General features: G+C 54.5%; 2 protein-coding genes across 2 annotated transcripts; one reads left to right on the forward strand and one right to left on the reverse strand.

Moving 5' to 3' along the window:
• Positions 1-28,458: 28,458 nt before the first annotated feature.
• On the reverse strand, positions 28,459-45,376 carry LOC121272319 (sodium/potassium-transporting ATPase subunit beta-2-like). Its single transcript, XM_041178928.1, has 7 exons — positions 45,214-45,376; positions 35,185-35,313; positions 33,403-33,507; positions 33,077-33,282; positions 32,106-32,162; positions 29,331-29,426; positions 28,459-28,645 (listed from the first exon to the last, which is right to left on the reverse strand). Exons 1-7 carry the CDS (start codon positions 45,320-45,322, stop codon positions 28,466-28,468), a joined length of 882 nt encoding a protein of 293 aa, XP_041034862.1. The 5' UTR covers positions 45,323-45,376; the 3' UTR covers positions 28,459-28,465.
• A 19,994-nt stretch (positions 45,377-65,370) lies between these two features.
• LOC121272387 (rhodopsin kinase GRK1-like) lies at positions 65,371-78,111 on the forward strand. Its single transcript, XM_041179054.1, has 3 exons — positions 65,371-65,566; positions 68,275-68,979; positions 77,980-78,111. Exons 2-3 carry the CDS (start codon positions 68,281-68,283, stop codon positions 78,109-78,111), a joined length of 831 nt encoding a protein of 276 aa, XP_041034988.1. The 5' UTR covers positions 65,371-65,566; positions 68,275-68,280.
• Positions 78,112-102,924: the final 24,813 nt, after the last annotated feature.

Here is a 102,924-nt window from a genome sequence, read left to right on the forward strand (position 1 = left end):
ACCAATGGAGTTCTATAGTTGAAGTGTAACGTAGAAAATGCGGCAGCGAATTTGTGCACAGCAAGCTCCCACAAACAGCAAGGTGATAAATGAGCAGATAATCTGTCTTTAGTCATGTTGGTTGAAAGCTAACTGCTGGCCCGAGATGTTGGGCAGAACTCCCCTGTTCTTCTGTGAAGTGGGGTAAGATGGTGGCATAGTGATAATGTCACTGGACTAGTAAACCAGAGACCCAGCCTAATGCTCTGGAACATGGGTTCAAATTCCACCACAGCAGCTGGATGAGTTTAAATCCAATTCACTGGTAAATTCAATTAATTAATAAATCTGCAAATGAAAGCTGGTCTCAGTAATGGTGACCATGAAACTATCAACGATTGTCATAAACTCCTATCTGGTTCACTAATGCCCTTTAGGGATGGAAATCTGCCATTCTTACCTGGTCTGGCCTACACGTGACTCCAGACCCATAATAATGGTTGACATAGGACTTAGAAACACGAGTAGGCCATTCGGCCCTTCGAGCCTGCTCCACCATTCAATAAGGTCATGGCTGATCTGCTTGTGGTCTCAGCTCCACTTTCCTGTCTGTCTGCCCTCTTCATAACCCTGACTCCCTTGTCGATCAAAAATCTGTCTAATTCGGTCTTGAATTAATTGAATGGCCCGGCCTCCACTGGTCTCTGGGGAACAGAATTCCACAGACAAGCAAACCATTCAGAAATCTGGAGTGCAAAGGGACTTGGGAGTCCTAGTCCAGGATTCTCTTAAGGTTAACTTGCAGGTTGAGTCAGTAGTCAAGAAGGCAAATGCAATGTTGGCATTTATTTCGAGAGGACTAGAATATAAAAGCAGGGATGTGCTGCTGAGGCTTTATAAGGCTCTGGTCAGACCACATTTAGAATATTGTGAGCAATTTTGGGCCCCGTATTTCAGGAAGGATGTTCTGGCCCTGGAGAGGGTCCAGAGGAGGTTCACGAGAACGATCCCAGGAATGAAAGGCTTAATATATGAGGAATGTTTGAGGACTCTGGGTCTATACTCGATGGAGTTTAGAAGGATGAGGGGGGATCTGATTGAAACTTACAGAATACTGAAAGGCCTGGATAGAGTGGACGTGGGGAAGATGTTTCCATTGGTAGGAGAGACTAGGACCCGAGGGCACAGCCTCAGAGTAAAGGGAAGACCTTTTAGAACAGAGATAAGGAGAAACTTCTTTAGCCAGAGAGTGGTGAATCTATGGAATTCATTGCCACAGAAGGCTGTGGAGGCCAGGTCATTGAGTGTATTTAAGACCGAGATAGATAGGTTCTTGATTGGTTAGGGGATCAAAGGTTACGGGGAGAAGGCGGGAGAATGGGGTTGAGAAACTTATCAGCCATGATTGAATGGTGGAGCAGACTCGATGGGCTGAATGGCCTAATTTCTGCTCCTATGTCTTATGGTCTTATAACCTCGGAGGAAAAATGTCGCCTCATCTCAGTCTTAAAAGGGAGATCTCTTACTCTTAAATTTCAAAGGCCTCTATTCCTTCCACAGATCTTTTATTTATTGGCCGAGTCTAGGGATGGACAACAAATATTCATCTTGCCCGTGACACCCATATCCCATGAGTTGAGCTGACAGGGTGGACGTGGGGAGCATGTTTCCTCTTGTGTGGGAGAATCTAGAACTAGGCGTCACTGTTTAAAAATAAGGGGTGGCCCATTTAAAACAGGGATGAGAAAATAAAAAATTCTCTCAGTGTCCTGTGTCTGTGGAACCCTCTTTTTGAAAAGGTGCTGGGAGCAGGAGTCTTTGAGGCAGAGCTAGATAGATTCTTGATTAACAAGGGGGTGAAAGGTTACTGGGCGGGTGGGGGGTTGTGGGGTAGGTAGGAATGTGGGCTTGAGGTTACATTCAGATCAGCCATGATCCTATTGAATGGTGGAGCAGGTTCAGAGGGGCCGAGTGGCCTACTCCTGCTCCTGATTCGTATGTATGTGTGTTTACATGAAAGAATAAAGCAATTGGTGGCCATGGAAACTGTTATATCCACAAGATAGGGCAGACAGCGCCTCAGTGAACTAAGAGTTAATGCCCAAAATTCTATTAGCGTCAATATTGCTTTCTCCTGGCCTGCTAGCTCGAAATGAGCAGTGCACCTTGCTAACTCTGACCGTCAGAGGGGTTGTCATAGGTGGAAGGGGAGATCCTAGCTGAGGTTAATCCACACCTTTCCAGTGGGAGGTGGCAGGGGTCATTACAGAGATCAGGAATGGCTGAATGCCCCCATCTTCCTGTCTCAAGGACGATTACAGCCACCGACGCAGATAGAGGGGCTGGTGATGGAGGCATGAGCTCAGGCGATTTAAATTGCATTAATTAATGCTGCGTTCGCTCTCACGCTAGCCGCTGCGTTCAGATGACACAGGAACCTGTGCAATGTCATAGGGTTTCCAGTCAGACATGGTTTTAAAGGGGGGGGGGGAGGAGAGGATGAACAAAGCCCTGGTTAAGCCCTGTCCCCGTTAATTGGTCTGGGTCATCTAACAGAACACACGACTGAATGGTTCCTGCAGCAGATGGAGTGCTGACCCTGCGGGTGCAGGAATTAATCAGGGAATGGCTTTAAGCTGAGCGGATTACAGGGATCAGCAATCGTTGTCTCTGGGGCAACTGTGCTCTCCCGCAGCACCCACAGGGGGCCAGCCAGAAGGTTGTGTCAAGGACAGGATTGAAATATACCGTCACAACTCATTAACTCTCTCACTCGCAGATGCACCTCTCAGCCGTATCGCAAACTTAAGAATAAAACCTTGCTTCAATGAGACATTCTTATAATGCACTTATAAGCACTGTACAGCTTCATCTCGTCCAGTCCTTCTCTTCCAATTTCAAATAATAAAAACAGTTTTTAATTATTGTCGTCAGCTGTCGAGCCTGAGTTAGAAAGCTGTGAGTTCAAAAAACCGCTCCACAGGCTTCAACCCAAAACCTAGGCTGACACTTCCAGTGCTGTACAGAGGGAGTGCTGCACTGTCAGAGGGTCAGAACTGAGGGAGCGCCATACTGTCAGAGGGTCACTACTGAGGGAGTGCTGCACTGTCAGAGGGTCAGTACTGAGGGAGTGCTGCACTGTCAGAGGGTCAGTATTGAGGGAGTGCTGCACTGTCGGAGGGGCAGTACTGAGGGAGTGCTGCACTGTCGGAGGGGCAGTACTGAGGGAGTGCTGCACTGTCGGAGGGTCAGTACTGAGGGAGTGCCGCATTGTCAGAGGGTCAGTACTGAGGGAGCGCTGCACTGTCGGAGGGGCAGTACTGAGGGAGTGCTGCACTGTCGGAGGGTCAGTACTGAGGGAGTGCTGCACTGTCGGAGGGTCAATACTGAGGAAGTGCTGCACTGTAAGAGTGTCAATACTAAGGGAGTGCCGCACTGTCGGAGGGTCAGTACTGAGGGAGTGCCGCACTGTCAGAGGGTCAGTACTGAGGGAGTGCTGCACTGTCGGAGGGTCAGTACTGAGGGAGTGCCGCACTGTCGGAGGGTCAGTACTGAGGGAGCACGGCACTGTCAGAGGGTCAGTACTGAGGGAGTGCTGCACTGTCAGAGGGTCAGTACTGAGGGAGTGCTGCACTGTCGGAGGGTCAGTACTGAGGGAGCGCAGCACTGTCAGAGGGTTAGTACTGAGGGAGTGCCTCACTGTCGGAGGGTCAGTACTGAGTGTGTGCTGCACTGTCGGAGGGTCAGTACTGAGGGAGTGCTGCACTGTCGGAGGGTCAGTACTGACTGAGCGCTGCACTGTCAGAGGGTCAGTACTGAGGGAGTGCCGCACTGTCAGAGGGTCAGTACTGAGGGAGTGTAGCACTGTCAGAGGGTCAGTACTGAGAGAGTGCTGCACTGTCGGAGGGTCAGTACTGATGGAGTGCCTCACTGTTGGAGGGTCAGTACTGAGGGAGCACGGCACTGTCAGAGGGTCAGTACTGAGGGAGTGCCGTACTGTCAGAGGGTCAGTACTGACGGAGTGCTGCACTGTCAGAGGGTCAGTACTGAGGGAGTGCTGCACTGTCGGAGGGTCAGCACTGAGGGAGTGCTGCACTGTTGGTGGCTTGTACTGAATATTAGATGAGCTGTCTTTTAGATACAACATTAAACCAAGGCCCCTTCTGCCCTCTCAGGTGGGACTGAAGAATTCCACTAGTTCAAAGAAGAGCAACTGTCCTGGGACCAACATTTATCCCTGAACCAACACCACCAGATTATATCTGGTCGGTACCACATTGCTGGCTGTGGGAGCTTGCTGTGCGTCAATTGGCTGCTGCGCTCCCTGCAAGGTATAGAAATGGAACCCCTTTCATGGTTCGCACATTCTCACCTGTGGGTTATCCGGCTTAAAGGCAGAAATGCGGAAGGGAGGGAGGGATTGTATTGCACGTCTAGAACGCGTGCAGTTTGCACAGTTGCCTTCGCTCTCCATGTTCTCGGAATGCTGTGGGATCGTTGTTTATTTTGTTATCAGCAAGGCTGGCTTAACTTAATCCTCAAAGGATCGTGGCAAACAGCGGATTGTCCAGCCGCCCGGGCACCTCCTTCTGGCTTTTAATATTGTTGTCCAAGATTTAAAGCATTTCCTGGAGGGACTTAACGATTAGAGTTTTAGAATTCATTCCACATTCTGGCCCCCACCAACACCCCCCCACCCCCGGTATTTTATCCCCCTTTTGTTCTATCCTTGCCCCCCCTACCCCCCACCCACGTTGCTACATTTCAATTTTGAGGCCTATCCAATATCCAGGCCTCGTGCCGCCTAAGCCTTTCCTGTGTTTTATCAGTCAGGTTTTGGGACTTTATAGATAGAGGCGTGGAGTATATAAGCCAGGAGGTTAGGCTACATTTTTGTAAGCAGTCACGGGTTAGGCTCCAGTTAGAATATTCTGCGCACCAGGATGTCAAGGCCTAGACAAGAGGGCGCAGAGGGGATTTAGCAGAATGGCGCCAAGGATGAGGGTCTTGCGGAGAGACTGAGGTTGTTCTCATGCGAAATAGGAGCAGGAGTAGGTCCTCGAGGTTGCTCCACCATTCAGTATGACCATGGCTGATCTGATTGAGGCCTCAATTGCAGTTTCCTGCCTGCAACCCTCTCCCACCTCTCCACATAGCCCTTGACTCCTTTGTAAATCAGCCATCTGTCTAACTCAGCCTTGAGTATATTCAATGACCCCCGCAGCCTCTGTCCTTGTCTTCCGCTCGCCCTCGTTCTGAGGGCTGGCCGCGCCTAGAACAATCGTTCTCCACTCTCCGCTGCCCGTCCCACAGAGGTGCCAGTCCACGTTCTGTTACTATCCACCACCCCCCACCCCCCCCCACCCCACCTCCCCACCCCCCCCCAACCTTGCCATCTGGGGTCCTCCTTGCCCACGTTTTACCAAACACTCCCCTCCTGTTCACACCTTAAGCACACGTGCTCCCTTGGATGTCAGTGTCCTCAGACAAGTTCCTCTTCACGCCAGCTTTCTCGAGCACCCACCCACTCGTCCGGCTGGCCGCCCCATCAGACACATACCACCCGTCTGAGTCCTTTCACCTCCAATGCTCCTACTCGAGCTTCGTCGCTTTTCCTGATGACTCAGTTTTCACAGCCACTGTGTTGGCACTGACCACACTGAATGATGAGCTCCCGTTGTAATCAAGACGCTGTGGTTACCCCCATACTCTTTTCGGTGAGCTCACAATGCCGTGACCCTTGTTCAGCCTAGACCTAATTTCTTTGGTAGATTCTGCATCAACCGCTTTCTGGGGAAGAGAATCCCAAAGGTTAATGATCCTCCAGGAGAAGAAATCCCTTCTCAGTTCCCTCTTGATTAGGACACCCCTTTATTTCGAATCTGTGCCCCCTCGTTCTAGATTCCCCCATGAGGGGGGACATCCTCTTGGCATCTAGCATGTCAAGCGCCCTCAGAATCTTACACCTTTCAATAAGATCCCCCCACCCGCACCCCCCCTCCGCCACCGCCCCCCCCCGCCCCCTCAACACCCCATCGTTCTTCTGAACTCCACAGGGGGTCCAACAGGTGCTCAACATGCTCAACCTTTCCTCATAAAACGACCTCACCAACCCCCTCCTTGACCCCAGGAATCGACCTTGTGAATCTTCCCTGGACCGCCTCCAATCTAAGCAGCGAATCCCTCCTTACACGAGGAGACGTCAGAGCAGAGAAAGCGAGCTACGGATCGGTGAGTTTCCACCTGGGAACCCGACGGTGCTGCCTCCTGCTGGACTGCGAGACAGCAAAGGCTGCGGGCAGATGAAACTTTGCCATACCTGACTGTACTAATCGGCTGGGAAGAGAGATCCATGAGGAGGCAAGTGAAAGAAGCACAACCGGACAAAGAGCTGGCACGCTAGCCTCGTAGAATAAGCAATTTAATTAAATAGGTCCCTTATAATCTGCTACCATGGTATCAGAGCCTGTGAATGGGAGCTATTGTTGGAAGGGTTAGTGAGGATGGTTAATTGACCTCACACGTCCATTAAGTCCCAACTTGTCAGTTCTTGCCCACCATGGTCTCGTGGAAAGGATTTTTTTTTAGATTTCAGAATGACTCTCTTGTCCCCGAGGACTCTTATATAATCGTCCTTACTTCCTCCAACCTTCTCTCGCTCAAAGCCCAGAAACGCCTGATGCCCATAATTCTGAAAGAAAGGAAAGGCTTGCGTTCCTCCAGCCACCTCAGGATGCCCCAAAGCGTGTCACGGCCAAGGAGGAAGACGGTTTTGTGGAAGAGTAGTTGGCATAGTTGGGGGGGGGTCTTGTGGCGCAGTGGGGGGGGGAGCATCCCCACCTCTATCACTCCAGAATGCTCCGGGCGCGAGTCCCACTCCAGGACTTGATAGCCCCGAGAGGTGCGTTTATCATGGGGCTAATCCAGGCCGGTTACCAGTCGGTGAATCCTTCCAATACACCGGGTGGCGGGCTGGAAGAGTGGGTGGGTTTATCTGGTCAGTCACACGGCCGAAGGCAACAGCAAAACACTACAGCCCTTTGTCAAGCATCATCATGGACCAATCCAATGGAAGTCCATGTTGCACAAGCCCCTCTGAGGGCCAGCTACCCGAGGAAGGAAGTGGAGTCTCTGTTGTAATGTGAAAAAACAAAGCAGTCAATTTGCTCAGGGTTCTACAAACCCAGATAGCAACCCAAGTTTTGGTTGAGGGATAAATGTTGGTCCAGGGCACTGGGGAGAACCCTCCTGTCCTTCAAATAGCCATGGACCAATTGTGACCACCTGAGAGAACAGAGAGTGCCTCAGTTAAAGGGCTCTTTCCGAAAGACATCACCTGCAAGAGTGCAGCACTTTCTCAGTACTGAACCAGTGACAGTGCAGCACTCGCTCAGTACTGACTCTGTGACAGTGCAGCACTCCCTCGGTACCTGACCCTGTGACAGTGCAGCGCTCCCTCGGTACTGACCCTCTTACAGTGCAGCACTCTTTCAGTACTGACCCTCTGACAGTGCGGCACTCCCTCAGTACTGTCCCTCTGACAGTGCAGCACTCCCTCAGTACTGAACCAGTGACAGTGCAGCACTCCCTCAGTACTGACTCTGTGACAGTGCAGCACTCCCTCAGTACTGAATCAGTGACAGTGCAACAATCTCTCAGTACTGACCCTCTGACAGTGCAGCACACCCTCAGTACTGACCCTCCAACTATGCTGCACTCCCTCAGTACTGTCCCTCTGACAGTGCGGCACTCCCTCCGTACCGATCCTTTGACAGTGCGGCACTCCCTCAGTACTGACCCTCCGACAATGCAGCTCTCCCTCAGTGCTGACCCTTTGACAGTGCAGCACTTCCTCAGAACTGACCCTTTGACAGTGCGGCACTCCCTCAGTACTGACCCTTTGACAGTGCAGCACTCCCTCAGTACTGGCCCTTTGACAGTGCGGCGCTCCCTCAGTACTGACCCTCTGACAGTGCAGCACTCTGTCAGTACTGTCCCTCTGACAGTGCAGCACTCCCTCAGTACTGACCCTGCAGCAGTGTGGCACTCCCACAGTACTGACCCTCTGACAGTGCAGCACTCCCTCAGTACTGACCCTCCGACAGTGTGGCATTCCCTCAGTACTGACCCTCCGACAGTGTGGCACTCCCTCAGTACTGACCCTCCGACAGTGCGGCACTCCCTCAGTACTGACCCTTGGGAGTGTTTGTGTGGATTTTAGGCTCCAGACTCTGGAGTGTGTCTCAAACCCAGGATCTCCTTCCTCAGAGTCTAGTGAGTGACCGGCTGACCCTCACTCAGAATGCCGATGCTCAAGTCCTGTGGGCGACTCTTTCTTTACATCGGCTCAACTGTGGGAGCTGAGAACGCCCTCCCCAGTCCCCATGTGGGGCTTGTCCCCTACGACTGAAGAAAGAGCTTTGATGTCATATTTTGACAGGTTTTGCTTAGACGCTGAATCCTCCTGGTACTTTGCACTTCTCTTGAAGACCCGATATGAAGGCAACAGCTATTTGAAGTCAGAAAAGTGTAGAATGTCTTTCCTGGTAAATTGAGACATCTTTAATAACTGGGCAAGTGAATACTTAACATCTGGACAAGGTGCAGCTGTGACTCTCCAGCGGTCAGTGCTGAATGGTACTGTCTCACACGTATTGCAATGAGAGTATTTGGTTACCACCGAGGCACTAAATAGATCTTAGCTTCCTGTCATTGGGTTATTTCCTCCCATTGTCTATTGCGATTAATTATTGAGTGTTATCTTCACAGGCTGTTTGTGATATCACTTGGACTGGGGCCAGGGAAGCTCGATCTTGCTGCGTGAGGCTGTGTGAAGGCTCTGAAATGGTGGATACCAGGCTCCAATGAAGAAATTAACCCTTGAAGTCCCGACCATCCGTCACCCCTTTGCTGCTGGTCCGGCAACACATCAGTTTTAAAATTCGCTGCCTGGTTACCCTTTTCTCAGGCACTCTGATCAGATGTCTAGTCCCGGTGGGGAAGTGAGAGATTACTGTGCACACACCATACGTCACAGATCCTTAAACACCAGCTAATTCGAATCCTCGTCCCTTCCTACCACTGCAATCCAATGTCACAGCGCTCCAAGATCCCTACACTCCTCCTAGTCCAGCCTCTTCAACACTTGATTCCCATCGCTCCACCATTGGCGGCTGTGTCTTCAGCTGTCTGGGTCCAAAGCTCGGAATTCCCTCCCCAAACCTCTCCGCCCCTCTCTCTCCTCCTTAAAGACCACCCTTAAAGCCAACATGTTTGACCCAGTTTTTGGACACTACCCTAATATCTCCTTATGTTACTCGGATTCAAATCCATGCTGTAGCTGTCCTGGGAGTGTTTGATGGGGACAGTGTAGAGGGAGCTTTACTCTGTATCTAACCCTGTGCTGTACCTGTCCTGGGAGTGTTTGATGGGGACAGTGTAGACGGAGCTTTACTCTGTATCTAACCCCATGCTGTAGCTGTCCTGGGAGTGTTTGATGGGGATGGTGTAGAGGGAGCTTTACTCTGTATCTAACCCTGCACTCGGAGTGTTTGGTGCTGAATGTCAGAATGTTGAATTTCCCTGCAGAAATCTCCCTCGCTTGGAAAAGCCCCACACTTCACATTGAAAATAGAACGGTAAAGTTGAAGCAACTCTAAACTGACTCTCACGCTTTGGAATAAAATGAGATGTGGCAGTGACACAAGTGCTCAGCATATTCTGTTGCTACGGTTACCATCATCAATACTCAGTAATGGGGGTAGTGAGTGACAGCGGGTGTGCTTTTCAGGGTTAGGTTTCAGCTTGAGTTGTTTCACGGGACAGATAACAAGGTGCTTCATTTCCGTTTTGATTCTGAGCTGGTTATGCTTTTGAAAAGCTCAGAGTTTAATTCAGAGATCAAAGCAGCTCAGTCAAGCCATTGGCTCCTGTGAGACTCTCTTTACATTTTATCTGAATGACGGCACAGGGCTTAAATGTTCCCATTCTCCCCTGATCTGGGATTAAAACCCATGATCCTCATCTCTCTTTATCTATATGTCATGGTGGATTTTCACTAATAAAGTTTATACACGGGTGTCATCGTTTAAATGTGGAGGAGGTGTACATACAAGAGCAGGTCAGAGGCTGGGAATCCTGCAGCGAGTAACTCACCTCCTGACTCCCCAAAGCCTGTCCACCATCTACAAGGCACAAGTCAGGAGTGTGATGGAATACTCTCCACTTGCCTGGATGAGTGCAGCTCCCACAACACTCAAGAAGCTTGACACTGTCCAGGACAAAGCAGCCCGCTTGGTTGACACCCCTTCCACAAATATTCACTCCCTCCACCACCGACGCACAGTGGCAGCAGTGTGTGTACAAGATGCACTGCAGGAATTCATCATGACCACTACCATCTAGGAGGACAAGGGCAGCAGAGACATGGGAACACCACCACCTGGAAGTTCCCCTCCAAGCTACACACCATCCTGACTTGGAAATATATCACTGTTCGTTCACTGTCTCTGGGTCAAAATCCTCCTGAAGAAGGGGTGGGACGGGGCTCGTGTGGGGCAGCACAGAGCAGATGGGCCGAATGGCCTGTTTCTGTGCTGGAAATTCTCTGTAATTCTATGTAGTTGTACCTGAATGGTGAGGTGTTAATCACACTGGATTACCCTGGGTCAGTTTATTGATTTAATTATTCCTAGAAGAAACTATAGATTTAGTCAGGCATTGCATGGGACTACAAAATTGCTGCTGTGGAACACAATTGATGTTGGTTTCACTATTCCTGAGACTGTGGAGAAGTCGGGATTATTCTCCTTAGAGCAGAGAAGGTTAAGGGGGAGATTGAATCGAGGCGTTCAAAATCATGAGGGGTTTGGATAGAGTCAATGAGGAGAAACTGTTTCCAGTGGCAGGAGGGTCGGTAACCAGAGGGACACAGATTGAAGAGAATCGGGAAAAGAACAAGAGGGGGAGATGAGGAGAAGGTTTTTTTTTACACAGCTAGTTGTTGTGATCTGGAAGGCGCTGCCTGAAAGGGCGGCGGAAGCAGATTCAACAGGAACTTTCAAAAGGGAATTGGATAAATACTTGACGGGGAAAGATTCACAGGGCTATGAGGGAGAGAACAGGGGGGAGTGGGGCTGATTGGGTAGCTCTTTCAAAGGGGCTGAATGGCCTCCTCTTGTGCTTTTAGATAATTCATGGAGCTGGCTTCCATTTTAGTATCTCCATGTGCTTCTGATTTTCGGACCATTCTGTGTGGGAGAAGGACGTTCATATCGTGTATTATAGCAGAGAACATATACTTAGCTTCTTCATTCCAGGGATGTAGGCATCGCTGGCAAGACCGGCATTCATTGCCTTTCCTTAACCGCCTTTGTTGAAGAAGGTTCACTAAATTGGTCCCTGAGATGAAGGGGAGTGTCCTGTGATGAGGGGCTGAGAATAATTGGGAGGAAGAATTGAGAGGAAGATTGAGAGGAAGAATTGGGAGGAAGAATGAGAGGAAGAATTGGGAGGAAGAATGAGATCCCATTGAAAACTACAAGATCCTGAAGGGGTTTGATAGAGTGGATAATGGGAGATTGTTTCCACTGGTCGGGGAGTCTCACACACGGGGGCACAGTCTTAGGATAAGAGGTCGATCATTTAGGACTGAGGTGAGGAGAAATTATATCACTTAAAGGGTTGTGAACCTTTGGAATTCTCTGCTCCAGAGGATCATGGATGCTCCGTCAGTGAATGTGTTCAAGGCTGACGTAGACACATTTTTGGTCTCACGGGGAATTAAAGGAATGGGGAGCGGGTGAGAAAAAGGAGTGGAGGCCCAAGATGAGCTCTGATTGTATTGAATGGTGGAACAGGCTCCCTGGGCCAGGTGGTCTCCTCTTGCTCCTATTTCTTGTCTTTTTTTTTGCAAAAATATGCTTTACTCATAAAATACCTGAAAGAACACTATAAAAAAATTCAAAATGGCCATCACAAAAAGTGCAATCCTGTTCAAGTTTTACACAGAGATCATGTTGCACCTTGAGCTGGTTCAATACAATCAAATGAGCATTACAGACATTTCATAATGGTCATAAGAGTCAGACAGAGCAATAGTGTTTAAGTTGTCTACACAGATCATGTTGCACTCTGAGGTGCTTCAGTACAATTATGACACATTTAGTGTTCACTACATACGTTCATTGTTAATCATACAGTCCGAGGGGTCTATACACTTCCAAGTCCCTCGGTCCCCTTTAGCAGAAAGGTCTTAGACAGCGACCCTTCCCCATTGGGCCTCTGCAGTGGCTGCCCCAAGCTTTAGTGCGTCCCTCAGCACGTAGTCCTGGACCTTGGAATGTGCCAGTCTGCAACACTTGGTCAGGGACAACTCTTTGCGCTGGAAGACCAACAAGTTTCGGGCAGACCAAAGAGCGTCTTTCACCGAGTTGATGATCCTCCAGCTGCAGTTGATGTTTGTCTCGGTGTGTGTCCCTGGGAACAGACGGTAGAGCACAGAGTCCTGTGTCACAGAATTGCTCGGGATGAACCTCAACAGAAACCACTGCATCTCTCTCCAGACCTTCTTTGCAAAGGCACAATCCACAAGGAGGTGAACAATGGTGTCATCCCCACCACAGCCACCTCGAGGGCAACGTGCAGAGGGGGTGAGACTCCTGGTGTGTAAGAAGGATCTGACAGGGAGGGCCTTTCTCACCACCAGACAAGCTACATGTTGGTGCTTGTTGGAAAGTTCTGGCGATGAGGCATTCTGCCAAATGACTTTTGACAGTCTGCTCGGGGAACCATCCCACAGGATCCACCCTCTCCTTTTCCCTCAGGGCCTCTAAGATGTTACATGCTGACCACTGCCTGATGGACTTGTGGTCAAAGGTGTTTCTCTGCATAAACATTCCCACGAGGGACAGGTGGTGCAGCACGGTCCAACTACTTGGGGTGTTCCACAGCAGCATGGCCAGACCCATCCTTCACAACACCGGGGACAGGTAGAGCCTCAGCATGTAGTGACACTTGGAGTTTGCGCACCGAGGGTCTACGCACCGCTTGATGCAGCCACACGCAAAGGTGGCCATCAGTATGAGGGCGATGTTGGGCACGTTTTTTCCCCCTTTATCTAGAGGCTTGTACATCGCGTCCCTGCGGACATGATCCATTTTCAACCTCCAGATAAAGCAAAAGATGGCTCGGGTGATTGCCACCACACAGGAGTGTGGAATGGGCCAGACCTGCGCCACGTACAGCAACAGCGAGAGTGCCTCACACCTGATGACCAGGTTCTTACCCGCGATGGAGAGGGAGCGTCGCTCCCACATGCCCAGTTTTCCTTTCACCATAGACTCTCGCTCCTTCCAGTTTCTAATGCATACCCTGGTCCTTCTGAACCATATCCCCAGCACCTACAGGCCGTCAGGCCTGACAGTGAAGGGGACAAAGGATTGGTCAGCGCAGTTCCCGAAGAACATGGCCTCGCTCTTCCCATGATTTACCTTGGCTCCCGAGGCCAGTTCGAACTGGTCGCAGATGTGGATCAGTCTGCGCACCGACAGCAGATCCGAGCAGAAGACAGTGACATTGTCCATGTACAGAGAGGCTTTGACCTGAGTGTCTCCACTGCCTGGGATCATCACTCCTCTTATGCCCGGATCCTTCCTGATTGACTTAGCAAAGGGTTCTATGCAACACACGAAAAGAACAGGCGAGAGAGGGCAGCCCTGCCTGATTCCAGATTTAATTGGAAAGCTATTTGATTCCCACCCATTGATTGAGACTGTGCTACTGATGTTAGTGTAGAGCAGTTGGATCCAGTTGCAGATTCCATTCCATTTTGGACAGCACATCCACCATGTTGGTGTGCGATATTCTGTCAAAGACCTTCTCCTGATCTAGGCTGATGAGGCAGGTGTCCACACCCCTGTCCTGTACATAGGCAATCGTATCCCTGAGCAGTGCGAGGCTGTCAGAGGTCTTCCTGCCCGGCACAGCACAGGTCTGGTCAGGGTGGATCACCAACTCCAGAGCAGACCTGACCCGATTGGCGATGACCTTGGACAGAATCTTATAGCCCACATTCAACAGTGAGATGGGTCGCCAATTTCTAATTTCCTCCCTTTCCCCCTTGTGCTTGTAGATGAGGGTGATGATGCCTTTCCTCATGGATTCTGACATGCTGCCGGCCAGGAGCGTACTCTCGTACACTTCTAGCAGCTCTGGGCTGATCCAGTCCCACAGAGCAGAATACAACTCCGCCAGTAAGCTGTCTCTTCTGGGAGTTTTACTCTTTTCGAAGGACTCAAGGGCATTAGTCAGTTTGTCAGGAGTTAACGGTTTGTCCAGGCTCTCCCGTGTACTGTTGTCTAAGACCTCCGTGATAGAGGACAGGAAGGACTGGGAGGCCGTGCTGTCTGTGGGCTTCACCTCATACAATCCGGCATAAAAGGATTTGCTGATCCTCAAGGTGTCGGATTGAGATGACTTTACTGAGCTGTCTTCTTCCTTCAGGCTGCTGATCACAGAGCTCTCTCTGTGTACCTTTTGGAAGAAGAAACGTGAGCATGTCTCATCCTACTGCATGGTGGTACAGCTGAGTGAGCACTTCATTCAGTACTTCAGGGACAGCTCAGAGTCAACCCCATGGCTGTGGGTCTGGAGTCACATGTAAGCCAGACCGGGTAAGGATGGCAGATTTCCTTCCCTAAAGGACATTAAAGCAAGAGCTTGCATTCCTATAGCGCCTTACACAACTTCTGCACGTCTCAAACCTCTTCACAGTCAAACAAACATGTTTTTTGAAGAGCAGTTGCTGTAATGTAGAAAATATGGCAAACAATAGGCAAAGAGCAAGCTCCAACAGACAGGAATAATGATCAGCACATCTCATCCAGTGACACTTGTTGAGGGATTAATGTTGGCAGGACACCAGGAGTCAGGGGATGTGGGTGTGAGCCCCACCTTAGGGGCTTAAACATCACAATCTGGGCTGCAATCCGCAATGCAGTACTGAGGGAGTGCTGCACTGTCAGAGGGTCAGTACTGAGGGAGTGCCGCACTGTCAGAGGGTCAGTGCTCAGGGAGTGCCGCACTGTCAGAGGGTCAGTACTGAGGGAGTGCCGCACTGTCAGAGGGTCAGTGCTGAGGGAGTGCCGCACTGTCAGAGGGTCAGTGCTGAGGGAATGCCGCACTGTCGGAGAGTCAGTACTGAGGGAGTGTCGCACTGTCAGAGGGTCAGTACTGAGGGAGTGTCGCACTGTCAGAGGGTCAGTACTGAGGGAGTGCCGCACTGTCGGAGAGTCAGTACTGAGGGAGTGTCGCACTGTCAGAGGGTCAGTACTGAGGGAGTGTCGCACTGTCAGAGGGTCAGTACTGAGGGAGTGCCGCACTGTCAGAGGGTCAGTGCTGAGGGAATGCCGTACTGTCGGAGAGTCAGTACTGAGGGAGTGTCGCACTGTCAGAGGGTCAGTACTGAGGGAGTGCCACACTGTCAGAGGGTCAGTACTGAGGGAGTGCCACACTGTCAGAGGGTCAGTACTGAGGGAGTGCCGCACTGTCAGAGGGTCAGTGCTGAGGGAATGCCGTACTGTCGGAGAGTCAGTACTGAGGGAGTGTCGCACTGTCAGAGGGTCAGTACTGAGGGAGTGCCACACTGTCAGAGGGTCAGTACTGAGGGAGTGCCGCACTGTCAGAGGGTCAGTGCTGAGGGAATGCCGTACTGTCGGAGAGTCAGTACTGAGGGAGTGTCGCACTGTCAGAGGGTCAGTGCTGAGGGAGCGCCGCACTGTCAGAGGGTCAGTACTGAGGGAGTGCCACACTGTCAGAGGGTCAGTACTGAGGGAGTGCCGCACTGTCAGAGGGTCAGTGCTGAGGGAATGCCGTACTGTCGGAGAGTCAGTACTGAGGGAGTGTCGCACTGTCAGAGGGTCAGTACTGAGGGAGTGCCACACTGTCAGAGGGTCAGTACTGAGGGAGTGCCGCACTGTCAGAGGGTCAGTGCTGAGGGAATGCCGTACTGTCGGAGAGTCAGTACTGAGGGAGTGTCGCACTGTCAGAGGGTCAGTGCTGAGGGAGCGCCGCACTGTCAGAGGGTCAGTACTGAGGGAGTGCCGCACTGTCAGAGGGTCAGTGCTGAGGGAGTGCCGCACTGTCAGAGGTTCAGTACTGAGGGAGTGTCGCACTGTCAGAGGGTCAGTGCTGAGGGAGTGCCGCACTGTCAGAGGGTCAGTACTGAGGGAGTGCCGCACTGTCAGAGGGTCAGTGCTGAGGGAGTGCCGCACTGTTGGAAGGTCAGTACTGAGGGAGTGCTGCACTGTCAGAGGGTCAATACTGAGGGAGTGCCTCACTGTCAGAGGGTCAGTGCTGAGGGAGTGCCGTACTTTTGGAGGGTCAGTACTGAGGGAGTGCTACACTGTCAGAGGGTCAGTGCTGAGGAAGTGCCGCACTGTCGGAGGGTCAGTACTGAGGGAGTGCTGCACTGTCAGAGGGTCAGTACTGAGGGAGTGCTGCACTGTCAGAGGGTCAGTACTGAGGGAGTGCCGCACTGTCAGAGGGTCAGTACTGAGGGAGTGCTGCACTGTTGGAGGGTCAGTACTGAGGGAGTGCTGCAATGTTGGAGGGTCAGTACTGAGGGAGTGCTGCACTGTCGAAGTGTCATTACTGAGGATGTGCTGCACTGTTAGAGGGTCTGTGCTGAGGGAGTGCCGCACAGTTGGAGGGTCAGTACTGAGGGAGCGCCGCACTGTCGGAGGTGCTGCCTTTCATATGAGGTTTTAAAGTGAAGCCTTGTCTGCTCCCCAGTACTTTGTGAAGGTCCCATTGTCCATTATTCAAAGAAGAGGAGGAGAGTTCAACAGTGACTACACTTCAAAATAACATGGCTTAATTGGCTATAAATCTCATTGAGAAGCACTGAGTATGTGGAAGGTGCTATAAAATGCAATGCCTTGCATTTAAACCAGCCAAATTTCCTGAGCTGGACTGTACATGAACCAGATTGCGAGTCTATTTTTGTTCGTTAAGTATCTTAACCTAAATACTGAATCACAATAGCTCTAATCCTTGAGGCAATCATATGTGGTCTGTTGCATTGTCCTCTGTCGAAGTTACACTGCCTATTCACCCCCACCCCCACCACCCCTGTTGCCATGGAGTTAACTGAATGTAGTGGTTATCATTTATTTTTCTATTATTTTGCTAATTATTCTTCCTCCATCTCACAAAGGCCTGTGATACCTTCACTTCTCTTGCAGGATATACCCAGCAGGGATGAGTTCCAAGGTGGCTGAGTTTATAACAGTCCTGAAGAGGGATGGGGTGGGACTGGTGTGGAGCTGGAGCTGTGGAGCACCAGCACGGACCAGTTGGGCCTGTGTTCACTGTGTTCCGCCTCATTCCCTGTGTTACCTGCTGTTCCGTCACCCTGGAGCCTGGGCTGACTGACAGCAACTCTTCCAGGGAGAAGCCTTATCTCCTGCCTGCACATCGGGATAAGCCATGGAAACATAGAACATAGAAATACAGGAGCAGCAGAAGGCCATTCAGCCCTTCGAGCCTGCTCAGCCATTCAATATGATCATAGCTGATCCTCTATCTCAACACCATAGTCCCGCCCCCTTCCCCATACCCCTTGATAGGACTAGAATATAAAAGCAGGGATGTGCTGCTGAGGCTTTATAAGGCTCTGGTCAGACCACATTTAGAATATTGGGAGCAATTTTGGGCCCTGTATCTCAGGAAGGATGTTCTGGCCCTGGAGAGGGTCCAGAGGAGGTTCACGAGAATGATCCCAGGAATGAAAGGCTTAACATATGAGGAACGTTTGAGGACTCTGGGTCTATACTCAATGGAGTTTAGAAGGATGAGGGGGGATCTGATTGAAACTTACAGAATACTGAAAGGCCTGGATAGAGTGGACGTGGGGGAGATGTTTCCATTAGTAGGAGAGACTAGGACCCGAGGGCACAGCCTCAGAATAAAGGGAAGACCTTTTAGAACAGAGATGAGGAGAAACTTCTTTAGCTAGAGAGTGGTAAATCTATGGAACTCATTGCCACAGAAGGCTGTGGAGACCAGGTCATTGAGTGTATTTAAGACCGAGATAGATAGGTTCTTGATTGGTAAGGGGATCAAAGGTTACGGGGAGAAGGTGGGAGAATGGGGTTGAGAAACTTATCAGCCATGATTGAATAGCGGAGCAGACTCGATGGGCCGAATGGCCTAATTTCTGCTCCTATGTCTTATGGTCTTATGGTCTTATACCTTTAGAGTCCAGAAATCTATCTACTTCCTTCTTAAATATATTCAGTGACTTGGCCTCCACAGCCTCTGTGGTAGAGAATTCCACAGGTTCACCATCCTCTGAGTGAAGACGTTTCTCCTCATCTCAGTCCTAAATGGTCGACCCTGTATCCTGAGACTGGGACCCCTTGTTCTAGACCCCCCCTAGCCAGAGGAAGCACTATCCCTGCACTCAGTCTGTCCATCCCTGTCAGAATTTTATACATTTCAATGAGATCCCCTCCCGTGAATACAGGCCATGGGGTGCTCCCCACTGAACCCAGACCCTCTCTTATCAACATAGAGACTTGGTGGCTGAAGATACAGACGCCAATGGTGGAGCAATTAAAATGTTGGGGCTGGAGGAGGTTACAGAGATAGGGAGGGTTGTAGGAGCTGGAGGAGGTTACAGAGGTAGGGAGTGTTGTAGGGGCTGGAGGAGGTTACAGAGATAGGGAGGGGTGTAGGGGCTGGAGGAGGTTACAGAGATAGGGAGGGTTGTAGGAGCTGGAGGAGGTTACAGAGATAGGGAGGGGTGTAGGGGCTGGAGGAGGTTACAGAGATAGGGAGGGTGTAGGGGCTGGAGGAGCTTACAGAGGTAGGGAGTGTTGTAGGGGCTGGAGGAGGTTACAGAGATAGGGAGGGGTGTAGGGGCTGGAGGAGGTTACAGAGATAGGGAGGGTTGTAGGGGCTGGAGGAGGTTACAGAGATAGGGAGGGTTGTAGGAGCTGGAGGAGGTTACACAGATAGGGAGGGTTGTAGGGGCTGGAGGAGGTTACAGAGATAGGGAGGGGTGTTGGGCTGGAGGAGGTTACACAGATAGGGAGGGTTGTAGGGGGTGGAGGAGGTTACAGAGATAGGGAGGGTTGTAGGGGTGGAGGAGGTTACAGAGATAGGGAGGGTTGTAGGGGCTGGAGGAGGTTACAGAGATAGGGAGGGTTGTAGGGGCTGGAGGAGGTTACAGAGATAGGGAGTGTTGTAGGGGCTGGAGGAGGTTACAGAGATAGGGAGGGTTGTAGGGGCTGGAGGAGGTTACAGAGATAGGGAGGGGGAAGAATGGTAGTGGGATTTGAAAACAAGGTTGAGAAATTCAAAATCAAGGTATTGTTACACGTAATCACACACATGCCCACGTGGTGATGGTGACATGGCGATAATATTACTGTATTAGTGATGCATGAAGCCCAGGCTAACGCTGTTGGGACATGGGTTCAAATCCCATCGTGGCAACTGGTGGAATTTGAATTCATTTAATAAACCTGGAATTGTCAGCTAGTGACCATGAAACTATGACCGAACCCATCCGGGTCACTAATGTCCCTTTAGGGAGGGAAATCTGCCCTCCTCACCCGGTCTGGTGCTACATGTAACTCCAGACCCACAGCAATGGGGTGGACTCTTAACTGCCCCCTGAGATGGCCGAGGATGACACTCAGTTCGGGGGTAATTAGGGGTGGGCAAGAAGTGCTGGCCTTGCCAGTGACGCCCAGAATAAAAAAAACCTGCCTAGGTGACACACAAACATGCGTGCTCACTCCCTGCTTAACACACATGAACTGGTGCTCCCTCACTTTATCAGAGTGTGTTCAACCCATCACTGTTGAATGCGTGCTTTCAATGACATCAGTGACAGTGACACTGTCTCCTCGCACTGAATAATTAATGGCCGTGATATCTGATCCGAGCCGGAATAGAGGGAGGCCGTGGGCTGCAATTGGACCCGAAGTGAATGTTTCCTGCAGCATCAGGTCGGTTTGGGGGAAGTGGTTCTCTCCCTGGACCCTGCCCCCTTCCCTGTTTAAAACTAGCAAGCTGTGAAAACAAGCACCAGCGTTGGTGATTTTAACAGTTTCTCAGTGACCTGATCATTAAAAGGTGTTGTCGAATACACTCATTCCAAAACCCCCTGCATACCCCCACCACCACCCCCGACCTACCCCCAGCACCCTGTTCCCCCATCCCCCAATCCCGAATAAAAGACACAGACTCCAGCTAGGATCTCAGGTTGAGATCTCCCACGCACTCCTCCACTGGCTCCCTCACTTAAATCCACACTTGGAGCACTGTGCACAGTTCTGGTCTCCATGTACCTTGGTTCGACCACACATGGAGTGGTCAATATTTACAGGGGGTCCCCAGGGAGTGTATCAGTATTTATAGGGAGACCCAGGGGAGTGTGTCAGTATTTACAGGGGGTCCCAGGGAGTGTGTCAGTGTCTACAGGGGGTCCCCGGGGAGTGTGTCAGTTTTTACAGGGGGTTCCCTGAGAGTGTGTCAGTATTTACAGGGGGTCCCCGGGGAGTGTGTCAGTATTTACAGGGGGTCCCCGGGGAGTGTGTCAGTGTTTACAGGGGGTCCCCGGGGAGTGTGTCAGTATTTACAGGGGGAGTCTCAGGGGTGTGTGTCAGTGTTTACAGGGGGTTCCCGGGGAGTGTGTCACTATTTACAGGGGGTCCCCGGGGAGTGTGTCAGTATTTACAGGGGGGTCCCCGGGGAGTGTGTCAGTATTTACAGGGGATCCCCGGGGAGTGTGTCACTATTTACAGGGGGGTCCCCGGGGAGTGTGTCAGTATTTACAGGGGGGTCCCCGGGGAGTGTGTCAGTATTTACAGGGGGGGGATCCCCGGGGAGTGTGTCAGTATTTACGGGGGGGGATCCCCGGGGAGTGTGCCAGTATTTACAGGGGGTCCCCGAGGAGTGTGTCAGTATTTACAGGGGGGTCCCCAAGGAGTGTGTCAGTATTTACAGGGGGATCCCCGGGGAGTGCGTCAGTATTTATAGGGGGATCCCCGGGGAGTGTGTCAGTGTCTACAGGGGGTCCCCGGGGAGTGTGTCAGTATTTACAGGGGGTCCCCGAGGAGTGTGTCAGTGTTTACAGGGGGTTCCCTTGGGAGAGTGTCAGTGTTTACAGGGGCTCTCCGGGAGTGTGTCAGTATTTACAGGGGGTCCCCGGGGAGTGTGTCAGTGTTTACAGGGGGTTCCCGGGGAGTGTGTCAGTGTTTACAGGGTCTCTCCGGGAGTGTGTCAGTATTTACAGGGGGTCCCAGGGAGTGTGTCAGTATTTACAGGGGGTCTCCGGGAGTGTGTCAGTATTTACAGGGGGTTCCCGGGGAGTGTGTCAGTGTTTACAGGGGATCCCCGGGGAGTGTGTCAGTGTCTACAGGGGGTTCCCGGGGAGTGTGTCAGTGTTTACAGGGGGTTCCCGGGGAGTGTGTCAGTATTTACAGGGGGTCTCCGGGATTGTGTCAGTATTTACAGGGGGTTCCCGGGGAGTGTGTCAGTATTTACAGGGGGGTCCCCGGGAAGTGCGTTAGTATTTACAGGGGGTTCCCGGGGAGTGTGTCAGTGTTTACAGGGGCTCTCCGGGAGTGTGTTTACACGAATGTTTCAGCGTACATAGTTCTTCTGTGTAGTGGAGAAGTTGGGAGACATTTGGAGTGCAGGCAGTACTGCCTGAGCCTCTGTTTATACTCTAACCTGCAGCTGGTAGATTAAGAACATGCCATTGGCAATTGCTGTATAAATGGAGGCACGGCCTGTTTACACTAAAGCACTAAGTGGGACAGATGGCAAAACAGAAGCATCAGGAGCAAGGACACACCTGCACAACTTGGGAAAGCAGTGACTCACTCTGGGAGGTAGAACACGGAACAGGTTTAAATCAAGGTCATGGGTCCAAGCCCTGCTTGAGTCCAGAGACTCAAGCCCCCTAATCCAAACCGACAATCCTGATGACAGCACTGAGGGAGTGCTGCCCTCTGAGAGGGTCAGTACTGAGGGAGTGCTACACTGTCAGAGGGACAGTACTGAGGGAGAGCCACACTGTCAGAGGGTCAGTACTGAGGGAGTGCTGCACTATCGGAGGATCAGTACTGAGGGAGTGCCGCACTGTCGGAGGGTCAGGACTGAGGGAGTGCTGCACTGTCAGAGGGTCAGTACTGAGGGAGTTCTGCACTGTCAGAGGGTCAATACTGAGGGAATGCTGCATTGACGGAGGGTCAGTACTGAGGGAGTGCCGTACTGTCAGAGGATCAGTACTGAGGGAGTGCCGCACTGTCAGAGGAGGTAATGAGGGAGTGCTGCACTGTCAGAGGAGGTAATGAGGGAGCGCTGCACTGTCAGAGGAGGTAATGAGGGAGCGCTGCAGTGTTGGTGGTATTATTGAAATTTCCAATTGACACCCAACCTCAAGAGCTTTTCATTGATGTAGGGGGTTGGGGGGAGAGAGTTCTAGATTCCCACTCCCCTCTGTGTGAGGAAGTGATTCCTGACATCACCCCTGAATGACTGGCCTCCAGTTTGTTCTGGGCTCCCCCCACCAGAGGAAATACTTTAATAGTTTCTCTGTATCGACCCTATCGAATCATTTAGTCATCATTAGATCACCCCTTAATCTTCTAAACGTGAGGAAATACAAGCCCAGCTCATGCAATTTGTGCTCATAATTTACGCCTTTTAGCCCTGGGATCATCCTGGTGAATCTGCTCTGCATCTCTGCATCCCCCTGCCCCCTCCACACCCCCCTCCACACACACACCCACCCCCCCACCCCCACCCCCCCCAAGGCCAAAATCTCCTTTTTGAGGTGCAGGGCCTGGAACTGAACCTCCTGATGCGGCCTGACCAAGGCTCTGTATGATTGAAGCATCGCTTCCTTTCCTCCCCTTTGTATTCCAGCCCCACCTTGGTAAACACCAACCATTATGTTTACTTTTCTCACGTCCAGCTTAAAAATTTGTGTACCTGGACATCGAAACCTCTTCCAGAGCTCCAGGACTCTCAGTACTAACACTCCTGAACTATTGCTCTTGGATCCAGACTGAATGACCTCAAATGTCCGCACATTAGACTCCATCTGTGCCATGGTTTAGTTTACCCGTTCAATCTATCCAAGTCCCTTTGTAACTCCAGGCTATACACATTGCTGTGCTTTCCATATCAGCGCCTGCTGCAAACAGATACACATCTTCATTCTTTCATCAAGATAATAGCACAAAAACATTCATCTTCACTTGAGGATTGAGTCTGGGGGCTGTAAGTGACTCGGGGTACTATTTGGGCAGGGGCTCAATGGTATGCATTGTGGTATGATGTTCTTCTTTAGCAATGAACTCCTGACTGCCAGACTCTATGCTCACAGTAGACCCAGTGTCTTTCAGATTCTATAAGACCACCCCCCCCCCACCCAATGTGAGACAGGAAGCCAAAGTCCCTGCAGCATCACCGGGAGTAGTGATAAAGCATTCAGATCAGCTGGTAAAACCCCGGGAACAGGAGGTGCCTTTCATGAAGGGACAGGGTTGCCCAGAGGCAATATCACACCCCCCCACCCCACTGCCCCAAGAAGCCCAGGCTAATGCTCTGGGGACCTGGGTTCAAATCCGCACCCCCCCCCACCTTGGCAGCTGGTGGGATCTAAAATTCACTTCATAAAAATCTGGAATTGGAAAGCTTGTCAATGCAGCTATCATAGATTATCGTAAAAACCCATCTGGGTCACTAATGTCCCTTTAGAGAAGGAAATCTGCCAGCTTTACCCAGTCTGGCCCTCCATGTGACTCCAGACCCCACAGCAATGCGGCTGACTCTGAATTGCCCCTCTGAAATGGCCTAGCAAGCCGCTCAGTTCGAGGACAATTAAGGCTGGGTGGAAACGCTGACCATGTCCACATCCCAACAAAGTGCATAAAGAGAATTCACAGCAGCAGCTCCTGGAAAACCTAACCTAGGAGCAGGAGGTGACCACTCAGCTCCCTCGAGCCTGCTCCGTGAAATGAGTCATGGTTGATCTGTAAACGTAACTCCATTCACTTGACCCTGAATCCTTTATTTTTCTCCCTTGCGATCCCCTCCCTTGCTTGGCTCTCTTTCCGTTTGTGATTTGACTCAGATTCACCCAGCTTCCTCCTTGCCCCTCCCCCAATCTCATTCTTTAAAGAGATTGAGCATTAGCCCCATCGCTCACTCAGGTTCCAGATGCACAATGGCCCTCATGGCTGTAAATAGCTCACTCACACAACTTGTGGCAAAGCAACATCTTTAGTGAGGTGAAGAAGGTTGAGAGAAGATGTCGAAAGCTGCAAGATTCCCCGTTCCAGCGAAGTCCTGCCTAACCTCTTGGTTTGGGTGTTTTCTAAGTCCCCAGAGGGATGTCACAATTCATAGGACCATAAGACATAGGAGCAGAAATTAGGCCATTCAGCCCATCGAGTCTGCTCCGCCATTCAATCATGGCTGATAGGTTTCTCAACCCCGTTCTCCCGCCTTCTCCCCTGATATTCTGATATTGTCCAGGGAAACAGTCTGAGGAACAAGTCAGTGATTGGAAGTGCGCACACAGCTTTTAAAGACACAAATATTTCTTTTATTTATCTTTCCCACTCAAAGAGTTCTTTATACAGGCGTCACGTTCTGACAGGGGTGAGGATGAAGCCAGCGCTCTCACTAGGAGCTCTGCACTGTGTGACGATGGCTCAGAGGATGAGGAATTTCCAGAGGTGTGAAATGCACCCAGCTGCTCCATTCCATCCATAGCCTGGACACAGTGAGTGAGGCCAAAAGACATGTCAGCAAAATACTGGTGGGTAAAAGTTTCTCACTGTGTAACACTGGGCTCCAGGACACCACTGATGAGTACAGGTCAGACAATATAATCTGGCGTACAGTATTAGGGCAGGTCTGTCACTGTATAACCCTGGGGTACAATACTGGTGGGGACGGGTCTGTCCCTGTGTTACACTGGGGTACAGTACTGGTGGGGACAGGTCTGTCACTGTATAACACTGGGATACAGTACTGGTGGGGACGGGTCTATCACTGTGTAACACTGGTGTACAGTACTAGTGGGTACAGGTCTATCACTGTATAACACGGGGGTACAGTACTGGTGGGGACATGTCTGTCACTGTGTTACACTGGGGTACAGTACTGGTGGGGATGGGTCTGTCACGGTATAACATTGGGGTACAGTACTGGTGGGGACGGGTCTGTCACTGTATAACATTGGGGTACAGTACTGGTGGGGACGGGTCTGTCACTGTATAACATTGGGATACAGTACTGGTGGGGACGGGTCTGTCACTGTATAACATTGGGGTACAGTACTGGTGGGGACGGGTCTGTAACTGTATAACACTGGGATACAGTACTGGTGGGGACTGGTCTATCACTGTATAACACTGGGGTACAGTACTGGTGGGGACGGGTCTGTCACTGTATAACACTGGGATACAGTACTGGTGGGGACGGGTATATCACTGTATAACACTGGGGTACAGTATGAGTTTCCTACTGGGTAGCTGCACTGGAAAACAGTTAAGACAAGATCAGGCAAGCAGTGATCACTGAAGGTTAAACCATATGGGATACAGCACCAGTTTTCCTGTTATGTTGCTGTTATGCCAGTGAGAACGCTGGATAAATCAACACGTGAAAGTTTTGTACAGTAAAATTATTACAACAGCTTGTTCAGGGGGAAAGGAAACAAGACCAATGTCAATATATACAGATAATTATCAATGGTACAGTATTAGAGTGAGGTGCTGAAGGGAGGCAGCAGCTCCTTTGTGCTTGATACATGCCCGGACAACATGTTTTTGGGGAAGGTTTGTTTCAGAAAAGATGGTTTTATAAAGGAAGTAAATCTGGTCAGCGATGCGTGAGGAGCTTCAATAGTGGAATCTTCCTCCTGGGCAAGAGGCAGGAACATTTATGGGTTAAATTCCTGAACTTGCCCTTGACTTACCAGGGACTGGGGATTATTGTGTTTCTCCCCAGCGTGTGCTGCCACTGATTGGCTTTTCTGTGAGGTCTTTAAGGTAAACTCACCTTTTTTTTCAATCTCAGGTTCCTTGGGACAGGTGAAGGAGCGGGAGAAGAGGGGAAGTGTCGGCGTGTTAGGGTTTGGAATCAGCTGTTGGGAGGGGCCACTGGAACTGATTTAATGGCAGCTCCTCAAAGCAGAACCATAATTATGGGGATAAAGCTGGTGGGGGGGGGGGTCTGGGACTAAAGATTCCAAAGAGGTGAATGGCCGCCTCCTGTGCAGTATAATTTTATATTGAGAACGAAACGCGTGAGTTTAACGTCTCTCTGACTTTCAACCAAAGGCTGGGTGATGCCTTTGATGGGCAAGTGCCCTGAAAAGTCTGGCAGAGGGGGCACGCTCTGAGGGAGAGTCACATGGGCTGGAAACATTAACTCTGTTTCTCTCTCTCCACAGATAACGCCAGACCCGCTGAGTTATTTTTTTCCCAGCTTTTCCTGGTTTTCATTGATTACATTAGAGGGGACACAGGTTTGGCCTGGCCATGAGAGTTAGTTCTGAGGTCCTGGATTAATAGCCAGCTCTACATCTTGGACCCTGGGCTGTGGGGAGAGGAAAGGTAGACAGAGCAGGCAGGAGTGCAAGGTGGAAGGGAGCGATGAGCATCTCCTCACCAGACGTGTCTTCAGACCGATGAGAAAGCTCAGCTCGGCTCCTCGTCATCTCCTTGCCCAACCTCTCTTCATCGAGGAGCTCAGAAAGTCCTCTCTTCAGATCAAGGGGAGTGAGTGAAAAGGCTGCACACTGTTGCCTTCCAACCAACGACCCCCTCACCGCCCCATCTCCACCCCCTGCTCCAACCAGAACCCTGACCCTGCTCTCAAAAGTCTCGGCGCAGGTGCAGCAACTGCAATTTGCTGTGTAGAAACATTACTTCAAAGTGGGCTTGGGGCCGATTTTAAAGAGATGTTGGTGAGATAGAGAAAGAGATGGAAAGTGAGACAAGTTACTTCCTCTGGTGTGGGTGAGCCGGTGGGGGGGAGGTGGGGGGCTGCCAGTCCAGGACAATCGAGACAAAGCCTTAAAATTGGAGCCAGGTGGTTCAAGGGTGATGTCAGGAAGCATTTATTCACACACACAGGGGAATGGGAATCTGGAACTCTCTCTCCCCCCCTAACCCCCACCCCCAGAAGCTGTTGGGGCTGGGGGCGGTTGGTAGGTTGTTGTTGGATGAGGGTATTACAGGTCACGGGTAGATCCATGATTGAACTGAATAGTGGAAGCAGCTCGAGAGGCTGACTGATCTCCTGTTCCCACATTTCTAAGAGTATTGCCCTCAATCTTCTGCTCATTTCAGGGCTGTGAAGAAAAAGACCATTTCTGCTTGAGTTCCAAGCTGCTGGGCTTAGCACATTCTTGAACTTCCATTCATTGACATGAGAGAGAGACATTGCGAAAGGATGCCCGGCTTGGAGACAAAACGTTGTTATTGGTCGAGTCTTTACCTCTTACAATTCCTACCCATTATTTGCTGATCAAAACCCTGGGAGTGAATTAGGGTTGGAATAGATGGAGGTGATTCAACACAATAAATGTGTTGAGCATTTAACAAACTGGACACTCAGTGTCTGCCAGTTTCAAGCCACTTGTTCACCAGTGATCCGGGCGTTGTGTTAGAAACCGGTCACGAAGGCCAGAGTCCTTAAGGCTAGGTTTTAACTCACTCCAAACTCCCTCACTGAGGCGGAGTTAAAACTGGGGCCTCAAGGCATTTGATGTGGGTTCCTTTGTGTGTTGTACGTACACCTTACAGAAGAAGGTGAAGGGGGTGAATTTTCAGGCAGGACAGGATGGGATGGGATGGAGGATGGGGATGGGATGGAGGGTGAGCTGAGGTGAGGCATTGCAATCCCCAGGAAAACTGAAACCCATTTTTTAAGGGTCTCACCAAAGTGTCATCAAAGGCCACACACCAGAAATTGTGGAGATATAGGAGCCTAACGAAGCTGAAGATATATGAAGGATATGAAAGATTACATATTGCTTTATTTACGTAGGTGAAGGAGACACTGTTTCTTAAATCCCCGGGTTAGATGCAAGAGGGCCCAGCACTCTTAACAGTCAGACCGAGGGAGAGTGAAATGCTGATGTGTTGGTCCAAGATTCCAGTAGATGGGGGTCTCTCACTCTTACACAGGACATTATCTTCTTGGTGCCTCAGCTCCTGTTGGTGTGCAATCTAAAGCTGGACTGGGGGGAGGCGGAGATCAGGCTACTTGATTGGATTCTGATCACCCGTGATCTAGAAGGCTGTAGGTCAATGTCCAGGGCTCCTCTTCTCCCTAATTTTTGCCAGACCTCATCTCCCCTTCCCACCCCATCCCACCCACCCACCCACCCACCCATGGTGTATCCCCACCTGCCAAGTAAAACATGTCCAATGCAAAACATTTAAGAGGCTCCTGCTCCACCCGAGCCAATGTTGAGTGTGAAGACTACCCTGCCGGCAAATTTGTCCCGCTCGTCATCATTCTTCACATTTGACCCATAAACTTTGCATTCAATGTTGACATCAGTGTTGTGTGTTATATTCACAAACTTCACTGCCACCAATGGCTGTGTGTAGTTCACCTACAAAACAGAGAAGAATTAACAGTTGGTGTATCCAAAGCGTACAGCCAATCAATCTCCTGTCCAACACTCCATCAGTCTTGAGCAGCCCCCAATTTCCCATCGCTCCACCATTTGGCAGCCGTGCCTTCAGCTGCTTGGGCCCCTACACTCTGGAATTCCCTCCCTAAACCTCTCCGTCCCTTTCTCTCTCTCTCTCTCTCTCTCTCACTTCCTTTAAGACACTCCTCAAAACCTACATCTTAGACTGAGTCACCTGTCCCATTGTCTCCTGATGCGGATGGCTGTCAAACTCGGATTTATAATCGCCGCCTGTGCACGTTTAACGATGGCTTTATGTAAATACAGGTTCACGTTCTTCCTCTGTCAATAGAAATGGGCTCTGGTCTTGGCGTCTCCCCTGTGGTATGTTGAAGGAGAAACGGGTGACTTCTTAGGAGAAGCCAGGAGCCCTTCAGCAGCCGGTTGGTGCTGCCTCACATGACCGCTGGTCACTCCCACCCTCGTTTGCTAAACGCCGCACAGACATTGGAATGGGTTGACCTGGTGTGAGTGGGGTCAAAGGAGAGTGGGCCTCAGATGGAGGCAGTGGTGGGGGAAAAGCAACACACAATTTGTCAACATCATCATGACCAGGACAAATTGCAGGTGTCTAGGCCCCGGAATCTAAATCCAGATTACTCACATGTGCCTTCTTTCCATAATATGGGAAGTACATCAAGTCCAGGGTTCCATTGGGAGGGAAATATTGTACCTCACGAACTTTATTGGTATCTTTAACCTGAACATGAAACAAAAGGAAAAGATATCTGAGTGAGTTGTTTCAACTGCTCAAATTCAACATGTACATCGGTGAAGAGGAGCACGGTTGACGTTTCGAGTCCGCGTGACCCTTCAACAGAATTTAGTTCATGAGGACTCGAAACGTCACCTGTGTTCCTCTCCACCGATGTTGCCTGACCTGCTGAGTTTTTCCAGGTAGTTTTGTTTTTGTTTTGGATTTCCAGCTTCCGCAGTCCTTTGCTTTTATCAAAATGTACATATTTGGGTGCAGGAGTGAATCGAACAGGCACTGGAAATTAATGAGAGGATGGGAGAGAGAGAAGAGCGAGAGAAGGAATGGGAGGTAGAGAGTGAGAGAAAGGGAGTGAGAGGATGAGAGGGGGAGAGAGAAAGAGAGAGAGAGAGAGACAGAGACAGCAGGAGAGCGCAGGCACTGTGTGGATACCTGTTTTTAATTTTTGATTCAAGAATGATTATTGACCAGAGAAACACTCCTCAGCTATTTGATGAATTTGCAGCTGTGGGCTATTTAATGTCCATCTGATAGGCAGACTCAATTTAACAGCCCATCTGAAAGTTGCCACCCTGACAGTGCTGCCCTCCCTTGGTACTGACGCTCTGACAGTGCGGCACTCCCTCAGTACTGACCGTCTGACAGTGCAGCACTCCCTCAGTACTGACGCTCCAACAGTGCGGCATTCCCTCAGTACTGACCGTCTGACAGTGCGGCACTCCCTCAGTACTGACGCTCTGACAGTGCGGCACTCCCTCAGTATTGACGCTCCGACAGTGCGGCTCTCCCTCAGTACCGATGCTCCGACAGTGCGGCACTCCCTCAGTACTGACGCTCCGACAGTGCGGCACTCCCTCAGTACTGACGCTCCGACAGTGCGGCACTCCCGCAGTACTGACGCTCCGACAGTGCGGCACTCCCTCAGTACAGACGCTCCGACAGTGCGGCACTCCCTCAGTACTGACGCTCCGACAGTGCGGCACTCCCTCAGTACAGACGCTCCGACAGTGCGGCACTCCCTCAGCACTGCACTGGGATTGTCAGCCTAGATTTTGAGCTCAAGTCTCTGGAGCAAGACTTGAAACCATAATGTCATAATCAGAGCAGAGGGTGCAACCCAGAGCTGATACCTTGTAGGAAAACATTGAGAGTTGTGGTCTGATCAACAGGGAAGTCAGAAAAAACTTCTTTACCCAGAGAGTGTGGAGAATGAGGAACTCGCTCGGAAAGGGAATGGTTGAGGTGGATAGCGCAGAGACATTTTAGAGGAAGCTGGATAAATACACGAGGAAGAAAGGAACAGAGGGTTACAATGATAGATTTAGACAAGGAAAGATGGGAGGGGGCTCAAGTGGAGGATAAACACCAGCATGATGTGCTTGGGCTGAATGGCCTGTTTCTGTGCCATCTATCCTAAATAATCCTATGGAATGACTGGAAACAGGTGCAGTATTAGAGGGAAGGATGTTCTTCAATTGACACTGAGGGGGTTGAAGTGGATAGGAGAGGCTAGATGTCTCTCCTGACTACTTAAACACAATACCTCAGTAGAAACAACTCAAGGTTTCTTTGGTCCCCTTACTCAAGAGATCAATTGAAGATCTACTAAGCTGAAGAGTCTCCTTCTGAACTCTTCCTGTGATTTCAGGAGAACTGTGCCCCAATCCCCTAAAACTCTGTCCAAGTTGAGGAATGCCAAAGGGTTGATGCTCCGTATTCTATCCAAACCTCAAAACCACCATCAACTTTCATATTCAACAAATAACATCAAATCCTCTTCCAGCTCTCTGAGGTCCCTGCGTTCCTCCAGTTCCGGCCTCTTGAGCATCCCCCGATTTCCATCGCTCCACCATTGGTGGCCAGGTCTTCAGCTGCCTGGGGCCTAAGCTTTGGAACTCCCTCCCTAAACCTCTCCGCCTCTCTCTCCTCCTTTAAGATGCTCCTCAAAATGACCCCTTCGCCTGAACTTTTTGTCACCTGTCCCAATAGCTCCTCGCGTAGTTCCGTGTCAAACTTTGCCCCTGTGAGGCACCTTGGGATATTTTACTCTGAATAAAGTTGCTATATAAATTCAGGCTGCTGTTGTTGACAAGCTCTGAGCCACTGAAGGCCTTAAAGAAGACACAGCCTGCTCTGGCTGCTCTACATTTCCCTTAAGCTCTCTTTGAGTGAAGATCTGCTCCTTTGCTCTGCTTTCCTACAACGTGGACAACGTAATGTACCCTCTGCCTCTTTGGCACCAGGGAGAGTCAATGGAAACAACTCGAAGTAGTGGAATTCAAGCGAAAAGGATTAGGATTCAAAAAACAAGCAGTACTTGTTCAGTTGGCTAAACTCTACATACTAATCTAGAAGGCAGCATTGAAGCAGAGTTCATGCCCCATTAACTACAAGCCAAGGGTCAACTTAGTGGTGAACCGCACCCAGAGGGTAGGTTTTAATGACTCATTGCCAAAGCAAGCCAACTCTCTACTGTCTACTTTATCCTGGTAACTTTTAAGCATCTTACCCAGTTTTTTTGGCCAACTTTTACCTATGATCGTCCAATGCAATGGAGAGCAGAAGGGATGAAATGAGACACAGAGATGGTTAACTGCATTCAGGGTGATCTCCTGTGTGGAGGGATGGTCAATGCAAAGCACAAGGAATCCTCAAACCACTAACCTTCCCTTCACAGGACACATATGGAGTCTTCCCTTCACCAGGCAGGAAGCCAATAATCTGAAAGAGAAGAAATGAAAAATCCTGTATTTTGCCAATGCCTCTCACCCTGTCAGGACATTGCACAGCGTTTACAGCCAGTGAGGTACTTTTTGAAGTGTATTCCCTGTTGGAACATAGGAAACACAATTTGCGGACAGCAAGGTCCCACAAAAAGTAATGGGGTAATCACCAGATAACTTGTGTTAGTGATGGTTGAGAGATAAATATTGGCCAAAACAGTGGAGTGAAAACCCCCCAGCTCTACTTTGAGTAACAGCCATGAGATCATTTATGTCCACGTGAGAGGACAATTGGGGCATTGGTTTCACCTCTCAATCCTGCTCCTCTGACAGTGCAGCCCTCCCTCAGTACCGACCCTCCCACAGTGCGACACTCCCTCAGTACTGACCGTCCGACAGTGCGACACTCCCTCAGTACCGACCCTCCGACAGTGCGACACTCCCTCAGTACCGACCCTCCCACAGTGCGGCACTCCCTCAGCACTGACCCTCCCACAGTGTGGCACTCCCTCAGCACTGACCCTCCGACAGTGCGGCACTCCCTCAGTACTGTCCCTCCGACAGTGCGACACTCCCTCAGTACTGACCCTCCGACAGCGCGGCACTCCCTCAGCACTGACCCTCCGACAGCGCGGCACTCCCTCAGCACTGACCCTCCGACCGGAGAATGCAAGAAGGAACGTTTTTACACAGTGGGTGGCAATGACTTGGACTTGGAAAGACGTCGATTCCCTCAAAGGGAAATCAGACAGGCTCAAGGGAAATAAACCGGTTTGGCTCTGGGGATCGGGGTGGGGCAGTGGGATTGACTGGTTTGCTCTGCGTGGACTTGAAGGGTTGTATGGCCTCTTGCTGTGCTGTAAATAACCCTTGTTGTATACGAAGCTGACTGAAACAGTCTCACTAACTCACCTTATTCATCTTGATGAAAATGCAGGGTTTGCCCTCACTGTATCCATAAGTCTTGTCTTCGAGCCCCGAGCATTGACCCAGCATGGTGCGATTGAACTGACACGATCTCTTGGGCGTGTTTCTCACATCCCCACTATCCTCCTGCAGGTAGTACTTCCCCGGCTTGCACTGATCATTGGTGGAAACCTGGACACTGTCGTTGTAGGCTGGAGGAACAGAAAGATGTCACCATCAGAGCTCGGCACCTCATGAAAGGAGCAAGATGGGAGAGGAATGAGAAAGTGTGGGGTAAAGTCAGTAACAGCTGTTCACTGATGCCTACTCACAGTCCAGGTAAGCATTGAGGGCATTTACGTAGCTCTGCCAGGTAGTTTCCTGTGTCACATTAAACCCAACATAAAGGCTCTCTGTTCTTGGACGGATCATCAGGCCTGCAATAAGAAACCCAATCTGTGACTCACCCGCCAAAGAATATTAAACCCACAATTAGTGCTGTTGTTAATGGACATTCTACATAGCATTTACAGCACAGAAACAGGCCATTCAGTCCTGGTAACCCATACTGGACTGTGTTCAAGGCCTCCTCGATCAACAGAACTTATAACATAAAACAGAAAACCAAAGGCTGCCCTCTTCGAAAGTTCCAGAACCTTGTAAGACAGTAGGAAGCGATCTCAGTGTCCAGGCGTACAAATTCATTCCAGGCTTGTGGACAGGTACAGAGAGCAATCAGAAAGGCTTTTGGGATTTTTAAAAATGCATTCTTTCATGGGATGAGGGCATCACTGGCATGGTCAGCGTGTGTTGCCCATCCCTAATTGCCCTTGAAATCAGTGGCTTGCTGGGCCATTTCAGAGGGCAGTTAAGAGCCAGCCACATTGCTGTGGGACTGGAGTCACAAAGAGGCCAGACCGGGTAAGGATGGCAGATTTCCTTCCCTAAAGGGCATTAGTGACCCCAGATGGATTTTTACCACAATTGATGACAGTTTCGTGGTCACTTTCCAAACCCACAATTGCTACCATCTGGAAGGACAAGGGCTGCAGATAGATGGAAACACCACCACCTGCAAGTTCCCCTCCAAGTCACTCATCATCCTGACTTGGAAATATATCGGCCGTTCCTTCACTGTCGCTGGGTCAAAATCCTGGAACTCCCTCCCTAACAGCGCTGTGGGTGTACCTACACCACATGGATTGCAACGGTACAAGAAGGCAGCTCACCCCCACCTTCTCAAGGGGCAATTAGCGAATGGCAATAAACGCTGGGCCCAGCCAGCGAAGCTCACATCCCATCAATGAATAAAAAAAGAAATTACTGAGTCTAGCTCTCAATTCCAGATGTATTAGTTGAATTTTAATCCTACCATCTGCCTATGGTGGGATTTGAACCCAGATGCACAGAGGATTAGCCTGGGCCTCGGGATTATCAGCTACTATGGCACCGTCTTCCTAAGTGGGGCCTTGATTTTACTTGTTTGAATGTTTAAACATTCAAGTGTTTAAATTTAAATGTTGGCCTGAATCTCGAGGGGGGGCTGGATTATGGAGGAGGAAGTGACCTTTAGTCAGATCCCATCTGGGTCCATTTCTGGGCCCCACACCTCAGGCCTTGGAGGGAATGGCTCTGCAAATTCACTGGAATGATACCGGGGTTAAATTAGGAGGACGGGGTGCACTGACCAGACTTGTATTCCCTCGAGTTTAGGGTTAAGAGGTGATCTGATCAAGCTGTTTAAATGTAAGATAGTGTTTCTTCTGGGGACGGGTGCGGAAGTACAGAACAAGGGGGTGGGGGGGGGAACAGAACCTTCCAATTGGACCCCAGCCGTTCAGGGGTGATGTCAGAGGGGAGCAGGAATCTGGAACTCTCTCCCCACCAAAAAAGCCGTCGAGACTGGGAGCCGAGAGGAAGTTTTGAAACTGCGATTGAGAGATTTTTTTGTTGGGTCGGGGGTACCGAGGGAAGTAGAGATTAGATGGATTTGAGAGGCAGATCAGCCATGATCGAACTGAACGGCAGGACAGCCTCCTCCTGTTCCCAAACCCTCTGTGTCAAGGACAGAATGTCATTGGGTTATTATGATACGGCCGTGAGAATGTCTTTACCTGGGTTTGTGATTCGGTCTTGATATTTCGGCGTGTATTCGTTTACCGTCTGCAGCATCACCCACATGGTCAGACTGAAGAGGCCAGTCAGGAAGGTATAAAACACCACGTAAAACAGCAGAATCAGCGCTGCAAGAGACAAAAAAACCCATCGCAAAGTATCAGTGCGTTCATGAGAGAGATTGTCCCAGCTGGGTCTACCCTTTCCCCCTCCCCCTCCGCTTCAGGCCTGATGAAGGACATCTGACCACCGCTGGACATAACGTGGAAGGCAAGCCTGAAACGGGTTCCTCCAGCTCGTGTTCCTGATGGGACAGTGAGTGTCCCTCTGCGTAGGTGCGCAACACCAGGAAACAGTCACTTCGGCCCAACAGCTTCACTTCAAGGGCGATTAGGGGTAGGCAACAACTGCTGGCCTACACCCTGTGAAAGAATTATAAAACACCACCAAGCTCCCACCTTACAAATCATCTCACTCCACCAACACACCCTTCCAATCCTTTCTCTAGAGTGTGCTGGCCCAGCTTGCCCTTAAACGCATCCAAAACTATCCTGATTTCAGGAAGCACACGGGGAGTGGGGGGGGGTGGGAGTCGAAATCTGGAGATCTCTCCCCACCGCCCACCCCAACAAAAAAAGGCTGGGAAGGGGGTTCAGCTGGAAATTTCCAAACTAAGATGGAGAGATTTTTGTTGGGTAAGGGGATTAAGGGTTACGAACTGAGGTGGGAAATTAGAGTTAAAATACAGACCAGCCACAACCTAGTTGAATTGGGGGTGGGGGGGGGGGTGGGGAGGGAACAGGCTCAAGGGGCTGAATGGCCTCCTCATGTTCCTAAGTCCCTGGGTGAAAATGTTAAACAATTGTAACCCTTATCGATATGTACGTCAGTTGTGAGCTAGACTAAGTGAAGGGATTCCCTCCAGTTTCCTCTCTGTGGTAAACCGTGAAAGGATATTTACAATTTCACCCAATGTCAGCCATTGAATAAAACCCTCCCTATCCCCAATGTGTTTCGCAGCCAGGATTCAAACCCACCTCTCGCTATCTCTTTGTCTAGACTTTTAAAAGAAAACAGATTCCATTTTCGGTTGTAAAAATATTGAAGATGGGGTGGGTGGAGGGGGTAGAAGATGTTTTATTGACTGACACACGTGAATCATCCTGCGGGCTTTCAAACTGACCATGGGAAGGTGGGACACTAAGGATGGACATGATGACTAGCCCGTCGGAGGGTCAGTACTGAGGGAGTGCCGCACTGTCGGAGGGTCAGTACTGAGGGAGTGCCGCACTGTCGGAGGGTCAGTACTGAGGGAGTGCCGCACTGTCGGAGGGTCAGTACTGACGGAGTGCCGCACTGTCGGAGGGTCAGTGCTGAGGAAGTGCCGCACTGTCAGAGGGTCAGTACTGAGGGATTGCCGCACTGTCGGAGGGTCAGTACTGAGGGAGTGTAGCACTGTCAGAGGGTCAGTACTGAGGGAGTGCTGCACTGTCCGAGGGTCAGTACTGAGGGAGTGCTGCACTGTCAGAGGGTCAGTACTGAGGGAGTGCTGCACTGTCGGAGGGTCAGTACTGAGGGAGCGCCACACCATCGTAGGGTCAGTACTGAGGGAGTGCCGCACTGTCGGAGGGTCAGTGCTGAGGGAGCGCCACACCATCGTAGGGTCAGTACTGACGGAGTGCCGCACTGTCGGAGGGTCAGTGCTGAGGAAGTGCCGCACTGTCAGAGGGTCAGTACTGAGGGAGTGCCGCACTGTCGGAGGGTCAGTACTGAGGGAGTGTAGCACTGTCAGAGGGTCAGTACTGAGGGAGCGCCGCACCGTCAGAGGGTCAGTGCTGAGGGAGCGCCGCACTGTCAGAGGGTCAGTGCTGAGGGAGCGTCGCACTGTCGGAGGGTCAGTACTGAGGGAGCGCCGCACTGTCGGAGGGTCAGTGCTGAGGGAGTGCCGCACTGTCAGAGGGTCAGTACTGAGGGAGCGCCGCACCGTCAGAGGGTCAGTGCTGAGGGAGCGCCGCACTGTCGGAGGGTCAGTACTGAGGGAGTGCCGCACTGTGACTGCAAGCTGTTGGAGAGATTATAACTCAGGTGTTGAATTGGGATGAAACATTTGATCTGAGTGGTTGAGATCTTCTTTTCTCCACACTTGAAGCAGTTTGAACATGACATGAGTAGCTGTTGAACTGGTTGGAGTCTCCTGTTAACTGCACACTGACCTCTCTCCTGCGAGATACAGTAACCTTCTGACTTCTTTAGGCACTTCCGAAGCAGCAGGTCAGACTGGCAATTGCCCTGTTTGGTAATATTTGCCACTGCTACAATCCAGATTCACACCAGCTTCAGCTAACACACTCTTACAATCAAAGCTCCCTTTCTCTCAGGACTGAACCTATGAAAAGTGCATCAGTATTTAGAACAAAGAACAAAGACCATAGAAAAGTACAGCACAGGAACAGGCCCTTCGGCCCTCCAAGCCTGCGCCGATCATATTGCCTGTCATACTAAAACATTTTGCACTACTGGGGTCCGTATCCCTCTATTCCCATCCTATTCATGTATTTGTCAAGCTGGCTCTTAAACCCCACTATCAAACCTCCTTCCACCACCTCCTCTGGCAGCGAATTCTAGACACTCACTACCCTCTGCGTAACCTGGTAAAAGCTCTGTTCTCATAAGCAGTAAGAGCTGAAGGAGGCCATTCAGCCCCTCTAGCCTGCTGTACAGTTCGATAAGATCATGGCTGATCATCCAACTCAACTCCACCCTCCCCAAATCCCACAGAGTCCAAATAATCCACCAACCTCAACCTTCAGTATACTCAACAACGGAGTATCCACAGTCCTCTGGATGGAGAATTCCAAAGATTCACCACCCTCTTCCACTTAATGAATAAGCTAATCATACATCAATACAGCACAGGAGGAGGCCATTTAGCTCATCATGCCTGTGCTGGCTCTTTGAAAGATCTATCCCAAGAGCCCTGCTCCTTCCTGCTCTTCCCCAACCCCCAGCCCTGCAATTTTTTCCCCTTCAGGTATTTATCCAATTCCCTGTTGAAAGTTCCTATTGAATCTGCTTCCAGATCACAACAACTCGCTGTGTAAATAAACCTTCTCCTCATCTCCCCCTCAGGTCCTTTTCCCGATTCTCTTCAATCTGTGTCCTTCTGGTTACCAACCCTCCTGCCCCTGGAAACAGTTTCTCATCATTGACTCTATCCAAACCCCTCATGATTTTGAACGCCTCTATTCAATCTCCCCCTTAACCTTCTCTGCTCTAAGGAGAACAATCCCAGCTTCTCCAGTCTCTCCACATGAACTGAACTCCCTCAGCCCTGGGAACATTCTAGTAAATCTCCCTCCGCACCCTCCCCAAGGCCTCAACATCCTTCCCCAAGTGCGGAGACCGGAATTGAACACAAGACTCCAGCTGGGACCTAACCAGTGATTTATAAAGGGCTTAGCTTTTAGGTATTTAAAGTCAAGGATCCTATACTCTTTTTTTTAAAAATAGACTTATCACCTTATCCTGTCACCTACAAAGATTTGCGGACAAACATTCCCAGTTCCCTCCGTTCTTACACCCTCATTTAAATTCTGCCTCACCTCACCCTTCCTGCCCAAAAGCCTCAATTCACCCTCTGTGCTGAGCCTCTGTGGAAGGGGAGGCCAAGAGGGGGTGTGGGGGGACGGGGGTCACTCACCAGGGCTCCTTCGCCAAGAGTCAGGTTAGTACAGAAGCTGAGAGTTAACAGCCAACTCACGATCCAAGATGCTGCAATCCTTGATGGTGAAAGTCAATCCCATTTTGGGAGACAATTGGATAAATATTTTGAAGAGGATAAATATGGAAAAAGGGCCCAGAGAAAGAGCCTTGCGGGGGAGGGGGGTGGTGGGGGGTTGGGGGGTGGGGGGGGCTGCAGGGTGGGAGCAGGGAGATGGAGTCGGCGTAGGGAGCTCCAGTGTGCAGCCAGCCACAGATGCGATGGGCTGAATGGCCTCTTTGGATGAATGGGAAAAGACCACCCCTGTGTCTTAAATTCAGGGCCCGAGAGAGTCTCCTCCGGTACCTAACCAAAGTGAGGCTGGCGTTTGAGAGTTAAACATTGGGGACACCCACCCACACATCCCACCTAACCCCACAATATGGTGACTGAGAAAGTTAGACTGATTCTCCCTTCACCACCACCTCCCCTCCACTCCCCACCAGTCTCCACCGTCTGCCAAATCTGAGACCAGTTATAGCGTCTCATATGGTGTGTAGAAGATGCACTGCAGCAACTCACCAAGGCTCCTTCGACAGCACCTTCCAAACCCATGACTTCTATCATCTAGAAGGACAAGGGCAGCAGACACATGGGGAACACCACCACCTGGAAGTTCCCCTCCAAGCCACTCACCATCCTGACTTGGAAATATATCGGCCGTTCCTTCACTGTCGCTGGGTCAAAATCCCGGAACTCCCTCCCTAACAGCGCGGTGGGTGTACCTACACCACATGGGACTGCAGCGGTTCAAGAAGGCAGCAGCTCACCCACCACCTTCTCAAGCGGGCAATTAGGGATGGGCAAGAGACACTGGCCTGGCCAAGAAACGAACTCAAGACGACTGCCGATCAAACCAGATCCGTAATTCTCACTTACTGAGCCACTGTGATGTACAGGAGGCGAGACAGCCTATTCACGGAGACCCCAACCACATGTCACATGGCACTCTGGGGAGCAGGAACAGTGTCAATCGGGGTGGGGGTGGGAGTGGGCCTGGGCAGAGCACACGTGGATGGGGTTGGGGGTGGAGTCAGGGGGTTGCACGATTGTCCAGGTTATAATTCCACGGCTGCTTTGATGAATGGTACAATGCGATGCATTAATCTCCATACAGCTTCTGCACAGATTATTACGCTCAGAAATAATGACTCCAACTGCAATGATACACATTTACGTTCACTGAACAACCCAGGCTGTGAATGACCCACCGCAGGCTGGGTGACATTTGACCCTTGAACCGCATCCATTTAACTGCCTCCCTTTCCTGAAGGGGGCGAACAGGAGGAGGCCATTCAGCCCCTCAAGCCGGTTTCAGTGAGATCATTTGTTGATCCGCGATCCAATTGCTTGGCCCCGGAACCTTTATTAACATTTCCAACATCCCACCTGGTCAAGTAAACTAACTCACAAAGCCCACAGTGATCAGATTCGAGGGGAATGGGGAGGGGGAGTGAGGTCTAGCCCCTGTATTTGGAAGGGGGAGATCTATCCCCTGTATTTTGTGGTGGTCTAGGTGTTGTATTGTGGGGAGTCTCTCCTCTGTATTGGTAGGGGGGGTGTCTAACCATTGTATGGGGGGGTCTCTCTTCTGTATTGGGGGAGTCTATCCCCTGTACCTTGTGGGGTTATAGCTCCTTTATTGGGTGGTGGGGGGGGGATTCTATCTACTGTATTTGGGCAGGGGTCTTGCCCCTGTATTTGTGGTGGGGGCGGTGGGGGGGAGAGATCTGTCCCCTGTAAACTGGGATTTTCCCCTGTATTGGGAGGGGTATTACCCCCTATTTCTGATGCTGTTCTCTGGATAAATAATACCACCGGCAACTCAGAAACCAGGTTTGGAGACGGTGGTGGGGGTGGGTTACCAGGTGGGGAGGGGGTCTGTATTAGAAAGCGTGGGCCAGTATGTACCCAACCCATTAACCCCATCCTCCCCCCACCGCACCCACCCAACCCCCAGCCTCCCCACCCCACCCAACATCTCTCTCCAGGGCCGGACAAAACCCCCTTTTCAAAATAAAAAACAGCCCCAGAAATTTATAAAATCTCCAGAGACACAAGTCTTGGCAGATGTGGAAATTCAACCCTAAATCCACCCCAGCACCCCTCCCCAGCAACACCCTCCACCCCAGCACCCCTCCCCAGCAACACCCTCCACCCCTCCCCAGCAACACCCTCCACCCCTCCCCAGCAACACCCTCCACCCCTCCCCAGCAACACCCACCTCCCCTTCCAGCAACACCCTCCACCCCAGCAACACCCTCCACCCCTCCCCAGCAACACCCACCTCCCCTCCCCAGCAACACCCTCCACCCCTCCCCAGCAACACCCTCCACCCCAGCACCCCTCCCCAGCAACACCCTCCACCCCTCCCCAGCAACACCCTCCACCCCTCCCCAGCAACACCCTCCACCCCTCCCCAGCAACACCCACCTCCCCTTCCCAGCAACACCCTCCACCCCAGCAACACCCTCCACCCCTCCCCAGCAACACCCACCTCCCCTCCCCAGCAACACCCTCCACCCCTCCCCAGCAACACCCTCCACCCCAGCACCCCTCCCCAGCAACACCCTCCACCCCAGCACCCCTCCCCAGCAACACCCTCCACCCCAGCACCCCTCCCCAGCAACACCCTCCACCCCTCCCCAGCAACACCCTCCACCCCAGCACCCCTCCCCAGCAACACCCTCCACCCCTCCCCAGCAACACCCTCCACCCCAGCACCCCTCCCCAGCAACACCCTCCACCCCTCCCCAGCAACACCCCAGCACCCCTCCCCAGCAACACCCTCCACCCCAGTACCCCTCCCCAGCAACACCCTCCACCCCTCCCCAGCAACACCCTCCACCCCAGCACCCCTCCCCAGCAACACCCTCCACCCCTCCCCAGCAACACCCCAGCACCCCTCCCCAGCAACACCCTCCACCCCAGCACCCCTCCCCAGCAACACCCTCCACCCCAGCACCCCTCCCCAGCAACACCCTCCACCCCTCCCCAGCAACACCCACCTCCCCTCCCCAGCAACACCCACCTCCCCTCCCCAGCAACACCCTCCACCCCTCCCCAGCAACACCCTCCACCCCTCCCCAGCAACACCCTCCACCCCTCCCCAGCAACACCCACCTCCCCTCCCCAGCAACACCCACCTCCCCTCCCCAGCAACACCCTCCACCCCTCCCCAGCAACACCCTCCACCCCTCCCCAGCAACACCCTCCACCCCTCCCCAGCAACACCCTCCACCCCTCCCCAGCAACACCCTCCACCCCTCCCCAGCAACACCCTCCACCCCTCCCCAGCAACACCCCAGCACCCCTCCCCAGCAACACCCTCCACCCCAGCACCCCTCCCCAGCAACACCCCAGCACCCCTCCCCAGCAACACCCTCCACCCCAGCACCCCTCCCCAGCAACACCCTCCACCCCTCCCCAGCAACACCCTCCACCCCAGCACCCCTCCCCAGCAACACCCTCCACCCCAGCACCCCTCCCCAGCAACACCTCCACCCCTCCCCAGCAACACCCCAGCACCCCTCCCCAGCAACACCCTCCACCCCAGCACCCCTCCCCAGCAACACCCTACACCCCTCCCCAGCAACACCCTCCACCCCTCCCCAGCAACACCCCAGCACCCCTCCCCAGCAACACCCTCCACCCCAGCACCCCTCCCCAGCAACACCCTACACCCCTCCCCAGCAACACCCTCCACCCCTCCCCAGCAACACCCCAGCACCCCTCCCCAGCAACACCCTCCACCCCAGCACCCCTCCCCAGCAACACCCTACACCCCTCCCCAGCAACACCCTCCACCCCTCCCCAGCAACACCCCAGCACCCCTCCCCAGCAACACCCACCTCCCCTTCCCAGCAACACCCTCCACCCCTCCCCAGCAACACCCTCCACCCCAGCACCCCTCCCCAGCAACACCCCAGCACCCCTCCCCAGCAACACCCTCCACCCCAGCACCCCTCCCCAGCAACACCCTCCACCCCAGCACCCCTCCCCAGCAACACCCTCCACCCCAGCACCCCTCCCCAGCAACACCCTCCACCCCTCCCCAGCAACACCCTCCACCCCTCCCCAGCAACACCCTCCACCCCTCCCCAGCAACACCCTCCACCCCAGCACCCCTCCCCAGCAACACCCTCCACCCCTCCCCAGCAACACCCCAGCACCCCTCCCCAGCAACACCCCAGCACCCCTCCCCAGCAACACCCTCCACCCCAGCACCCCTCCCCAGCAACACCCTCCACCCCAGCACCCCTCCCCAGCAACACCCTCCACCCCAGCACCCCTCCCCAGCAACACCTCCACCCCAGCACCCCTCCCCAGCAACACCCTCCACCCCTCCCCAGCAACACCCTCCACCCCAGCACCCCTCCCCAGCAACACCCTCCACCCCTCCCCAGCAACACCCTCCACCCCAGCACCCCTCCCCAGCAACACCCTCCACCCCAGCACCCCTCCCCAGCAACACCATCCACCCCAGCACCCCTCCCCAGCAACACCCTCCACCCCTCCCCAGCAACACCCTCCTCCCCTCCCCAGCAACACCCTCCATCCCTCCCCAGCAACACCCTTCACCCCTCCCCAGCAACACCCTCCACCCCAGCACCCCTCCCCAGCAACACCCTCCACCCCAGCACCCCTCCCCAGCAACACCATCCACCCCAGCACCCCTCCCCAGCAACACCCACCTCCCCTCCCCAGCAACACCCTCCACCCCAGCACCCCTCCCCAGCAACACCCTCCACCCCAGCACCCCTCCCCAGCAACACCCTCCACCCCAGCACCCCTCCCCAGCAACACCCTCCACCCCAGCACCCCTCCCCAGCAACACCCTCCACCCCAGCACCCCTCCCCAGCAACACCCTCCACCCCAGCACCCCTCCCCAGCAACACCCTCCACCCCAGCACCCCTCCCCAGCAACACCCTCCACCCCAGCACCCCTCCCCAGCAACACCCTCCACCCCTCCCCAGCAACACCCTCCACCCCAGCACCCCTCCCCAGCAACACCCTCCACCCCTCCCCAGCAACACCCTCCACCCCAGCACCCCTCCCCAGCAACACCATCCACCCCAGCACCCCTCCCCAGCAACACCCTCCACCCCAGCACCCCTCCCCAGCAACACCCTCCACCCCAGCACCCCTCCCCAGCAACACCCTCCACCCCTCCCCAGCAACACCCTCCACCCCAGTACCCCTCCCCAGCAACACCCTCCACCCCAGCACCCCTCCCCAGCAACACCCTCCACCCCAGCACCCCTCCCCAGCAACACCCTCCACCCCAGCACCCCTCCCCAGCAACACCCTCCACCCCTCCCCAGCAACACCCTCCACCCCAGTACCCCTCCCCAGCAACACCCTCCACCCCAGCACCCCTCCCCAGCAACACCCTCCACCCCAGCACCCCTCCCCAGCAACACCCTCCACCCCAGCACCCCTCCCCAGCAACACCCTCCACCCCAGCACCCCTCCCCAGCAACACCCTCCACCCCTCCCCAGCAACACCCTCCACCCCAGCACCCCTCCCCAGCAACACCATCCACCCCAGCACCCCTCCCCAGCAACACCCTCCACCCCTCCCCAGCAACACCCTCCACCCCAGTACCCCTCCCCAGCAACACCCTCCACCCCAGCACCCCTCCCCAGCAACACCCTCCACCCCAGCACCCCTCCCCAGCAACACCCTCCACCCCAGCACCCCTCCCCAGCAACACCCTCCACCCCAGCACCCCTCCCCAGCAACACCCTCCACCCCAGCACCCCTCCCCAGCAACACCCACCTCCCCTCCCCAGCAACACCCTCCACCCCTCCCCAGCAACACCCACCTCCCCTCCCCAGCAACACCCTCCACCCCTCCCCAGCAACACCCACCTCCCCTCCCCAGCAACACCCACCACCCCAGCAACACCCACCTCCCCTCCCCAGCAACACCCTCCTCCCCTCCCCAGCAACACCCTCCACCCCTCCCCAGCAACACCCACCTCCCCTCCCCAGCAACACCCTCCACCCCTCCCCAGCAACACCCACCTCCCCTCCCCAGCAACACCCTCCACCCCTCCCCAGCAACACCCACCTCCCCTCCCCAGCAGCACGCTCCACCCCTCCCCAGCAACACCCACCTCCCCTCCCCAGCAGCACGCTCCACCCCTCCCCAGCAGCACCCACCTCCCCAGCACCAACCCGAACCCTGGCAAACTGCAAAGATGGAAGAGGCAAAGGCTTCCCTTATTTGTACGAGAGAAGGAAAAGGGGCAGCACCTACCCCAGCTGGACCCTGTCCTGCCCAGGAATTCCTGAGTCCTGGGGTTCCAGAGAAACTCTCGCCACTCGCCCATCACCTGTCCACAGGACTTCTTGTCCTTTGCTGCCATCTTCACCACTGCTGTGAGCGCAGGTCAGGGAAGGAGAATCGTTGTTACTGTCACAGGTTTAATCCTGATAGATTTAGCTCAGAGCAACAGCCAGAACCAACACTCCCTAATGACAGACCAGCCTCGAGCTCCGGGACTTTTATAACCCTCCTCCTGCTTAACATTCATGTGTGCAAATCCACGGCCACTCCCCGCCTCATTAATATTAACTTGCCAGCCCCACGTTCGCTTAGCAAAGCGATTTCTTTACCCCCCACACCACCCCACCCACCAAAGTGGGTGCCTTGGGTGCAGCTGGGGTTCCACACGGCGCCCTCAGCGCCTGACCGCCTCCGGCCCAGGCGCCGGGGAGGTTGGCAGGCTATTCGGCTACGGGAGGCTTCATCTGAAATCCCATGCCCCCTCCCGCTAACTCCCCCCCCCCACCCCCCACCCAAACCCCACCACCCCCACCCCCCCCCCACTTAATCAACCAGAAGAAATTATCTCCTGAACCATTTGAACATCTTAAACACCTTTAATAAAGTTCCCCCTACCACCCCAACCCTACCCCCACCCCACCCCTCCGACACCGCCCCACATCAATAGGCCCCCGCAAACCCCCCCCCCCACCACCCCACCCCCACCCCCAACCCCACCCAGGTATAAACAAGCTGACGTGGCAAAATCCCACAGCTTCCCCCACCCCCCCGCCCCCCACTTCACAACACACTCCGGTGTCCGGGGACCCCGATACCTCTCCCCCAACAACCAGCCGGGCCGCAAAAAGATGCAGGTCACCCAGTTTCTCCGTCACCCGGAGGTGGGATCTTGCTGTGCGCAGACGGCGGCTGCCCCGGGGAGCGCCTGGGGGTGGCCCGAGACGACGAGGAGTGGGGGGGGGGGGGGCAGCTTCCCTGCCGGTGGCCCTCGGAGGCACGACGGATACCCCGGCTCACCTCTTCTCACACGGGTCATTTTTTTTTTTCCACAAGAGAGAAAATCATGCAAAAACGAAACGAAAGGATTCCGGCCGCTGCCCCGCGCGCGGGATTCTCCTGGTCAAACCCTCGGCCGGCGCGATACCGCCTCCTGTTGGACAGGGCCAGGGTCACGCGGTTCAGATTAAACCCCGAGCGGACGGAGAGGGCCAGAGGGGAAGGCACGTCTCGCTCGATAACAAACACTTCGGCCCCACCCCCCCCCCCACCCATCGAGGACTGGGGAGGGGGTGGGTGGTGGGGGTTGGGGGGGCGGCGGGCGGGGAGTGTATACAGGACGCCATGGCGACCGCTGCTTGACCAGCTGGTGGTGTGGTCAGCATTGTGATGCCATCCAGATATGGCCACCTCACTGACGGGGCAGCAAGGTGACCTCCCCCCCCACCCCCACTCCCCCCCACCCCCCCTCCCGGTCACGGCGGGACCAGCGGGGACTGACCGGGAAGCCCCTGTGAGAGGAGTCACTGTCCGGCCTGGTCAGGGTGACACGGGGCCAGGCCGGATTCCGAGAGGCCTCTGCTGCCCACAGTGAGGGTCCGGCCGGGGCCTCTACGGACACGGAATCAGCGTCTGACCCCCCCACCCCCACCCCCACCCCCACCCCCCCAACCTCCTCCCTACCCCCCCCAACCTCCTCCCTACCCCCCCCACCCCACACCCCCCCAACCTCCTCCCTACCCCCCCCACCCCACACCCCCCCAACCTCCTCCCTACCCCCCCCAACCTCCTCCCTACCCCCCCCCAACCTCCTCCCTACCCCCCCCCAACCTCCTCCCTACACCCCCCCAACCTCCTCCCTACACCCCCCCAACCTCCTCCCTACCCCCCCCCAACCTCCTCCCTACCCCCCCCCAACCTCCTCCCTACACCCCCCCCAACCTCCTCCCTACCCCCCCCCAACCTCCTCCCTACACCCCCCCCAACCTCCTCCCTACCCCCCCAACCTCCTCCCTACCCCCCCAACCTCCTCCCTACCCCCCCAACCTCCTCCCTACACCCCCCCCAACCTCCTCCCTACACCCCCCCCAACCTCCTCCCTACCCCCCCAACCTCCTCCCTACACCACCCCCAACCTCCTCCCTACACCCCCCCCAACCTCCTCCCTACACCCCCCCCAACCTCCTCCCTACCCCCCCAACCTCCTCCCTACACCCCCCCCAACCTCCTCCCTACCCCCCCCCAACCTCCTCCCTACCCCCCAACCTCCTCCCTACACCCCCCCAACCTCCTCCCTACCCCCCCCCAACCTCCTCCCTACCCCCCCCAACCTCCTCCCTACCCCCCCCACCCCACACCCCCCCAACCTCCTCCCTACCCCCCCAACCTCCTCCCTACCCCCCCAACCTCCTCCCTACACCCCCCCAACCTCCTCCCTACCCCCCCAACCTCCTCCCTACACCACCCCCAACCTCCTCCCCACACCCCCCCAACCTCCTCCCTACACCCCCCCCAACCTCCTCCCTACCCCCCCAACCTCCTCCCTACACCACCCCCAACCTCCTCCCTACACCCCCCCAAACTCCTCCCTACACCCCCCCCAACCTCCTCCCTACCCCCCCAACCTCCTCCCTACACCCCCCCCACCTCCTCCCTACACCCCCCCCAACCTCCTCCCTACCCCCCCAACCTCCTCCCTACACCCCCCCCAACCTCCTCCCTACACCCCCCCCACCTCCTCCCTACCCCCCCACCCCACACCCCCCCAACCTCCTCCCTACCCCCCCCCAACCTCCTCCCTACCCCCCCCAACCTCCTCCCTACCCCCCCAACCTCCTCCCTACCCCCCCCACCCCACACCCCCCCAACCTCCTCCCTACCCCCCCCAACCTCCTCCCTACCCCCCCCACCCCACACCCCCCAACCTCCTCCCTACCCCCCCCACCCCACACCCCCCCAACCTCCTCCCTACCCCCCCCACCCCACACCCCCCCAACCTCCTCCCTACCCCCCCCAACCTCCTCCCTACCCCCCCCCAACCTCCTCCCTACCCCCCCCCAACCTCCTCCCTACACCCCCCCCAACCTCCTCCCTACACCCCCCCAACCTCCTCCCTACCCCCCCCCAACCTCCTCCCTACCCCCCCCCAACCTCCTCCCTACACCCCCCCCAACCTCCTCCCTACCCCCCCCCAACCTCCTCCCTACACCCCCCCCAACCTCCTCCCTACCCCCCCCAACCTCCTCCCTACCCCCCCAACCTCCTCCCTACCCCCCCAACCTCCTCCCTACACCACCCCCAACCTCCTCCCTACCCCCCCAACCTCCTCCCTACACCACCCCCAACCTCCTCCCTACACCCCCCCCAACCTCCTCCCTACACCCCCCCCAACCTCCTCCCTACCCCCCCAACCTCCTCCCTACACCCCCCCCAACCTCCTCCCTACCCCCCCCCAACCTCCTCCCTACCCCCCCAACCTCCTCCCTACACCCCCCCAACCTCCTCCCTACACCCCCCCAACCTCCTCCCTACCCCCCCCCAACCTCCTCCCTACCCCCCCCACCCCACACCCCCCCAACCTCCTCCCTACCCCCCCAACCTCCTCCCTACCCCCCCAACCTCCTCCCTACACCCCCCCAACCTCCTCCCTACCCCCCAACCTCCTCCCTACACCACCCCCAACCTCCTCCCCACACCCCCCCAACCTCCTCCCTACACCCCCCCCAACCTCCTCCCTACCCCCCCAACCTCCTCCCTACACCACCCCCAACCTCCTCCCTACACCCCCCCAAACTCCTCCCTACACCCCCCCCAACCTCCTCCCTACCCCCCCAACCTCCTCCCTACACCCCCCCCACCTCCTCCCTACACCCCCCCCAACCTCCTCCCTACCCCCCCAACCTCCTCCCTACACCCCCCCCAACCTCCTCCCTACACCCCCCCCACCTCCTCCCTACCCCCCCCACCCCACACCCCCCCAACCTCCTCCCTACCCCCCCCCCAACCTCCTCCCTACCCCCCCCAACCTCCTCCCTACCCCCCCCAACCTCCTCCCTACCCCCCCCACCCCACACCCCCCCAACCTCCTCCCTACCCCCCCCCAACCTCCTCCCTACCCCCCCCACCCCACACCCCCCAACCTCCTCCCTACCCCCCCCACCCCACACCCCCCCAACCTCCTCCCTACCCCCCCCAACCTCCTCCATACCCCCCCCAACCTCCTCCCTACCCCCCCCACCCCACACCCCCCCAACCTCCTCCCTACCCCCCCCACCCCACACCCCCCCAACCTCCTCCCTACCCCCCCTCCTCCTACCCCCCACCACACCCCCCCAACCTCCTCCCTACCCCCCCCACCCCACACCCCCCCAACCTCCTCCCTACCCCCCCCCCAACCTCCTCCCTACCCCCCCCCAACCTCCTCCCTACCCCCCCCCAACCTCCTCCCTACACCCCCCCCAACCTCCTCCCTACACCCCCCCAACCTCCTCCCTACCCCCCCCCAACCTCCTCCCTACCCCCCCCCAACCTCCTCCCTACCCCCCCCCAACCTCCTCCCTACACCCCCCCAACCTCCTCCCTACACCCCCCCAACCTCCTCCCTACCCCCCCAACCTCCTCCCTACCCCCCCAACCTCCTCCCTACCCCCCCAACCTCCTCCCTACACCACCCCCAACCTCCTCCCTACCCCCCCAACCTCCTCCCTACACCACCCCCAACCTCCTCCCTACACCCCCCCCAACCTCCTCCCTACACCCCCCCCAACCTCCTCCCTACCCCCCCAACCTCCTCCCTACACCCCCCCCAACCTCCTCCCTACCCCCCCCCAACCTCCTCCCTACCCCCCCAACCTCCTCCCTACACCCCCCCAACCTCCTCCCTACCCCCCCCAACCTCCTCCCTACACCCCCCCAACCTCCTCCCTACCCCCCCCACCCCACACCCCCCCAACCTCCTCCCTACCCCCCCAACCTCCTCCCTACCCCCCCCAACCTCCTCCCTACACCCCCCCCAACCTCCTCCCTACCCCCCCAACCTCCTCCCTACACCACCCCCAACCTCCTCCCCACACCCCCCCAACCTCCTCCCTACACCCCCCCCAACCTCCTCCCTACCCCCCCAACCTCCTCCCTACACCACCCCCAACCTCCTCCCTACACCCCCCCAAACTCCTCCCTACACCCCCCCCAACCTCCTCCCTACCCCCCCAACCTCCTCCCTACACCCCCCCCACCTCCTCCCTACACCCCCCCCAACCTCCTCCCTACCCCCCCAACCTCCTCCCTACACCCCCCCCAACCTCCTCCCTACCCCCCCAACCTCCTCCCTACACCCCCCCCCAACCTCCTCCCTACACCCCCCCCACCTCCTCCCTACCCCCCCACCCCACACCCCCCCAACCTCCTCCTACCCCCCCCCAACCTCCTCCCTACCCCCCCCAACCTCCTCCCTACCCCCCCCAACCTCCTCCCTACCCCCCCCCACCCCACACCCCCCCAACCTCCTCCCTACCCCCCCCAACCTCCTCCCTACCCCCCCCACCCCTCACCCCCCCCAACCTCCTCCCTACCCCCCCCAACCTCCTCCCTACCCCCCCCAACCTCCTCTACCCCCCCAACCTCCTCCCTACCCCCCCCCAACCTCCTCCCTACCCCCCCAACCTCCTCCCTACCCCCCCCAACCTCCTCCCTACACCCCCCCAACCTCCTCCCTACCCCCCCAACCTCCTCCCTACACCCCCCCAACCTCCTCCCTACCCCCCCAACCTCCTCCCTACCCCCCAACCTCCTCCCTACCCCCCCAACCTCCTCCCTACCCCCCCCAACCTCCTCCCTACACCCCCCAACCTCCTCCTACCCCCCAACCTCCTCCCTACCCCCCCAACCTCCTCCCTACCCCCCCAACCTCCTCCCTACCCCCCCCCAACCTCCTCCCTACACCCCCCCAACCTCCTCCCTACCCCCCCAACCTCCTCCCTACCCCCCCAACCTCCTCCCTACCCCCCCAACCTCCTCCCTACACCCCCCCCAACCTCCTCCCTACCCCCCCAACCTCCTCCCTACACCCCCCCCAACCTCTCCCTACACCCCCCCCAACCTCCTCCCTACCCCCCCCAACCTCCTCCCTACACCCCCCAACCTCCTCCCTACCCCCCCAACCTTCTCCCTACACCCCCCCCAACCTCCTCCCTACACCCCCCCCAACCTCCTCCCTACCCCCCCAACCTCCTCCCTACACCCCCCCCAACCTCCTCCCTACCCCCCCCCAACCTCCTCCCTACCCCCCCCAACCTCCTCCCTACACCCCCCCAACCTCCTCCCTACCCCCCCCCCAACCTCCTCCCTACCCCCCCCAACCTCCTCCCTACCCCCCCCAACCTCCTCCCTACCCCCCTCAACCTCCTCCCTACCCTCCCCCAACCTCCTCCCTACCCCCCCCAACCTCCTCCCTAACCCCCCAACCTCCTCCCTACCCTCCCCCAACCTCCTCCCTACCCCCCCCAACCTCCTCCCTACCCCCCCCAACCTCCTCCCTACCCCCGACACCCCCCCGACTCCACACCCCCAACCTCCTCCCTACCCCCGACACCCCCCCGACTCCACACCCCCAACCTCCTCCCTACCCCCCACACCCCCCCGACTCCACACCCCCCCCACCTCCTCCCTACCCCCAACCTCCTCCCTAGCCCCCCACCTCCTTCCTACCCCCCAAACTCCTCCCTACCCCCCAAACCCCTCCCTACCCCGCAACCTCCTTCCTACCACCCAACCTCCTCCCTAACCCCCACCTCCTCCCTACCCCCCAACCTCCTCCCAACCCCCAACCTCCTCCCTGCCCCCACACCTCCTTCCGACCCCCCCAACCTCCTCCCTACCCCCCAACCTCCTCCCTAACCCCCAACCTCCTCCCTACCCCCCACACCCCCCCGACTCCACACCCCCCCTCCTCCTCCCTACACCCCACCCCCCCCCGACTCCATACCCCCCCACTTCCTCCCTACACCCCACACCCTCCCGACTCCACACCCCCCCAACCTCCTCCCCACCCACTGTCCCCCACCGCCACCACACCCCACCCCCCCTGAGCACGCTGACTCATATTGGCACCTGGTCCAGGAAACAGCTTCTCATTCTTACTTTCAAATCCCTCCATGGGGTTCCCCCGCACTATCTCTGTAACCTCCTCCAGTCCCTACAACCCTCCCTATCTCTGTAACCTCCTCCAGTCCCTACAACCCTCCCTATCTCTGTAACCTCCTCCAGTCCCTACACCCCCTCCCTATCTCTGTAACCTCCTCCAGCCCCTACACACCTCCCTATCTCTGTAACCTCCTCCGGCCCCTACAACCCTCCCTATCCCTGTAACCTCCTCCAGCCCCTACACCCCTCCCTATCTCTGTAACCTCCTCCATAACCCTACAACCTTCCCTATCTCTGTAACCTCCTCCGGCCCCTACACCCCTCCCTATCTCTGTAACCTCCTCCAGCCCCTACAACCCTCCCCATCTCTGTAACCTCCTCCAGCCCCTACAACCCTCCCTATCTCTGTGACCTCCTCCAGCCCCTCCCTATCTCTGAAACCTCCTCCAGCCCCTACACCCCTCCCTATATCTGTAACCTCCTCCAGCCCCTACAACCCTCCCTATCTCTGTAACCTCCTCCAGCCCCTACAACCCTCCCTATCTCTGTAACCTCCTCCAGCCCCTACAACCCTCCCTATCTCTGTAACCTCCTCCAGCCCCTACAACCCTCCCCATCTTTGTAACCTCCTCTAGCCCCTACAACCCTCCCTATCTCTGTAACCTCCTCCAGCCCCTACAACCCTCCCCATCTCTGTAACCTCCTCCAGTCTCTACAACCCTCCCTATCTCTGTAACCTCCTCCAGTCTCTACAACCCTCCCTATCTCTGTAACCGCCTCCGGCACCTGCAACCCTCCGAGATCTCTGCGCTCCTCCAATTCCGGCCTCTTGACCATCCAACAATTCCCATCGCTCTTTCAGCTGCCTGGGGGACCCTAAGGTCTAGATTTCCCTCCCTAAACCTCTCCACCTCCCTCTGTCCTCATTTAAGATGCTGTTTAAAACCTCCCTCTTTGACATAGCTTTGTCGCAGGCAAATTTTTATCAGATAACACTCCAGTGATTCACTGTGGGATGTTTCAAGATATTAAAGGTGATATATAAATGCAGTTGATGTTGATTGTGTTCCAGGCAGTGCTTTGCAAACACTGGCACTAGAGAGATTGGGCAGTGCCAATGACCCCCCTCACCCCTCCGCTCTGCCCCTGAACCTTGTCCCAGCCACAAAGACCAGGCCAAGGGGCCATCTATAACAGATGATGATTTGTAAAATTAAAATCTGAAACAAAGCAAACAGTTGCTTAAATTCTGGCCTTCAGATAAGGTTTGAGGAGGTTTCAACTTACTGCAAATTGCAACAACTGCATGGAGGTTTTCTGCCTGTTTTCGAGAACCATGAAACTCGGACTTAATCACATAATCCTGGCTGATACTTCCGATGCAGCACTGAGGGAATGCCGCACTGTCAGAGGGTCAGTACTGAGGGAATGCCGAACTGTCAGAGGGTCAGTACTGAGGGAGTGCCGCACTGTCAGAGGGTCAGTACTGAGGGAGTGCCGCACTGTCGGAGGGTCAGTACTGAGGGAGTGCCGCGCTATCGGAGGGTCAGTACTGAGGGAGTGCCGCACTGTCAGAGGGTCAGTACTGAGGGAGTGCCGCACTGTCAGAGGGTCAGTACTGAGGGAGTGCCGCACTGTCGGAGGGTCAGTACTGAGGGAGTGCCGCACTGTCAGAGGGTCAGTACTGAGGGAGTGCCGCACTGTCGGAGGGTCAGTACTGAGGGAGTGCCGCACTGTTGGAGGGTCAGTACTGAGGGAGTGCCGCACTGTTGGAGGGTCAGTACTGAGGGAGTGCCGCACTGTCAGAGGGTCAGTACTGAGGGAGTGCCGCACTGTCAGAGGGTCAGTACTGAGGGAGTGCAGCACTGTCGGAGGGTCAGTACTGAGGGAGTGCCGCACTGTCGGAGGGTCAGTACTGAGGGAGTGCAGCACTGTCAGAGGGTCAGTACTGAGGGAGTGCCGCACTGTCGGAAGTGCTGCCTTTATAATGCGTCCTTGAACTGAGGAATTTTCGGCCCTCTTCGCTGGATATGAACGACAGTATTTTGAAGGAGAGCTGGTGGGTGTAGAGGTTCTCCCCCTGTGTCCTGGGGCCAATATTAATCCCTCAACCAACATCACAGAAAATAGTTGGATCTCGTTGTTAACACATTGCTGTTTTTGGGAGCTTGCTGTGCTAGAATAGCTGCTGCGTTTCCTACATGACAACAGCGACTACACCTTAAAAATCACTGCCTTGGCTGCCAAGTGCTTTGGGATGGCCTGAAGTGGTGAGAGGTGCCATCGAAATGCAGGTCCCTTGTTTTTCCCTGGAGCGAGAGACTTTTAGTTCCCCCAGCGACCAGCAGGTGTCAGAGCTGAGCTGTCTTGCTGACCTCCTTCCCCAATCCATTTATCACTGGATCCTTCGGACTTTCTCTTGAAGGTTTCCCCCGAAACTTTCCAGACCATTTTCCCTCACGCCATTCCAGATTTGGGGGGGAGGGTGGGGGGGTGGGGGGGGTGTCAGGGAAATGAATTTCAAGCCGCTTTAGCCAACATGAAGGTGCCGTGAATCTGACCGGCGGCGTGATTGAGAGTGGGCTGCAATGTTCTGTCCGTCCATTAAGGGTGGCATCTCCCCCACTCAACCCACACCCCCCACCCCGCCCCCCCCGATCCACCCAAACAGACCGGGTGCGGTCAGACTGCACAAGGCGAGGTGTTGGGGTCCTGGGTGCTCGGGTAGTGGGGGGGGGGTGGTGGTGTGAATGGCGATGAGATTCAGATCACCCACCGTCCGAGTGAATGGGGGGTGGGTCACAACTGGAGTACAGTGTGCAACTCCGGGTGCCGCACTTTTGGGGATGGGGGTGTGGCGGCTCTAGAGAGTGGTGAGGGGGTGGGGGGGGGGTACCGGAGAGCCGCTAGCTTTTCCGATCTATCCGCTTAGCCCCAAGTCCCGGGGAGGAGAGGCATCGCTGACCGGGTGGGGGGGTGGGGTGGGGCAGATCTGTCCCAGATGCTCAGAATGACGAGGGGCCTGGGATAAGGCCGATGGGGAGAACCGGGTCACACGGGTTGGTGGAGGGAGACAGGGCACAGGCTTAAGGTGATTGGCAGAATGATCAAAGGCGACACGAGGAAAAGCTTTTATACGCAGCGAGTGGTTAGGGTCTGGAATGCACTGCCTGAGAGTGTTGGAGAGACAAGGTCAATTGAATGGTTAGGATCTGGAATGCACTGTCTGAGAGTGTGGGGGAGACAGGGTCAATGGAATGGTTTGGATCTGGAATGCACTGTCTGAGATTGTGGTGGAGAGAGGGTCAATCGAGTGGTTAGGGTCTGGAATGCACTGTCTGAGAGTGTGTGGGTTACAGGGTCAACCAAGTGGTTAGGGTCTGGAATGCACTGTCTGAGAGTGTGGGGGAGACAGGGTCAATCGAATGGTTACGATCTGGAATGCACTGTCTGAGAGTGTGGTGGAGACAGGGTCAATCGAGTGGTTAGGGTCTGGAATGCACTGTCTGAAAGTGTGGGGGAGACAGGGTCAATCGAATGGTTACGATCTGGAATGCACTGTCTGAGAGTGTGGTGGAGACAGGGTCAATCGAGTGGTTAGGGTCTGGAATGCACTGTCTGAGAGTGTATGAGTTACAGGGTCAACCAAGTGGTTAGGGTCTGGAATGCACTGTCTGAGAGTGTGGTGGAGACAGGGTCAATCGAGTGGTTAGGATCTGGAACGCACTGTTTGAGAGTGTGGTGGAGACAGGGTCAATCGAGTGGTTAGGATCTGAAATACACTGAGAGTGCCGTAGAGACAGGGCCAATCAAGTGTTTAGGACCTGGAATTCACTGTATGATAGTGTGGGGGAGACAGGATCAACCATGTAATTTAAAAAAGGAATTGGAATGAGATCTCAGGGCCTGGGAGGAATGGTGGGTGGGAGCGGGAGTAAGTGAGTTGCTGTTGCACACAGCCCGCAGGGAGATGAGGGGTCGAATGGCCTCCTTCTCTGCTGTAGCTCCTCTAAGATTCTGTTGTTCTACAACAAGCTCGAGGGGCTGAACCTCCTCGTCATGTCCCTAAGTTCTGAAGTGTTTGGACTTTTACATTAATGTCACCAGACACGGAAACAAAGCCGGAAAAATAAACAAAAGCAAAAATAGCTGGAAAAACTCAGCATCTGCGGAGAGGAACCCAAGTTTCATAACCAGAGCATGTCAACAGCTGAGGAAGCAGAGATGTAGCGGCAGTGTTACTGGGGCCAGTAATCCACAGACCCTGGCTACAGCTCTGGGTTCGAATCCCACCATTATCATTAAAATAATTATTCATGGATAATTAGTCTCACTAATGGTGACCATGACATATCATCAATTGTTGTAAAAGCCCATCTGGTTCACTAATGCCCTTTAAGGAAGTTGTCTGGCCTACACATGACTCCAGCCCTCAGCAATGTGGTTGACTCTTAACTGTCCTCTGAAATGCTCCAGCACACCATTCACTTCTAGCAACTTCTACAGAAATGATGGGGCTTTCTGCTACTGAGACATTGACCTGTGCCCAGACATCACAATGTCAACCTTGCAAAAGTTCCCCCTACTGACCTCTGGGGGCTAGTGCTGAAATTGGGAGAGCTGTCTCACAGACTGGTCAAACATAGCCTGACATAGACATCCTCACGGAATCATACCTTACAGATAATGTCGCAGACACCACCATCACCATCCCTGGGTATGTCCTGTCCCACCAGCAGGACAGAACCAGCAGAGGTGGGGACACAGTGGTATACAGTCGGGAGGGAGTTGCCCTGGGAGTCCTCAACATCGACTCCAGACCCCATGAAGTCTCATGGCATCAGGTCAAACATGGGCAAGGAAACTGGCCCCCAGCCCCTGAATGTAATGCCCCTTGGAGGAAGTGCTCTGGGAGGGACACTCCAATGTCCATCACCAAGAGTGTCCCAGGAGCACCACATCTGTTAAAGGGCACAGCTGCTAGACCAGGTCAATGACACATCGTGAGGGAACCAACAAGGGGGGAAAGCCAGCTTGAGCTGGTCCACAACGATCTACCGGTCACAGGTACCCTCCATCGCGTTGTGTGGGCACTATCACCGTGCTAAATGGGTTAGATTTTGAACAGATCGAGCAACTCAAGACTGGGCATCCATGAGGTGCTGTGGGCCATCAGCAGCAGCAGAATTGTACTCGAACACAATCTGTAACCTCATGGCCCGGCATGTCCCCCACTCTACCATTACCATCAAGCTAGGGGGATCAACCCTGGTTCAATGAAGAGTGCAGGAGGGCATGTCAGGAGCAGCACCAGGTATACCTAATAATGAGGTGTCAACCTGGTGAAGCTGTAACACAGGACTACTTGTGTGTCAAACAGCATAAGTCATTCCTTCACTGTCACTGGGTCAAAATCCAGGAACTCCCTCCCTAACAGCACGGTGAGTGTATCTACACCGCATGGACTGCAGCGGCTCAAGAAGGCAGCTCACCCACCACCTTCTCAAGGGATGGGAAAGAAATGCTGGTCCAGCCAGTGACACACAGATCCTGTGAAAGAATCAGTGGAATACCAGTTTACATAATAAAAATTTCAACAATCAGATTTGTTGTTCATCAAGACTCCACTGAAAAGAACGATAGGCTGGCATCTATCAGCATCTCCGGACATTGCAAAACAATTTCCAGCAAATGAGCTCACCGGAGGAAGCATTCCAAACTCAGCTGGAGGATTGTGAGTTCAAGCACAAGACATTCAAGCAACAAATGCAGCCTGAAGCTCTCAGTACAGAGGGAGCGCCGCACTGTCAGAGGGTCAGTACTGAGGGAGTGCCGCACTGTCGGAGGGTCAGTACTGAGGGAGTGCCGCACTGTCGGAGGGTCAGTACTGAGGGAGTGCCGCACTGTCGGAGGGTCAGTACTGAGGGAACGCCGCACTGTCGGAGGGTCAGTACTGAGGGAACGCCGCACTGTCAGAGGGTCAGTACTGAGGGTGTGCCGCACTGCCGGAGGGTCAGTACTGAGGGAGTGCTGCACTGTCAGAGGGTCAGTACTGAGGGAACGCCGCACTGTCAGAGGGTCAGTACTGAGGGAGTGCCACACTGTCAGAGGGTCAGTACTGAGGGAGTGCCGCACTGTCAGAGGGTCAGTACTGAGGGAGTGCTGCACTGTCAGAGGGTCAGTACTGAGGGAGTGCCGCACTGTCAGAGGGTCAGTACTGAGGGAGTGCCGCACTGTCGGAGGGTCAGTACTGAGGGAGTGCCGCACTGTCAGAGGGTCAGTACTGAGGGAGTGCCGCGCTGTCAGAGGGTCAGTACTGAGGGAGTGCCGCACTGTCGGCGGGTCAGTACTGAGGGAGTGCCGCACTGTCAGAGGGTCAGTACTGAGGGAGTGCCGCACTGTCGGAGCGTCAGTACTGAGGGAGTGCCACACTGTCGGAGGATCAGTACTGAGGGAGTGCTGCAGTGTCAGAGGATCAGTACTGAGGGAGTGCTGCACTGTCAGAGGGTCAGTACTGAGGGAGTGCCGCAGTGTCAGAGGGTCAGTACTGAGGGAGTGTTGCACTGTCAGAGGGTCAGTATTGAGGGAGTGCTGCACTGTCGGAGGGTCAGTACTGAGGGAGCGCCGCACTGTCAGAGGGTCAGTACTGAGGGAGTGCCGCACTGTCAGAGGGTCAGTACTGAGGGAGCGCTGTACTGTCAGAGGGTCAGTACTGAGGGAGTGCTGCACTGTCAGAGGGTCAGTACCGAGGGAGCGCCATACTGTCAGAGGGTCAGTACTGAGGGAGTGCCGCACTGTCAGAGGGTCAGTACTGAGGGAGTGCCGCACTGTCAGAGGATCAGTACTGAGGGAGAGCTGCACTGTCAGAGGGTCAGTACTGAGGGAGTGCTGCACTGTCGGAGGGTCAGTACTGAGGGTGCGCTGTACTGTCAGAGGGTCAGTACTGAGGGAGTGCTGCACTGTCGGAGGGTCAGTACCGAGGGAGCGCCATACTGTCAGAGGGTCAGTACTGAGGGAGTGCCGCACTGTCAGAGGGTCAGTACTGAGGGAACGCCGCACTGTCAGAGGGTCAGTACTGAGGGAGTGCTGCACTGTCAGAGGGTCAGTACTGAGGGAGTGCCGCACTGTCGGAGGGTCAGTACTGAGGGAGTGCCGCACTGTCAGAGGGTCAGTACTGAGGGAGTGCCGCACTGTCGGAGGGTCAGTACTGAGGGAGTGCCGCACTGTCAGAGGGTCAGTACTGAGGGAGTGCTGCACTGTCGGAGGGTCAGTACTGAGGGAGTGCCGCACTGTCAGAGGGTCAGTACTGAGGGAACGCCGCACTGTCAGAGGGTCAGTACTGAGGGAACGCCGCACTGTCGGAGGGTCAGTACTGAGGGAACGCCGCACGGTCGGAAGGGTCAGTACTGAGGGAGTGCCGCACTGTCGGAGGGTCATTACTGAGGGAGTGCCGCACTGTCAGAGGGTCATTACTGAGGGAGTGCCGCACTGTCGGAGGGTCAGTACTGAGGGAGTGCCGCACTGTCAGAGGGTCAGTACTGAGGGAACGCCGCACTGTCAGAGGGTCAGTACTGAGGGAACGCCGCACTGTCGGAGGGTCAGTACTGAGGGAACGCCGCACTGTCGGAGGGTCAGTACTGAGGGAGTGCCGCACTGTCAGAGGGTCAGTACTGAGGGAGTGCCGCACTGTCAGAGGGTCAGTACTGAGGGAGTGATGCACTGTCAGAGGGTCAGTACTGAGGGAGTGCCGCACTGTCAGAGGGTCAGTACTGAGGGAGTGCCGCACTGTCAGAGGGTCAGTACTGAGGGATTGCCGCACTGTCAGAGGGTCAGTACTGAGGGAGTGCCGCACTGTCAGAGGGTCAGTACTGAGGGAGGGCCGCACTGTCGGAGGGTCAGTACTGAGGGAGTGCCGCACTGTCGGAGGGTCAGTACTGAGGGAGTGCCGCACTGTCAGAGGGTCAGTACTGAGGGAGTGCCGCACTGTCAGAGAGTCAGTACTGAGGGAGTGCCGCACTGTCGGAGGGTCAGTACTGAGGGAGTGCCGCACTGTCGGAGGGTCAGTACTGAGGGAGTGCCGCACTGTCAGAGAGGTCAGTACTGAGGGAGTGCCGCACTGTCGGAGGGTCAGTACTGAGGGAGTGCCGCACTGTCAGAGGGTCAGTACTGAGGGAGTGCCGCACTGTCAGAGAGTCAGTACTGAGGGAGTGCCGCACTGTCGGAGGGTCAGTACTGAGGGAGTGCCGCACTGTCAGAGGGTCAGTACTGAGGGAGTGCCGCACTGTCAGAGGGTCAGTACTGAGGGAGTGCCGCACTGTCGGAGGGTCAGTACTGAGGGAGTGCCGCACTGTCAGAGGGACAGTACTGAGGGAGTGCCGCACTGTCAGAGGGTCAGTACTGAGGGAGTGCTGCACTGTCGGATGGTCAGTATTGAGGGAGTGCTGCACTGTCGGAGGGTCAGTACTGAGGGAGTGCATTACTGTCGGAGGGTCAGTACTGAGGGAGAGCCGCACTGTCGGAGGGTCAGTACTGAGGGAGTGCTGCACTGTCGGAAGGTCAGGACTGAGGGAGTGCAGCACTTTCGGAGGGTCAGTACTGAGGGAGAGCTGCACTGGCGGAGGGTCAGTACTGAGGGAGTGCTGCACTGTCAGAGGGTCAGTACTGAGGGAGAGCCGCACTGTCAGAGGATCAGTACTGAGGGAGTGCCGCACTGTCAGAGGGTCAGTACTGAGGGAGTGCCGCACTGTCAGAGCGTCTGTAATGAAGGAGCGCTGCACTGTCAGAGGGTCAGTACTGAGGGAGTGCCGCACTGTCAGAGGGTCAGTACTGAGGGAGTGCCGCACTGTCAGAGGGTCAGTACTGAGGGAGTGCCGCACTGTCAGAGGGTCAGTACTGAGGGAGGGCCGCACTGTCGGAGGGTCAGTACTGAGGGAGTGCCGCACTGTCGGAGGGTCAGTACTGAGGGAGTGCCGCACTGTCAGTGGGTCAGTACTGAGGTAGTGCCGCACTGTCAGAGAGTCAGTACTGAGGGAGTGCCGCACTGTCGGAGGGTCAGTACTGAGGGAGTGCCGCACTGTCAGAGGGTCAGTACTGAGGGAGTGCCGCACTGTCAGAGAGTCAGTACTGAGGGAGTGCCGCACTGTCGGAGGGTCAGTACTGAGGGAGTGCCGCACTGTCAGAGGGTCAGTACTGAGGGAGTGCCGCACTGTCAGAGAGTCAGTACTGAGGGAGTGCCGCACTGTCGGAGGGTCAGTACTGAGGGAGTGCCGCACTGTCAGAGGGTCAGTACTGAGGGAGTGCCGCACTGTCAGAGGGTCAGTACTGAGGGTGTGCCGCACTGTCGGAGGGTCAGTACTGAGGGAGTGCCGCACTGTCAGAGGGTCAGTACTGAGGGAGTGCCGCACTGTCAGAGGGTCAGTACTGAGGGAGTGCTGCACTGTCGGATGGTCAGTATTGAGGGAGTGCTGCACTGTCGGAGGGTCAGTACTGAGGGAGTGCATTACTGTCGGAGGGTCAGTACTGAGGGAGAGCCGCACTGTCGGAGGGTCAGTACTGAGGGAGTGCTGCACTGTCGGATGGTCAGTATTGAGGGAGTGCTGCACTGTCGGAGGGTCAGTACTGAGGGAGAGCTGCACTGTCGGAGGGTCAGTACTGAGGGAGTGCTGCACTGTCAGAGGGTCAGTACTGAGGGAGTGCCGCACTGTCAGAGGGTCAGTACTGAGGGAGTGCTGCACTGTCGGAGGGTCAGTACTGAGGGAGTGCCGCACTGTCAGAGGGTCAGTACTGAGGGAGTGCCGCACTGTCAGAGAGTCAGTACTGAGGGAGTGCCGCACTGTCGGAGGGTCAGTACTGAGGGAGTGCCGCACTGTCAGAGGGTCAGTACTGAGGGAGTGCCGCACTGTCAGAGAGTCAGTACTGAGGGAGTGCCGCACTGTCGGAGGGTCAGTACTGAGGGAGTGCCGCACTGTCAGAGGGTCAGTACTGAGGGAGTGCCGCACTGTGAGAGAGTCAGTACTGAGGGAGTGCCGCACTGTCGGAGGGTCAGTACTGAGGGAGTGCCGCACTGTCAGAGGGTCAGTACTGAGGGAGTGCCGCACTGTCAGAGGGTCAGTACTGAGGGAGTGCCGCACTGTCGGAGGGTCAGTACTGAGGGAGTGCCGCACTGTCAGACGGTCAGTACTGTGGGAGTGCCGCACTGTCAGAGGGTCAGTACTGAGGGAGTGCTGCACTGTCGGATGGTCAGTATTGAGGGAGTGCTGCACTGTCGGAGGGTCAGTACTGAGGGAGTGCATTACTGTCGGAGGGTCAGTACTGAGGGAGAGCCGCACTGTCGGAGGGTCAGTACTGAGGGAGTGCTGCACTGTCGGATGGTCAGTATTGAGGGAGTGCTGCACTGTCGGAGGGTCAGTACTGAGGGAGAGCTGCACTGTCGGAGGGTCAGTACTGAGGGAGTGCTGCACTGTCAGAGGGTCAGTACTGAGGGAGTGCCGCACTGTCAGAGGGTCAGTACTGAGGGAGTGCTGCACTCTCGGAGGGTCAGTACTGAGGGAGTGCCGCACTGTCAGAGGATCAGTACTGAGGGAGTGTCGCACTGTCAGAGGGTCAGTACTGAGGGAGTGCCGCACTGTCAGAGGGTCAGTACTGAGGGAGTGCCGCACTGTCGGAGGGTCAGTACTGAGGGAGTGCCGCACTGTCGGAGGGTCAGTACTGAGGGAGTGCCACACTGTCAGAGGGTCAGTACTGAGGGAGTGCCGCACTGTCAGAGGGTCAGTACTGAGGGAGTGCTGCACTGTCGGATGGTCAGTATTGAGGGAGTGCTGCACTGTCGGAGGGTCAGTACTGAGGGAGTGCATTACTGTCGGAGGGTCAGTACTGAGGGAGAGCCGCACTGTCGGAGGGTCAGTACTGAGGTAGTGCTGCACTGTCGGATGGTCAGTATTGAGGGAGTGCTGCACTGTCGGAGGGTCAGTACTGAGGGAGAGCTGCACTGTCGGAGGGTCAGTACTGAGGGAGTGCTGCACTGTCAGAGGGTCAGTACTGAGGGAGTGCCGCACTGTCAGAGGGTCAGTACTGAGGGAGTGCTGCACTGTCGGAGGGTCAGTGCTGAGGGAGCACCGCACGGTCAGAGGGTCAGTACTGAGGGAGTGCTGCACTGTCGGAGGGTCAGTACTGAGGGAGTGCAGCACTGTCAGAGGGTCAGTACTGAGGGAGTGCCGCACTGTCACAGGGTCAGTACTGAGGGAGTGCTGCACTGTCGGAGGGTCAGTACTGAGGGAGTGCCGCACTGTCAGAGGGTCAGTACTGAGGGAGTGCCGCACTGTCAGAGGGTCAGTACTGAGGGAGTGCCGCACTGTCAGAGGGTCAGTACTGAGGGAGTGTCGCACGGTCAGAGGGTCAGTACTGAGGGAGTGCCGCACTGTCAGAGGGTCAGTACTGAGGGAGTGCCGCATTGTCAGAGGGTCAGTACTGAGGGAGTGCCGCACTGTCGGAGGGTCAGTACTGAGGGAGTGCCGCACTGTCAGAGGGTCAGTACTGAGGGAGTGCCGCACTGTCAGAGGGTCAGTACTGAGGGAGTGCTGCACTGTCGGATGGTCAGCATTGAGGGAGTGCTGCACTGTCGGAGGGTCAGTACTGAGGGAGTGCATTACTGTCGGAGGGTCAGTACTGAGGGAGAGCCGCACTGTCGGAGGGTCAGTACTGAGGGAGTGCTGCACTGTCGGATGGTCAGTACTGAGGGAGTGCTGCACTGTTGGAGGGTCAGTACTGAGGGTGTGCCGCACTGTCAGAGGGTCAGTACTGAGGGAGCGCTGCACTGTCGGAGGGTCAGTACTGAGGGAGTGCTGCACTGTCAGAGGGTCAGTACTGAGGGAGTGCCGCACTGTCAGAGGGTCAGTACTGAGGGAGTGCTGCACTGTCGGAGGGTCAGTGCTGAGGGAGCACCGCACGGTCAGAGGGTCAGTACTGAGGGAGTGCTGCACTGTCGGAGGGTCAGTACTGAGGGAGTGCAGCACTGTCAGAGGGTCAGTACTGAGGGAGTGCTGCACTGTTGAAGAGTCAGTACTGAGGGAGTGCCGCACGGTCGGAGGGTCAGTACTGAGGGAGTGCTGCACTGTCGGCAGGTCAGTACTGAGAGAGTGCCGCGCTGTTGGAGGGTCAGTACTGAGGGAGTACAGCACTGTCAGAGGGTCAGTACTGAGGGACTGCTGCACTGTCAGAGAGTCAGTACTGAGGGAGTGCCGCACTGTCGGAGGGTCAGTACTGAGGGAGTGCTGCACTGTCGGCGGGTCAGTACTGAGGGAGTGCCGCACTGTCGGAGAGTCAGTACTGAGGGAGTGCTGCACTGTCGGCGGGTCAGTACTGAGGGAGCGCCGCACTGTCGGAGTTTCAGTACTGAGGGAGCGCTGTAGTATTGGACGATCAGTACTGAAGGAGTGCAGCACAGTTGGACGGTCAATGCTGAGGGTCTGCTGGAGATGAGGCATTAAAACAAGGCCCCAGCTGTCCTCTCAGGCGGATGTAAACAATCCCATCGCCCCTATTGTGGAGAAGCGGAGGGGGAGTTCTCCCTGGTCCCCTGGGTCCAATAAGTAACCCTGCACCAACACCGCTGCAGTGGATTAGCTTCGTGGGAGCTTGCTGTGCGCCAATTGGCAGCTGCGATTCTTACACTGCAACGGTGAGCACGCTTCCAGTAATGTCATCGATTGGCCATGAAGCACTTTGGCACAGCCTGAGGCGGTGAAAGGTGCTACTCAAATGCAGATCTGCCTTGCTTCTGGCCTGGCTCGTTTTGGTCTCGCATTGTAACTGGCGAAGGCGACAGTCGGTCCTCCCCAAGGAGGTTACGCCTCTGGGACCTGGGGCCAGGGTTTCTGCCAATTTTGGGGAATGAGCTTAAGCTGCGGCTTCTGACCTCTCGAGTAATCCCTCCTCTGAAGATGGGAATCTTCCCCTCGCTGGTGGATTTTCTTAATGGCATTTGACAAGGCTCCTTCCTTCTGACTGCAGCTGGTAATCCAGCTGTCCTTAGTGAACCATCGCTGGGAAGCAGCCTCCTCCGAGGGGGCGTTGCTGCCGGAGCTGGGATGAGGAGGGACCCATCGTTGGGAGCAGGGATCGAGAGGGAAGAGGTTTCCTGCACGGGAATCACGATCTTGACGCAGTGAGGCTTCTCGGAGGCTGACCAGTAAGTTGTATTCTCTTGTTTGGACCTCGCTGGGTGCTGGTACTGGACCTTCCCCACCCAACGCTCTCCACGAACCCAGGGGAGAGATCGAGCGGACTGTGCCCGTACTCACTGGGGTGGAGAAAGAGTGAGAGGTGGGTCTCATTGAAAGAGACGAGATCCCCGAGGGAGCTCGGCAGGGGGGGGGGGGATGCTGAGCAGATGTTTCCTCTCGTGGGGGAGTCTAGAACGAGGGGACGCAGTTTCAGAGTTGGGGGTTCCCCCCCATTTAAGCTGGAGGTGAGGAGGAATTTCTTCCCTCAGGGGGTCTGTCTTCCCCGGAGAGCAGCGGAGGCTGGGTCAGTGAATATATTCGAGGCTGAGTTGGACAGATCTTTGATCGACAAGGGAGTCCAGGGTTAGGGGGACAGACAGGAAAGTGGAGCTGAGACCACAACCCGATCAGCCATGATCTTATTGAATGGTGGAGCAGGCTCGAAGGGCCGAATGGCCTACCCCAGGTCCTAATTCCTGTGTTCCTAACGTTTACCATCACTTCCCCCATCCACCCCCCATCCCTGTTTCTTCAAAGCATCGACTCTCAATTCTCCCTGATCGACAAAGTTGCTCAGCTATTTGCAAAACCTTCCAACAATAACTCGTATTTATCTAGCCCCTTGAACCTCAAACAAGCCGATGCATTTCACAGGCGTGTGAGCAAGACAAGCAATCAACAACCAAGTACACTTTGGGAGATATTGGGGCAGGTCAAAGCTCAGTCAAAGACTTCGGCTTTAAGGAGCGTCTTAAAGGAGGAGAGAGAGATAGAGAGAGATAGAGAGGGAGAGAGAGAGAGAGAGAGAGGCGTAGGGAGGGAATTCCAGGGCTTAGGGCCCCAGGCAGCTGAAGGTGGAGCGATGGAGGATGGGGGATGGTCAAGAGGCCAGAATTGGAAGAGCGCAGAGATCTCGGAGGATTGTAGGGGCTGGAGGAGGTTACAGAGATAGGGAGGGTTATGGGGCTGGAGGATGTTACAGAGATAGGGAGGGTTGTAGGGGCTGGAGGAGGTTACAGAGATAGGGAGGGGTGTAGGGGCTGGAGGGGGTTACAGAGATAGGGAGGGGTGTAGGGGCTGGAGGAGGTTACAGAGATAGGGAGGGGTATAGGGGCTGAGGAGGTTAGGGAGATAGGGAGGGTTGTAGGGGCTGGAGGAGGTTACAGAGATAGGGAGGGTTGTAGGGGCCGGAGGAGGTTACAGAGATAGGGAGGGTTGTAGGGGCTGGAGGTGGTTACAGAGATAGGGAGGGTTGTAGGGGCCGGAGGAGGTTACAGAGATAGGGAGGGTTGTAGGGGCTGGAGGAGGTTACAAAGATAGGGAGGGTTGTAGGAGCCGGAGGAGGTTTCAGAGATAGGGAGGGTTGTAGGGGCTGGAGGAAGTTACAGAGATAGGGAGGATTCTAGGGGCTGGAGGAGGTTACAGAGGTAGGGATGGTTATAGGGACTGGAGGAGGTTACAGAGATAGGGAGTGTTGTAGGGGCTGGAGGAGGTTACAGCGGTAGAGAGGTTTGTAGGGGCTGGAGGAAGTTACAGAGGTAGGGATGATTGTAGGGGCTGGAGGAGGTTACAGAGATAGGGAGGGTTGTAGGGGCTGGAGGAGGTTACAGAGATAGGGAGGGTTGCAGGGGCTGGAGGAGGTTACAGAGATAGGGAGGGTTGTAGGTGCTGGAGGAGGTTACAGGGATAGGGAGGGGTGTAGGGGCTGGAGGAAGTTACAGAGATAGGGAGGGTTGTAGGGGCCGGAGGAGGTTACAGAGATAGGGAGGGTTGAAGGGGCTGGAGGTGGTTACAGAGATAAGGAGGGTTGTAGGGGCCGGAGGAGGTTACAGAGATAGGGAGGGTTGTAGGGGCTGGAGGAGGTTACAGAGATAGGGAGGGTTGTAGGGGCTGGAGGAGGTTACAAAGATAGGGATGGTTGTAGGAGCCGGAGGAGGTTTCAGTGATAGGGAGGGTTGTAGGGGCTGGAGGAAGTTACAGAGATAGGGAGGATTGTAGGGGCTGGAGGAGGTTATAGAGATAGGGAGGGTTGTAGGGGCTGGAGGAGGTTACAGAGATAGGGAGGGTTGTAGGGGCTGGAGGAGGTTACAAAGATAGGGAGGGTTGTAGGAGCCGGAGGAGGTTCCAGTGATAGGGAGGGTTGTAGGGGCTGGAGAAGGTTACAGAGGTAGGGAGTATGTGAAACCATGGAGGGATTTGAAGATGAGAAGTCAGCTGGATGTGGGTTTGGGTTTCAGTGAAGAGACTTGAAGCCGTAATCCAGGCCGACGCTTCCAGTGCCAGGACTGAGGGGGTGCAGCACTGTCTGAGGTGTCGATTTTAGATGAGGTGTTAAACCTAGTCTGCCCCCTCAGATGGATATAAAAGATCTCACAGCCACTATTGCGAAGGGGGGGGTAGATCTGTCCCGTGTCCTGGGTCCGATATTTACCCCTGGACCTACATCAATGTAAACAGATGGACCTGGGCCATTGCCCAGGCAGCTGTTTGTGGGAGCTTGCTGTGCGCTATTTGGCTGCCGCGTTCCCCGCATGATAATGGCGGCCACACACCAGAAAGTATCTCGTTGTCTGTGAATCGCTCTGGGATGTCCCGAAGTGGAAGGCGCTAGGGAAACGCAAGTTCTCCTTCTCTCTCTCTCTCTCTCTCTCTGACGCCTGTTTGTCTCTTTAAGGTTGACATGGATTTCGGAGGTTTGGAAACAGTTGTGGCCAATTCTGCTTACGTGGCGGCCCGGGGCAGCAATGACAGCGCCTCGGCCTTTGCCACGAGGGACAAGAAGATGCGGGCCCGTCTGAAGCTGCCGCCTGTGGCGCAGTGCGAGCACCTGAGGGAGGAGATCGACCTGAGCTTCAGGAGCATCTGCTGCCAACAGCCAATCGGGAAGAAGCTCTTCCAGGAGCAGCTGACGAACACGGAGCAATTCAAGATGGCCGCTGGCCTGTGGCAGGACATGGAGGCCTACACCACCTCGGAGGAGGCCCAGCGCGCCCCCCTCGCCCAGACCATCGTCAACAAGTACTACGACTCCGACTCGCAAGACTTCTGCTCCTTCCTGGGCGAGAAGGCCATCATCCGGGTCAAGGAGGACCACAGGAACGGGCACAGCCAGCTCTTCCGCGAGTCGGAGCAGCAGCTGCTGACCTACCTGGAGTCCCACGCCCTGGACGGCTACAAGGCCAGCGACCTCTTCCTCAGGTTCCTGCAGTTCAAGTGGCTGGAGGCCCAGGCCGTGGGGGAGGAGTGGTTCACGGACTTCAGGGTCCTGGGCAAGGGGGGCTTCGGGGAGGTGTGCGCCTGCCAGATGAAAGCCACGGGCAAGATGTACGCCAACAAGAAACTGAACAAGAAAAGGCTGAAGAAACGGAAGGGGCACGAGGTAGGCACTTTGTCATTGGCGATGCCGCAACACCATGGACCAGGGTTGGAGATCCCAGGGCGTCCAGCCCTTGCCTGATTTTTATTTTTCATTCATTTACAGGATGCGGGCATCACTGGCTGGGGCCCAGTATTTATTGCCCCTTGAGAAGGTGGTGGGTGAGCTGCTGCCTTCTTGAGCCGCTGCAGTCCCATGTGGTGTAGGTACACCCACCGCGCTGTTAGGGAGGGAGTTCCAGGATTTTGACCCAGCGACAGTGAAGGAACGGCCGATATATTTCCAAGTCAGGATGGTGAGTGACTTGGAGGGGAACTTCCAGGTGGTGGTGTTCCCCATGTGTCTGCTGCCCTTGTCCTGCTAGATGGTAGTGGTCGTGGGTTTAGAAGGTGCTGTCTGAGGAGCCTTGGTGAGTTCCTGCAGTGCATCTTGTAGATGGTACACACACTGCTGCTACTGTGCGTCGGTGGTGGAGGGAGTGAATGTTTGTGGATTGGGTGCTGATCAAGCGGGGCTGCTTTGTCCTGGATGATGTGGAGCTTCTTGAGTGTTGTGGGAGCTGCACTCATCCAGGTAACACCAACAACACTTAAGAAACTTAACATCATCCAGGACAAAGCAGCCCCACTTGCTCAGCACCCAATCCACAAACATTCACTCCCTCCACCACAGACACACAGTAGCAGCAGTGTGTGTACCATCTACAAGATGCACTGCAGGAATTCACCAAGTTCCTTCGACAGCACCTTCCAAACTCACAACCCTACCATCTAGAAGGACAAGGGCAGCAGACACATGGGGAACACCATCACCTGGAAGTTCCCCTCCAAGTCACTCACCATCCTGACTTGGAAATATATCGGCCGTTCCTTCACTGTCGCTGGCTCAAAATCCTGGAACTCCCTCCCTAACAGCGCGGTGGGTGTACCTACACCACAGGGACTGCAGCGGTTCAAGAAGGCAGCTCACCCCCACCTTCTCAAGGGGCAATTAGGGATGGGCAATAAATACTGGGCCCAGCCAGCGATGCTCACATCCCATAAATGAATTTTTTAAAAATCAGACAAGGGTTGGAGACCCCAACAGAATAGACAGGGTCTTCCCCTGCATCATTTTGCAGTGAAATAGCAGACAGATTTCCTGGATGTCAAGCTAAGGGAGGAATGTATGGCATCCATTGCCCACACAGCCATTCACACAGCCTCTGAGACTGTCTATCTTTGCTGAATTTCAGCTTGTTCGTCTTCGGTGAGTTCGCCCTAATGCCATTGGGTTGTAGGTGTACCACAGTGTCCATGCCATTGGGTTGTAGATGTACCACAGTGTCAATGCCATTGGGTTGTAGGTGTACCACAGTGTCCATGCCATTGGGTTGTAGGTGTACCACAGTGTCCATACCATTGGGTTGCAGCTGTACCACAGTGTCCATGCCATTGGGTTGTAGGTGTACCACAGTGTCCATGCCATTGGGTTGTAGGTGTACCACAGTGTCCGTACCATTGGGTTGTAGGTGTACCACAGTGTCCATGCCATTGGGTTGTAGGTGTACCACAGTGTCCATGCCATTGGGTTGTAGGTGTACCACAGTGTCCATGCCATTGGGTTGTAGGTGTACCACAGTGTCCATGAAATTGGGTTGCAGGTGTACCACAGTGTCCATGAAATTGGGTTGCAGGTGTACCACAGTGTCCATGAAATTGGGTTGTAGGTGTACCACAGTGTCCATGCCATTGGGTTGTAGGTGTACCACAGTGTCAATGCCATTGAGTTGTAGGTGTACCACAGTGTCCATGCCATTGGGTTGTAGGTGTACCACAGTGTCCATGCCATTGGGTTGTAGGTGTACCACAGTGTCCATGCCATTGGGTTGTAGGTGTACCACAGTGTCCGCCATGGCTAAATGAGGAGCATTCTCGTCTCGGAGAAAATTATTGGTTCAAGTCACACTCAGGACCTGAATCCTAAAGCCTAGGTTGACCCTCCAGTGCAGTATTGAGGGAGTGCTACACTGTCAGAGGGTCAGTACTGAGGGAGCGCCGCACTGTCAGAGGGTCTGTACTGAGGGAGTGCTGCACTGTCAGAGGGTTTGTACTGAGGGAGTGCTGCACTGTCGGAGGGTCGGTACTGAGGGAGTGCTGCACTGTCATAGGGTCAGTACTGAGGGAGTGCCGCACTGTCAGAGGGTCAGTACTGAGGGAGTGCTGCACTGTCAGAGGGTCAGTACAAAGGGAGTGCTGCACTGTCGGAGGGTTGGTACTGAGGGAGTGCTGCACTGTCAGAGCGTCTGTACTGAGGGAGTGCTGCACTGTCAGAGATGCCATCTTTCAGATGAAGTGTAGCAAAAGATCTCATGACTGCTATTTGGAAGAAGAACAGGGGATTCCTCTCTGCAGCTGATACTTATCCCTCAACCAACATCACAAAAGTTGATAATCTGATTATTATGAATGTGGGATCTTGTTGTGCGTAAATTGGCTGCACCATTTGCAACAGTAACTACACTTCAGAAACACTTCATTGGCTGTGCTTCGTTTTTTTGTAGTGTTGTCACTGTTGGAACAATATGCGCACAGCAAGATTCCACAAACAGCATGGAAATGTATCTCCTCTCTATCGAAGACGGGTGTGTCACATGGGGAGTCTCCCCATTGCAGAGTTGTGACATAAAGAAGGTGCCGGTCCAGTGAATGACAGGGCTCTGGACCATTTACTCTGTATGTACACCGACGCCACTCACCTCGAGCTGACAGTCACCCTCGTCGACCTCCCCAGTGCCTCAAAACTGTCTGGGGCTTCCCAAACCGTGGGTCGTGACCCCCCCCCACCTCCACCGAGTGGGATCACAAGGTGAAATTTTGGGGTCAGGAGGTGAGAGGCAGCAATGGCTGCTGTAGAATTTACAGCTGCAAGGCCCCTTTAAATCTTCAAAGGGGAGGGATGGTGGGCGTGGCCTATTGGACTTCTCTCTGAGGCTCAGTTGCTGCTGCAAAAAAAGCCTGTAAAAAGCGAGGCATTTGGGGTTATTCTTGTAGAAATCCTGCCACTTCCACTCATGCTGCCCCCCACCCCACAACAGTAAAGGCCTCACCCACCACCAACCCTCCCCCCACCCCCACAACCCTGCTCAGCAACTCTTGTTACCCCACCGCCCCCCCCCCCACACCCCCAAACTTTCCCTCTGGGGTCACTCATTAAAATGGGGTCACGCTGGGGATGAGCTAGGGAAGCCTTGCTCCAAATTGTCACGTTCCAGTTAAATATTGGCAAACGGGCAGCACAATCCCCATTCCCCTAACCACTGACCCCATCCAGTTCCTGCCAACATTCTGAGGTTCAGCTAGGCTGTTCACAAGCATTGACCACGATACGAACATATATCAACCTCGTAGCAGAGCTACCACTGAGATACACGCCTCCCAACTCATAATATTGCCTCTTTTGCCACTGTTTTGCACCTTTGCTGAGACCCTCAGCCAGACCTTTTTATCTCTGTGACAATTCCAGTGGTCTCCTGAATTCTTATCTTCTTGTTCAAATCTCTCCATGGGCCTCGTTCCATTCCCAATCTCTGTAAGCCCTCCAACCCCTACAACCCTCCCTATCTCTGTAACCCCCTCCAGCCCCTACACCCCTCCCTATCTCTGTAACCTCCTCCAGCCCCTACACCCCTCCCTATCTCTGTAACCTCCATCAGCCCCTACAACGCTCCCTATCTCTGTAACCTCCTCCAGTCCCTACACCCCTCCCTATCTCTGTAACTTCCACCAGCCCCTACATCCCTCCCTATCTCTGTAACCCCCTCCAGCCCGTACAACCCTCCCTATCTCTGTAACCCCCTCCAGCCCCAGAAACCCTCCCTATCTCTGTAACCCCTTCCAGCCCCGACAACACTCCCTATCTCTGTAATCTCCTTCAGTCCCTACAATCCTCCCTATATCTGTAACCTCCTCCAGCACCTACAACCCTCCCTATCTCTGTAACCCCCTCCAGCCCCTACACCCCTCCCTATCTCTGTAACCTCCTCCAGCCCCTACACCCCTCCCTATCTCTGTAACCTCCAACAGCCCCTACAACGCTCCCTATCTCTGTAACCTCCTCCAGTCCCTACACCCCTCCCTATCTCTGTAACTTCCACCAGACCCTCCATCCCTCCCTATCTCTGTAACCCCCTCCAGCCCGTACAACCCTCCCTATCTCTGTAACCCCCTCCAGCCCCAGCAACCCTCCCTATCTCTGTAACCCCTTCCAGCCCCGACAACACTCCCTATCTCTGTAATCTCCTTCAGTCCCTACAATCCTCCCTATATCTGTAACCTCCTCCAGCACCTACAACCCTCCCTATCTCTGTAACCCCCTCCAGCCCCTACAACACTCCCTATCTCTGTAACCCCGTCCAGCCCCTACAACCCTCCCTATCTCTGTAACCCCCTCCAGCCCCTACGACCCTCCCTATCGCTGTAACCTCCTCCAGTCCCTACAACTCTTCCAATCTCTGTAACCTCCTCCAGCCCCTACAAACCTCCCTATCTCGGTAACCTCCTCCAGCCCCTACAACCCTCCCTATCCCTGTAACCTTCTCCAGCCCTTACAACCCTCCCTATCTCTGTAACCCCCTCCAGCCACATACACCCTTCCCTATCTCTGTAACCTCCTCCAGACCCTACAACCCTCCCTATTTCTGTAACCTCCTCCACACTCTATAACCCTCCCTATTTCTGTAAACTCCTCCATGCCCTACAACCCTCCCTATCTCTGTAACCTCCTCCAGTCCTACAACCCTCCCTCTCTCTGTAACCTCCTCCAGCTCCTACAACCCTCCCTATCTCTGTAACCTCCTCCAGCCCCTACAACCCTCCATATCTCTGTAACCTCCTCCAGCCCCTACATCCATTCCTATCTCTGTAACCTCCTCCAGCCCCTACAACCCTCCCTATCTCTGTAACCTCCTCCAGCCCCTACAATCCTCTCTGTCTCTGTAACCTCCTCCAGTCCCTACAACCCTCCATATCTCTGTAACCTCCTCCAGTCCCTAAAACCCTCCCTATCTCTGTAACCTCCTCCAGCCCCTACAATCCTCTCTGTCTCTGTAACCTCCTCCAGTCCCTACAACCCTCCCTATCTCTATAACCTCCTCCAGTCCCTACAACCCTCCCTATCTCTGTAACCTCCTCCAGCCCCTACAACCCTCCCTATCTCTGTAACCTCCTCCAGTCCCTACAACCCTCCTTATCTCTGTAACCTCCTCCAGCCCCTACAACGTTCCCTATCTCCATAACCTCCTCCAGCCCCTACAATCCTCTCTGTCTCTGTAACCTCCTCCAGCCCCTACAACCCTCCCTATCTCTGTAACCTCCTCCAGTCCCTACAACCCTCCCTATCTCTGTAACCTCCTCCAGCCCCTACAACCTTCCCTATCTCCATAACCTCCTCCAGCCCCTACAATCCTCTCTGTCTCTGTAACCTCCTCCAGTCCCTACAACCCTCCATATCTCTGTAACCTCCTCCAGTCCCTACAACCCTCCCTATCTCTGTAACCTCCTCCAGCCCCTATAACCCTCCCTATCTCTGTAACCTCCTCCAGCCCCTACAACCTTCCCTATCTCTGTAACCTCCTCCAGCCCATACAAACCTCCCTATCTCTGTAACACTCTCCAGCCATTACAACTCTCCCTGTCTCTGTAACCTCCTCCAGCCCCTACAACCCTCCCTATTTCTGTAACCTCCTCCAGCCTTTAAAACCCTCCCTATCTCTGTAACCCCCTCCAGCCCCTACAACCCTCCCTATCTCTGTAACCTCCTCCAGCCCCTACAATCCTCTCTGTCTCTGTAACCTCCTCCATTCCCTACAACCCTCCATATCTCTATAACCTCCTCCAGTCCCTACAACCCTCCCTATCTCTGTAACCTCCTCCAGCCCCTACAACCCTCCCTATCTCTGTAACCTCCTCCAGTCCCTACAACCCTCCCTATCTCTGTAACCTTCTCCAGCCCTTACAACCCTCCCTATCTCTGTAACCCCCTCCAGCCACATACACCCTTCCCTATCTCTGTAACCTCCTCCAGACCCTACAACCCTCCCTATTTCTGTAACCTCCTCCACACTCTATAACCCTCCCTATTTCTGTAAACTCCTCCATGCCCTACAACCCTCCCTATCTCTGTAACCTCCTCCAGTCCTACAACCCTCCCTCTCTCTGTAACCTCCTCCAGCTCCTACAACCCTCCCTATCTCTGTAACCTCCTCCAGCCCCTACAACCCTCCATATCTCTGTAACCTCCTCCAGCCCCTACATCCATTCCTATCTCTGTAACCTCCTCCAGCCCCTACAACCCTCCCTATCTCTGTAACCTCCTCCAGCCCCTACAATCCTCTCTGTCTCTGTAACCTCCTCCAGTCCCTACAACCCTCCATATCTCTGTAACCTCCTCCAGTCCCTAAAACCCTCCCTATCTCTGTAACCTCCTCCAGCCCCTACAATCCTCTCTGTCTCTGTAACCTCCTCCAGTCCCTACAACCCTCCCTATCTCTATAACCTCCTCCAGTCCCTACAACCCTCCCTATCTCTGTAACCTCCTCCAGCCCCTACAACCCTCCCTATCTCTGTAACCTCCTCCAGTCCCTACAACCCTCCCTATCTCTGTAACCTCCTCCAGCCCCTACAACCTTCCCTATCTCCATAACCTCCTCCAGCCCCTACAATCCTCTCTGTCTCTGTAACCTCCTCCAGTCCCTACAACCCTCCATATCTCTGTAACCTCCTCCAGTCCCTACAACCCTCCCTATCTCTGTAACCTCCTCCAGCCCCTATAACCCTCCCTATCTCTGTAACCTCCTCCAGCCCCTACAACCTTCCCTATCTCTGTAACCTCCTCCAGCCCATACAAACCTCCCTATCTCTGCAACACTCTCCAGCCATTACAACTCTCCCTGTCTCTGTAACCTCCTCCAGCCCCTACAACCCTCCCTATTTCTGTAACCTCCTCCAGCCTCTAAAACCCTCCCTATCTCTGTAACCCCCTCCAGCCCCTACAACCCTCCCTATCTCTGTAACCTCCTCCAGCCCCTACAATCCTCTCTGTCTCTGTAACCTCCTCCATTCCCTACAACCCTCCATATCTCTATAACCTCCTCCAGTCCCTACAACCCTCCCTATCTCTGTAACCTCCTCCAGCCCCTACAACCCTCCCTATCTCTGTAACCTCCTCCAGTCCCTACGACCCTCCCTATCTCTGTAACCTCCTCCAGCCCCTACAACCTTCCCTATCTCTGTAACCTCCTCCAGCCCCTACAACCCTCCCTATCTCTGTAACCTCCTCCAGCCCCTACAAACCTCCCTATCTCTGTAACCCCCTCCAGCCCCATACACCCTTCCCTATCTCTGTAACCTCCTCCAGTCCCTACAACCCTCCCTATCCATGTAACCTCCTCCATCCCCTACAACCCTCCCTATCTCTGTAACCTCCTCCAGCCCCTACAATCCTCTCTGTCTCTGTAACCTCCTCCAGTCCCTACAACCCTCCGTATGTCTGTAACCTCCTCCAGTCCCTACAACCCCCCTTATCTCTGTAACCTCCTCCAGCCCCTACAATCCTCTCTGTCTCTGTAACCTCCTCCAGTCCCTACAACCCTCCATATCTCTATAACCTCCTCCAGTCCCTACAACCCTCCCTATCTCTGTAACCTCCTCCAGCCCCTACAAACCTCCCTATCTCTGTAATCCCCTCCAGCCCCATACACCCTTCCCTATCTCTGTAACCTCCTCCAGTCCCTACAACCCTCCCTATCCATGTAACCTCCTCCATCCCCTACACCCATTCCTATCTCTGTAACCTCCTCCAGCCCCTACAACCCTCCCTATCTCTGTAACCTCCTCCAGCCCCTACAATCCTCTCTGTCTCTGTAAGCTCCTCCAGTCCCTACAACCCTCCATATCTCTGTAACCTCCTCCAGTCCCTACAACCCCCCTTATCTCTGTAACCTCCTCCAGCCCCTACAATCCTCTCTGTCTCTGTAACCTCCTCCAGTCCCTACAACCCTCCATATCTCTATAACCTCCTCCAGTCCCTACAACCCTCCCTATCTCTGTAACCTCCTCCAGCCCCTACAACCCTCCCTATCTCTGTAACCTCCTCCAGTCCCTACGACCCTCCCTATCTCTGTAACCTCCTCCAGCCCCTACAACCTTCCCTATCTCTGTAACCTCCTCCAGCCCCTACAACCCTCCCTATCTCTGTAACCTCCTCCAGCCCCTACAAACCTCCCTATCTCTGTAACCCCCTCCAGCCCCATACACCGTTCCCTATCTCTGTAACCTCCTCCAGTCCCTACAACACTCCCTATCTCTGTAGCCTCCTCCAGCTTCTACAACCCTCCCTATCTCTTAAATGCCTCCAGCTCCTACAACCCTCCATATCTCTGTAACCTCCTCCAGTCCTGCAACGCTCCCTATCTCTGTAACCTCCTCCAGTCCCTACACCCCTCCCTATCTCTGTAACCTCTTCCAGTCCTACAACCCTCCCTACCTCTGTGACCTCCTCCAGCCCCTACAACCCTCCCTATCTCTGTAACCTCCTCCAGCCCCTACAACCCTCCGAGATCTCTGCGCTCCTCCAATTCCGGCCCCTTGACCATCTCCCGATTCCCATCGCTCCACAATTGGCGGCTGTGCCTTCAGCTGCCTGGGGCCCTAAGCTCTGGAATTCCCTTCCTAAACCTCTCCACCTTTCTCTCTCTCTCTCTCGCCGTCTCTCTCCCTCTCTCTCTCTCTCTCTCTCCCCCTCTCTCTTCATTTAAGACATTCTTTAAAACTGATCTCTTTGACCAAGCTTTTGGCCACTTGTCCGTAATATCTCTGTTTGTTGCTCAGGCTCAAAATGGTGTTGGATAATTGCTCCTAGGACATTTTACAACATTAAAGGCGCTATATAAATGGAAATCGGTGCTGCAGTCTTCACTGGTTTTCTCCAGGCCTCACTCCAATCTCTTTCTCCCTCTCTCTCTAGGCTGCGATCGTTGAGAAGCGGATTCTTGCCAAGGTTCACAGTCGTTTCATTGTAACCCTGGCCTATGCCTTTCAGACCAAACATGAGTTGTGTCTGGTTATGACCTTAATGAATGGAGGAGACCTCAGGTAAGAAGGATCTTGAGTGTCCTCCCAAGAGGAGGGTTGAATGTTAAATGGAAACAAAACCTGGCCTACTTGTAACTTTCATCACCAAATCTGCCCAGTGCCTCCCAAAAATTCCTTCCTTATCCCTCCTCCGCTTCCAACCTTAAGCGTTCACTCCCTCCACCACCAACACACAGCAGCAGCAGTGTGTGTACCATCTACAAGATGTACTGCAGCAACTCACCAAGGCTCCTTTGACAGCACCTTCCAAACCCACGACCACTACCACCTAGAAGGACAAGGGCAGCAGACACATGGGGAACACCACCACCTGGAAGTTCTCCTCTAAGTCACTCACCATCCTGACTTGGAAATATATCGGCCGTTCCTTCACTGTCTCTGGGTCAAAATCCTGGAACTCCCTCCCTAACAGCGCTGTGGGTGTACCTACACCACATGGACTGCAGCGGTTCAAGAAGGCAGCTCACCACCACCTTCTCAAGGGGCAATTAGGGATGGGTAATGAATGCTGGGTCCAGCCAGCGATGCCCACATCCCATGAATGAATAAAAAAAACTGGTCCGAAACCCAGCCTCCCGAACCTTGTTTCTCTCCATGTCTCACTGTCCATCGCTCGCACCCTTTGGCCTGTGCTGCGTCTGCATTTCCTGACATCTTAATTTAAAATCCTCAACCTGATGCCTGTCTTTCACATGAGGAACATTGGACCTAGAGGAGTCCATTCAGCCCCTCAAGCCTGTTCCACGCCATTCACTGAGATCATGGCTGATCTGTGGCCTAAGTCCATACACCTGACTTTGCCCCATATCCCTCTGTACCTCTGGTTAACTAAAACCTGTCAGTCTCAGATTTAAAATTAACAATCGATCCAGCGTCAATTGACGTTTGTGGAAGAGAATTCCAAACTTCTGCCAACCTTTGTGTGTGGAAGCGTTTCCTCATCTCACTCCTGAAAGGTCAGCTCCTAATTTTTAAGACTTTGCCCCCACCCAGTCCCAAATTCCCCAAACAGTTTCTTTCTATCGACCCTGTCTGTTCCCGTAATATTGTGAAAACTTTGATCAAATCTCCCCTCAGCCTTTATATTCCAGGGAATACAATGCTAGTTTGTGTAATCTCTCCTTGTCATTTAACCCGTGATTCCAGGTCTCATTCCAGTGAATCAACCCTCACTCCTTCCAGGAGCGATATACGCTTCCTGAGGTGTGGTGATTATTGATTATTTAGCCGAGGGTCTCAGCTGTCCATTCGATACATGTGAAAAAAATCCCATGGCTATTGTTACAAAGAAGAGCCGGGGCTGGGTGTTTTGGGGAGAGTGTGGTTGGGGGGTGTGTGTGTTTGGGGAATAGTCTGTGTTTGGGGGGGTGTGTGTTTGGGGGAGGGTGTGTGTTTGGAGGGAGTGTGTGTTTGGGGGGGCATGTGTGTTTGGGGGAGATTGTGTGTTTGGAGAAGAGTGTGTGTTTGTGGGGGAGTGTGTGTTTGGGGGAGCATGTGTGTATGGGGGAGTGTGTGTTTGGGGGTGTGTGTGTGTTTGGGGGAGAGTGTGTGTTTGGAGAAGAGCTTGTGTTTGGGGGGGAATGTGTGTTTGGGGGCTGTGTGTGTTTGGGGAAGAGTGTGTGTTTGGAGAAGAGTGTGTGTTTGGGGTGTGTGTGTGTTTGGGGAAGAGTGTGTCTTTGGAGAAGAGCGTGTGTTTGGGGGGGAGTGTGTGTTTGGGGGCTGTGTGTGTTTGGGGAAGAGTGTGTGTTTGGGGGAGAGTGTGCGTTTGGGGGAGTGTGTGTGTTTGGAGAAGAGTGTGTGTTTGGGGTGTGTGTGTGTTTGGGGAAGAGTGTGTCTTTGGGGGAGAGTGTGTGTTTGGAGAAGAGCGTGTGTTTGGGGAAGAGTGTGTGATTGGGGGAGAGTGTGTGTTTGGGGGAGGGTGTGTGTTTGGAGGGAGTGTGTGTGTTTGGGGGAGGGTGTGTGTTTGGAGGGAGTGTGTGTTTGGGGGGGCATGTGTGTTTGGGGGAGATTGTGTGTTTGGAGAAGAGTGTGTGTTTGTGGGGGAGTGTGTGTTTGGGGGAGAGTGTGTGTTTGGGGGAGCATGTGTGTATGGGGGAGTGTGTGTTTGGGGGTGTGTGTGTGTTTGGGGGAGAGTGTGTGTTTGGAGAAGAGCGTGTGTTTGGGGGGGAGTGTGTGTTTGGGGGCTGTGTGTGTTTGGGGAAGAGTGTGTGTTTGGGGGAGAGAGTGTGTTTGGGGGAGAGTGTGTGTTTGGGGAAGTGTGTGTGTTTGGGGAAGTGTGTGTGTTTGAGGGGTGTGTGTGTTGGGGGGTGTGTGTGTTTGGGGAAGAGTGTGTGTTTGGGGAAGAGTGTGTGTTTGGGGAAGTGTGTGTGTTTGGGGGAGAGTGTGTGTTTGGGCGGTGTGTGTGTTTGGGGGGTGTGTGTGTTTGGGGAAGAGTGTGTGTTTGGGGAAGAGTGTGTGTTTGGGGAAGTGTGTGTGTTTGGGGGAGAGTGTGTGTTTGGGCGGTGTGTGTGTTCGGGGGGGTGTGTGTTTGGGGAAGAGTGTGTGTTTTGGGAGAGAGTGTGTTTGGGGGGTGTGTGTGTTTGGGGAAGAGTGTGTGTTTGGGGGAGAGTGTGTGTTTGGGGGAGAGTGTGTGTTTGGAGAAGAGCATGTGTTTGGGGAAGAGTGTGTGTTTGGGGGAGAGTGTGTGTTTGGGGAAGTGTGTGTGTTTGGAGAAGTGTGTGTGTTTGAGGGAGAGTGTGTGATTGGGAAAGTGTGTGTGTTTGGGGAAGTGTGTGTGTTTGGGGGAGAAAGTGTGTTTGGGGAAGTGTGTGTGTTTGGTGAAGAGTGTGTGTTTGGGGAAGAGTGTGTGTTTGGGGGGGGTGTGTGTTTGGGGAAGAGTGTGTGTTCGGTGGGGGGTGTGTGTTTGGGGAAGAGTGTGTGTTTGGGGAAGTGTGTGTGTTTGGGGGAGAGTGTATGTTTGGGGGGGTGTGTGTTTGGGGAAGTGTGTGTGTTTGGGGAAGTGTGTGTGTTTGGGGGAGAGTGTGTGTTTGGGGAAGTGTGTGTGTTTGGTGAAGAGTGTGTGTTTGGGGAAGAGTGTGTATTTGGGGAAGAGTGTGTATTTGGGGAAGAGTGTGTGTTTGGGGAAGAGTGTGTGTTTGGGGAAGTGTGTGTGTTTGGGGGAGAGTGTGTGTTTGGGGAAGAGTGTGTATTCGGGGAAGAGTGTGTGTTTGGGGAAGAGTGTGTGTTTGGGGAAGTGTGTGTGTTTGGGGGAAATTGTATGTTTGGGGGGGGGTGTGTTTGGGGAAGAGTTTGTGTTTGGGGAAGTGTGTGTGTTTGGGGGAGAATGTGTGTTTGGGGAAGAGTGTGTGTTTGGGGAAGTGTGTGTGTTTGGGGAAGAGTGTATGTTTGGGGAAGAGTGTGTGTTTGGGGGAGAGTGTGTGTTTGGGGGGGGGTGTGTGTTTGGGGAAGAGAGTGTGTTTGGTGGGGGGGTGTGTGTTTGGGGAAGGGTGTGTGTTTGGGGAAGTGTGTGTGTTTGGGGGAGAGTGTATGTTTGGCAGGGTGTGTGTTTGGGGAAGAGTGTGTGTTTGGTGGGGGGTGTGTGTTTGGGAGAGAGTTTGTGTTTGGGGAAGTGTGTGTGTTTGGGGAGAGTGTGTGTTTAGGGGAGAGTGTGTGTTAGGGGAAGTGTGTGTGTTTGGGGAAGTGTGTGTGTTTGGGGATGAGTGTGTGTTTGGGGGAGAGTGTGTGTTAGGGGAAGTGTGTGTGTTTGGGGAAGTGTGTGTGTTTGGGTGTGTGTGTGTTTGGGGGCGTTGTGTGTTTGGGGAAGAGTGTGTGTTTGGGGGAGAAAGTGTGTTTGGGGAAGTGTGTGTGTTTGGTGAAGAGTGTGTGTTTGGGGAAGAGTGTGTGTTTGGGGGGGGTGTGTGTTTGGGGAAGAGTGTGTGTTTGGTGGGGGGTGTGTGTTTGGGGAAGAGTGTGTGTTTGGGGAAGTGTGTGTGTTTGGGGGAGAGTGTATGTTTGGGGGGGTGTGTGTTTGGGGAAGTGTGTGTGTTTGGGGAAGTGTGTGTGTTTGGGGGAGAGTGTGTGTTTGGGGAAGTGTGTGTGTTTGGTGAAGAGTGTGTGTTTGGGGAAGAGTGTGTATTTGGGGAAGAGTGTGTGTTTGGGGAAGAGTGTGTGTTTGGGGAAGTGTGTGTGTTTGGGGGAGAGTGTGTGTTTGGGGAAGAGTGTGTATTCGGGGAAGAGTGTGTGTTTGGGGAAGAGTGTGTGTTTGGGGAAGTGTGTGTGTTTGGGGGAAATTGTATGTGTGGGGGGGGGTGTGTTTGGGGAAGAGTTTGTGTTTGGGGAAGTGTGTGTGTTTGGGGGAGAATGTGTGTTTGGGGAAGAGTGTGTGTTTGGGGAAGTGTGTGTGTTTGGGGAAGAGTGTATGTTTGGGGAAGAGTGTGTGTTTGGGGGAGAATGTGTGTTTGGGGGGGGGTGTGTGTTTGGGGAAGAGAGTGTGTTTGGTGGGGGGGTGTGTGTTTGGGGAAGGGTGTGTGTTTGGGGAAGTGTGTGTGTTTGGGGGAGAGTGTATGTTTGGCAGGGTGTGTGTTTGGGGAAGAGTGTGTGTTTGGTGGGGGGTGTGTGTTTGGGAGAGAGTTTGTGTTTGGGGAAGTGTGTGTGTTTGGGGAGAGTGTGTGTTTAGGGGAGAGTGTGTGTTAGGGGAAGTGTGTGTGTTTGGGGAAGTGTGTGTGTTTGGGGATGAGTGTGTGTTTGGGGGAGAGTGTGTGTTAGGGGAAGTGTGTGTGTTTGGGGAAGTGTGTGTGTTTGGGTGTGTGTGTGTTTGGGGGCGTTGTGTGTTTGGGGAAGAGTGTGTGTTTGGGGGTAGGGTGTGTTTGGGGAAGTGTGTGTGTTTGGGGAAGAGTGTGTATTTGGGGAAGAGTGTGTGTTTGGGGAAGAGTGTGTGTTTGGGGAAGTGTGTGTGTTTGGGGGAAATTGTATGTTTGGGGGGGGTGTGTTTGGGGAAGAGTTTGTGTTTGGGGAAGTGTGTGTGTTTGGGGGAGAGTGTGTGTTTGGGGAAGAGTGTGTGTTTGAGGAAGTGTGTGTGTTTGGGGAAGAGTGTGTGTTTGGGGAAGAGTGTGTGTTTGGGGGAGAGTGTGTGTTTGGGGGGGGTGTGTGTTTGGGGAAGAGTGTGTGTTTGGTGGGGGGGTGTGTGTTTGGGGAAGGGTGTGTGTTTGGGGAAGTGTGTGTGTTTGGGGGAGAGTGTATGTTTGGCAGGGTGTGTGTTTGGGGAAGTGTGTGTGTTTGGGGAAGAGTGTGTGTTTGGTGGGGGGGTGTGTGTTTTGGGAATGGTGTGTGTTTGGGGAAGTGTGTGTGTTTGGGGGAGAGTGTATGTTTGGCAGGGTGTGTGTTTGGGGAAGAGTGTGTATTTGGGGAAGAGTGTGTGTTTGGGGAAGAGTGTGTGTTTGGGGAAGTGTGTGTGTTTGGGGGAAATTGTATGTTTGGGGGGGGTGTGTTTGGGGAAGAGTTTGTGTTTGGGGAAGTGTGTGTGTTTGGGGGAGAGTGTGTGTTTGGGGAAGAGTGTGTGTTTGAGGAAGTGTGTGTGTTTGGGGAAGAGTGTGTGTTTGGGGAAGAGTGTGTGTTTGGGGGACAGTGTGTGTTTGGAGATGAGTGTGTGTTTGGGGGAGAGTGTGTGTTTGGAGGGGTGTGTGTGTTTGGGGGGGAGTGTGTGTTTGGAGAAGAGCGTGTGTTTGGGGGGGTGTGTGTTTGGGGAATAGTGTGTGTTTGGGGGGGGTGTGTTTGGGGTACAGTGTGTGTTTGAGGGAGAGTGTGTGTTTGGGGGAGATTGTGTGTTTGGAGAAGTGTGGGTGTTTGGGGGGGTGTGTGTTTGGGGGAGAGTGTGTATTTGGGGAAGAGTGTGTGTTTGGGGAAGTGTGTGTGTTTGGGGGAGAGTGTATGTTTGGGGGGGTGTGTGTTTGGGGAAGAGTGTGTGATTGGGGAAGAGTGAGTGTTTGGGGAAGTGTGTGTGTTTGGGGGAGAGTGTGTGTTTGGGGAAGAGTGTGTGTTTGGGGGAGAGTGTATGTTTGGGGGGGTGTGTGTTTGGGGAAGAGTGTGTGATTGGGGAAGAGTGTGTGTTTGGGGCTGTGTGTGTTTGGGGAAGAGTATGTCTTTGGGGGAGAGTGTGTGTTTGGGGGAGAGTGTGTGTTTGGAGAAGAGTGTGTGTTTGGGGAAGAGTGTGTTTTTGGGGGAGAGTGTGTGTTTGGGGAAGTGTGTGTGCTTGGAGAAGTGTTTGTGATTGGGGGAGAGTGTGTGTTTGGGGAAGTGTGTGTGTTTGGGGGAGAGTGTGTGTTTGGGGAAGGGTGTGTGATTGGGGGAGAGTGTGTGTTTGGGGAAGAGTGTGTGTTTGGGGAAGAGTATGTGTTTGGGGAAGTGTGTGTGTTTGGGGGAGAGAGTGTGTTTGCGCGGTGTGTTTGTTTGGGGGTGGTGTGTGTTTGGGGAAGAGTGTGTGTTTGGGGGAGAGTGTGTGTTTTGGGGGAGAATGTGTGTTTTGGGGGGGGGGTGTGTTTGGGGAAGATTGTGTGTTTGGGAGGAGGGTGTGTTTGGGGAAGTGTGTGTGTTTGGGGACGTGTGTGTGTTTGGGGGAGAGTGTGTGTTTGGGGAAGTGTGTGTGTTTGGGGAAGAGTGTGTATTTGGGGAAGAGTGTGTGTTTGGGGAAGAGTGTGTGTTTGGGGAAGTGTGTGTGTTTGGGGGAGAGTGTATGTTTGGGGGGGTGTGTGTTTGGGGAAGAGTGTGTGATTGGGGAAGAGTGTGTGTTTGGGGCTGTGTGTGTTTGGGGAAGAGTATGTCTTTGGGGGAGAGTGTGTGTTTGGGGGAGAGTGTGTGTTTGGAGAAGAGTGTGTGTTTGGGGGAGAGTGTGTATTTGGGGAAGAGTGTGTGTTTGGGGAAGTGTGTGTGTTTGGGGGAGAGTGTATGTTTGGGGGGGTGTGTGTTTGGGGAAGAGTGTGTGATTGGGGAAGAGTGAGTGTTTGGGGAAGTGTGTGTGTTTGGGGGAGAGTGTGTGTTTGGGGAAGAGTGTGTGTTTGGGGGAGAGTGTATGTTTGGGGGGGTGTGTGTTTGGGGAAGAGTGTGTGATTGGGGAAGAGTGTGTGTTTGGGGCTGTGTGTGTTTGGGGAAGAGTATGTCTTTGGGGGAGAGTGTGTGTTTGGGGGAGAGTGTGTGTTTGGAGAAGAGTGTGTGTTTGGGGAAGAGTGTGTTTTTGGGGGAGAGTGTGTGTTTGGGGAAGTGTGTGTGCTTGGAGAAGTGTTTGTGATTGGGGGAGAGTGTGTGTTTGGGGAAGTGTGTGTGTTTGGGGGAGAGTGTGTGTTTGGGGAAGGGTGTGTGATTGGGGGAGAGTGTGTGTTTGGGGAAGAGTGTGTGTTTGGGGAAAAGTATGTTTTTGGGGAAGTGTGTGTGTTTGGGGGAGAGAGTGTGTTTGCGCGGTGTGTTTGTTTGGGGGTGGTGTGTGTTTGGGGAAGAGTGTGTGTTTGGGGGAGAGTGTGTGTTTTGGGGGAGAATGTGTGTTTTGGGGGGGGGTGTGTTTGGGGAAGATTGTGTGTTTGGGAGGAGGGTGTGTTTGGGGAAGTGTGTGTGTTTGGGGACGTGTGTGTGTTTGGGGGAGAGTGTGTGTTTGGGGAAGTGTGTGTGTTTGGGGAAGAGTGTGTATTTGGGGAAGAGTGTGTGTTTGGGGAAGAGTGTGTTTTTGGGGAAGTGTGTGTGTTTGGGGAGAGTGTATGTTTGGGGGGGTGTGTGTTTGGGGAAGAGTGTGTGTTTGGGGAAGTGTGTGTGTTTGGGGGAGAATGTGTGTTTGGGGGAGAGTGGGTGTTTGGGGGAGAGTGTGTGTTTGGGGAAGTGTGTGTGTTTGGGGAAGAGTGTGTGTTTGGAGATGAATGTTTGTTGGGGGGGGTGTGTTTGGGGGAGAGTGTGTGTTTGGGGGAGAGTGTCTGTTTGGAGAAGAGTGTGTGTTTGGGGGAGAGTATGTGTTTGGAGAAGAGTGTGTGTTTGGGGGAGAGTGTATATTTGGGAAAGTGTGTGTGTTTGGGGAAGAGTGTGTGTTTGAGGGTGGGGTGTGTGTTTGGGAGAGAGTGTGTGTTTGGGGAAGAGTGTGTGTTTGGGGGAGAGTGTGTGTTTGAGAAAGTTTGTATGTTTGGGGAAGAGTGTGTGTTTGGGGGAGAGTGTGTGTTTTGGGGGGGTGGTGTGTGTGTTTGGGGGAGAGTGTGTGTTAGGAGAACAGTGTATGTTTGGGGGGGTTAGTGTTTGGGGAATTGTGTGTGTTTGGGGGGGGTGTGTGTTTGGGGGTGTGTGTGTTTGGGGGAGAGTGTGTGTTTGGGGCAGCGTGTGTGTTTAGAGGGAGCATGTGTTTTGAGGGGGGGTTGTGTGTTTGGGGGAGATTGTGTGTTTGGAGAAGAGTGTGTGTTTGGGGGAGAGTGTGTGTTTGGAGAAGAGTGTGTGTTTGGGGGAGAGTATGTGTTTGGAGGAGAGTGTGTGGGGGAGAGTGTGTGTTTGGGGGAGAGTGTGTGTTTGTGTGGGGTGTGTGTTTCAGGGGGTGTGTGTTTGGGGAAGAATATGTGTTTGGGCTGGGTGTGTGCTTGGAGTGGGGTATGTGTTTCGGGGTATGTGCGTGTTTGAGGGAGACTGTGTGTTTGGGGGAGAGTGTGTGTTTGGGGGAGAGTGTGTGTTTGGGGGAGAGTATGTGTTTGGGGGGGTGTGTTTTTGGGGGGATGTGTTTCGTGAGGGGGGGGTGAGTTTGGGGGCGAGTGTGTTTAGGGGTGTGTGTGTTTAGGGAAGAGTGTGTGTTTAGGCTGGGTGTGTGTTTCGGCTGCGTGTGTGTTTGGGTGGGGTGTGTGTTTCGTGGGATGTGTGTGTTTGGGGGACAGTCTGTGTTTGGGGGATCTGTGTTTCATGGGGTGTGTGTATTTGGGGGAGGGTGTGTGTTTGGGGGGTTTGTGTTTGGGGAAGACTGTGTGTTTGGGGGAGAGTGTGTGTTTGGGGGGGAGTGTGTGTTTGGATATGGGTGTGTTTGGGGAAGACTGTGTGTTTGGGGGAGAGTGTGTGTTTGGGGGGGAGTGTGTGTTTGGGGATGGGTGTGTTTGGGAAGAGTGTGTGTTTGGGAAGAGGGTGTGTTTGGGGGGATGTGTGTTTGGGGGAGAGTGTGTGTTTGGGGAAGAGTGTGTGTTTGGGGCGGGTGTGTGTGTTTGGGGGTGTGTGTGTGTGTTTGTGGGAGAGTGTTTGTTTGGGGGAGACTGTGTGTTTGGGGGAGAGTGTGTGTTTGTGGGGGAGTGTGTGTTTGGATATGGGTGTGTTTGGGGAAGACTGTGTGTTTGGGGGAGAGTGTGTGTTTGGGGGGGAGTGTGTGTTTGGGGATGGGTGTGTTTGGGAAGAGTGTGTGTTTGGGAAGAGGGTGTGTTTGGGGGGATGTGTGTTTGGGGGAGAGTGTGTGTTTGGGGAAGAGTGTGTGTTTGGGGCGGGTGTGTGTGTTTGGGGGTGTGTGTGTGTGTTTGTGGGAGAGTGTGTGTTTGGGGGAGACTGTGTGTTTGGGGGAGAGTGTGTGTTTGGAGAAGAGTGTGTGTTTGGGGAGGTGTGTGTTTGGGGGAGAGTGTGTGTTTGGAGAAGAGTGTGTGTTTGGGGAGGTGTGTGTTTGGCGAAGAGTGTGTGTTTGGGGGAGAGTGTGTGTTTGGGGGAGAGTGTGTGTTTGGGGGGGGTGTGTTTGGGGTACAGTGTGTGTTTGAGGGAGAGTGTGTGTTTGGGGGAGATTGTGTGTTTGGAGAAGTGTGGGTGTTTGGGGGGGTGTGTGTTTGGGGGAGAGTGTGTATTTGGGGAAGAGTGTGTGTTTGGGGAAGTGTGTGTGTTTGGGGGAGAGTGTATGTTTGGGGGGGTGTGTGTTTGGGGAAGAGTGTGTGATTGGGGAAGAGTGAGTGTTTGGGGAAGTGTGTGTGTTTGGGGGAGAGTGTGTGTTTGGGGAAGAGTGTGTGTTTGGGGGAGAGTGTATGTTTGGGGGGGTGTGTGTTTGGGGAAGAGTGTGTGATTGGGGAAGAGTGTGTGTTTGGGGCTGTGTGTGTTTGGGGAAGAGTATGTCTTTGGGGGAGAGTGTGTGTTTGGGGGAGAGTGTGTGTTTGGAGAAGAGTGTGTGTTTGGGGAAGAGTGTGTTTTTGGGGGAGAGTGTGTGTTTGGGGAAGTGTGTGTGCTTGGAGAAGTGTTTGTGATTGGGGGAGAGTGTGTGTTTGGGGAAGTGTGTGTGTTTGGGGGAGAGTGTGTGTTTGGGGAAGGGTGTGTGATTGGGGGAGAGTGTGTGTTTGGGGAAGAGTGTGTGTTTGGGGAAGAGTATGTGTTTGGGGAAGTGTGTGTGTTTGGGGGAGAGAGTGTGTTTGCGCGGTGTGTTTGTTTGGGGGTGGTGTGTGTTTGGGGAAGAGTGTGTGTTTGGGGGAGAGTGTGTGTTTTGGGGGAGAATGTGTGTTTTGGGGGGGGGGTGTGTTTGGGGAAGATTGTGTGTTTGGGAGGAGGGTGTGTTTGGGGAAGTGTGTGTGTTTGGGGACGTGTGTGTGTTTGGGGGAGAGTGTGTGTTTGGGGAAGTGTGTGTGTTTGGGGAAGAGTGTGTATTTGGGGAAGAGTGTGTGTTTGGGGAAGAGTGTGTGTTTGGGGAAGTGTGTGTGTTTGGGGGAGAGTGTATGTTTGGGGGGGTGTGTGTTTGGGGAAGAGTGTGTGATTGGGGAAGAGTGAGTGTTTGGGGAAGTGTGTGTGTTTGGGGGAGAGTGTGTGTTTGGGGAAGAGTGTGTGTTTGGGGGAGAGTGTATGTTTGGGGGGGTGTGTGTTTGGGGAAGAGTGTGTGATTGGGGAAGAGTGTGTGTTTGGGGCTGTGTGTGTTTGGGGAAGAGTATGTCTTTGGGGGAGAGTGTGTGTTTGGGGGAGAGTGTGTGTTTGGAGAAGAGTGTGTGTTTGGGGGAGAGTGTGTATTTGGGGAAGAGTGTGTGTTTGGGGAAGTGTGTGTGTTTGGGGAAGTGTGTGTGTTTGGGGGAGAGTGTGTGTTTGGGGAAGAGTGTGTGTTTGGGGGAGAGTGTATGTTTGGGGGGGTGTGTGTTTGGGGAAGAGTGTGTGATTGGGGAAGAGTGTGTGTTTGGGGCTGTGTGTGTTTGGGGAAGAGTATGTCTTTGGGGGAGAGTGTGTGTTTGGGGGAGAGTGTGTGTTTGGAGAAGAGTGTGTGTTTGGGGAAGAGTGTGTTTTTGGGGGAGAGTGTGTGTTTGGGGAAGTGTGTGTGCTTGGAGAAGTGTTTGTGATTGGGGGAGAGTGTGTGTTTGGGGAAGTGTGTGTGTTTGGGGGAGAGTGTGTGTTTGGGGAAGGGTGTGTGATTGGGGGAGAGTGTGTGTTTGGGGAAGAGTGTGTGTTTGGGGAAGAGTATGTGTTTGGGGAAGTGTGTGTGTTTGGGGGAGAGAGTGTGTTTGCGCGGTGTGTTTGTTTGGGGGTGGTGTGTGTTTGGGGAAGAGTGTGTGTTTGGGGGAGAGTGTGTGTTTTGGGGGAGAATGTGTGTTTTGGGGGGGGGGTGTGTTTGGGGAAGATTGTGTGTTTGGGAGGAGGGTGTGTTTGGGGAAGTGTGTGTGTTTGGGGACGTGTGTGTGTTTGGGGGAGAGTGTGTGTTTGGGGAAGTGTGTGTGTTTGGGGAAGAGTGTGTATTTGGGGAAGAGTGTGTGTTTGGGGAAGAGTGTGTTTTTGGGGAAGTGTGTGTGTTTGGGGAGAGTGTATGTTTGGGGGGGTGTGTGTTTGGGGAAGAGTGTGTGTTTGGGGAAGTGTGTGTGTTTGGGGGAGAATGTGTGTTTGGGGGAGAGTGGGTGTTTGGGGGAGAGTGTGTGTTTGGGGAAGTGTGTGTGTTTGGGGAAGAGTGTGTGTTTGGAGATGAATGTTTGTTGGGGGGGGTGTGTTTGGGGGAGAGTGTGTGTTTGGGGGAGAGTGTCTGTTTGGAGAAGAGTGTGTGTTTGGGGGAGAGTATGTGTTTGGAGAAGAGTGTGTGTTTGGGGGAGAGTGTATATTTGGGAAAGTGTGTGTGTTTGGGGAAGAGTGTGTGTTTGGGGGTGGGGTGTGTGTTTGGGAGAGAGTGTGTGTTTGGGGAAGAGTGTGTGTTTGGGGGAGAGTGTGTGTTTGAGAAAGTTTGTATGTTTGGGGAAGAGTGTGTGTTTGGGGGAGAGTGTGTGTTTTGGGGGGGTGGTGTGTGTGTTTGGGGGAGAGTGTGTGTTAGGAGAACAGTGTATGTTTGGGGGGGTTAGTGTTTGGGGAATTGTGTGTGTTTGGGGGGGGTGTGTGTTTGGGGGTGTGTGTGTTTGGGGGAGAGTGTGTGTTTGGGGCAGCGTGTGTGTTTAGAGGGAGCATGTGTTTTGAGGGGGGGTTGTGTGTTTGGGGGAGATTGTGTGTTTGGAGAAGAGTGTGTGTTTGGGGGAGAGTGTGTGTTTGGAGAAGAGTGTGTGTTTGGGGGAGAGTATGTGTTTGGAGGAGAGTGTGTGGGGGAGAGTGTGTGTTTGGGGGAGAGTGTGTGTTTGTGTGGGGTGTGTGTTTCAGGGGGTGTGTGTTTGGGGAAGAATATGTGTTTGGGCTGGGTGTGTGCTTGGAGTGGGGTATGTGTTTCGGGGTATGTGCGTGTTTGAGGGAGACTGTGTGTTTGGGGGAGAGTGTGTGTTTGGGGGAGAGTGTGTGTTTGGGGGAGAGTATGTGTTTGGGGGGGTGTGTTTTTGGGGGGATGTGTTTCGTGAGGGGGGGGTGAGTTTGGGGGCGAGTGTGTTTAGGGGTGTGTGTGTTTAGGGAAGAGTGTGTGTTTAGGCTGGGTGTGTGTTTCGGCTGCGTGTGTGTTTGGGTGGGGTGTGTGTTTCGTGGGATGTGTGTGTTTGGGGGACAGTCTGTGTTTGGGGGATCTGTGTTTCATGGGGTGTGTGTATTTGGGGGAGGGTGTGTGTTTGGGGGGTGTGTGTTTGGGGAAGACTGTGTGTTTGGGGGAGAGTGTGTGTTTGGGGGGGAGTGTGTGTTTGGATATGGGTGTGTTTGGGGAAGACTGTGTGTTTGGGGGAGAGTGTGTGTTTGGGGGGGAGTGTGTGTTTGGGGATGGGTGTGTTTGGGAAGAGTGTGTGTTTGGGAAGAGGGTGTGTTTGGGGGGATGTGTGTTTGGGGGAGAGTGTGTGTTTGGGGAAGAGTGTGTGTTTGGGGCGGGTGTGTGTGTTTGGGGGTGTGTGTGTGTGTTTGTGGGAGAGTGTGTGTTTGGGGGAGACTGTGTGTTTGGGGGAGAGTGTGTGTTTGTGGGGGAGTGTGTGTTTGGATATGGGTGTGTTTGGGGAAGACTGTGTGTTTGGGGGAGAGTGTGTGTTTGGGGGGGAGTGTGTGTTTGGGGATGGGTGTGTTTGGGAAGAGTGTGTGTTTGGGAAGAGGGTGTGTTTGGGGGGATGTGTGTTTGGGGGAGAGTGTGTGTTTGGGGAAGAGTGTGTGTTTGGGGCGGGTGTGTGTGTTTGGGGGTGTGTGTGTGTGTTTGTGGGAGAGTGTGTGTTTGGGGGAGACTGTGTGTTTGGGGGAGAGTGTGTGTTTGGAGAAGAGTGTGTGTTTGGGGAGGTGTGTGTTTGGGGGAGAGTGTGTGTTTGGAGAAGAGTGTGTGTTTGGGGAGGTGTGTGTTTGGCGAAGAGTGTGTGTTTGGGGGAGAGTGTGTGTTTGGGGGAGAGTGTGTGTTTGGAGAAGAGCGTGTGTTAGGGTGTGTGTGTGTGTGTGTGGGGGGGGTGTGTGTGTTTGGGGGATATTTGTTTGGGGGAGTGTGTGTGTTTGGAGAAGTGTGTGTGTTTGGGGCGGGTGTGTGTGTTTGGGGAGAATGTGTGTTTGTGCTGGGTGTGTGTTTGTGTGGGGTGTGTGTTTCGTGAGATGTGTCTGTAAAGGGGAGAGTGTGTGTTTGGGGGGTGTCTGTTTGGGGAAGAGTGTGTGTTTGTGGGGAGGGTGAGTTTCAGGGGGTGTGTGTTTGGGGAAGAATATGTGTTTGGGCTAGGTGTGTGCTTGGAGTGGGGTTTGTGTTTCGGGGGATGTGTGTGTTTGGGGGAGACTGTGTGTTTGGGGGAGAATGTGTGTTTGGGGGAGAGTGTGTGTTTGGGGGTAAGTGTGTTTTTGGGGGAGAGTATGTGTTGGGGGGGGGTGTGTTTGGGGGAGAGTATGTGTTTGGGGGAGAGTATGTATTTGGGGGATGAATGTGTGTTTGGGGGAGAGTATGTGTTTGGGGGAGAGTGTGTGTTTGAGGGAGAGTATGTGTTTGGGGGAGAGTATGTGTTTGGGGGAGAGTATGTGTTTGGGGGGGTGTGTGTTGTGGGGGGGTGTGTTTGGGGGGGTGTGTGTTTGGGGGGGGGTGTGTTTGGGGGGGTGTGTTTTGTGGGGGTGGGGGTGAGTCTGGGGGCATGTGTTTTTGGGGAAGAGTGTGTGTTTGGGCTGGGTGTGTGTTTCGTGGGATGTGTGTGTTTGGGGGAGAGTCTGTATTTGGGGGTGTGTGTTTCATGGGGTGTGTGTGTTTGGGGGAGAGTGTGTTTGGGGGGTGTGTGTTTGGGGAAGAGTGTGTGTTTGGGGGGGAGTGTGTGTTTGGGGGGGAGTGTGTGTTTGGGGATGGGTGTGTTTGGAGAAGAGTGTGTGTTTGAGGCGGGTATGTGTGTTTGGGGGGCTATGTGTGTTTGGGGGAGAGTGTGTGTTTGGTGGGGGTGTGTGTTTGGGGAAGCGTTTGTGTTTGGGGGTGGGTGTGTGTTTGGGAGCTGTGTGTGTTTGGGGAAGAGTGTGTGTTTGGTGGGGGGTGTGTGTATGGGGGAGAGTTTGTGTTTGGGAGTAGGTGTGTGTTTGGGGGAGAGTGTGTGTTTGGAGAAGAGTGTGTGTTTGGGGGAATGTATGTGTCTTTGGGGGAGAGTGTGTGGTTCGGGGGGAGTATGTGTGGGAGGGGAGTTTGTGATTTTTGGAGAGTGTGTGTTTGGAGTAGAATGTAGGGGGGACTGTGTTTTTTGGGGAGAGTATGTGTTTGTGGGGTGCATGTTTGTTTGGGGGGGGAGTTTGTGTTTGGGGGGAGTGTTTGTGTTGGTGCGGAGTGTGTGTGGGGGGAAATGTGTATGTGGGGGGAGTGTGTGTGTGTGGGGTGTGTGTGTGTGTGGGGGGAAGTATGTGTGTGGGGGAAGTGTGTGTGTGGGGGGAGTGTGTATGTGTGTGGGGGGAAGTGTGTGTGTGGGGGGGGTGAAGTGTGTGTGTGTTGGGGGGGAAGTATGTGTGTGGGGGGAAGTGTGTGTGTGGGGGGAGTGTGTGTGTGTGGAGGGAAGTGTCTGTGTGTGGGGGGAGTGTGTGTGTTGGGGGGGGTGTGTGTGTGGGGGAAGTGTGTGTGGGGGGGAGTGTGTGTGTTGGGGAGTGTGTGTGTGGGGGAAGAGTGTGTGTGGGGGGGGAGTGTGTGTGTTGGGGGGTGTGTGTGTGTGTTGGGGGGGAATGTGTGTGTGGGGGGGAGTGTGTGTGTGTGGGGGGGAGTGTGTGTGTTGGGGGTGTGTGTGTGTGTGGGGGAAGTGTGTGTGGGGGAAGTGTGTGTGTGGGGGGGAGTGTGTGTGTTGGGGGTGTGTGTGTGTGGGGGGCAAGTGTGTGTGTGTTGGGGTGTGTGTGTGTTAGGGGGCAAAGTGTATGAGTGTGGGAAAGTGTGTGTGTGTGGGGGGGAGTGTGTGTGTGTGGGGGGGAGTGTGTGTGTTGGGGAGTGTGTGTGTGTGTTGAGGGGGGAGTGTGTGTTTTTGGGAGGTGTGTGTGTTAGGGGGGCAAGTGTGTGAGTGGGGGAAAGTGTGTGTGTGTGGGGGGGAGTGTGTGTGTGGGGAAAGTGTGTGTGTGTGTGTATGGGAGGAAGCGTGTGTATGGGGGTGAGTGTGTGTTCATGGAGGGTGTGTGTGTGGAGGTGTGTGTGTGTGGGGGGGTGTGTGTATGTGGGGAGTGTGTGTGGGGGGTGAGTGTGTGTTGTTGGGGGGACTGTGTGTGGGGGTGGAGTGTGTGTGTGGGGGGTGTGTGTGTGGGGGTAGTCTGTGTGTGTGGGGTATGTGTGTGTTGGGGGAGTGTATGTGTGTGGGGAGTTGCGAGCGGTTGGTGGGGGTTGGGTGTTGGTAGGGTTGGGGGGTGTTTGGGAGTTGGGGAGGTGTTGGGGAGGGTGGGGTGTTTGGGGGATGGGGTGTTTGGGGGATGTTGGGGGTGGGTTGGTGGGGTCTAGGGTGGGGGTGGGGGGATGATATGTTGGGGCGTGTTGGGGGGTGTTGGAGTTGTGGTGGGGGTGGGGAGGGTGTTTGGGAGATGTTGGGGGTGGGAGGGTTGGGGAGGTGTTTGGGAAGGTGTTCGGAATTGGGGAGTGGGGTGTTTGGGGGATCTTGGGGGTGAGTTGGTGGGGTGTTGGGTGTGGATGGGGGGGTGGGATGTTAGGTGGTGTTGGGGGTGGTGATTGGGGAGGTGTTGGGAGTTGGGGAGGTGTTGGGGGGTGGGGTGTTTGGGGGATGGGGTGTTTGAGGGATGTTGGGAGTGGGTTGGTGGGGTGTTGGGTGTGGGTGGGGGGGTGGGATGTTGGATGGTGTTGGGGGTGGTGATTGGGGAGGTGTTGGGGGGTGGGGTGTTTGGGGGATGTTGGGGGTGGGTTAGTGGGGTGTTGGGTGTGGGTGGGGGGATGGGATGTTGGGTGGTGTTGGGGGTGGTGATTGGGGAGGTGTTGGGGGGTGGGGTGTTTGGTGGATGGGGTGTTTGGGTGATGTTGGGAGTGGGTTGGTGGGGTGTTGGGTGATGGGTGGGGGGATGGGATGTTGGGTGGTGTTGGGGGTGGTGATTGGGGAGGTGTTGAGGGGTGGGGTGTTTGGGGGATGGGGTGTTTGGGGGATGTTGGGGGTGGGTTGGTGGGGTGTTGGGTGATGGTGGAGGGGGGGTGGGAGTGTTGGGGGATGTTTGGGGGGTATTGGGGGTGTTGGAGTTGGGGTGGGGGTGGGGAGGGTGTTTGGCAGTGGGTAAATGGGGTGGGGGTGGGTTGGGAGTGCGAGCTCTCTCCAGGGCCCTGGGACCAATACCTCCTCCCTCAACATCACACAAAAAAATCTGACCTGCGTAGTCATTATCACATAGCTTGTTGTGGGATCTTGCTGTGCACAGATTGGCTGCTGCAAGGCCTACATTTTGACAGGGATCAAGTTTCAGAAAGGGGAGTCCCTCCAGGCCTTAGCCTGTGGTGAGTCAGACCACACGGTGGGCAGGAGGGCCGTACTGTGTCAGTGTGAGATGTGCGGTGTCAGGGTGAGTTGTACAGTGTCAGTGTGAGCTGTATGGTGCTCAGTGTGAGCTGTACGGTGTCAGTGTGAGCTGTACAGTGTCAGTGAGAGCTGTACGGTGCTCAGTGTGAGCTGTATGGTGCTCAGTGTGCACTGTACGGTGTCAGTGTGAGCTGTAGGGTGTCAGTGTGAACTGTACGGTGTCAGTGTGAGTTGTATGGTGTCAGTGTGAGCTGTACGATGCTCAGTGTGAGCTGTATAGTGACAGTGTGAGTGGTACGGTGTCAGTGTGAGCTGCACAGTGTCAGTGTGCGCTGTACGGTGTCAGTGTGAACTGTACAGTGTCATTGTGAGCTGTATGGAGTCAGTGTGAGCTGTACGGTGTCAGTGTGAGCTGTACAGAGTCAGTGTGAGCTTTACGGTGTCAGTGTGAGCTGTACAGTGTCGGTGTCAGCTGTATGTTGCTCAGTGTGAGTGGTGCGGTGTAAGTGTGAGCTGTACGGTGTCATTTTGAGATGTATGGTGTCAGTGTGAGCTGCACGGTGCTCAGTGTGAGCTGTATGGTGTCAGTGTGAGGTGTACGGTGTCAGTGTGAGCTGCATGGTGTCAGTGTGAGATGTAAGGTGTCAGTGTGAGTTGTACAGTGTCAGTGTGAGCTGTAAGGTGTCAGTGTGAGCTGTATGGTGTCAGTGTCAGCTGTACGGTGTCAGTGTGAGCGGTAAAGTGTCAGGGTGAGCTGTAGGGTGTCAGTGTGAGCAGTACGGTGCTCAGTGTGAGCGGTACAGTGTCAGTGTGAGCTGTACGGTGTCAGTGTGAGCAGTACGGAGCTCAGTGTGAGCGGTACGGTGTCAGTGTGAGTGTATGGTGTCATTGTGAGCGGTTCGGTGTCAGTGTTAGCTGTACAGAGTCAGTGTGCGCTGTAAAGTGTCAGCGTGAGCTGTACAGTGTCATTGTGAGCTGTATGGAGCCAGTGTGAGCTGTACGGTGTCAGTGTGAGCTATACGGAGTCAGTGTGAGATGTATGGTGTCAGTGTGAGCTGCACGGTGCTCAGTGTGAGCTGTGCGGTGTCAGTGTGAGGTGTACGGTGTCAGTGTGAGCTGTACGGTGTCAGTGTGAGTTGTACGGTGTCAGTGAGAGCTCTACGGTGCTCAGTGTGAGCTGTAAGGTGTCAGTGTGAGCTGTACGGTGTCAGTGTGAGCTGCATGGTGTCAGTGTGAGCTGTCCGGTGTCAGGGTGAGCGGTACGGTGTCAGTGTGAGCTGTATGGTGTCAGGATGAGCTGTAGGGTGTCAGTGTGAGCTGTACGGTGTCAGTGTGAGAGGTACGGTGTCAGCGTGAACTGTACGGTGTCAGTGTGAGATGTACGGTGTCAGTGTGAGATGTACGGTGTCAGTGTGAGCTGTACGGTGTCAGTGTGAGCTGCACGGTGCTCAGTGTGAGCGGTGCGGTGTCAGTGTGAGGTGTACGGTGTCAGTGTGAGTTGTACGGTGTCAGTGAGCTCTACGGTGCTGAGTGTGAGCTGTAAGGTGTCAGTGTGAGCTGTACGGTGTCAGTGTGAGCTGTACGGTGTCAGTGTGAGCAGTACGGAGCTCAGTGTGAGCGGTACGGTGTCAGTGTGAGTGTATGGTGTCATTGTGAGCGGTACGGTGTCAGTGTTAGCTGTACAGAGTCAGTGTGCACTGTAAAGTGTCAGCGTGAGCTGTACAGTGTCATTGTGAGCTGTATGGAGCCAGTGTGAGCTGTACGGTGTCAGTGTGAGCTATACGGAGTCAGTGTGAGATGTATGGTGTCAGTGTGAGCTGCACGGTGCTCAGTGTGAGCGGTGCGGTGTCAGTGTGAGGTGTACGGTGTCAGTGTGAGTTGTACGGTGTCAGTGAGAGCTCTACGGTGCTGTGTGTGAGCTGTAAGGTGTCAGGGTGAGCTGTACGGTGTCAGTGTGAGCTGCATGGTGTCAGTGTGAGCTGTACGGTGTCAGTGTGAGCTGTACGGTGTCAGTCTGAGCAGTACGGAGCTCAGTGTGAGCGGTACGGTGTCAGTGTGAGTGTATGGTGTCATTGTGAGCGGTACGGTGTCAGTGTTAGCTGTACAGAGTCAGTGTGCGCTGTAAAGTGTCAGCGTGAGCTGTACAGTGTCATTGTGAGCTGTATGGAGCCAGTGTGAGCTGTATGGTGTCAGTGTGAGCTATACGGAGTCAGTGTGAGATGTATGGTGTCAGTGTGAGCTGCACGGTGCTCAGTGTGAGCTGTGCGGTGTCAGTGTGAGGTGTACGGTGTCAGTGTGAGCTGTACGGTGTCAGTGTGAGTTGTACGGTGTCAGTGTGAGCTCTACGGTGCTCAGTGTGAGCTGTAAGGTGTCAGTGTGAGCTGTACGGTGTCAGTGTGAGCTGCATGGTGTCAGTGTGAGCTGTACGGTGTCAGGGTGAGCGGTACGGTGTAAGTGTGAGCTGTATGGTGTCAGGATGAGCTGTACGGTGTCAGTGTGAGCTGTACGGTGTCAGTGTGAGAGGTACGGTGTCAGTGTGAACTGTACGGTGTCAGTGTGAGATGTACGGTGTCAGTGTGAGATGTACGGTGTCAGCGTGAGCTGTGCAGTGTCAGTGTGAGCTGTACGGTGTCAGTGTGAGCTGTGCAGTGTCAGTGTGAGCTGTAGGTGTCAGTGTGAGCTGTGCGGTGTCAGTGTGAGAAGTACGGTGCTCAGTGTGAACTGTGCGCTGTCAGTGTGAGCTGTGTGATGTCAGTGTGAGCTGTACTGTGACAGTGTGAGCTGTACGGTGTCAGTGTGAGCTGTGTGGTGTCAGTGTGAGCTGTACGGTGTCAGTGTGAGATGAGCGATGTCAGTGTGAGCTGTGCGGTGTCAGTGTGAGCAGCACGGTGTCAGCGTGAGCTGGACGGTGTCAGTGTGAGCTGTGCGGTGTCAGTGTGAGCTGTGTGGTGTCAGTGTGAGCTGTACGGTGTCAGTGTGAGATGTGCGGTTTCAGTGTGAGCAGCACGGTGTCAGTGTGAGCTGGACGGTGTCAGTGTGAGCTGTGCGGTGTCAGTGTGAGCTGTGTGGTGTCAGTGTGAGCAGCACGGTGTCAGCGTGAGCTGGACGGTGTCAGTGTGAGCTGTGCGGTGACAGTGTGAGATGTGCGGTGTCATTGTGAGCTGTATGGTGTCAGTGTGAGATGTACGGTGCTCAGTGTGATCTGTACGGTGTCAGTGTGAGCTGTACAGTGTCAGTGTGAGCTGTACGGTGCTCAGTGTGAGCTGTAGGGTGACAGTGTGAGCTGTAGGGTGTCAGTGTGAGCTGTGTGGTGTCAGTGTGAGCTGTACGGTGTCAGTGTGAGATGTATGGTGTCAGTGTGAGCTGTACGGTGTCAGTGTAAGCTGTACAGTGTCAGTGTGAGCTGTAGGGTGTCAGTGTGAGCTGTACAGGGCTAAGTGTGAGCCGTACGGTGTCAGTGCGAGCTGTACGGTGTCAGTGCGAGCTGTACGGTGTCAGTGTGAGCTGTACGGTGTCAGTGTGAGCTGTGCGGTGTCAGTCTGAGCTGTACGGTGCTCATTGTGAGCTGTACGGTGTCAGTGTGAGCTGTAGCGTGTCAGTGTGAGCTGTACGGTGTCAGTGTGAGCTGTACGGTGAACGGTGTGAGCTGTACGGTGTCAGTGTGAGCTGTACGGTGCTCAGTGTGAGCAGTACGGTGCTCAGTGTGAGCGGTACGGAATCAGTGTGAGCTGTACGGTGTCAGTGTGAGATGTACGGTGTCAGTGTGAGCTGTACGGTGTCAGTGTAAGCTGTACAGTGTCAGTGTGAGCTGTAGGGTGTCAGTGTGAGCTGTAGGGTGTCAGTGTGAGCTGTACAGGGCTAAGTGTGAGCCGTACGGTGTCAGTGTGAGCTGTACGGTGTCAGTGTGAACTGTATGGTGCTCAGTGTGAGCTGTATGGTGTCAGTGTGAGCTGTGCGGTGTCAGTGTGAACTGTACGGTGCTCAGTGTGAGCTGTACCCTGTCTGTGTGAGCTGTACGGTGTCAGTGTGAGCTGTACGCTGTCAGTGTGAGCTGTGCGGTGTCAGTCTGAGCTGTACGGTGCTCATTGTGAGCTGTACGGTGTCAGTGTGAGCTGTAGCGTGTCAGTGTGAGCTGTACGGTGTCAGTGTGAGCTGTACGGTGCACGGTGTGAGCTGTACGGTGTCAGTGTGAGCTGTACGGTGCTCAGTGTAAGCAGTACGGTGCTCAGTGTGAGCGGTACGGTGTCAGTGTGAGCTGTACGGTGTCAGTGTGAGCTGTACGGTGTCAGTGTAAGCTGTACAGGGTCAGTGCGAGCTGTAGGCTGTCAGTGTGAGCTGTACAGGGCTAAGTGTGAGCCGTACGGTGTCAGTGTGAGATGTACGGTGTCAGTGTGAACTGTACGGTGCTCAGTGTGAGCTGTACGGTGTCAGTGTGAGCTGTACCCTGTCAGTGCGAGCTGTACAGTGTCAGTGTGAGCTGTACGGTGTCAGTGTGAGATGTACGGTGTCAGTGTGAGCTGTACGGTGTCAGTGTGAGCAGTACGGTGTCAGTGTGAGCTGTACGGTGTCAGGATGAGCTGTACGGTGTCAGTGTGAGCTGTATGGTGTCAGTGTGAGAGGTACGGTGTCAGAGTGAGCTGTACAGAGTCAGTGTGCGCTGTAAAGTGTCAGTGTGAGCTGTTCAGTGTCATTGTGAGCTGTATGGTGTCAGTGTGAGCTGTACGGTGTCAGTGTGAGCTGTACAGAATCAGTGTGAACTTTAGAGTGTCAGTGTGAGCTTTACAGTGTCGGTGTCAGCTGTACGGTGTCAGCGTGAGCTGTACGGTGTCAGTGTGAGCTGTGCGGTGTCCGTGTGAGCTGTACGGTGTCAGTATGAGATGCACGATGTCATTGTGAGCTGTATGGTGCTCAGTGTGAGCTGTATGATGTCAGTGTGAGCTGTACGGTGTCAGTGTGAGCTGTATGGTGTCGGTGTGAGATGTACGGTGTCAGTGTGAGCTGTACAGTGTCAGTGTGAGCTGTAGGTGTCATTGTGAGCTGTACGGAGTCAGTGTGAGAAGTACGGTGCTCAGTGAGAACTGTGCGGTGTCAGTGTGAGCTGTACGGTGTCATTGTGAGCTGTACGGTGTCAGTGTGAGCTGTACGGTGTCAGTGTGAGCTGTATGGTGCTCAGTGTGAGATGTACGGTGTCAGTGTGAGCTGTATGGTGTCAGTGTGAGCTGTACAGTGTCAGTGTGAGCTGTACAGTGCTCAGTGTGAGCTGTAGAGTGACAGTGTGAGCTGTAGGGTGTCAGTGTGAGCTGTGTGGTGTCAGTGTGAGCTGTAGGGTGTCAGTGTGAGATGTATGGTGTCAGTGTGAGCTGTAGGGTGTCGGTGTGAGATGTATGGTGTCAGTGTGAGCTGTACGGTGTCAATGTAAGCTGTACAGTGTCAGTGTGAGCTGTACGGTGTCAGTATGAGCTGTACAGGGCTAAGTGTGAGACGTACGGTGTCAGTGTGAGCTGTATGGTGTCAGTGTGAACTGTACGGCGCTCAGTGTGAGCTGTACAGTGTCAGTGTGAGCTGTACGGTGTCAGTGTGAGCTGTACAGGGCTAAGTGTGAGCCGTAAGGTGTCAGTGTGAGCTGTACGGTGCTCAGTGTGAGCTGTACGGCGTCAGTGTGAGCTGTACGGTGACAGTGTGAGCTGTGCGGTGTCAGTGTGAGCTGTACAGGGCTAAGTGTGAGCCGTACGGTGTCAGTGTGAGCTGTGCGGTGTCAGTGTGAGCTGTACTGTGACAGTGTGAGCTGTACGGTGTCAGTGTGAGCTGTACGGTGCTCAGTGTGAGCTGTATGGGGCTCAGTGTGAGCTGTACGGTGTCAGTATGAGCTGTACAGTGTCAGTGCGAGCTGTACGGTGTCAGTGTGAGCTGTACGGTGTCATTGTGAGCTGTACGGTGTTAATGTGAGCTGTATGGTGTCAGTGTGAGATGTACGATGTCAGTGTGAGCTGTGCAGTACCAGTGTGAGCTGTACGGTGTCAGTATGAGCTGTATGGTGTCAGTGTGAGCTGTAGGTGTCAGTGTGAGCTGTACGGTGTCAGTGTGAGCTGTACAGTGTCAGTGTGAGCTGTACTGTGTCAGTGTGAGCTCTAAGGTGTCAGTGTGAGCTGTACGGTGTCAGTGTGAGATGTGCGGTGTCAGTGTGAGCTGTGCGGTGTCAGTGTGAGCAGCACGGTGTAAGTGTGAGCTGGACGGTGTCAGTATGAGCTGTGCGGTGACAGTGTGAGCTGTGCGGTGTCATTGTGAGCTGTACGGTGTCAGTGTGAACTGTATGGTGCTCAGTGTGAACTGTACGGTGCTCAGTGTGAGCTGTACAGTGTCAGTGTGAGCTGTACGGTGTAAGTGTGAGCTGTATGGTGTCAGTGTGTGTGGTACGGTGTCAGTGTGAGCTGCACAGTGTCAGTGTGCGCTGTACGGTGTCAGTGTGAGCTGTACAGTGTCATTGTGAGCTGTATGGAGTCAGTGTGAGCTGCACGGTGTCAGTGTGAGCTGTACAGTGTCGGTGTCAGCTGTACGTTGCTCAGTGTGAGTTGTACGGTGTCAGTGTGAGCTGTACGGTTTCAGTGTGAGATGTACGGTGTCAGTGTGAACTGTACGGTGCTCAGTGTGAGCTGTACGGTGTCAGTGTGAGCTGTATGGTGTCAGTGGGAGCTGTACGGTGTTAGTGTGAGCGGTAAGGTGTCAGTGTGAGATGTACGGTGTCAGTGTGAGCTGTAAGGTGTCAGTGGGAGCTGTACGGTGTCAGTGTGAGCTGTACGGTGCTCAGTGTGAGCGGTACGGTGTCAGTGTGAGCTGTACCTTGTCAGTGTGAACTTTACGGAGTCAGTGTGAACTGTACACTGTCGGTCTCAGCTGTACGGTGTCAGTGTGAGCTGTACGGTGTCAGTGTGAGCTGTATGGTGCTCAGTGTGAGCTGTACGGGGCTAAGTGTGAGCTGTACAGTGTCAGTGTGAACTGTACGGTGCACAGTGTGAACTGTACGGTGCTCAGTGTGAGCTGTATGTTGTCAGTGTGAGATGTACGGTGCTCAGTGTGAGCTGCACAGTGCCCTTGTGAGCTGTATGGAGTCAGTGTGAGATGAACGGTGTCAGTGTGAGCTGCACAGTGTCAGTGTGCGCTGTACAGTGTCAGTGTGAGCTGTACAGTGTCATTGTGAGCTGTATGGAGTCAGTGTGAGCTGTACGGTGTCAGTGTGAGCTGTACAGAGTCAGTGTGAGCTTTACGGTGTCAGTGTGAGCTGTACAGTGTCGGTGTCAGCTGTACGTTGCTCAGTGTGAGCTGTGCGGTGTCAGTGTGAGATGTACGGTGCTCACTGTGAGCTGTAAGTTGTCAGTGTGAGCTGTACGGTGTCAGTGTGAGCTGTATATTGTCAGTGTGAGCTGTACGGTGTCAGTGTGAGTGGTACGGTGTCAGTGTGAGCTGTATGGTGTCAGGATGAGCTGTACGGTGTCAGTGTGAGCGGTACGGTGTCAGTGTGAGAGGTACGGTGTCAGTGTGAGCTGTACGGTGCTCAGTGTGAGCTGTAAGGAGTCAGTGTGAGCTGTATGGTGTCAGTGTGAGCTGTACGGTGTCAT

Source organism: Carcharodon carcharias, chromosome 33 (genome assembly GCF_017639515.1).
Source record: "Carcharodon carcharias isolate sCarCar2 chromosome 33, sCarCar2.pri, whole genome shotgun sequence".
Taxonomy (NCBI): domain Eukaryota; kingdom Metazoa; phylum Chordata; class Chondrichthyes; order Lamniformes; family Lamnidae; genus Carcharodon; species Carcharodon carcharias.

Bases quoted from the DNA above. Each gene is read 5' to 3' on its own strand.
- LOC121272387 (XM_041179054.1), top strand. From the start codon at position 68,281: ATGGATTTCGGAGGTTTGGAAACAGTTGTGGCCAATTCTGCTTACGTG. The intron at 68,980-77,979 runs GTAGGCACTTTG...CTCTCTCTCTAG, and splicing joins AGAAACGGAAGGGGCACGAG to GCTGCGATCGTTGAGAAGCG.
- LOC121272319 (XM_041178928.1), bottom strand. From the start codon at position 45,322: ATGGCAGCAAAGGACAAGAAGTCCTGTGGACAGGTGATGGGCGAGTGG. The intron at 32,163-33,076 runs GTGAGTTAGTGA...CTTCTCTTTCAG, and splicing joins TTTTCATCAAGATGAATAAG to ATTATTGGCTTCCTGCCTGG. The intron at 28,646-29,330 runs GTGAGTAATCTG...TCTGTTTTGTAG, and splicing joins ATTATGGAAAGAAGGCACAT to GTGAACTACACACAGCCATT.